Raw genomic sequence first — 144,179 nt, 5'->3', positions numbered from 1 at the left:
GCCCTCAGCGAACAGCTCCTAGTAACTCGCGTCTGCCTAACCTCCAGCCGCGCTCCGAGCTCACCGAGCTTGCGACCGGTTCAAGGCAACTCAGAGCTGCGAGCTTACTGTCGGCTCTGTCGGCTCTGTCTCTGCAGCCGGCTTTCCCGTTCCAATATCCGCAAGCTCTGCGACACTCAGACACCCCCGATCCTTCTGTGACCCCACAGGACCTGAGGTCACGCCGTCCCCGCGTGGGCTTCGCCCTGGTTTAGCCTCCGGAGCAATGTCCCTCAGCGGAACAGACTTTTAAAAGTCCTGATTTTGTGCTCCGTTGCTCCGCCGCTTGCCGGGAGCCGGCCCCTCCCCCCGGGGTCTATCTTCCCGTCGCTTTGGATTCACTTTTCCGCCAGTCCTACCTTTCAGAAAGTGGTTGTTTTTCTGTTTCTAGAATTGCTGTTCTTCTACTCTTCGATCTGCCGATGGATTTGTAGGTGTTTGCAATCTTTAGATAAGCTCTCTAGCTGATCTCCTGCTAGCTGAGGTAGTCTCAGCCTGCTACTTCTCCGCCATCTTGACTCCTCCCATAGCAGTGGGTTCTGAATCACAACGCTGCTTGTGGGACTCCTTTGCTGGAAAGCTGGAGAGGTTCCCAGTCTTCTACAGAGGTTTCAGCATAAAGAGCCAATCCCTTGGTTTAATACACAAGGCCTTTGTGTCCTAGGCTCTTCTCTTTGTGCAATGTTTCCAAAGTGTATTTCTAGGCATACTGGGGGAAAGAGAGACAGGGGTTCTGTTTTCCCACCTTTTAGTATGTTAACGTGCACTCTTAGTCTACCAGAGGTGGCTACAGTTTATAACCATACAGTGTTTCCTCAACTTGTTTGGTCAAGGAATCCTTTTTTCCCCAAGGTTAACTTCTGATAATCCATGTAAACCAATTTGGAACATCTTCTTTGACCTTATTTCCTGACACTTGCCCTTGCACACTGTAGTCCAGCAAAATGGAGATTCTTGAAGTTCCCAGAAAATATGCTTTTTCTTACCTATGCACCTTATACAGGCATTCCCTCTGCCTTGAGTATCTTCCCCTGAGTCGTTGATCTAATTAGCTCCTATCTTCCCCCACCCCACCCCGCCCACCTCAGGACGAGTATCACTGCCTCTGAGTATACCTCCCTGATTTTCTTTACCTCTTGAATCTGATTTTGAACTTCCTCCTTTGTGTGCCCATTAAACTCCAGTCCTAGTGTATATGATGTATTCACATCTGACTCTAATAGAAAATGTCCTATTTCACTTTGTGTCATGGGCATCTAGCATATTGTCCAGCACAGAGTAAATATTCAATAACTGTTTGCCAAAATCACAAATGAATGGATGGGTTAAGAAGGATGGAGAAGAAAAAAATCTGACTCAAGGCATGGCATTCTTATGGAAAGATTTGGGATCAGGGCAATGGCTAAAACTAGCTGGGCACTTCTCAGAAGGAGAGGAGTGGAATGCAAAAGAAGAGTAGAGAGAGTTTGAGGAGAGAGGGAGCAAATGTCAGTGAGAAAGGTGCTGGAGACAGATCTCCATGAGGCTCTGAGGCAGCTGAGCCTCTGATTGAAATAAGCAGGTAAGACCTTCCACTCCACAGGAGGGGAGGAATTGGTGCCTGGCTTCCCTGTTAATCTATAATAGATAATTTAACAAAATCAGATTTTTAAATTACTTTATCTGAGAATTAAATACCATAAATACCATGTATATTTATTATAGAAAATTTTGAAGTCACAGAAGAGCACAAGGAATAAAATATTATCTCATTACTAAAAAATGAAAAACAAAACTTTCTTAAGATCTAGGAAGAAGCTCCAGCTCAGATCAACAAAATTGAATTATAATGTAACATTATTTTGAGACATGCTTTTCTTTATTAAATGATGAGCTATAATCATTTTTCCAGGTTATTTTATATTCTTACATAATGTGATTTTTAATAACTGCAGTGCATTCTCTTATATGCTACCTCCAACTTTGTTTGATCATTAATTATTGCTGGATATTAGGCTGTTTAAAATTTTTTGCTGCTTTAAGTAACATCGTGATGAATGTACTTGTACTTAAGAAATTTCTGGGTCAAAGGATTTGTACATTCTGATGATTTTGATTTGCAACTTGTCTTTTAGAAAGATGGTATCAATTTGTACTTTAATCAACAGTATATGAGAGTGATAATTTTCATTCATTCTCATCAGTTGGATTCTAAAAAGAATTCTGGGCTATTTGGGAGATAAAAAATGGTATCTCCCTTAATTTTAATTTTTTGCTATTAATAATGTTAGAAATGTATTCATTAAGTTTTTGGTCATTTGTATTTTTCCTTTAAAAAATGTCCTTTGCCCATCTGTATTGGGCTATCTATATTGATTTTACTGATGAAGATGTAATGAGGGCTAATTCCTAAATTATCTTTTGAAACACACATTAATGTTGTTAAAATGGTTAATGATAAATAGTGATAAATACAGATGTTCTAAATCTAAAAATTTAGGTGTCAATGAATCCTTAAAACTAGATGGCAGCCATTCTAGTTTTGGTAGTTCTCAGAAGTGAGTTTATAGAACTTCTGACCAATCAATTGCTTCACTCTCATCTGTGTTCCCAGACTATATTTGAACTACGCCATACGCAATTATTCTTAACTTTATTTTAACCAGCACTCTGTGTGTATCTGAGTGAAAGAGCATAGGTTTTGGATTCAAAAAGAGCTAGGTTAGAATTCTTTTTATTTTTTTTTTAATATTTTATTTATTTATCTGACAGAGATCACAAGTAGGCAGAGAGGCAGGCAGAGAGAGAGGAGGAAGCAGGCTCCCCGCTGAGCAGAGAGCCTGATGTGGGGCTCGATCTCAGGACCCTGAGATCATGACCTGAGCTGAAGGCAGAAGCTTAACCCACCGAGCCACCCAGGTGCCCCAGAATTCTTGTTCTACTTTCAATAGTTTCATGAATTTGGAATTCAACTTCCCTGAATTTAAGTTTGTTTTATTTTTTGGTCACAGATTGGTGAACAAACAATTGGGTTAATGAGATCTTTGACATTGTGTTTAAGGGAGATTTGATAGGAAAGGAGTCTAGGTCAATACTTGGAACGTAGTAGATGTGCTGTAGTGAACCTAACAATTAACAATACTTAGAACATAGTATATGCACTGTAATGAACCTAACAATTCACAGTAAATGTGCTGTAATGAACCTAACAGTATTTCCAGATTATTTACTACATATGATCTGAACAAGAAAAAAAAATAATGCATAAACTTTGACAAAATTTTGCCTCATCCACACTAAGGGAGAGTCTATCTTGCCAGCTCCCTTCCTGGCTTGCTGTACAAGCCTGGGGAGTTCGCCAGAGCTGCTGAATGGCAGACCAGAGTAGTTGAGTTTCAGTGAGAAAGGTGCTGGAGACAGATCTCCATGAGGCTCTGAGGCAGCTGAGCCTCTGATTGAAATAAGCAGGTAAGACCTTCCACTCCACAGACCATGCCCTTGCCAGATTTAATGTATTTTAAAAATTTATTTATTTATTTTTAATTTTCTTTATTTATTTGATGGAGAGAGAGAGATCACAAGTAGGCAGAGAGGCAGGCAGAGAGAGAGAGAGAGAGAGAGGGAGAAGCAGGCTTCCTGCTGAACAATGTGGGGCTCGATCCCAGGACCCTGGGACCATGACCTGAGCTGAAGGCAGAGGCTTAACCCACTGAGCCACTCAGGTGCCCCGATTTAATGTATTTTAAAGCAAACTTACTATATATATACATATATATATATATATGTATATATATAGTAAGTTTGCTTTAAAATACATTAGTAAGGGAACTCAGTCTAGGATGTATATACATCCTAGACTGAGTTCCCTTCCCAATAATCCAATTTCCATGAGCAGCATCATTTTGGATTCATCTCTATTTCCACCCCCTTAGTTAATTTATTATCCCATTGGACTTTCTGAAACGTTTTGTTAGAATCTCCCTTTTCCTGTTCCCATTTCCGCTGCCTAGGCTAGGCCTTCAACGTTTTGATTTGGGCAATTGTAGCTGCTTGCAGGTGGCTGGCTCTGTCTTTAGTGTCTCCCGACTGCAGCCCCTCCATGACAAGCTTCCTCATCCTCGACCTCAAATCCAAGTCCTGTTATTCTTTTGAAGGCCTGTCATTTTGTTTCCAGACTCAGGTCCTTGGACCCAGCAATGGTAGAAAAGAGGCAGGACAGACACAGCAAGGTTTTACTGGGGCAACAGCTGCAGCTGAAGGGATACACGGGGACGACAAAGGTATAAGACCAACTCCCTGAACAGCATCAGAGAAAGTTTTAAAGGAACCCAGATGGGAAAGGAGCCACGTTTAAGCAGGTAGGGGTGGGGACATACCCGGAATTGGGTGCACAGGCGCAGTTAACACAACGTGCTGCTTCATATATGTGTTTCAAACATTTGCACGTTAGGTCTCCAATTTTGGGCACATATTGTATTGTATTGCATTGTATGTATGTATGTATGTATTATTTTATTTTATTTTATTTTATTTTTTTAAAGATTTTATTTATTTTACTTGACAGAGAGAAAGCACAAATACCAGAGTGGCAGGCAGAGGGAGAAGGAGAAGCCGGCTATCCGTTGAGCTGGGAGCCCCATAGGGCATGTATTTTAATAATGAGGATAAAGGTCAGTGAAAAGTCTAATTTGGCAGCCACCTTGTCGTAGACTGGTTTGAAGGGTCTAACCTTGCATATCTGTCGGTGCTTTGCTCTGTGAGAAAAAGCAACTGGCAGCCAACAGGTTGTTCTGCAAGAAAAGTGACAACCACCACCAGAGAGTGTCCTGGGTGCATCTGGGCTTGTTGATTGTCTCAGTTTGGCCCCGGTATTTATGTATTTGGTCATGCTTTCTCATACTATCCAGTGTATCTCTTCTGTTCTGCAGAACACAAATCATGATGCCCCTGGTGCTCTTTCTGCTCAGAGCAGCCTATCAAAATCCTGACAACCTCTCAAGGCTTCTCTTGAGGGTTTCCTCCAAGAGGCTTTCTCAGATTCATGGTTTTCTCTCCGCAGCCCTGCTGTGGAAACTCTGGAGGGTATGCTCATCTATGTACATCTATATCTTTCCCAGTGCCCGGCCTGGGTCTGGCCCACATACCTTCTAACAACAACTTGTGACTAGGATCTGACTACAGTGGGGCGGCTATGGGGTGGCCATAGGGCAGTCATGGATGTCAAGGCCCTTTCTGTCTCTGAGCCTTCATTTCCTCCTGGGAATGCTTCCTCCCTCAACACTTCCTTTATGGTCCTAAATGATCTGATGCTTCCTTTCCAACCACAGCTTTTTTCTCATTTTGCCTCCTGAAGCTTTTCCCCGTGTATATTGATCTCTGGCCTTCCTGCTTTGCAAAGCACAAATTGTCGACTCTATTCTTTTTGACACTTCACCATATGCCACCAATGATAGCTACATCAGTGCTTCATGTTTGGTGAGCCATGAGAATTTTCTACTTTGAGAAGCCTGGGGCCTGTTTTCAGGCTGAGGTGTCTCCTTCTGTTTCCCTTCTTCCACTCCCAGACCCTAGGGATGACTCAGCCTTTCTTTTCTCTTTGCAATAACCTCTACTGTCTTTATTTCTTGGGTTCTTCTACTACTAAGATTTACTTGAGGAGTTAGCCCCTCATGTAGTACAAACAAGCAGATAGTTCCTTTAAATTTTTAGGGTTCAGCTAATAACTAAAGGTAATATGAAGTTGTGAGAGAATACAAGGGATGCTACATAGGCAAAAATCTACACAAGTATAATAATAAATTATTATGCTTATAATATTTTATTTATAATTTCCAATATTTTTTACTAGCTGGGGCCCAGAAAGCTTCCTCGTCTCTAGAATTTCTCTTGTTATTGAATATTTGAGTTACTTGCACAACAGTTTGCAATGTATGAGGCACTGGGATAGGTAGCTTGGGATAGATAGACGGATAAAACACAATTCCTGCAATTAACCTATAAATATGCTCAAAATCTTGCTTTAGGAAAAATACCAAATGCTCCTTAAACTTCCTCATTTCTTCGGCACCTCCAAGCCAGGTCCTAAAGTCAGTCCCATTTTTCCTTGGAGCTCTTTAGTCCTTAAAGTATGATTACAGGGGGGAATAATAGACTAAAAACTAGTGTTTTAGGGCTGCAACCTCATAACTATAAAATGATGGAACTGGCATTTTTAATAAGAATGGTGGAGGCTACACAGGGACATGAGATTACTCATTCTGAGTAATTCTCTTGGGAGTCTACGTATCTATTTCACCGATGTTCTTCTTACTAAAAACACTTTTTAACATCTTTTTAGATATTGTTTTCAAACCAATTTGATTGCCATTTAGGCAAATTATCCCCAAGACATTTTAGCTGCACTTAATTTTGTGTCCTAAATAGTAGACTCTAGCTTAATCACAAAACTTATTTTTCAGACTCAGCTTAAAATAACTTTTGGCTCTTTCCAAAAAATATATGCATAAGATAGTAAAGATTTGGTACGTTGGGGTAGATCTCCTACAAAATACGCTTCTAGTTCTAAAAACAGATCTTCATTTGGAATTCTCAGTAGGTTCTGAGCAAGGACAGAATGATTAAAATTTGTGTAAAGCTTCCCACAGGGGCCATTTTGACTGACAATCATGAGCTAGGTTGGGCTACCTAGAAACAGACTTTGAGATGTGAAGTTGCTTGCAGAGTGTGTACTGGGCAATGCTCTTGGGAGATGCAGTGTAAAGAAGTGAGAAAAGTACAATCAGGTAGAGTGGAGAAACGGACCTCAATGCAATTGTTGCTTGAATATAAGGATTTAAGGATTCTAAAAGACCGTAAAACAATTACTCTATTCCAATAAGTCACACACCCTGAATATCACTCAAATTGTACAAAAGACCAGGACAATTTAGTAAGGAATGCTGCTCCATGAATATAAAATAAACTGAGCTGCCGGTCAGCTTCTCATTTGATATATGGAGGTATACTAATACAGATTGAATTATGCCATCTAATAAAATGGCCAACAAAGGACATCCAGTTAGGGAATCCCAATGTAATTTAAATTTCTTGAATAGATTGCAATGTTATTATAATTACAGGAATTATTTCATAGCTTCTCCACTTAATTTAAGTTGGTCCGATTTCATTGTTTGAGGTATATTTTGATTAACATTGAATCTACACTAGCAGGTTTATGTGAAGGAAGGAGAAAGGAATCTATGCTAATCAATTCAATTGGGCTCAATCAAAGCCTGGAATAAGGGGCAGCTGTACTCCTGCCTTAGCGTTAGCATTTCGGTAAAATCCTCAGCCTGGCTGAAGCTTGTTACTTCTCTGTACAAATAATAGCTGAGTGAATAAATGAATAAATGAATAAATGAATAAGTGTATGTTATTTTACTAGCTCCAATTTACTTGCAAACAAGAAAGAACACCACGGAAGTTCAGCCTGTCCCTTTAGGCTGAATAGATAGGATGCTCTATTAGGACTGGTCAGGCTAAATGGGCCTAGAGGAGCCTTAGTCCCTAAATCTGGTACATCAGTTTTCTGTCTTGATTGCAAACCCTTCCACCATGTCCTACAAATTTTTTTTTCAAGGCCTCCTCCAGCTAAGTCCTCTGTGCTTCCATGTACACGCATATACCTCTCTTGCAACGTTTAGGCATCTGTGTGTCTGTCTATCTCCCCACTGAATTCTATGCTACTCAATGGAAGCAACATCCAACTACCCTAATCAGATGATGGGGGTTTTAATATTTTTTCTTTAAAAATAATTAGAAGGAAACATTGGAACTTACTCAAATTCTCACACCTACTCTGAGATGGAGCCAAGATTCCAACTTAGGACATGGTAGCTCTCCTTATCTTGGTCTGTGGAGGGCTGTGTCCTGATCATGTCTGTATCTCCAATATGAACAGAATACGTGACACATAAAACAACCTATAACAGATAATTTTCAGCTGTTCAAGTAACTGCGAGTTCCCTGTAATAGACTCAGCCACCTCAAGGAATGTAATTGGCGATAAACTACGCAGAGTTTCTTCTCCATCTGAAACCATATGCTGCACAGACAATCCAGCATGTTCTTTGGCCCTGTTGTTCTGACTTCTGAAACACAGGCACTATTACTGACTGTCAGGAAGTACCCTTTCAACCTGTAACAGGATCTGTTCTTTTTCCCTAGAGTTAGAAATCCCAGTGGAGAGACCTCTTTTCAGAGAAGGGGGCAGGAAAAAAAATGTCACTATGCTCCTGATAGGTACCAGAATTCTGCTTGACCTTTCAGATCATTTATTTACCTTTTCTTTTGTCCCATTTCTCCATGGGGACTATCACCAATGACGATAATGCTAAGAAAAATCCCTGACGCATTGCTGGAAGAGCCCATGGATAGGGAATATTAACATTAATTGTCTGGTGCAGACTTTGTGATCAGGGCTCCTGATCTGCATATAGCACTTCCTGAATGACTCTTCAGGACTTTTTAATATTTCTTACCTTTTAAGTTGAAGGAAACCCTGAGGTATAAGAGCATATCATGACACTAATTTACAAATATTTTCTACATTATGGTACAAAATAGGGCACTAACAAAGAACATTCTATATAGGAAGAAAATGCATGTTTATCTTAAAGAGAGCAATGGAAACCACAATAAAAAAAATCAGCAAATACCCTATATCCATTTTCAATGGCCACTGTCACAAATTGGCACAAACTTAATGCCTTAAAACAACAGAAATTTATTCTCTGATTGTTCTGGAGGCCAGAATTCAAACATAGGACTTGCAGAACTAACGTAAAGGTACTGGAAGACGCTTGTTCCGTTCTTCACCTTTCTTAGATTTACAAGGCAGCCCACATTCCTTGGCTCATGGCTGCATCCATTCGACCTGTGCTTCCGTCATCACATCTCCTTCTCTATCCTACCCTTGCTGCTTAACTTGTGATTACATTTGTCTCACCCAGATAATCCAAGGTAATCCCCCTGCCTCAATGTCTTACATATAAGTACATCTGCAGAGTCCGTTTTGCTATGTCAGATGACACTTACAGATTCTGGGGATTAGGGCATGGAAATCTTTAGGGAGTCATTTGTTCTGCCGATTGCAAATATTATTGCTTCTGGTGTTGAAAAAAGGATTTCTTTGAGTCATGCATTCCAAAGAAATAATGACTCGTGCATTCCAAAAGACAGAATGCAGGTCATTAGTAAACCACTCAGTCACTTTAGTCTGCTTCCCCCTCTTCTCCTTGTCCCCTGTTGTCCATTTGGTTCAGCTACTGACCATACACTGATATTACATTCATACAATTGCTTGCATATTTTTCCTTCTTCCCTTACCTGTGAACAGTACTTAAGCACTTAAACCTGTACTGTGCACGTGTCTACACATGAAGATATAAACGCACCAGAGACATCATTACAGGGGCAAAAAGAAACTCCCTACTGAAACAATTTCCTGGTAGCATCTGTGGTAGCTGAGTGTTCATCCAGTTTGGGATTCCGCACCTTGGAAATTGCTTAGGTAGGAAATAGGCATCTTTCATCTTCAGGATTTCTCTGAGAACATCATTAGATTAGGTTCAAATTTCTGGAATTTTCTGACTATAGTGTACTACAGTGAGCCTTCCATGTCTGGAGTATCTACATCTTGTCTGCCTCCAGTTTTTATTTCATGGCTCCAGGCAGAATAGGAGCTGGCTAAAATAATTTGTTTTTGATATAACAAAGCTTAAAGCTCTGGTTGCATTGATGCTACAAAAAACAAAAATACACACACACATGAAAATGTTCTATTAATGTAAGTAGGAATGGTGCATTTCAATAAGACTGAATGATTTGTAGAAATTATCAGGAAGCACAAATGAGAATCTTTCATCTTTTAAAAATTCTTTATGTTTTTCCTTAAGGGGAAACTGAGTTTGCTTTTGCCAAGTAGTCTTTAATTTCCTTTTTATTTTAGGGTCTACAGGATGTATATAATTTACAGTTTTCAAGGTATTCATTGTTTATTCTGCATGAAAGTGGTATAGTGGTACCATGCATTTTAATTGATGATATAGAGTTAATCACTTTTTTGTTTCAGCAACCAAACTATTAATTTCTGAAGTGGTTCCTCATTCATAACCATAGTTTTAGGCTATTAAAATAAAATTATTCACAAAATTAGTTTCCAAAAGACTAAGTACTAATTTTGCATTTTCACAGTCATTAGGGTTCCTTGGAACATTTCTGGTACAGAATAGTATGAAACGGAACACCATGCAGTCTTGTGAATTCTCTATTATTCAGGAGTCTTTCCTGAAGGAGGCTTCGGACAATTTGTGACTTTGTGATCAATTGCTTGGGGCTAATCTTTGGTTTTCCCATGTACAAAGCTAAGAGCACTGTTTCTGTTTGTTTGTTTCTTAGAATAATAATTTGGACAGGCTCTTGAGGAGAAAATTGCAATAATAATCCATGATTGCAATATGCTTTAGGAAAACAGAAGACTGAAAAATAGATTTCCTGTGTTCACCAACAGATTCACTGAAACCTGAGAGACAGTCCTGGAGTGTGGTCTAGCGTCAAAGATGATTCACCCGCAGATCATTCAGAATGCGCTGTGATTTGTACTCTGATGGGGGTAAGAACTGAGTGATAAGAAAGCACAGGGGTGGAGCTGCCTCATTTTGTTTGGGAAAACTAAGGAAGGCTTCAAAGAAGGGGTCTTTGAAATGTCTTTTGGTCTTTGTGCTTTTCCAGATAGGGATCTAACTGTGGTAGGACACTATGGATCGGCCTGCCAGCCAGAAGGGAGAGATGGGACATGTTTTCTCATATAGATCATAAAACTGCTATGGGCATGATAAGGAAATGATACAAGACTTTAAATATATAGATGTATTTTGAGAGCCTCATTCTCCTCAAAGTGGAGCAGCTGATAAGCTTTTGCCTAGTTTGGCTGGCAGGTTCATCATTCCTAGAGAGTAATGAAAGAAAAATGCTAGTGAAATATCTTGTCCAATTTAAAAAGTTTTCTGACTTTGCAGAAGAAATGTATCAGATGGTTTGATGACTACTGCCTTGTTCAGTGATAAATCACAGACTCGAGTGTCATCTGTATCGATTCAAATCCAAGGTATGCCATTTACCAGCTGACTTACACTGAACAAGTTACTTAACTTTTTTGGGTCACAAGATTTTTATTTGTATAATAAGGAACATGTTCATTTATATCACATAGAATTGCTGTCAGGTTTACAGAAGAGAGTGCCTATAGAGTGCTTGGCACATAGGCACTCAAGTATCTGTTGTTCTTATTATGATTAAAAATAACTTTTGAAAGGTATCAATGAACAAAGCCCGAATAGACCCATCTTGCTATGCTGTACTTCTCATGAACCTTACCTTATTTTACAACCTAGATGTCTGGCATAAAAAGGTGGAACTGTCTTTGAGGAGTTGGAATCAATTACGTGTTAACAAGACCAACATGTATCTGGAATTTTAACCCTCCTGCCATTAATTAATCTGGCAACTCTGGTAATAAAATTTAAGATTTTTCTTCTTTTAAAACAAGCTGTGGGTTGCATCTAAATTTACATTAAGTAGGCTATCAAAATCTTCTGCTTTTATTACAAAAGACTTGTGTGGTGGAGAGAGACAGTTTAAATGCATAAGGAATGAGGTAGAATAATGATTTGGTGCATATATTCTGATAATTACTACTTCCTTTCCCCTGGCTTCCCTGGGATAAATGTGCTGTCTTTTTAAACTTCATTAACAAGAGATTACAAATTTTAATGGGGTACAATAATTTTACCTTAATTTTAGAGCAGTACATCTCAGGTATCTGATTTTCCTGAGTTATCTTCCCTGAAATAACCTTATGATTCAGAAAAGTTCTTTAAGAATTGAAATACTGTATAGTGTTAGTACCAAATACATTAATATTTTAATTCTCATGATAGAAATCATCAGAGATCATTAAACCTTAATAGTGAAAGTGAAACAACAGACAACTGTGGTCTTATTCTTTTGGCCAACTTTAGAAAGTGTCATAGGAATTAAGGTTTTCTTAGCAGTGTGTGTGGCTTAGTGGATAATACCCTAGGAAAACCTGGCAACCAGTGCTTAACTAGATCTAAGTGCCTAAATTGACTGGGCTATATTTCAAGAAGGTATTTGGACCATTTTAACATTTTATGAAAAATCACATCAACAATGAGTAGGTTTCAATACTGAAAATGGCAGCTGTCCAATTCAGAGACCACCATGGACAAAATCCTGGCCTTTCATTCATGGGTCTGGCACATAATCTTTGTAACATTTATTTTTTTTTTTCCTTTTCTGATGGTGTTTCATATCCAGTGATATTTTTAAACCTCTGAATTTGGGGAATGATAATCTACTGAAACAATTCGGTAAACAGATTATGCAAGTTTATGCAAAATCCATTTCCAAAGTTCAAGAAAGAGCCAAAAAACTTTCCTGGAACATTCTTGGGTTTAGAAAGAACTTCTAAGTAGGCAACAGAAATTTTCCCCCAAGAGAAATTGTCCTTTAAAACTGTCAAGAATAAACAAACAACAATAATTATTCTCTGGTTCTCGCCTCTCCAAACACTAATAGTTTTCCAGATTGGTCCTGTGGGATATGAGAAGCCTCTGCATTTTCTCTAAGTAAGAATTTTTGGATTTAACTTCATATTTGTAATTTTTTTCCTGTCTCATCATATTATCAATTACACTCTGAGGCATTTTTCAGCTTCTGTTTAATTGATTTTTACAGTGCTCTGTAGAGACTGTCACTGGTCATCAATTCCTTCAGAGTTTAATTTATTTTATTTTATTTATTTATTTATAAATTTTTTGGCAAGAGAAGATGAGTAGGACAGGACATCATTTCAACATATTTCATTATGACTTCTTCGTTCAATATTATTTTATATTCAGTTGATCTAAGAGTTGAAGATGTGATATTTCTGGCTTTTTTTGTGTGTATATCATACCAATGTGCTAGCGAAGAGAAAGGACACAATTAAGATAATAATAAAAAGAAAGAATTAATAGGTTCAGTTATCTCCTTCTCAGCTAATTTGTTGGTCCTCAAGGATTTTAGCTGAAAGGGCCTTGTTCTCCACCTATTTTTCTCCCAGCCAGCCTTATGAGCCCTTTGTCTCCTGTGACTCCAAGGGCATCCATTCTCTGAAACCGTTCCCTGCCTGTGCCAGGAGGTGTGATAGAGAGGGAGCTCCAGTATATCTTATTGGGAAGGACAAGAGATTTGCAGTTAGGTAAATTGGGATTTCCTTGATTTTCTCATGGTTAAAATGAGTATTGAGGAGGAAAAATATTTTTTCTACCCTCTTAGTTCTATACCTGGGGACTGCAAATTAAAAGAGAGAGGACCATACATCTTACAGTTTTTCATGCCCAGGAGTTACAGAAAAGAAATGTGACTCAAAAAAAAAGAAAAAAAAAAGGTTGTTAGATTCCGATGTTTATATACCTTTTAGCAGAAGGAAGATTTGGGCTTCAGGAGACAATGGATTGTGGGGAATAACTAGGAAGTATATCGGGGAACTAATGGAAGATAAAAATTATTTTAGTGAGGTCTGTTTATGCAAACTCATCTTGATGTCAACTCCCCATCTTCAATGATAAGAGTTGTTCCTCTCTACCTGTAATGGGGGTGGGGGGAAGGAAGTGAGGAGGGCTAGAGAGGGAGGCACCTCCCTCAAAGGGAAATTTATGCCCTGAATTTAGGCAGATAAGGAGAGAGCAGAGAACTCTTTCTCTATTAATTCTCAACTGCCTTCAGTTCAAAATAATCCTTATGCCAAAGTGGCATATTTTGGGTTGGCATATCCTCCACATCTTTTCACTCTTGGCCCAGAGAACTTTTCCCCAAAGTCCTTATCTGGGTCCCTCATTTCCATTATCCATTTTCCCAGATAGAATCTTACCCTTCCTAGCCTACTTGTATCCATAATTAAACTTGACTTTCTCTTTCTTATCTGGCTTTGTTGGTCTTGATGCATGGTCTCAGACCATTCCAGACCAATTGGATTACTAGGCCTAACTCTGGCACAAGCTCACTTCTCCAACTGTCATTCAATGTAGATTAAAGTCAAGGTCCCAGGGATGCATCTTATAAAGCATCTTTATTTGTGATGGCATTATCACCTGCTGAGAACTTCCCAGTGGATACAAATTAGCAAGAAAGGAATATCTTCTGTATTTTGTTTTCATGTTGAGACACTTTTGAAAATCATGTGACATATAATGTATCATCAATTTTTATCACTAGTCTTGGCTTTTTCTATTGAATAGCTTTCAACTCATGAAATGATGTTCAATTCCCTCTTACTTTTTCATAATAAGTTAGGACTAAGTCCTCTCAAATTTTCTTCCAAATATTTTTTACTGCAGGCATTTCTTTCCTGTCCCAGATCATACCTACCCATTTAGATTCTATATTCCAATCTGCTAAACTGATCTGAATATACTACTTTTGCATTTTGCTCTTCTCCTCAAATACTTCCAATGACTCTTTATGGTCTAAGGGATAAAACAAAGTTGCTATGTGGGCATTTGAAGTATTTTGCAACCCAAATCCTTCTGTCTACCTCTATCCTTATCATACACTATGCTTTCAAAAGAATTCTTTATCAAGGATGGATCAGGCTGCTGTTGCTGCTGCTTCTTCTTCCACTTTTTCTCCTCCTCCTCCTTCTTGAAAGATAGGGTGTGAGTGTGGGAATGGCAGAGGATGAGGGAGAGAGAATCTTAAGCAGACTCCACACACACTGCAGAGCCTGATGTGGGGCTCAGTCTCACATGAGCATCTGACATGAGCAGAAACCAAGAATCCGATGCTTAAATAACTGAGGCACCCTGATCAGGCTTCTTTATTACAATTCATAAAAACCCCGCAGTGGGGGCGCCTGGGTGTCTCAGTGGGTTAAAGCCTCTGCCTTTGGCTCAGGTCATGATCTCAGAGTCCTGGGATCGAACCCTGCATTGGGCTCTCTGCTTGGCAGGGAGCGTGCTTCCCTCTCTCTCTCTCTCTCTCTCTCTCTCTGCCTGCCTCTCTGCCTGCTTGTGATCTCTCTCTCTGTGTCAAATAAATAAAATCTAAAAACAAACAAACAAACAAACAAACAAACAAAAAAAACCCCTGCGTGGCACCCAGCCTTTGCATCTCATGACACTTCTGGCATTTCATTTCCACTCTTTCTTCAAACCTTAAATCAAGTGTTTGCTGACCATACAAACACAGGTTGGTCTGAAATATGCACAGTTTATGCCTGTTGTCTCAGCATATTTAGTAAGAGTTTCCTTTTTGTCATTCAAAAGTGTTCCGTTTGGGCAGAGAAATAATATGGTCACTCTACTTATGAATCTTTCCTTTTCCATCCCAAACTACAGTGACTACTTCCCTATAAAATCTGTTAAGACTTTCCTGTGTAAAGCACTGCTTTAGCACATAGTATACACCATAATAAAATGTGCCTATGTCCAAGATGCCTGAAAAGGCTATCCTTACTTTAATTTATAATCTATTAAATCAATTTTTTAGCTAAGGAAAAAAAAAATACAAAGAGTGGTTTTAAATAACTTGTCCAGGGGCAGTTGTAGAAGAAGTTTCATTTCAACTTTGAGCCATCTGTGTGCAGTGCCTCTGCTTGATCCCTGAAGCCCAGGCCTACGGATTTATGAAAGACAGGACCTGTCCTTGCTGATGGGGAATTTATAGAGAGTTTCTTCCTTGATAGAGGACTTAATCCAAAAGATTCTATAATCCAAAAGAAATATGGCACTTGTTATTTCTACTAAATTTGAAGGCTGCTTCAGAGTGAAACCTTCCTTTCTAAAATGATGTGTACTGGCTAGCTCTGTTACTTCTTCCCAAGTGCATGCCAGAGAGGAGCGCCATCTTTCTTGAAGCCTCAGGCCTGGGCTTCAGTAACTTTGTTGGAACTACAAATACATTCCTCCAGTTTTAAGGCTCCATCTTAAAAAAAATAATAAATAAATTAAAGATTTTATTTATTTGTTTGACAGAGGGAGAACACACAAGCAGAGAGAGCAGCAGGCAGAGTGAGAAGAAGCCAGCTCCCTGCTGAGCCAGAAGCCCAGTGCGGGACTAGATTCCAGGACCCTGGGCTCAAGACCTGGGCCGAAGGCAGATTCTTAACCAGCTAAGCCACCCAGGCACCCTAAGGCTCCATCTTTGGCTTCACCTCCTGTAGCTCCTGTTCAATCAGATAGTTATAGGGTGGTGGCAGTGGTGGTGACCGCAGTGGTGGCCATGGAGTCAACACCTGAAGTGTCATTCATTTGTTGGGAATTTTTTTCTTCTTTCTAAATTTCATGGCTCTGCCCACAAGGGTTTTCGATTTATAAAACAAACCCACCTATACCTCATCAGAAATTACTTATTTTAGAGCTTGCTAAGGAACACAACCATGTCAGTTAAAGAACTTATGTATTGTGTAAGCTCATCTAAAAAAAACATGGCTGAAAGATGTTTGCAAGCAGCAGTTGTCTTATTACACAAACTCTGCATAGAAGTTGAAATAACCGTCTTCTCTTCAAATGGAGGTGGACAAAGCTATTAACTTTCTGTTGTCCTTATGTCCCTTCACCTATCCTTTTAAAATTTTTATTAGGCGCTTTAATGTGTGGGTTGAAATCAATAGAGGACAAGCTATTAAAAATTATTGGTCGGCTGTGGCTCCTCACTAAATATTAAAGCAGCTTGGCAAATTAGCACATACCTCCAGGCATTAGGCCTGGGAGAAATAACGGTCTAGGCAAATGGACACTATAATCCAAATAGAAAATATGGCCAGCATGCTGCTTTGGGTTTCCTTTGGCTGTTATTATTCACTGTTAACATTATTCTGTTTTTTGCTTTTATTAGTGTGAGGCGGTGAGATGGGGAGCATTAATTGTTGGAAGGATCCCTTCTAAGGATGTATTATATCAGGAACCAGCTAGATACCAAAGCAGCTTGGGAGACATAGGAAACAGATGCAGAAACAGGTGAGTGGAATATTGCTTATTACTGCTCTGGATTCAGTGCCTGGGAGAGAGGGGCAATTTCACTGGGTGCTGTGTGCCTTGTATTCTAGAAGGACAGGTAGACAACCTGTTAATGCAAACAATATGAGGAAGATTGTCAACCTCGAAGCTTAGGGCAGAGGTAGGGCTGTGTAGGCAGAAAAAGTTATTTTCCTGGGTGACTGAAGACAAAAATACAGAGTGAGGTTGATTTTGTGGATATATACTGGAAGCTGGAAGATTTAGGAGGAAGGAGTTGTTCTGAGATAGGGATGGGGTGAGGGTGGAGATGAGGAGATCTCCTAATGGAGATTAGGGTGAGATGAGAAATTCCCAGAAGTTAGAAGAATTTGATTTCAGATCAATATCCCTTTACATATCACTTCTGTTCTTTCTAAGTTTCCATATGCAATTTAAGTCAGTGTTTTTAATCTTACTACTAATAAGCACAGTCCAACAATACATCCTTCTATTTTTATGATTATGAAAAGTCAAGAAGAAATGGTATCTTTTCGGTCCTTAGGCACAAAACGAAAAACACATGGTCTCCACCCCAGCCACTGCTCCATCTCTGCTAACCTAATCCGGGCATTGAACCTAAGGTTACGTTTTGTACCACGTATTTTACTCAGGGAGGAATTCTTATGTTTACATTTTGCTTTATAACTACTATCCATATTTACAGAAATTATTGAGACTAGATATTAGCCAATTTATAGCTTGTAGGATATTTCCCATTTGGGATTCTCAAGTTTTTGTACATTTTTTTTTGTCAGATGAATTATATTATACAGCTTTCCTTAGAAAGTTTTATAACAAAGACTTTTTGCACATGAATAATTTGGCTCAATGTAAGAGTCTTGGCTCATGACATTTTCCTCTCAGTGGTCACACATGTATTGCTCTGTTCCCAGCTAGCATATCATATGGCCAATGAGGGCTCTGAGGCCCATTTAATTTTTTATCATTTGCATAATTTTGTTGACATGTATCATGCTTCTGTTTATCTCTTAAACATAAGCTTTCCTATACAGTGCAGATATTTTTCCTATCATATAAATAATGAAGGATGGCTGTAAGGCACTGGGAATAAACCAGAGTTCCAGAAAAGTATAGAACCATACCATGTGAAGGAAGAACCGAACGGAGAATGATGGTCATGCATGATAATCAGATACAAGGAGACCCAGCATTACATTGCTCAATGATAAACTAGCGAAGTGTCCCAAGAAGAAAGCCAACCACCCAGAACAATTCTATTCCTGGGAGATAAGTGTCCTGGATGATTCTATTGCTTACAATGAAAAAATAATTATACACAATGAGAAATAATGATACACAATAAAGTAACTACAAAACTGAGGCCAGATACCCTATACCAAAAAGAGAAGGATGTTTAAGTGGAACAGGGGAAGTGCTAGGAATAGAGTGGGAGGTGGAGAAGGCTGAGGGGAGGGAAAGTAGATAAAGAAGGAGCTGTATAGGTCAGATGCTCTACCTTTTAGAGCATCTAACCTCTACTTTGTCATTGAGTCTCTGCCAGATCAGTCCAGAGGCAAGAACTCTTAGGACGCTATCGAGTCCCGCATAGGGTCTCCTTGCCCAGCGGGGAGCCTGCTTTTCCCTCTGCCTGCCATTTCCCCTGCTCATGCTCTTTCTCTCTCTCTGACAAATAAATAAATAAAATACTAAAAAAAGAAAAGAAAACAAAGGCAAGAACTCTTGAGTGGAAGCTGTGCAGTTGCATTGATTAGTTATTAGGGAAGAGGGAGAACCACATATGGTTACCTAAAACTACCCTTTCTGGTAGGGGTGTAAGCCTTTTAGCAATAAACTTTATGGTTCTTCATTTCTTTCCAGAGCACAGTTTGGAGACAGGTCCACATCTTATGGTGTTTTTTAATCCTTTTATTTAGAATATTTTGAGATATATCTAAATGCATCATCACTTGTCAAATGCTTTCAATTTGCAAACTTTAAAAAATTTCAACTGAGGCACATTTTCTTCAGTTATGTTTCTGGTTATTAGCTCTGTTCCTTTATTCTTTCTTCCTTGGTTTTAATTTTTACCACGTTGGCTCTCTTTTTGTTTATTTGTCTCTTTGTTCATTATTCCCCTGCTTTATGGGAGAGTGTGTTGAATTTTAATTCCAGTATGTAATTTAAATTTTATTGTAATCTTTTCTTATGTCAGCATGTTTCCTATTTTTCTCATCCTGTTATCTTGATATATTATTTTCCTTTATGGTCTTCTGTCACTTTTTCATAGAATCTGATATTTCTGCACTGAAGCATAAAATAGTCTCTCCCAAATTGGCATCATTATCAGAAATGTATCATCCCGCTGAGTCTTCTAGGTCTTTATTAATCAGAATAGGCTAAGCTAACTTGTGATAGCAAACAATTTGAAATTTTTTAGCTCATAACAAAATTTACCTCTGATTTCAGGGCTTAACTTGTAAAGCTCATGCAAAGGTTGGGGCTGGTAGGATATTTCTCCACAGTGCTTGTCCTCTGTGGGGGTACTCAGGAATCCAGGCCTCCCCTTTTTAAAAAAATATTTATTTATTTATCTTACATATATAGAGAGCAGGGGGGCGGAGGGAGAAGGAGAGAAGCAGACTCCCCACTGAGCACAGAGCCTGACGCAGGACTTGATCCCATGACCCATGACATCGTGACCTGAGCCAAAGTCAAGAGTCTGAGTCTCAACCAGCTGAGGTGCCCCAATCCAGGTGCCCCAATCCAGACCTTTTTTATCTTGTTCTGCTATCTCAGTGTTCAGCCTTCACAGCCTCTGATCTCTCTGTGGAGGGGTGAAGTGAGGCCAATGGAGAATTCAGACCCATTCTCATGCCCTTTCTGCTCACAACCCCATTATCCAGAACCAGTCACCTAACCTTGCCCGACTGCAAGGTGTGCCTAGGAAGAAGCAAGGGGGCAGCTGGATGTTGGTGATCATGGATAATGCCTACCACAGAGATAACAAAAAGAAGACTGGTCACGTAAGTTTGGAGAACACCCTGTTGACCAAAATTCTCCAAGTCTTCTCATGCTATGAATTCTCAGTCCACTGACATTGTTAAGAATGACCAAAATAGAAATATTGCAGGCCGCCTGTCTTTCCTATACTTACATAAATTTTCCTCACGCAGGGCCCACAGCTCTGCAGAGCACACTTGGGAGATGCTCTTCCTTCTCTCTAAGAATCAGTTCCCTGCGATGAATCCAGGATTCAGGGACCTCAGAGTGGGTGAAACTTTTCCCTAAAGATATTTATCTCTGTTGGCTATATCTCAGGGTAAACAAGCACCACACAATGCCCATGACCACAGTGTCTGTTTGTTTATACATGACAGGTGTGAAACAGGTGGGCACTGCTCTTCAGCGGGAAGTACAGAAAATTGTCTTAAAAACCCTGGGGCGCTAGGGTGGCTTAGTGGGTTAAGCCTCTGCCTTCAGCTCAGGTCATGGTCTCAGGGTCCTGGGATTGAGCCCTGTGTTGGGCTTTCTGCTCGGCGGGAGCCTGCTTCCCGCCCCCCTACCCTCTCTGCCTACCTCTCTGCCTACTTTGATCTCTCTCTCTGTGTCAAATAAATAAATAAAATCTTAAAAACAACAACAACAGCAACAACAACAAAAAACCCCAAGCCCCTAGCCTATTCTATTTACGTTTTTCATGACTTAGTGGTGTCTATTTCAGTTCGGGTATACCTATTTCTGATTTATTCTTTTCTTCCCTAATAAAACCTGGAGGAATTGGGACTTCAACTCATTCCTACTGATTTATCACTTTGACCAGTGCAGTTTGTAAACAGAGTCTCAGGCACACAGAGCATAGATGGTGTGGACGGTCATGCAGGAAAGGAAAGCAAAAGGGGGCATGAATTTCTCTTGAAATATAGGCCACCCAAGGACTGGATTGTGCCCTGCATTCCCCAAATATGTATGTTGAAGCCCCAATCCTCAATGTGACTATTTGGAGATAGGACTTTAGCAGGTAATTAAGGTTAAATAAGACCGTAAGGGAGAGTGGGTCTGATACTATAGAGTTGATAGCCTTATAAGTTGATGCCCTCTCTCTTTCTCTCGCTCACTCTCTTTTCCTCTTTCTCTTAGCTGTGCTCAGAGGATAGGCCAGCAGGTACTGCAATGAAAGGCAGGAGTCTACAAGCCAGGGAGAGGACTCTCAGTAGCACCCAACCCCTGCTAGACCTGCATGTTGGTCTCCCAGCCTCCAGAACTACGAGAAATAAATTTCTCCATTTGGAGGCATTTGGTGACAGCAGCCCAGGCAGACTAACACAGAGGTCAAGCCCGTGTTAGCCTCTCCCCAGGGCTGGGAAATCTGGTTCTGTGGCATCTGTCAGCATCTTCAGCTGCTGAGGACTGCATTGTTCCTGCTTGGGTAGACCTGGCTTCATTCAAGTTCAGCAGTAGGACACTGGGCATTACTGAAGCTCAAGTCTACTCTGACCCACATTCCATGCACAGGGAAGTGGCCACTGTCCCCACTGTCCCCCTGCATTTCAATAGCAGGAAAGGAGCCTGAGAGGATGGTGCTGGATCTGCTGCTGGGGTTGGGGGTGGAGGGAGTTCCCGAGCAAACTGCACCCTAAGGTCACAGTGAAGAAGAGGACTCCGAAGGGATGAGTTCCTCCAATGTTGGCAATGCAGTTTGTGATAGAACTCATGAGGTTTTAGGGTGTCTGTGTGGCCAAGCTTACACTTTATCAGGGAAGCTGTCAACACTGATTACAGATGTTGTAGAGTTTCAAAAGTTAGAAGAGAAAACTGATTGAAAAAAAGTTTTATTTGCTTGTATAAAATAAATATAAATAAAATAAATATGTATAAAATAAATAAATACATAAAATAATTTAAAAAGTATATAAAATAAATATTTGCTTTGCATAAAAATATGGAGAACAGTCATTTCTGAGGTTACTTAACACTTATGCCTTTTTACCATGTAGCAAAATATTATGCATCTCATCAAATTGGTGTCAAATTAACTATGTAAGCTGCCGTTAATTAAACGTCACTCTTCATCTCATGGTTCACAATTTAAAAACTTGGAGTGAACCTTGATGTGTATCATTCATTTGTCACTGACCCATAGTGTTTCTTCTTCCAAGTCCTGCATATATAGCATTTGCTTTGTCTTCCCCGATACACCAGAAACAAGCTAAAGAACAGTTACATCCTCCTTTTGTATTACTGAATGAATACTAACAGATTCTCAATAAACATACATTGAATGAACAAAATGACATGTACAATAAAAAAATCAACTTTATTATGTGTACTGGATTTATTTTATAAATAAAAATTTAAAATCCATCTTTAAATGTCAAAATAGAAAAAAATTTTGCTAGAAATATTTTTGGAATCAGAGCATCAAAAGGAAATTTGGATGCTATGTTGTCCATGCACTAAATTCTGGATTGAATGCTACCTTTAAGCCAATCAGTTGGTTAAGATGAAACGTAAATAATTTAGAAATAATTGTGGTCAGCTTTCCTAATGTTTTACCAGAAAAACAGATTTACAGTTTGCAGTGAGGTCATTCTCCATGGGTTTATACCCTATTAAATACCTTTTATATATCTTTGTCAAATTCTTTTGGAATGAATTACTACATCCCAATGCTTTCAGGAAACTTCATTTATGCCTCACACGTAGCTATTGTATCCTATTATTATTATTATTATTATTAATGTAGGCTCCATGTGTAGGTGGAGCCCAATGAGTGACTTGAGCTCACAACCTGAGCTGAGGTCAGGAATTGGACCCTTAACTGATTGGGCCACTCAGACCCCTCCTTAATGATATCTTTTTATGAGAATACAAACAACTTGACAAAATTTGAACTCCTTTAGGGCAAAGGTTGTATTTGCCTTTGTAAAGATCTGCTGACTTCTGGGAGTTGACTGTTGTAGCCAGTGTCCGGCATAGACAAAATCATGTCAGGTTTTTAAATTTGGTGACTAGTATCTCTTCATTGTTATGATTTTTTTTTTTTTTTGACAGACAGAGATCACAAGTAGGCAGAGAGGCAGGTAGAGAGAAAGAGGGAAGCAGGCTCCCTGCCAAGCAGAGAGCCTGATGCTGGGTTGATCCCAGGACCCTGGGATCATGACCTGAGCCGAAGGCAGAGGCTTTAACCCACTGAGCCACCCAGGCATCCCTGTTATGATATTTTTAACCTGAAAACAGAAGTGAGTTATGAAATAGAATTAATTCTATTTCTTAAAAAAATACATATAATTTTTGGTAAAATGGATTTTACTTTGAGATATATATGCATATGAGATGTACATGTAATATATCCATAGTATACATGAAAGTCATGGACTTGGTACCTGTAAAATTTTAAATTTGTATTATTTTGCTTCTAGAATAGTTTACTTTTTTTGAGTGGCCATTTTTATGAAATGTCAGGGTTTTCTGTCCATTTCAACAAATCTATTTTTTCTTTATATTTAAATTTCAAGTTTTGGTTCCATTTTAGATATTCTACTTCTTGTAACCTCCATTATAGACTCCTGCCCAGGGTATCTGCTGCTGGCTGTTCCTACTGTTGACATCCAAGTTCAAAGACATCTCAGCAGAACCAGCCCCTATCTCCCATCTCTTAAAAAAAAAAAGAAAAATGCAAACAACAAAAGAAGCCACATATATCTATCATATAGCCCTATGTTATTTTCTTTATCCATGAAAAATATGAGATTATCTTATTAATATCTTTCGTTGTTTCTTCTTGATGCCCCCCCCCCAACTAGAATGCAAAGCTGAGTGTGAGACAGGTGTCTGTCAGTCTCTCTGGAAGGAAGAAGCTTGGAGCCCAGAGTAGATACTGCCTGTGGTGCTGTGAGTCTTTAGAGAAGTGTTAAATGAATGGAGTGTAAAATCATATCCCCCAAATGTCAATGAATCTAAGGGAAATGTTTGAATTTATGGTGAAGAATGGGTTATCCTAAGTGATAAACCAACCTAAGATGAGGGTCAGCCTCCCCCGAAATCCTATTAAAATAAATGAAAGTCTGAAGGCTTCGGGGGGTGGCAGCTCTTTTCATTTCTAGGCCTCTTTCCTCCTTCTGCCAGAAGCCCTAAACCATAATCTATCCCCCATAGCTCATTTCTCCTATAATCCATTTTGATGGAATTCCTTGCCTCATCCCAGGCCAGCTACATTCCTTTCATGGCTGGGCTGACTGCCAATGGCCCAGATAAAGGCAGAAACTCGAGTGGAATATTTTGTTCTGGGATGGCTTTGACCTTCTAGCTGCTCGATCTTCCGGGAGAATGACAGTCTGTGCTTGATGTGGAGGTGGAGAGGCATTTCCACATCCCAACAGTATGTCTGAATGAAGCAAGGGAGATCCCTACACAGCCTGGGGAAGGAGCAGGTCTTCCTGGAATCCAGGGAATGCTTGAGCTTCTCCAATTGTGCAGTCACTCTACAGTGGCTCAGAGATACACAATTTTATTAACTCACTTTTATATTTCTTTTCCCGGTCAGGACTGACTTTCCGGATTCTCTGAGTGATAATGACAGAAAGAGCATTCTGTTCAGCATTTCACTTGGGCATCTGCCTGGCATAAAACAGTGATCAGAAGCAACTAATTCCTCTGACTTCAGCAACACAGAGACAAAGGCCATTTAAAGTCATTCAGTTGGAAAAATAACGCTGGGGTTCAAGAGAGAGTACAGAAGTATGAATGGTGAAATTCTAGGACTGTAATTACTGCAAATGATCAGGTCAGCTTAAGAAAGGGTCTTTCTGGAGACCTGCTCCTAGGCACCCCTGCATGGGGTTGGAGGAGGCAAGTAAGTGGAGGTGGGGGGTGGGGAAGGAAAGGATGAGATAGCAGAAGGCATCTGAACTTGGTTGTTGATGCACGAAGATCTTCAATGTTGAGTCCTTTATTTGGCGATTTAGTCTTTGTTCATCTGTATGGTGTCTTAGCACCAAAGGTTTTAAAGGACATGCATGGGAGAAGCAGATTCTATTTAGCAGGGCTGCAGAAAATCCAACCACCTCTTTCCCGGCACGGGTTTTGAGGAGTGACCATTTTATGATTTCAGGCTTTCTTCTGGTCTGTTTTGTACATTTACAGTTTGGCCAAGCCTTCTGACATTCTCGGGGCACTATTCTGTAGGGGATAAAAAGCTAATCTGAGTTTTCTGCTATTCAAGGATTTTTTTCCCCCCTTATAAAATCATCTTGTATCTTCCCTTGTCACAAAATGCTTGCAATCCAGATATTGTTGAGATCCTTTTAGAGAACTGACCTTTCCAGGTTGTTAAACTCTTTCAGCTCCTGGAAAAATAGATTACTTTAGATGAGGTCTAAAGGGCTGATGGAAGTCTTAAACCTACTACAGTTCCCACAATTAATGATTGTTCTAGAAGCCTTTCACAGGCATCATTGTTCGAATGAATAATGACGGGTGAGGGGGGAGAACAGCCTCACTGGGTTGTTTGCCCTCATGCATATTAATTCATAAAACCAAACAGGGGTTTTCATAAAACTGAAGGGGGGTCATTATGAAATAAACCCTCACCCGCCTGCCCCCAGGGAACATTTCATTCAGATACCTCAAGACCGAAAGTTAACTGCACTTAACAGTCTCTGTAAGAAACCCTGCACTTCCTTTAATAATATACCCCAGTGTCTTATCAGTCCTTACAGACAGGTAATTTTTCATGGATTCCAACTTAAATACTTCCAAAACTAAGCTAAAAATATTATTGTTTGGTTTTCTCACTCACGTATCCCCAAATTCTTGAGAGAATGATTGGCATCTAGTAGGTACTAACTAAATATCTTTGAATGCAAGAATAAGTAACTGGGGAAAAGTAAAAATTAAGTTATATAACAGAAAAGATGGCATAATTGTATAATTACCGAGTTTTATTGACAACATATTCTGTGTATAGTGCTGCTCAGGCTTCATATGGAATTTGAAGATGGAAAAGGGAAAAGAGTCTGTTACCCACAAATGTTAACTATTTCTCACAGTCCAGTAGGGGTATATCTCCATAAACAAGTAACCAAATCCAAGGCAGATTGTAAAAGATGCTATCATTATCCTCCAAAATATAATGAGGTAGCATAAAGGAAGACATGTGTTTGTATTTATATTACAGGACTTCTTTTCCTTTAGTGCCCATGGTTCTTGATCATTACACTTTGAAGGATGGAGAGGTACACCAGATGAATAGTAGTGGGCAGCAAAGTGAAGTTTATTGAGCAATAGTACAAAGCTCCCGAAGAGGGAGGGGACCCGATAGAGTTGCCATGGAGCTTCTAAGTCTAGAGGGTTTTATGGGCCTATTGGTGGCATTTTAATTTGATTAACCCTTCATGCCCCTGTCATTCAATCAGATTTTTGTCATCTACCTATCACAAGGGAAAGGGTAGAGGGCTCCTTCCAGGGTGGTATAAAATCCTTTTAAAGGTAGTTTCCTATTGGGGTGGGGGGAGACCCTTGTCCCTGCCTGCCTTTCTTCCAACACTCCTTCATCATTAGGATGAGTAAAGACGGCCTAGAGATAAAAATCATGAACAGTTTTGCATTACTGGTAGGACTTATGTTGAAGTCCCTTCTGGTAGAGATGATGCCTACCCTAAAGGCATAGAGGCAGGAACACGGGTGATTGGATCCAGAACCATTGATAGCCTGTAGTCTGGTGTGTCTTAGGGTCATGTGTGTCTATGTCTGTATGTCTGCTGATGGTAGTGACAGAGATGGCAGAAGCAGGTGGGAATGGACTAGAAAGGTTTGCTGGGGTCCTTGAGAGTTTGGAGTAGAAAAAGATTCATGTCACATACCACCAGGCTGTAGGCACCACAAAATCTGGAATTTGTGTCCATTTGTCTACAATTCTATCTGTGGTCCCTGGAATATTGCCTGGAACATAGTGGGTGCTGGGTAAATATTTGCTGAGTGAACATAAAATACTGTTACTCTGAGGATGGCAGCTTTGCAAAGCTGTTCAATTCTTGTTTTGTTTACATTTTCTCTGTCAGAGAGACAAAATTCAAGCCAGGAAAGGTAGAACAATTATCAATAAAGGACATTTAAGGTCATGAGAATAAAATAACATCTAGCCCCTTGGAACAATTTCAATATTTTTGACTATTGAAACATGATATATTTGGGTACTGAAATTAATTTCAGAAGAAATTCCACATCGACTATCAACGATTTTTTGAGAACTCATGGAGAATAATAAAGCTGACAGGAAAATGTATTGGCTAATATCAGCCCAATTCTTAAAAGTAAATTCTACCAAGCAACATACTGAAATCTGGTTCCCAGCTAAATTCTAGAATTCTCAATTATTATTAAGTGGTTTTTTGGTAAGTGCTTGGGGTTGCTAATTGCAGTAGTTCACCTGTGCCATTCCTAGCTACAAGATGGTTGGATAAGAGATGGGTCACAGATCTAAGGCAGATCTAGCTGTGCACTTTAAGAGCAACATAACTGTTGTAAAAATCAGCCTCGTGTATAGTCATCGGAAATGAGGTAGGTCTTCTAGTCCAGTGGTAATTAATCAATCAGTAAGACAGTAATCAAGTTGTAAATGTGCTAAACTCTGCAAACATAGACCATAGTTGTAAAAACAAGGATAATCACTAGTTAGAAATTGCCACTTAAATCGTAGTCTGACAAACGCATACATACATAGAACCAAAGAGCAGAAGCTATAGTCAGACTAATTTAAATTAGACCACAATGTAGCTTCAAATGTGCCACTCAGGCGTGATCACAAAATTCCTACCTCATAGGGTTATTTTCAGGTCCAAATAAGTTAGTGCTTGGACGGTTTTGAGACTAATGCCTGATACAGAGTGAGGACTCAGTTGTTAGTAGTTCAATGCAAATTAAACATCTTTCAAATAAACCTTCGTAAAAATTTCATTTGTCATTAGAAAATGCTAAACATGTTTTTTTTTATAAATTAAAAAGTGGGAATAAGCAACGGTGAAAAGATTTGTTGATTTCTATAATTTATTCATATACTCAGGCAACATTTATTGAACACCTTCTATCTGCTAATACTTCCCTAGATACTAGGGATGGGAAGACAAGACAACATATTTATTCTTAAGAAGCTCAGTCTAGTGTGGGAATCTCATAATTATAGCATGTGTAAAGCCTAAAAAACTTTAGTGCACATACCTAATTCATTACTATCTCTTTTAGATTGTAAGCTCCTTGAGGGCCAAACTATTTCCATCTTTCCATCTCTGACACTTAACACCGACCAGCCAGGACACAGTATATAAGCAGTGACTTCTGATCACATTAAACTAGACTCCAGTTATAAATACCTCGAAATGCAGAAAATGACATAACATTCTTTTAAATGCATAGCTGAGCTTGCAAGACAGAAATGAAATTCTCCAGTTGCCAAGATCAGAGATGGATTGAGAGACCATAGCCATAAGCTCATGAGCTGACGCTGTAGCTCCTCTGGGTGATGGTGCTGGTCTTGGCAACAAAGGACTTTAATGCCAAAAGGATCAGGAGTGAACTACTGAAGAATGGACTCCATAAAGAAGAAAATTGTATCCAGAGGAATCGCTGCTAGACAAGAACCAACCATGAGGCAAGAAGTTGGTGTAAGTAAACATTGGCTGTATGGGGAGAAAAAGAAGCAAGGTGAGGTAAGAAGCCAATACAAATAGCATGTAAGATGGAGGAAAAGGTGTGTTCTGGAGGAAGAGACCAATCAAATTTAGACTTTGTTAGGCCGAGTATGCAAACTAAACATTTAAAGGTAATCTTCAATAAGTAGATCATATAATTTCTAAGCCAGGAGAGAGTAAAAAAGATGAAAGAAAACATAATTGGTAGAAGGCAGAAAAGAAGATATGAAAATAAACAATATGGTAAGTTGAAAGCACTAAATAAGATTGTAGAAGCTAATCCCAGTTACAGCTTTTAAATAAAATAAATGCAGATGGCTTAAATTTACAATTGGAAAATAGAGATTTTTAGTTCAGATTTCAAAAACCTAGGATATACTATTTAAAGAGACATACTCAACAAAAGGGCTCAGAAATGCTGGAAGAAAAGTAAAAAAAGGTAATACTGAGCAAATAGTAAATTAAAAGCAAGTTGATAGGCTTATATTAATATCAGGGAAAGAAAAACCATACACACCAAGGTGTAAAACGTATGTAAAATGTTATGAGGTCAGTTACAGTTATAAGCCTATGTAAGTTACATTTGGAATAAAAGTTTTTATTACACTGATGTGGAATTGCCATTTTTCAGAGCAAAAATCTTATTACTTTTTCATATTACAACTGGACATGAATTATGGTCAAATATACTAATATTAATAATAATAGCTAACAGACAATGATAATAACTAGTATTATCTTCCCCCCACTTTATAAATGCACTTTATAATTTTAAGTTTGAACAAACATCTCCCACTTTAAACGTAAAGAAATTGAGGTTTATGAAAATTAAGAAATTTTTCTCAGTGACATGAGCCAACCTGGAAGTCAGATCTGAGCCCGAGTCCTTATGCTTTTATACTGGATGCTCTGTGGCCTTGGTTTGCACAGAAACTTTTTTTTAAAAAAAGATTTTATCTATTTATTTGAGAGAGTGAGAGAGAGCACGAGCAGGGGAAGGGGCACAGGGAGAGGGAGAAGTAGACTCCCCACAGAACTTGATCCCAGGACCCCAGGATCATGACCTGAGTCAAAGGCAGCCTCTTAACCACCCACTGAGCCCCCCAAACACCCCAAAAACGTTTTCATAGATAGACGAAGACCCTTGGAGACAGATGAGGACAGCATGAAGTGGAAGAGAAGATCCTATCTACCAGGTGCTCTGATTAGACATCCATCTCCAAGTCATCCGGGCAATGTGGGAGGACCTAAGAGAGAAGGACCTTGCCATTTTGAGCCCTTCATTTTGGCTGGGGAACTCAGAAAGCTGGAGCCCCAGAGGACATCCATGGCTTCTGGAAGGAAATCCTGAGTGGCTGCAGTAAAATCGATTTGTCTGAGACATCCTGCTGTGTCTAGGGCCACCACAAAGAACTGACCCCTGTGTAATAGAGATTGAACAAGGGATCCATTGCCTGGGCACATGCTGCCTAGTCCCCAGGAGAAAAGAATACGTTTTTTTGAATCTCATAAGGAGACTGAATGGGCCAAGGGCTTTGCCAGCTGTCCTTTTTAACCTTGGGAGCCCAAGCACCAGAGATCTATCTGAATCCTAGTTCTTCTCATGCATACACTTTTCTAGGGGTCTATAAATCCGTTTCGAAAGTCTGTCTCAGCAGCATGCCTAGAAAAGTCTGCTTCCGTTATAATATATTAAAAGTGGATGTCTTCTGATTGGCATAAATCCATTCAGGCTGTTCTGGACTTCGCAGTGCAAATGTCTAGCATGTTTGAGATGATGGTTGTCTCAGACAGCAGCGAGTGCTACTGAAAGCGCCTTCCCACCACCCCTCATTCGTTGGGGGAGGGGTGTTTAAACGTGCATCCAGCCTTCTGTCCTGACCCTGTTTTGGAGCAGGAATCTAACACGAGCCACTGACACTTGGAAGACCTTTTGTCATTTCAGCTTCTAACACGAAGGTTGTCTGGTTTCATACTGAGCCCAAGCTCAGCTCTTGTCTCTGTCACTCCACTGCACACGGTCCAATGCTTGCGTTACTTGTACATAGTTGCCTTCATAATTTATCTGACTTGGGAGGTCAAGGAGGATAACATCATTCACTAATCCAGTAACCATTTCCCAAGCGCCTGGAAAACGCCCGACCCTCTTCTAGGTTTGAGGGTCCCATGGCAAACGTGGCAGTCAAACCCACGTGGAGCTTGCCTGTAAGTTACATGCAAATACATACTATGGGGTGCTCATAAATGCTCCACAGGAAGATAAGGTAGGGCAAAGCAGATGCGGAGTGCAGGGCTGGGAGATACTGTTTTACTTTGGGTATTCAGGGGAGGTCTTCTTAATATTTGGCAGAGGGAGAGAAATAGCTGAGTTGAGCCATGTGGAACGTGCTGGGGAAACAAAGTCAGAAATGACCAAGGTCCTGAGGCAGGAGCCTGGCTGGCATTTTCAGAGAAGGCTAGGGAAGCCCCTGTGACTGTAAGAGGAGGGCTGGGAACATGGAAGCGGAGGGCCAGGAGGGAGCTGAGTCAGGCAGCACGGAAGAACATCTGGGTATAAGGGAATCATTCTAGCAGAGCATTCCTAACTCTAATGCTGAGCCAAAGGTCAGTTTCTACAAGGCTCAGTTTTTTCATCTTTGCCTCTCCCCTTAAATGAGACATGTAGCTCTGAAAGATTCCTCTGGCAATAGCTGAGCAATGTTTATATCCCCCACTGGATGAAGCATAATATTTTCTATGTTTATTTCCAAGGTTTATTAAATAAATACACTAAGTAAAAGAGAAATTATGATTTTTTAAGATCTTTTCTATGTACTTTATTCTAGATGTACAGCTAGGAGTACACTGATATTTAGAATGGCTCCAAACGGGGCTACTGGGTGGCTCAGTCAGTTAAGCATCTGCCTTTGGCTCAGGTCATAATCTCGGGGTCATGGCATTGAGCCCCGCCTGGGGCTCTCTGCTCAGTGGAGAGGCTGCTTCTCTTTTTCCTTCTGTGCTCTCTCTCTCAAATGAATAAATAAAAGCTTAGAATAAAATAAAATGGCTCCAAACACTTACTATTGCCATGAAATAAACAGTAAACACCAAAATGAAAATAATGAAGTCTGATTTGTCCATTTTTTGGTCTTTCATTCCTTATTTACAAAGCAGTTAGATTTTTCTGGGAGATAAGATGTCTTTGAGCTGAATAAAAGTATGGCATCGAATTACAGGAGCTCTTGTTACTTTAAAAAAAGACACTGTTAAAGTCTGGGGTACACCATAATTAAATCAAAGAAAAGTAGAACTCCGGTGCATATCTGAAAAATAATATAATATTAACTATCAATAACTGTAAGTTTTGGAAATACTTATTGTGTAAAGTTACACTCAATTTGGAATTTGAATAGAAAATAATTTCTTTTCTGCTTTGTTTGAATCAGGATATATCGGCATACCAAAATATTTTCTCTCTTTTCTTTTGACTTTTTGATTTTTTTTTTATTCCTTTACACTTGGAAAATTTATTGGAACCGAAAGTAACATATGTGTGCCCCAGGAGGGTTATTAGAAAGTTGTGATAATGCTTTTTATGGACTGTAGTCTAAGAGGATTGCCTTTTAGTGGCACATTTTTCTTCACATGTTATTATACAGGAGACCCTCAACCAACAAGGGGTTGAGGGGGGCAGATTCCCCATGCAGTCAAAAATCCGTGTAACTTTCCCAAATCCCCAAATCCCCAAATCCCAAATCCCAAAAACTTAACTGCTGATTGCCTACTGTTGACTGAATCTCTCCCAATAACAAAAACATTAACATGTATTTTGTATGTTCTATGTATTACATAGTCTGATCTTATAATAAAGTAAGCCAGAGAAATGTTAGTAAGAAAATCATAAGAAAAAAATACATTTACCATTTATAGTACTGTATTGTTAAAAAAAAAATCTGCATAAGCGGATCTACATAGTTCAACCATGTGTTGTTCAAAGATCAACTATTCTCAAAATATTTTCTCTTAATTTAATTCAACCCATATTGATTTGCACATGTTGAATGTTTAACTACGTTACACTACAGTAGGAATGCAGATAGGAGGTTAATGAAAAGGGCAGTGCTAGAGATCTGGCCACCTAGGTTCCTCAGAGAAAGAAAATTTAAAACAAGAAGCATTCCATTCAATTTCAAGGCTTTGTCAAAAAAACATGCTGCCAATAAACTGGGGAAGTGCAAACAACAGAGGGTTGGAGCCAAGAGCAAGGAAGGAAGGTCTGCAAAATTGCTGACTGTGCTAAAAAGAGCTGAAGGGATTAAAAGGAATAAAAGCTTTTCCAAAATATTGAAAAAGAGAGATAGAGCCCCAGAAAGGAGGGCTGCAAATGAATAGGGAGGGAGAAATCCATGTTAGCTAAAGTGACTCAAGACTGACCTGCTTTTAAAAATCTGAGTCTGACAAAGTACACACTTGGGGCAATTGGGACATAATGAAGACCTGGTTTATTAGAAAATAATTTAGGCAGCTGATAGTATTTCTGCATGCTAATGGAAAGAGCCCAGAATCCTGAAACATGCCTGCTGTTTTAGGATACTAAAACATTTGTAAAGGAATTTGCCTTCAAAGCTACTACTTTTATCCAGAAGAGAACTCTGGTTCTGCCTTCAGCCCCTGAATACCTCCATGAAATTTAAAAAATCAAGTAGAATTTAAATATCAAAGGATGGATAAAAATACCAGGAGGCCAGACCCATAAGTTTTAACCCTACTTTGGCCACTGGCTCCCTCAATGCCACTGTAGCTCTATCTATGTCTGTTTTCTGATCTATAATTAGGATGATTATATTCACTTATCAACAATATGTGACTCAGGAAAAGTTTAGCATGTGCCATAAACATAATGTGTTGGTATGATATATAATTAGAAACGGGAATAGATTCAAGTCAGTAAGAATTCAGTCATGGAGTTCAGTTAACCCGCAAAGGCAGTGTGGGTAGGAGACCAAGTGCATAGTCTCTGGAGACAGCTAGCTTGGTTTGAATCCTCCTCTTACTGCCTACTGGCTGTGTGACCTAGAGCAAATGACTTAACTGCTCTGTACCTCTTTTTCTCATTTGTTAAAGATGAGACATGTAGTGCTCAATAATGTCAGCTATTATCAGAGCAAAACCTTCTTAGATTTACAGAGAGAATGCTGGAATTCCAAGACTGCCTTTGTTCAAGTGAATTTATAAGATTTGGACTTAGACCATTTTAAAGAATACAGTAATGTCAACAGAAGTTGAACCAATGTAATCTAAACATTGGTGTAGTACAGCCTGGCATCTGTTTACATACCTCAAAGGTAAAGATTAAGCATGGAAATTTGCCTTATCATTTGGAAGGGGAATTGGGAAATGAAATGAGACTGAAAAATTGCAGTTGTGTTTGGCAACCATAGATGGACCATGAACTCATAAAGCTCACAGAAATCCTGAGAAGTCCTTTAGTTGGGTACTGATGTAATCCATATTGAAGACATTAAATGCTGTGTCTTCGTCTTTCCCATACTTGTATATTCGGGAAGATAGTACTAGATGCTTTGCATAATGATCAACTCAGTTGCTCAAGGGCACCTAGGGTTTAGAGGCTGAGTAGGACTCTGTTCTCACAAGTTCTGTTGGTCACAACTCACATACACTCTGTGGTTGGGAACCCCCTTAAAAGGTACAAGAAAGAAGATTCCTTGCTCTTGAGAACAGAAGCCATTGGTGGTCCCAGAACATGAAGGGTCACTCTCAGAGCTCTGGGACCATCAAAACTTAAACAGAATGCAGTATCTACATGAATTAGAACAAATCATTACTGAGATTTTAACCACTTGCTGGATCCTGAGAAAGGGCCCGGTCACATGAAGGGGAGTAGGATAAAATTCCTGTCCTAAGGGGAGCTCAAAGTCTTAAGTAGCATTGTATCAGAAGTGGGATCAGAAGCATTAATTAATTAGTTCATTCACTCACTCAGTCATTCAACATGTATTTATTGAAGTTCTACTATGTAGCGGGCACTGCTCCGGGCACTAGAAGCAGGAACAAAACAGACATAGGTCCATGACTTTATTAAGTTTGCTTTCCATTAGTGAAAGAAGGAACCAGGTTAATAAATAATAATATAATTGCCTCAATTTTATCTGTGGGGTTTTATTTTACTTTATTTTTATTTATTTAATACTTTTAAAAAGATTTTTATCTATTTATTTGACAGAGACAGAAATCACAAGTGGCCAGAGAAGCAGGCAGTGGCGGGGGGAGGGGGTTTGCATGGTGGGGGAACAGGCTCCATGTTGAGCAGAGAACTTGATTCAGGGCTCCATCCCAGGACCCTGAGATCATGACCTGAGCCAAAGGCAGAGGCCTAACCCACTGAGCCACCCAGATGCCCCTTTGTGGGATTTTAATGTAGGGAGGTGACTGAGCGATGACGTGATGAGGCTAATGTCATTGAAAGAAAATTTTTGTTACTGTATTTCCTGAGAAAAGGGACCCCACCCTGCCACGCAGGCATTTGTGAAAGCAAAAAACGCTAGCCACGAGGTGAAAAAGGAGTGTGGGAAAAGCATAGGCAGGGCCCTTATTGTGTTTCGGTAGAAAACTCAAGGCAGGACAGGGTTTGGCTACTTTGAATAATTCCAGCAGGTTTGGGGACACAGCAGCTTTTTTGGTTGTCTGGGACCTTGCCCTCAGTTGATCTAGGGCTGAAGAATATTGTTCGGTGCCTGAGTTCAAGGAGATGGTTAGGATGTGGGCTCTGGACTAACTAGTTTGCATATGAGAGATATGCCCGGAGCAAAGACTTTGCTAGCTCTAGGATTGTCTAAACATGGGAGGAATGTTACATTCAGGTCAGTGAGGCCACAAATGCCCAGATCATCAAGAAAATAAGAGGCACCTGGGTGGATCAGTTAGTTAAGTGACTTGGTTTGGCTTAGCTCATGACCTCCAGGTCCTGAGATAGAGTCCTGCATCAGGCTCTGTCCTCAGCACTGAGTCTGCTTGAGATGCTCTCTCACCCTCTTCTTCTGACCTTCTCCCCTTCCCCCCGCTTCCTACCCCACTGCTGCTCAAGCTCTCTCAAATAAATAAACCTTAAAAAAAAGAATACAGAAAATAATAAAATATATGTACCCTGATTGCCCCCATGATGAATGGGTGACAAGTAGACAAATACAGAATCTAAGAAAATACAGAACAATGATAAATAAGCAGAATTATCCAGTGTGTTGTAAGATGATAAATGAAGCTACAGAAAAAAAGAAAAAAAACTTAGAGCTGGTCTTGGGGCTTAGGGAGTGCTGGTGGGTGGCATAAAAATAGATTGCAGTGTTAAATAATATTGTTGGGTAAGTCTCATTGAGAAGGTGAGATTCAAAAAAGGACCTGAGACAAAACTTGCTTCTAAAAGGAGATTTTAATATTTTAGGATTATAGTGAGTTACAGAAATTTAACACATCCACAACATAACTCATTCATTTATTTATTCAGTTGTCATTCAGTTAGATATTAAACAAATTAAGCATTAGTAAATAGATACTGGAGGTACATTGGTGAGCTAAAAAAATAAACAAACAAACAAAACATAGACTGCCATCATAAAACTTGTCATCTTATTGGGGAGGAAGATATTGATGTAATGAATACACAAATAAATGCTTAATTACAACTGAAAAATAGCTGCAGAATTTAAGTGAGCCTGTAATAAATGGATTTGATCTAGCTAGGGAAGGGAGGGAAGGCTTCACTGAGATCTGAAGAATAACTGGGTGTTGACTAGGCAAAGAAGAAAGAGAAGACATCCAGGTATAGAAAATAGCATGTGTAAAATCCCAGCAAGGGAAGACGTTAGAAAGAAAGTGAATGGAAAGAGCATGGTGGACCATGGGGCAGATGACACTGCAGGGGTGTGTGTGTGTGTGTGTGTGTGTGTTTGTGTGTGTGTAGGGCCGGGGATGGGGGGGGCACTGTATATCACATGGGTCCTTCAGGCCACATGAAGAGATATACATTTTCCAGAGAAAAATGGCAATTAAAGGAAGGACTTTAAGTTGGGGTCTCTCAAATGAACTGATTTGTCTTTGAGAATGGATATAGGAGAAGTCAGGGGGAGAGCTGAGAAGTTAATGATAGCTTGGAACAGAGGGTGGTTAAGACAGGGGAAGAGCACTGGTCTTGGAGCTGGATCAGATAGAGCAGTGAGGAAAAATAAGGCATCAGGGTGACTTCTGGTTTCATTGTCTGAAATGCTTGTTATGGTGCCATTCATTGAGACTGGGGGACACTGGAAAAGAATCAGGACTTTCCATGAAGATCACTTAACTAATGTTGCACATAATGTGATTGAGATTTCTCTGAGACATGTTTGAGGAGAATTCAACTAAGCGTATATGGGTCTGATCTTCTGAGGAGGGGTGCAGCCCAATGATACCCATTTGGGAGGTATTAGTTTCTATATGTAGGTGTTGATAGTTGGGTCAGATTTCCAGGAGGGAGAACATAGAGTCAGAAGAAAGAACACCTGAGGCCTGGAGGACCCAATATGTCTTCACCTGGAGTAGAGGAGAGTGAAACTGCAAAACAAAACAAAATAAATCAAAACAAGAAAATGAACAAAAAAACAAACAAAAACAAAACAAAACAAAACATGAGCCCAGGGTTCTTCAGACTATAAACTTCAAGGTCAGCACAGGAGAAATCATGGATACATGAAGAATATCTGTCCCTCTGATTAAACTGATTAGACCTGCTTAGAACTCCTTTTTCAGATTCAAACTCTAAGCCTATCACCTTCACCTAGGAAGCCCAGCTGAATCCTAGACTTTCTGTCCATTGCTTGAAATATTCTGTTGTTTATAAATGAGACCGTGTTTAAAGGCCCTGTCTATACTAATGTTATGGAACCCAGACTGGGTCTTGATGGAAGAACCAAGCAGCACAAGGAGACTTTGGAGGATGGGAGATTTATTTAACACTAATGGGCTCAGAGGAGAGTGTTCTCCAAAGGTCTGAGCCCTGAGCACAAGCAGAGAGGGTAATATATACCCTTCTACTTCTGCATACTTTGTGCTTTTGGTACACGTGGGAAACAGGGCAGGAAAGAAGCACCCAGAAGGGCTTTGAGACCGGGACTGGAATTCTCCTGCTGGTTTGGTCGGCCATCTTAGAGTACAGTTTTTCCCTTATTACTAAGGCAGGCAGAGACAAACTCTGTGGGCCCTGGGGCAAACCCTATTTTCTCACATCTATAGGCCATTTCCAGATAAAAGGAATGAGCAAATTCTAACCATGTGCCCTTTGAACAGGTCTAGCCTTTTGACATACCAAGACACTGGTTTGTCTCTGCTTCCTACTGCTGGGCAGTATAGGTTAGACATTAAAACAGAACACAGACACATGAAAAAGTGCTCCACACCACTCAGCATCAGGGAAATACAAATCAAAACCACAATAAGATACCACCTCACACCAGTTAGAATGGCTAAAATTAACAAGGCAGGAAATGACAGCTGCTGGCAAGGATGCAGAGAAAGGGGAACCCTCCTACACTGTTGGTGGGAATGCAAGCTGGTGCAACCACTCTGGAAAACAGCATGGAGGTTCCTCAAAAGCTTGATAATAGAGCTACCCTTCGACTCAGCAATTGCACTAGTGGGTATTTACCCTAAAGATACAAATGTAGTGATCCGAAGGGGCACATGCACCCAAATATTTATAGCAGCAATGTCCACAATAGCCAAACTATGGAAAGAACCTAGATGTCCATCAACAGATGAATGGATAAAGATGTGGTATATATATATACAATGGAATACTATACAGCCATCAAAAGAAATGAAATCTTGCCATTTGCAACAACGTAGATGGAACTAGAGGGTATTATGCTTAGTGAAATAAATCAATCAGAGAAAAACAACTATCATATGATCTCCCTGATATGAGGAAGTGAAAATGCAACGTGATGGGTTTGGGGGGTAGGAAAAGAAGAAATGAAACAAGATGGGATTGGGAGGGAGAAAAACCATAAGAGACTCTTAATCTCACAAAACAAACTGAGGGTTGCCTGGGGGAGGGGGAGGGTGGTGAGGTTATGGACATTGGGGAGGGTATGTGTTATGGTGAGTGCTGTGAAGTGTGTAAACCTGGCAGTTCACAGATCTGTACCCCTGGGGCTAATAATACATTATATGTTTATAAAAAAATAAAAAAATTATAAAAACAAACAAACAAACAAAACCAGAACACAGACTTTGTAGTTAGACAAGACCTGGTTTAAATTCCAATTTAATGATTTAATTTGACTACAATTAATTTGACTGTATGAAGCTTGGATTTCTTCATTAATGATATGAAAGTGATCCTACCCACCTGTTAAGTTTGATATGAGGATTATAGAAGACAATATGTACTGTAGGGAGGAAATAGCTTCCTTTCTACCCTCCTAGATTCTATGGCTGGTGTAAGAACTAAACTGACACTGAGAAACAGAAGAAAAAACATAAATTTAATTAAGTACATATACATGGGAGTTTCACAAAGATATGAGACTTCAAAAGGCATCCAGATGATGGAGATTTATATACCATCCTGAGCTAGGGAAAGGGTTGGGGCTTTAGGGCTTTTAGGTGAGGGAGGAAGTAATTTGAGGGAGGTTAAAAGGAGGAAATGTATGGTAAACAAAGGTTGTCTTGTTATGCAGATAAAGTCACTCAGGAGAAAAAAGATCTTAATCTCTAGTAGTAGCTCTTCCTGGAACAGGTGTTCTTTCCAAGCGAAATTTCCTTTATAAATATATATTTCCCCCACAAATGGGGACATTTATACTTTCTTTTAGGCAGTTAAAGGGGGGATAAGAGCTTTTCCTTGGTCTATTGGGTCTTGGTTTCTCTCAACTCAAAATAATCCATATGGCAAAGTGACAGATTTGGGGGTGGCACGTTCTGAACCCCTTCAGGATGAAGTGCTTTAGTACATTACTGGACCATGGTGTGGGTTCCATAAATTAAACTGTGACTTTATTTATACTTTTTTTTTTAAAGATTTTATTTATTTATTTGACAGAGATAGATCACAAGTTGGCAGAGAGGCAGGCAGAGAGAGAGAGAGAGAGAGAAGCAGGCTCCCTGCTGAGCAGAGAGCCCGATGCGGGACTCGATCCCAGGACCCTGAGATTATGACCTGAGCCGAAGGCAGCGGCTTAACCCACTGAGCCACCCAGGTGCCCCACTTTATTTATTCTTAATGTGCATTTTCATTTCTCACCATTTTCATTCAACCTGAGAAATGCTACCAATGTAGAATGGAGAGGATAATGTAAAACAAAAAGTCAATGTTCTCTCAAACTGTAAAAGTTAATGGAAGAGAAAAAAGAAGAAATCCCATAAAAGTATAAATAGTTATTTGCAGCAGATGATTTAAAGTTTTTTTTTTAAAGATTTTATTTATTTATTTGACAGAGAGAGAGAGAGAAAGAGATCACAAGTAGGCAGAGAGACAGGCAGAGAGAGGGGAAAGTAGGCTCCCTGCTGAGCAGAGGGCCCGATAGGATATGGGACTGGATCCCAAGACCCTGAGATCATGAGCAGAGCTGAAGGCAGAAGCTTAACCCTCTGAGCCATCCACACACCTCTAAAGACTTTCTCTTCTTCCTCCTCCTCCTCCTCCCCTTCTTCTTCTTCTCCTTCTTCTTCTTCTTCTTAATTCATTTCGGAGAGGAAGAGACACAGAGGACAAACAGGGGGAAAGGCAGAGGGAGAGGGAGAAGCAGCTTCCTGCTGCACAATGTGGGGCTCAATCCCAAGACCTGGAGATCATGACCTGAGCTGAAGGCAGATGCTTAACCATCTGAGCCTCCCAGGAGTCCCTGCAGCAGGTTTTTTTAATCTCATAGTAATACCCACAGGTTTACATACATCTAAACCCAAACTTGCAGGTGTCTGCATCCTGCATGAGAATGTCATGGCTACACTACCCATCTATACTGGCCAGCACTGACATAGACTGCAAAAGATACATTAGGAACTGATTGTAAGATCTCTAAGCCCCAGATCCTATTGCTATCTTTTTTAATGAGATCCAAGAAGCTATCTTTCTTTTTTTTTTTCTTAAGATTTTATTTATTTATTTGACAGCGAGAGATCACAAGTAGGCAGAGAGGCAGGCAGAGAGAGAGGAAGGGAAGCAGGCCCCCTGCTGAGAGCCCGATGTGGGACTCGATCCCAGGACCCTGAGATCATGACCTGAGCTGAAGGCAGTGGCTTAACCCACTGAGCCACCCAGGCGCCCCTCAAGAAGCTTTCTCAGCTCTTTTCATTTCACTTATTTATCATTCTATAGATGACAGTTTTCCCATCTGACTTTCAACAGTGTCAGAATCTATTCAGTCCTGCTTGAATCTATTAACCAATGCTTGGTGAGTGCTGGGATACAACTGAGCTCTGGGACTCTCCTGAGCCTTGTTCAAGCTAATCCCCAGCTTGTCATTCATTCTTTTCCAGTCAGATTTCAATGTCAAGGATCCATATGCTAAATCATGTTTCTAGGAGGTCTCTGAAAATCCATTCATTAATTCTTTCCCCCAAACTCCCATGATTGGTTATTAGCATAAGTACAATTGCTTAATTCCCATCCCCTAATCATTACTGATCATTGGCAATGTGTTTATAAGGGTAATTGTTATTCTTAACTTTGCTCTGAGTTATGATCAAGGATCATGGTTACCATTGCACTAGTAAAATTAATAGTAACATGGCCCCTGGAATAGTTTGGTCTAGATGTACCAGTCATTTCTTCTTTAATGTAGTCTTTTTGTAAAAGCTCTAACTAATCAGGGGTGATCTTTTGTAACAGGAGACATGTAGGGTAGTGATTCATTGATTGAAACTTCACTTTAAACCCTCAAACCTCCTTTCCAAACGCAGTAACTGATTTTGAAACAACTGTTTTACTTCCTTTCCTCACATCTGCTCAATCTTTAGGAAGCAGTCTTTGGGAAGTGACATAGGTTTGAATGGGACCCACAAAAGTAATGGAGAAGCAAAACAGTCTTTCTCTAAAATAGGTAGGCCCTGGATTTGGTGTCAGAACTCCTCAGCATGTGACCTTGTATAAATCACTTAACCACTCTGAGCCCCATCAATGAACAGGAACAAGAACACCTGTTCTTCCAGCCCTCTGAGATTTATGGAAACTCTTCTTTGCTAAATGTGAATTTTGTAAACTGCAAGGGCTTTATATAACTGTAAGTTGTTATTAGTCAACTTTCCTTTTAATTAAAGTAGGAGGAATTTTAATCACACACACACACACACACACACACACACACCATTGTAATCTCTACATGTTTTTTATTAGGTCCTTTCCTAATTACCTGCATTGTCCTCCCATTAATAATTTCCTTTCATTGTTTCTAGTACAGATACAAATGAACTAACAGAACATAAGGATTTCCTGGCACATACACACATGGAATTCTATCTGGAAGGGCTTCCCAAAGAAGCTTAACTACAAAGAAATTTGGAGAAGAAGGTGAACCTGCTCTGAAATACTCTCTGTGTCTAGTCTAGATTTCTTATTAGCCCACTGTCTTATGCTGGTTATTTTAACCCCAGTTTCTAGAAGCGTTAAGTCTAAAATCTTAGTATTTTTCCCAATGACATTGCCTCTGAATTAAGAATAAGATGATGCTCAATATTAACAATTATTTAATTTTTTATTTTTACATTCATCTTTCTTCACGTGCTTTATTTATTTTTACGCTTTTTCTTAATAATGCCACATACTGGGGCGCCTGGTTGGCTCAGTTGTTAAGCATCTGCCTTCGGCTCGGGTCATGATCCCAGGGTCTTGGGATCAAGCCCTGCATTGGGCTTCCTGCTTGGCGGAAAGCCTGCTTCTCCCTCTCCCACTCCCCCTGCTTGTATTCTTTCTCTCACTCCCTCTCTCTCTCTGTCAAATAAATGAATAAAATCTTTTTTAAAAGCACCTCATATTTAGATAATGCTTAACACATTCCCTCCGGAATAGAGTATTACTGAATTGGAACCTCAAAACAACAGTCTAATTAGGTATGTAATCCAGGAATGGCTATTAGCAATTTTGTTTTGTGAATAAAGAATCTTAGTTTTACCTCCTTTTGCTTTCCCCATACTGGTAGAATGGGGATTGGAATTCCCTTTGCTAACATCAAAAGTACATGTTTTTAACTAGTCATAACTTTGGACTTAAATACTTTACCTCTCCTTGTTTCACTTTCTTAATTTATGAAAATAGGGGGTAGATTTGATGATCTAGATGATCCTTTCAGTGCCTTTACCTTAAAGTTGGGTTCTAAGCCATAAAATATTTACTGTGTGCCTGTGTACAGTGCTTCTATCTCTAAAGATATAATGAGCTGTAAGAGACCTCTGTATCCTGCCAAAACGTCATAATCCAGCTGGAGGATTAGCAGGTACTAATGTGAAGGTACAGCAAGATTCAAGGCCAAACTTGTTAAATCCTACATGACTGACACAAAAATAAGTGTTATGGGTGAGGAGGGATAGTCACTGTGTCCCCAAACTATTGACAAATGGATTGACATCCAGACCTTGAGGTTTCAAGTAAGGAAGAAGTCCCTTGCTTTAATATCGGGTACAGGACAATATTAAGAGAACAAAGGTTGTGCCTATTGCTAAAAGGGGAAAGCTCATATTAAAAAAAAAAAAAGCAATTGAAAGGAAGAAAAGTGTGGGCGGTAGAGGTGGTGCTCATTCAGTTTAAAGCTAATGTAGAGTTTATTATGGAAAATCTGTAATAAAAGAATTCAAACTTTTTTTTTCACTTGTTTCAGGGTTCTGTATTCATTGACTGTGGAATGAAAATAAAAATCAAAGCAAAGCTTTAAAAGGACAGAGATATGTAGGCTAATGGACAATTTGTCTGGGGGAATGGCTTTTAAGGCTGAAATTTCTCTGTGTGTATTTTTTCCTCAGAATTTAATGTTTTTAAAGATGGTGCCCTGTGAGTTACCATGACAACCTGTAGATATCATCTTTAGAAGGCTAAAGCTACAGATCTCAGCTCAAAGTATTGTGTCCACACACTTTTAGAAAAAGCCTGTTGATGCACTGTAGATGGGCTGAACCAAACATGGAGTGGTCACCGCTGTTATGGTGTATTTCTTTGAAATACTTCAGCGTGGCTGAAGCTGCTTCTACAGTGTTAGACACCCTCCCTCTCTTTTCATTGTTACCTTTGCAATCTGAAGCATACTTTATTTTCTTCATTTTCATTTCTTCTTACTTCATACTTCATAAACTTCTCCCAAGACAGGCAGAAGTAAAGGCTAAAGCTCATTTCCTGTTTTACATGCTTCTTTGAAAAGAGAAACGAGATTCAAGTGTTGTTGGTTATACTGCTATTTTAGAGTTGTTCTTTGTCATTGGGCTGCATTTTCTCAGGATAGTATCCTCAGTCACAAAGCTGGGCAAAGAACTGAGAACTCATTTACAGTTGTGAAGAAAAGGACTGGAAGGTACAGATGAAGTGAGAGTTCTCCAGAGCTTGGTTTTCTGTCACCTTTGTAGTGAAGGTAGGTGCCTGGGGCAGAATGATTATAGAAGCTGCTAAGCAGTTGCCTTTGAAGACAATCAAGTTCAGCCAATTCCCTAGAGAGAATAATGATTGTGATGACATGTCATTAATGTGTTTTTACTGATTAAACATGGGGTGGGAAATTGAGATACTTAGTTGAGTAATTAAAAATCTCTTCAACTAGTTCAAGTAAATGAAACATTAAAAAAAAAAAAAGAAAAAAAGAAAAAAAAAAACACTATTTAGGGCCACCTGGGCAGCTCAATCCATTGAGGATCTGCTTCAGCTCAGGTCATGATCCGGGAGTCCTGGGTTTGAGCCCAGAGATGACAGGATCCCTGTTCAGTGGGGGGTCTGCTTCTCCCTGTCCCTCTGCCCCCTCCCCCCAGCTCATGCTCTCTCACTCTCTCTCTCAAATAAGTAAAAACCATTAAAAAAACCCCCAAAGCTCCCCCACTATTTTAAAAAGATATTGATAATACTCGCTGCTTGCTGTGATTATTATGTAAGTAGTCTGAAACTTAGACTGTAGGATGTTACTGAGTGGGCATGTGACATGGAATACAGTGCCATGAATTTGATTTTTTTTTTTCAAAGTTTCATTAGGTACCTCTGCTTTTTTTTTTTTTTTTTAAGATTTTATTTATTTATTTGAGAGAGAGAGTGAGAGCACAGAGGAAGAGGGAGAAGCAGGCTCCCTCCTGAGCAGGGAGCCATTGTGGGGTTCAATCCCAGGACTCTGGTTATCATGACCTGAGCTGAAGGCAGATGCTTAACCTACTGAGGCACCCAGGTGCCCTAGGTACCCCCGCTTTGGTGAACGGGTCATTTCATTGCATTTATAAGGATAGATTTGGATTTTAATATCACATGGGCAGCTGAACCTTGCCAGACCAGAAGCATCCTGTAGCCCCATTCATAGTCATTGATGGAATGTGATGCATTCAACTCTCTCAGAGGCTTAGTGTTTTGTGGTTTATGGCCTTGGTAATCTCATGTCTTAAGGATGTCAGATAATTTGGTGAGTGTGAAATAATTTGCCCTGTTTTCAGCGGTTTTTTTCTGTTATGATTATGATTATTATTTTGCAATAAAGACTGAGTTATATAAACATTGAGTGCCCAATGGGTTTTACTTGTAAGAATAATCGTAAGTATATGTTACATGATTGCTGTGCAAGAACTTAATGAGAATAGGTAAGCAGTCATAATTTGGTGTAATTAATGAAGCAAAAGGTCTTGTTAGGTTGTTTAACTAATGTTAAACTGTTGAAGTAATTGGGCTGAATTTTATAGGCTTTGGTGTTGTCTTAGTGTAAATCGCTGTTCATAAAAGTTCATGGTAATTATGTTTTTTACCTATGAGAATTCATTTAACAAGTGACTTTTCCAGAATAAATTATCTTCATGAAGCAGAGAAAGATGTACTCACCAAATTCGCTTAGGTAAATGAAGAAAGGCTTAAAAGAAAAGTCTGCATTGCATTTCAAAAAGTACTTCTCCTGAAAAATGAACAATGATTCAGTTAGAAGAATATATTTGAAATACATCTCAAAATTCAACCAGTGAAAGCTGTTTTACCAAATTGGCAAACATTACCAACATGATCAGTTGAGGCGAAGTAGTATTAGGTGAGATGAAGCTCAGTTCCTAGTGTCTTTCTCCTTCCCTCTTCTGTCTATTGTTCTTTCTTTCTCTCTCATGATGCTGCAAAACAACCCTGCAACATGACAGAGTCATTTTATACAGAATGGCCTGATGTAACAGTGGGAAAGACATAGAATGAAGAATTGACAATAATAGTATTTAATTCATCACTAAAAATTTTACTTGGAAGTCTCACAGGAAACATGATTTTTACCTTGTCACTCTTTCTAAATATTCATGAGAAATAGCACTTGCAATTATTAAGTGTACGAGCAGTACATTCCCATCGGCAAATTGAAAACATTTCTGTCCTGTGAAGATGTTAACAGACCAACAATCGTTACTGGTGAGAAAGGAGAACGGATTCAGAATTAATGGAAAAGAGGAGGGGCACTGGGTTGTTTTTTGTTTGTTTGTTTTTAGCAGTGTATAATGTTATTTTTTTTTAAAGATTTTATTTATTTGACAGAGATCACAAGTAGGCAGAGAGGCAAGTAGAGAGAGAGAGGGAAGCAGACTCCCTGTTGAGCAGAGATCCCGATGCGGGGCTTGATCCCAGGACCCCAAAGTCCCCAAAGGCAAAGGCTTTAACCCACTGAGCCATCCAGGTGTCCCAGGGCACTGGGGTTTGAAAAAAAGTTAGGAGTCACGTTTTTCCCCTTGTAAAAGGAATACATGTTTGTATTCAGCATTCACTATTTATCTCCCTTTTTTGACAGCAGCTTCGATTTTTATTTGGGAATCTGTGTCTTCCAGTTTTCATTCCACTTGGTATGGGTATGGCTCCAACAGAGACTTAGGACAGAGCACAGAGACCTGGGTTGATTAGCGCTTGGCATTCTCCCGACATGCAATTGGTTTATTTTGAGCACATGACTTAAGACAGACCAATCAGAATGGATCTTAGAAGTTTTGCTGTGCAGGTGGACTTGAACTTAAAATATTTAACTCCTAGAACTGGGACCCCAAGAACTCCTTTCTGAGAAGCAGTCAACACAGAAAATATAATTTAGGAGAAGAGAAATAGAATCCTGATAAACTACTTTGAGCTCCTGTATTTAGCCACCCTTGAGGCAAAGCTTATTTCAGAACCACTGTATTATGAAAGCCAATAAATTTTCTTTATTTCTTAAGTTAGTTGGGTTGAGCTGTGGCAAATAAACCTAAGACATACATTGTTCACCACAGGAAAATTGGAAAACATAGGAAGGTGCAAAAAAATTATAATCACTTCTGATTCAATTTTGATGTATTTATTTTCTATTATTTTGTTGATACATAAGCAGAGGTAACTTTGGTTACAATTTTGATGTATTTTTCCATTCTTTTTTTATCACTGCATAGACATAAAAATTTTAGTCAATTCAGGGTTATTTTTACATGTATGGATATATGTTTTTAACATATGGATACACACACACACACACAAATATAATGTTAAATTATAATACTTTTATATTCTTGCTCTCACCTAACATTGTGTCATGACCATTTCCCTATTTCATTAATATGGTTTTTAATAGTGGAATGATATTCCTAGTACATATAAATGATCATTGATTTAACTTTTCCATTATTTTTGGACATTTAGGCTGTTTCCATTTTTTAAAAGAATTTATTTATTTATTTGACAGAGAGAGAGAGACAGTGGGAGCGGGAACACAAACAGGGAAGTGAGAGAGGGAGAAGGCTTCCCAGTGAGCAGGGATCCGAGGACCCTAGGATCTTGACCCCAGCCAAAGGCAGATGCTTAATGACTGAGCCACAAGGGCACCCAGACTATTTCCATTTTTCTTTTTTTAAAAGCCTGGTTGTTTATGTTGTTGGTAAGTAAATACTTGACCAATTTTCTATTTCTTTGTGTTGGTTTCCTAGCAGGGATATTATGGACCTTAAATGGATGCATTTTTTAAGGACTCCTGATATATATAGCAAGCTGGTTTTCAGAAAGATTTACTAATTTGTATTGCCAAGAACCCTGCCAAACTAGGGTATCATTATTTCTTATCATAGTTACTAATTTAATAAGCTCTTATATTGTTATATTAGAATTTTTAAAATTTCACTTTTGGGAGGTTGAATATTATTTTTTCATATGCTCTTGATCATTTGCATTTCTCTAGTGAATTGATATTCCTGTCCCTTCCCTGTTTTTTTAATCAGCATTTTAGTTTTTTTTTTCCTTATTGATTTTAGCCTTCTATTTTTCAAAATCAGTGATTATAATAAGTCGTGTTGCACCGTTAGCTATTTTAGGACCTACTGGTGTATCACAAATAGAACCTTGATACTGTCAACTCCTCTGATTCCAAACTAACCACACAATAGTTTTTTCCTATCTAAAAGCAACTGATTTAGCTTCTGAAATCAAAACCTCAGATCAACTTTTCTGTAAAGCTGGGGGGTCAGGCAGTGAGTTCAACACCAAAAGCTCAAACATGCATCTTCAGCTTTGCCCACTGTTAACTGATTTAACTGCACGAAGAAAAGTTGTGTCCTGTTCATTATGTGACATTGTAGTTTACAGATGTGATTTTTATTTAAGGCGTTTATTCCATGTAAAATCCTGCTGGAGGGTTTGAAACACTCCTTCTTCCCATAAACTGTCATCTGCCCACTTGCAACTTTATTTACTAGAAAAAACACATTCTGTTTTCTGAGGGTAATGTTGATTTTCTTTTTTTCCAGAACAGCAGCATAACACCTTGTCAGCTCTTACTCAAAAGTTTGTTTCCTCATATTTTGATGTTAGATCATTTCCCAGGGATGAGAGAGAGGGAGACAACTTCTAAACACCAGTCTACAAAATCTCTCCTTTCAAAACCTACTTTTATTGACTGAGTAAACTTGGCAGTGGATTTTATTTCTGTATGGTACAGAAATCTCAATCTAAAGAAGGAGGAGAAGCCAGGGAAGGGGTGGAGGAGTGGGGAGGTTGGAGAGAGGAATGAAAAAGCTTACTCAGTTAAAATGTTTATGAAAAGCCAAAAAAATCTCACCTCTGCTTTTCTTCTTCTGATGAAATCCTAATTGCTGACAAAGACTTGCTAATTTCACTATGTTAACCCATATCACAGGAGACGTGTAATTTTCTAATAAAATATATATCTGTTATTACTTTCTTGACTCCCACCTAGTAATTTATAATCTAAAGGGGTTTAAAAAGTGACAGTCTTGGGGCACCTGGGTGGCTCAGTGGGTTAAAGCCTCTGCCTTCGGCTCAGGTCATGATCCCAGGGTCCTGGGATCAAGCCCCGCATCGGGCTCTCTGCTTAGCGGGAAGCCTTCTTCCTCCTCTCTCTCTTCCTGCCTCTCTGCCTACTTGTGATCTCTGTCCGTCAAATAAATAAATAAAATCTTAAAAAAAAAAAAGTGACAGTCATTTCAGCACAGTATTTAGTGCTGTTCCCTGTATTTAGATACATTAATGGGGTTAGAACATTGTTCCTCAGTGTGAATTACCACAAAACCTGAGCACTTCCCGTTATATTTTCCTCAGTGTTTGTCTCTGATATCTTGGTTTTATTTTATTATAATATTTGTTAAAATTTCCTTTTTGGAAAATTAAAAAGCATATGTCAGGAAGAAGTATAAAATCTTTTCTTTCTCATGACTTCAGCATATATTTTGGTCCTGATCAGCTTAGATTGGATTTGATATCATTCTTTGTAAATTATTAATAAAATATAAATATTATTTATAAATATGTTTCAGTTTCAAATTTCCTGAGAAGACAGGTAAGCAAGCCAATAATTACAATAGAGTGTGAGAGATGTTATTGGTTCATTGAAGAAGAGAGAATTAGGATTTATGAAGTCAAAAGAACGACAGAAATGCTTATTTCTTTGTTTTCTCCTGTTGTGGCCTCGGAGCTGTTGGTTTCCTTCTGCCTCCTCCGTTTCTCCAGCCTGAAGTACATCAGGGGGTTGATTTCCCCTGCAAAGTCAGAAAAGAGGCAATAGTAGATTTAAAGGGATATAGAGTGGTGATACAGATAGATGAGCCTAGAAGCAGCAGAACTGTGGGGACTGGATTCATGACCAGGTAAGGAGAAAGAGGGAGGGAAATGGATTGGGGGGTCTGTTAGGAAGAAGGAGAAAAACCTTAGAGAATTCAGAAGGGGAAGACTGGAGAGACTCCGGCTAGGTGCTTCATAGAATGCGGTAAAACCCTGTGCAGAAAGAGGTCTCAGGACTGCTCCCTTAAGCCTAGCTCCCCGCAGGACGAGTCCTGACTCTTCCCTCTTCCCATTCATCCCATTGCCAACTCCCGTTAATTTTATGCTCCTAGTACATCCCAGGTGCATCCTCTCCTCACTGTCCTCACCACCAGTGCAGTTCTGGCCTCATCATGTCATTCCTGGATGAACTCCAGCCTCTCACTCTCTGAGCCATGCATGGTTCTTTCTACACTGGAGACCTCTTTCTGAAATGCAAATCAGATCATATCACCCCTGCTTTGAAATCATTTTAAATGAGCAAAAGACTTGAATATAAATTTCTCCAAAGAAAATGTACAGTAATCACATGAAAAGATGTTTACCACTGCAATCATTAGGGAACTAGAAATCAAAACCACAATGAGATGGCACATCACACCCATTAGGATGACTATTATTAAAACAACAACAAGCAGAAAACATTGAGTATTGATGAGGATGTGGAGAACCTGGAACCCTTGTGCACTGGTGGTGGGAACATAAAATACCTCAGCTGTTCCTCAGAAAAAAAATTAAACAGGGGTGCCTGGGTGGCTCAGTGGGTTAAGCCTCTACCTTCAGCTCAGGGCATGATCTCAGGGTCCTGGGATTGAGCCCTGCGTTGGGCTCTCTGCTCCGCCGAAGGCCTGCTTCCCTTCCTCTCTCTCTGCCTGCCTCTCTGCCTCCTTGTGATCTCTGTCTGTCAAATAAATAAATACAATCTTTAAAAAAAATTAAACATATAATTGCCACTTGATCCAGCAGTTTCCCTCTGGGTATATGCCCCAGAGAACAGCAAGCAGGGACTCAGTGAGGTTTCGAGTCCCATGTTCATTGCAACATTTATTCACAAAAGTCAAAAGGTGGAAACAGCCTAAGTACAGTGCCTGGATGAATGGATAAACAAAATATGGTACACGAAAACAATGGAACAGTATTCAAACTTAAAAAGGAAGGAAATTCTAACATGTGCTATAATATGCGTTGAACCTTGAGGACATTATGCTAAGTGAAATGAAACAGTCCTGAAAGGACTAACATTGGGTGAAATCCCACCTCTATGAGGGACCTAGATAGTTAAACTTATAGAGACAGGAAGTCAAGTGGTGGTTGCCAGGGGATGGGAGTGGGTGGTGGGGACCACTGTTTAATGACTAGAGAATTTTAGTTCTGGAAGATGAAAAAGATTCTGGAGACGGATGGTGCTGGTGATGGTTGTCCAACCATGTAGATGTACTTACCATCCCTGAACTGAACACTGCCACCGAACCTAAAAATGATTACAATGGCAAATGTTATGCTGTGTGTATTTTATAATTTAAAAAAATCACTCTGTGGCCTTCCATTGATTTTAGGATTAAAAACACGCCTGGGTGGCTCAGTTGGTTAAGCAGCTGCCTTCGGCTCAGGTCATGATCCCAGCGTCCTGGGATCGAGTCCCGCATCGGGCTCCTTGCTCCGCGGGGAGCCTGCTTCTCCCTCTGGCTCTGTCTGCCACTCTGCCTGTGCTCGCTCTGGCTCGCTCTCTCTCTGACAAATAAATAAATAAAATCTTTAAAAACAAAACAAAAAAAAAAAAACAAAAAAAAAACCCCAGTTTGTTAGCATGATATATCTATTTTTCAGGATATGGGTCCCAGCTCATTTCTCTGGCTTGTCATTTTGCTTGGTCCAGACCTCTACTGCTTGGCCCTTCCCTGTCCTGGACGACTCAGCTCGGCCTTTATCCCCTTCTCTGGCAGATCCTCCCTGATCCATCTCACATGTCCCCCAATACTGGGTCTTACTCTCATCTCGGGTTGGTGAACCTCCTCTTTTCTATCATAGCCCCTACACTGCCATCTATCATATTGAATTCAAAATTTAAAAATTTGTCCTTATCAGTAAACGCCCATTAGGCTATTAACAACTTGTGGTGGGGAGGGGATTGTCTTACATCTATTTTGCACCCCTGCCTGGAACATGGCCTTATACCCTGTAGATGCTGAATATATAACTTGTTCTCTGAATGAAGGAATATAGCTCATTGGGGAAGAAAGGGAACTTTTGCAATTTGAGCTAAACATTTTATCTATAAACAGGAGTAATAATAGCACTTACCTCTTAGGATTTTTGAAGAATGATGTGACATTGGTAACATTGGTAAAACATTTAGAAAAACACCTGACCCATAATAAGTACTCAGTGAATGTTCGATATTACTATTCACTTTTATTATCGAATGACCTATGAAACCTTTAAAATAGGATTTTCATATTCCCTTTAGAATAAGGATTGTTAAAGGGAAAGATGGGGTAGAAATTAGCAAGCAAATGACAGAGACAGACACCAATCCCTCTGGATTCCAGGCTCCTCTATGGTTTATCTTCAGAATTGGCGACAGATATGTGTGCTTGGTCTGAGCAGAGGAGTGGTGGTACGGAGGGCTCCTACTCGGAAGCAGCCTTTCCTCATAGGATTGTGGCTTAAACCACTCCCACCTCCAGCCTTTCAGCTTCAGTGACACCCAGCCTCTCTCAGAGGTGGCGCTTCCCTTAGGTGGGATGGGGACTTTCCTTAGGAGGATGACTCTGGGGATAAATTGCCCTTCCCGCATGAAGATTGCTAGTGCACCTGACAGCCCGATCTCCCACCAAACCTTACTCTCATGGCTCAATAACTCAGGTCCTGCCAAGCGGCTGGAGTTCCCATTTGGGTCTCCTCGACTCCATTAAGGTGGTTTCTTGAGTTTGATTCTGAACAGAGAATATGCTCAGGACTGGACTTGTTGCCAGGTCCCTCCCAGTTTTGCCAAGTTTATTTTTTCTCATTTCCAAAATACGCAAAATGTGTATCAAAGAGACATATGTCAAAGAATACTTAAAAAAAATCACAGTGCGATTTATGCTGGTGACCTCTTCTCCTTGCCCAGTTAGAGCTCAGGGAAAGTCTGAGGTGATATCCAAAAGTATGTTTCGTATGTGGGTCAGAGGTATTTATTTTAACCTAAAGGAAATCAAGGAAGATCCTGGAAGAAGAGCTTCGGGGAAGAAATAACTTCACCTGAAAGCACACAGAGGGGGTTCTGAGAAAGCTCAAATGTAGGAGCAGAAAGATGGCCTGACCTGGCCTCCTTGCTGTTGTGATAGAATGGAAGCAGAATCAACAGGCTGGAGACCAGAAAGGTAAGCATTCTGGAAGGTTCTGTGGCATTACTAATTTCTCAATGATTCTTTTTCTCAAGTGATTAGACTAAAAGTCTGAAAACAGAAAGAGCCTGGGTGTTTGACTTTGGAGCCATAAGGAGGGAGGAAACTGTGGGAACAACAGCCCTTTGCATTGCTTGTCGTGTGTGTGTTGGGGCGGTGGAGGGGGGGCGGGATTGGGAGTTGTCCAGTGGGTTACAAAGTGAAGAGAAAAGAAGAGCAAGTCACAGCCATGACAAGGTAAAAGAAAAAGCAAATCCGGGTGGCCCTAGGGCTTACCTATGGAAGGAATACTTGGGTGATTCCCAAGTGAGCACTATGTCAGTCGGCTCAAGAATAGCTTTCAGCACTACAAGGGGGCAAGAACTCACTTATGGGTGTTTATGAAACTTCTGGTGGTAAGTGCCTTTCTTAGTTGTCCCGTAAGCTGTGATTGGAAGGAAATGTGATCTTCCTTCCCCATCATTTTCCTTTCACACTCTTTATGGTGACGAAAGCCACAGTTTCCCCTCCCATTGCCCTGATAGGACACTGTTGGGTGGTGGTGTGGCTCTGATGTCCCTTGAGCAGGCAATCAAAGGTTATGGGGAGGAGCAGAGGAAGCTCTGTCCTCTGCAGGATGCATGGAAGATGGCGTTGAAAAGAAAATAAGACAGAAGAGAGCAATGGTATAGGCATTTAAGTCTGGATGTGTCCAGGACTATTCAGGGGAGGATATTCAGCCCAGGGCAGAGACCATAGGACTGGCACACATCCTACCCACTCACCTATTTCACTCTGACAGCTGTCATCTCCATTCAACCCGAGACAATCGAGAGAGCAGGGCATTACATGCTTTATTGCATTATCCAGGCCATTGCTCCCCTCTATTAGTAAGGACATCGACCATAGTTATGTCTGATGCTATATCTATTATGATTTAGACTCTGCCTACATGAATATAGGAGAATTGGGTCAGACTGAAATTTACTAAGTCCTACAACCAAAATTTTTGCAAACTGTGTATGTTAAAGGTCAGAAAATAGGTCAGTGAAATCCAAGATAATAGGGAGCTGTCTAATCTTCTGGTATTCATACATTATTTGAATAAATAAGTCAGAATGATAAATCCCATAATCATATTTGTTATGGCTATGGTTTTATATATTCAGTATTAATTTGTATGACAATTTCAGGTTCATATTGAAGCATTAATTTTAATACTTCAATACAAAGTCAAACTTATATACATAATTGAAAGCATAAATAACTACAGACTCCAGTGTTAGTAAAAAACTTTTTACTGTTGTTGTTCAGGTGATAAATAAGCTTTTTCCTTCTCCTTTCTCTAAATATTAGTGTTGTCTTTAACTCACTTATTTCTAGTACACATAGTTTAATCTTTTAAAGAACATGAGTTCTGATATATTTACCTTTATATGTTCATGCATAGTCCTGAAATGAAAAAATTATTGTTATTATAGATAGCAAGATTTCATTGTGATGAACTCTTGTCATTTGATGTTCGTGAGAAGCAGGGTAAAGGGTGCTGAGTCAGAGATTTTTTTTTACTTTCCATCTTCTTTTTCTGAACAATAAAATAGTTTTGTATCTCGGAAGTTCCCAATAATTAAACAAATTGAAGCGTTAAATGTGTATTTAAGTGTGATTCTAAACCGTCTGACATAGAGAAAAGGGATAGTATTTTGTGTTGTTAGATTCTGAATCTCTAGCACTTGTATTTATAACTTAAATGACGGGAAATATTAAAAATGTTAAAGAAAACTAAGAATTGTCTACAACTTTTATTTTGAAGAGTTTTTTATAAGAAATTTAAGAAGAGATTCCATTTCTTATAAATTTAATATACATTTAATGTATATTAAAACATGTACTATAAAAATTTCATTTTTTAATACTCAATAGAACCCAACATGGATTCAAAGGACAAATACTAGACTAAGGGAAATATTTGCATTGGTTATAGATGTGATAGACAACAGTATAACCAGTATATTTGCTATCTAGCCGCAGAAAGATCTTTATAAATTCAATCATGTCAGTCTTTTGATGAAAACTCTCCCTGGCTCACCATTTTGCTGAGTAACAGCCAGCATCATTACCACAGCTGAGGAGGTCCAGCATAATCTGATGGGCAGAGACTTCCTGCCTTCATCACCTGCCTCTAGGCCCCTGCTTTTGCCCACTTGGGCCCCGCCATATTGGTTCCTTCCTGTTTAGTGGACATACAGTGTCAGTTGCTATTTCAGAGCCTTGCCCTCCTGCTGATCCCTCCCCTTGGGATGCTCTTCCCAAAGGTGTTCCCTTGGTTCCACCTGAAGATCTTTGCTCAAGATCTTTGCTGTGCTGCTATCCATTCCGTGAACAACCTACAAAACAGAGTTGCCTCCTTCATCTGGGCTCTCCCTTCCCATTGTTTTCTTTTCTCTTTGGTACTTTGACATATTTCTCCTACTCTTGTTTATTTGATGTTAGGTTGTCTCTCTTCACTAAGCAGTACATTTCAGTGAACTCAGGGATTTTGTTCATGGCTCTATCCCTTATCTACAGAAGTGTTCTGAATATAGTAGCTTTTATAAGCTGATGAGAAAAATATTAAAATACAATGGAAAAATGCCTAAAAAACTCACAGAAAAAAATCTAAGTGGTCAATAAATATATGGCAAGTGCTTATACTTGCAGAAGTAAAGAAAATATACAGTAAAGGAATAAAATATCCCACGCTTACCCATCAAACTGGCAAGAAGGTTGAAATGCAATGCTATCCAGTGCTATTGGATATGTGAACCAGGGGGCTCTCTCCTAGATTGCTGGTGTATGCAGGAATTGCTGCTACACTTTGGGAAAAGAATCTGCCAGTATTTGTTGAAATGAAATATATAAACATATTTAGGGAGGGTCTGGGATTTGTGGGCCCAAAGCTTACATCACATTACCTTCATGCATTTAACTTTTCCTTCATTATTCTTTAAGAAAAGTAATGGGACATTACAAGCTCTAGACTAAGTCTGGGAGCATTTAAGGGACATGTGCAACCAGGACTTTGAAGTTCAAGTTTGTTAGCTTCCTAGCAAATCCTCCCCCATTGCACATACCTTCTGACTACAGCCCCACTTCTAGGAAGGAATAAAGAGTAAGAGGAACAAGGATTAAGGGTTCTAGTGCTTAAAAGATACATGTGTAAGGCTATTTACCGCAGCATTATTTGTCGTGGAATAGAAACTAGTAATGATCTTAATGTCTATCAATAATGTGAAGTTCAAATAAATATAATGCATCCATTCCATGTATTTCTGTTAGACTGTTAAAAACAATATCTATACTATATTTATACAAGGAAAACAGGTTGCAAAATAATGTACTATATAGTATAATCCAATTTTGATAAAATCAAGAGAAAGAAGAAAAAACAAGAGTAACACCACGTCTGTCCTTCTGTGTGTATATTTATATAGATGTCTGTGTGCGTGTGTGTGTGTTTGTGTGTATAACACAGAAGTATCATAAGATATGGATTATGAATATTGGGTATTTCAGGTTGGGAGTTGGGGTGGTAATGGATGGAGGAATGGTTAGTAAATTTTTCTTTATACATTCTTGAATAATTTAACTAGTTTCAAAGATTACATTCATACTTTCTTCCATAGTTTTATTGAGATATAATTGAGATATAATATTGTGTAAGTTTAAGGTATAAAACATTTAAGTGAAGCCACTTATATATTGCAAGATTATTACTACCATAGCATTAGCTAACAACCTCCATCCCTTCACATCATCACCCTCGTGTGTGGGTGTGTGCGTGTGTGGTGAGAACATTTAAGATCGACTCTCATAGCAACTTCCAAGTATATAATACAATACTATTACTTATGCTTACCATGCTGTACATTAGATACCCAGAACCTGTTAACCTTATAACTGGAAGTTTATACCCTCTTATCAGTGTCTCCTCATTTCCCCAATCCCTCAGCCTCTGGTAACCACCATTCCATTCTCTGTTTCTATGAGTTCAGTACTTTTCAGATTCCACATATAAGGGAGACCATACAGTATTTGTCTTTCTCTGACTTATTTCACTTAGGATAATGCCTTCACATTTCTTCCATGTTGTTGCAAACAGCAGGATTTCCTTCTTCCTCATAGCTGAATAATATCTGATTGTGTGCATGTGTGCATACACATACACATACTACATCTCTGTTCCATTGACAGACACCTGGATTGTTTCCATGTTTTGGCTATTGTGAATAGTGCTGCAGTGAACATGGGGATACAGATAGCTCTTTGAGATCCTGTTTTCATTTCCTTTGTATATATGCCCCAAACTGTACCTGCTGGATCCTATGGTAGTTCTATTTTTAATCTTTTCGAGAAACCTCTGAACTGTTCTCCTCAGTAGCTGCACCAATTTACATTCCCAACAATAGCCCGCAAGGATTCTTTTCTCTCCATATCCTTGTTAGCACCAATCTCCTGTCTAACCCATTTATATTTTCTTTCTTTCTTTCTTTTTAAAGATGTTATTTATTTATTTGACAGGGAGAAAGAGATCACGAGTAGAAGTAGGCAGAGAGAGGTGGGGAAGCAGCCTCCCTCCTGAGCAGAGAGCCCGATGCGGGGCTAGATCCTGGGACCCTGGGATCATAACCTGGGCTGAAGGCAGAAGCTTAACCCTCCGAGCCACCGGGGCCCTCATACTTTAATAATTTAATAAAAGGAATAAAAATTTTAAAAGAAAAAAGAGAAGAAGGTCCTCTCATTAGATCATTAGATGTAGTGATGTCTTTTTTTTTTTTTTTTTTAAGATTTTATTTATTTATTTGACAGGCAGAGATCACAAGTAGGCAGAGAGGCAGGCAGAGAGAGAGAGAGAGGAGGAAAGCAGGCTCCCCGCTCAGCAGAGAGCCCGATGCGGGACTTGATCCCAGGACCCTGGGATCATGACCTGAGCCGAAGGCAGCGGCTTAACCCACTGAGCCACCCAGGCACCCCTAGATGTAGTGATGTCTTTATGGTGGGAATGGTGATACTGATAAAACATGTTGGACTTGTTGCTCGTGGGCAGAGAACCAGGGAAATGGCGGCCCTTCTCTCAGAAAACAAACAGAGACAGGAGAAACATTAAGAAATGAAATGTTTGGGGTGTTCATTGAGGAAACAATAAAATGCAAGCCATGCTTTAAAGGAATGGATGATGAAGTACAAGATAATATTACAGCAGAGAATTGGCATAATCGTCAATAACAAACAAGCAGTTTGAAAGGCAACTCCTGGGTCAGTGTCCTCAAGAGGGGTGAACACACAAAGGTCAAGAAAGACACTGACCAGAAACACTAATTATGATAAAGAATCAATGTTATTTATTTATTCATTTATTATTTATTTTTTAGAGAGAGAGTGAGAGAGAACCCATGGGGGCGGGGTATAGAGGGAGAGAGAGAAGCCCAAGCAGGCTCCATGCATTGCATAGGGCCTGGCACAAGGCTAGATCTCACAACCCCAAGATCGTGATCTGAGCTGAAATCACAAGCTGGGTGCCCCACCAACTGGGTCACCCAGGCACCCCAATACAGTATCAATATTAATGAAGTTTCATCACATGCCAGTGCTGTGGCCTAGCTGATTTAATTTTCAGACTGCCTGTGAAATGAGCACTCTTATTATACCCATTTTACAGGAGGGGTGATTATTTTACATGACTAGAAAGTGGTGGAGCAAAGACTCAAATCCAGGCCTATCTGATCCAAGTCCTTGAGCTTAAGTACTATGTTAATTGGCCTTCTAGGAGTATAAGAGCTATATGCATTTTTTTTGATATATGCATTTTTAAAGGATCTTATAACTACCAGGCAGGAAGTATTAAACAGTTAATAAAAGGAGGCTGAGCATGCCTAAAAAAATACTATTAAAAACATGCAGTGTCAGAGATATCAAATGTGTAACTTTGTGTAAAAAGTGAGTCACATTTGATTCACTATTTGTCCTGCATCAAGGGTCTGATGAATTCTAACAGCAGCACAGAGCATAGATTAAGAAATTGGTTTTATTGGACAAGAGGAAACTTACAGAAGCCAAGGGTCAGCAAGAGAAGAGAAGGATCCTTATATCTGTCTAACAAGAGCCATGCCCAGAACACCTGCAGTGTGGGCCCATATACACATGGGATTATATATAGGATGAACATACTTATCGGGAGCCGCATATGTTGGGCATATGACATGGGTACAAAGAAGGCTCTGGAACTTCCAACTTCAAAGCACATAAAGTTTGGTTGGAGAGTCAGACAAGGAAGCAGATATTGTGGTTATGATGTAATCTCTATGACAAAGGCAAGTTCTGGGGCCTCAGGGTATAGAAGAAAGGCATCTGATCCAATTTTGTACAGTTCAGGAGAAGCTTCTGGAGAGAGGTCTTTTTTTTTTATTTTTAAAGATTTTATTTATTTATTTGACAGACAGAGATCACAAGTAGGCAGAGAGGCAGGCAGAGAGAGAGGAGAAAGCAGGCTCCCCTTGGAGCATTCTGATGCGTCGCTCGATCACAGGACCCTGGGATCATGACCTGAGCCGAAGACAGAGGCTTAACCCACTGAGCCACCCAGGCGCCCTGAGAGGTCTTTTTCAATATGAATCTTTATCTCATTTGTTTGAAGTTAGGTGAATGGACCAAATGACTTTTTGGCCCTTCCTTACATAAAGTTCTATGACATGGGGCACAGGGAATGGAGTACATGAAAAGGAAGACTTCACCTTAACTATTAGGGTTCCCCAGCAAAGAGAAGAGAACAAAAGGACTTTGAAGGGACACAAGAGAGATTTGGCTAGGGTGACAACTCTTTAGGGGTTTGTCGGAAGCTTCCCAGATTAAAAAATTATAGACTAAGGTGTGACAATAAAAATGCTACCCACTCCAGTAACTAACTGCTAGTGTGTGTGTGTGTGTGTGTTTAATATTTTATTTTATTTTATTTTTTTAAAGATTTTATTTATTTATTTGACAGAGAGAGATCACAGCAGACAGAGAGGCAGGCAGAGAGAGAGAGAGAGAGAGGGAAGCAGGCTCCCTGCTGAGCAGAGAGCCCGATGTGGGACTCGATCCCAGGACCCTGAGATCATGACCTGAGCCGAAGGCAGCGGCTTAATCCTCTGAGCCACCCAGGCGCCCCTGTTTAATATTTTATTTATTTGACAGACAGATCACAAGTAGGCAGAGAGGCAGGCAGGCAGAGAGGGGGAAGCAGGCTCCCCACTGAGCAGAGAGTCCCACACGGGGCTTGATCCCAGGACCCTGAGATCACAACCCGAGCTGAAGGCAGAGGCTCAACCCACTGAGCCACCCAGGTGCCCCCTAACTGCTAGTTTTGATGGGATCTCCATCTTTGTCAGAGCTTCTAGAATGGAAGAGTTAACTACCTGCTGGTGTGAAGTGACTCAGTCTGGAGAAGGGTATGGAAAATGAGGTCTTCCTCCAGTCCTCCCTGGACTCTGGATTTCTATTCCACCTGCTACTTGTTTCTTTCTAGCGAATTGGAAAACACACAGCCTTCTGGACCATCAGACTGAGTTGGTGGTCATTTCAAAGCCATCGCCCAAGAAAATGAAATTGTTTATACATCCTTTCTGTGGTGTTGCCTTCAAATTTGTTGATTAAAAAGGAAGGAAAAAAAATAATGACCTAAGTGAACGCAGGAGGAGGATGGAGGGATAGAACAGATGATATTTATGACTGACTGAGAATTTCAATCCCAGCAGCTAAAATGATGAACTTGGGATCACTGGAAATGGGAATAGTTGACTTAACAGATGGTAGGCAGCTCTCGTCAGGGAAGTCTGTTCTGAACATGAGCCTAATTGAGTAGTTCATATCTGTATAAATTAACATTTTTTAAAGCTATGTTATTCTCAGGAGAATTTTCAGGATAAACATTTAGAGTTTCCCAGGTCTTTTCACTGGAAAATGTATCACTGGACAAAGGTTAATTTTGCCGGTTGAGAAACTGTACATTGGAAATTCAAATGGACCATGATCTGTCTTTAAAATGATGCAAAAACCGGAGAACTGAAATGCACTTTTTTTCTGGCTTTCATGATGTTCTTCTGTAAGTTCTGTTGTCTGAACAGCTCCTTGGGGCAAACATCTGCCTACTTGAAATCTTATTAGGAAAATAACTTCATTTAAATCTTTCCTCATAGCCTCTCTCATGCAAATTTCAGTGTACAGTCAGGGAGGCTAGGGAAAATTGAAACAATTAAGTATGTCTAAATTAAACTATTTTTTATTTTTAGGTATATTCTATAGTATTTTTTACATACAACTACACGTTTAACACTGAATATCTGTCTTTTTTTTTTTTTCTTTAGATTCCTTATAATCGGTCCAACAACACCCAGAGCTCATGCAATGCTGTTTGGGAGCTCATGGTTCCTGGGGACCGTAAAACTAGACATTGCTAATAAACTGACATGTTTAAGTCCAAGTGTAGGGATCACTCAGCAGAAAGAGAACACTGTTTTATTTCTAAGAGAAAAAAACCATGTAAGACAGGGGAATAACAACAACAGAATCTCCTAATGCCAGTTCATAAACATGAAAAGGACGAGAATTTCATAGTGGACTTTTGATACTTGTAGTTTTCCCATGAATTCTTAGGGTCAAAAAAGAACTTCCTGGTAATGTTTGTCATCTGCGCATCAAATAAAAGTCAAATGATCTCTTTTCCCATTTTAAGTTGCAACAGAAAATATTCATGCATGGTTAAAAACATTCAAAAAGAATAGAAGGATGTAAAATAAAATAAATACTTCTCCCCCAGCCCTTTCAGTCTTCTACCTGATCCAAGATTCAGTTCTCTGAAGACACAGGGTTTGTTGTTGTTGTTGTTTGTTTGTTTTGTTTTTGCTTTTTGTAAAGATTTTATTTATTCATTTGACAAAGAGATAGAGAGAGATCACAAGTAGGCAGAGCGGCAGGTGGAGGGAGAGGGAGAAACAGACTCCATGCTGAGCCTCATGTGGGGCTTGATCCCAGGATCCTGGGATCATGATCTGTTTTGAAGGCAGACGCTTAATTAAACCACCTGGGTGCCCCCGAAGACACAGTTTTTAATCTTGTTTTTTGGTTCTTCCGGTGGCTACCTCTGCACATCTAAATCATGTGATTGTAGCAATACTTCTTTGGGTGCTGAAAAAATAGTAAATGTACCCGGTAACATCCCCTTGTGAAAGATGAGAAATCCAGCCTACTTGAGCATCTCTCTGCTTCTCCCACTTCTCCCTTTTTGTTATGTTATAAAATTTGGATCTTGTTTTGCTTACGTCTGTAGCTCTAAATACTGTGCTCACACCTTTCGTCATCCATCGACTTCAGACGGTACCCCCAGACACTCATTAGGAGAGAAAATACGGCTTCGTTTACTTACACTCCATTCCACTCAAGTGAGGAGGGCCTTTACAACCCAAAGGCTAGGAGCCTCAGCCCTCCTTCGGTGGGTTATCACCTATTTAGAGAGGAGTTTCCCAGATTTCTCTTGGAGGTAAATACCCCATGGTAAGTGCTTGAGAAGTGGTAGGGGTACATATTGACAAAGTTGACTCATAGACCTTCAGTAACCACCAGAATTTTGATTTAGTTTCCACCCCCTTCTTCCTCCCTCAGTCTGGAGTTTCGAGCTTCTCCTGAGTTTACCACAAAGAGTGTTTACAACTTTTGATGCTGAGTGAGGACTTTCTACATTCTCTTTGTCTACAAATATGATCTTGCTAAATTTCCATCTTGTGAAAATTTATCAAAATCTCTGGCTGGTTGATAGATTTGTGCTTCTTTGGGTGTGAAGGGAGTGAAATACAAGTACTTGGTTCACCATCTGGAAAGTCTTGATCTTTCCATTTCAATCCTTACTCACCAGTCAAAACTTTCACCTTTCTTTTGCTTGTGTAGAAATTAGAATGAATACAGTTCTGATCATTCAATCCCGTTTCAAAGGCATAGAATGTCTTCCCAAGAAGGTCTTCACCCTTTCCTTGTTCTTCAGTACCAAACAGATGAACTAGAGCCTTGCTTCACACTATTTCTTCATGTACCCTTTGCTCCCATCAAATTGAATTGCTCACAATTTCCTGAAACTAACTTTAATTTCCTACTTTTATGCTTTTGTTCTGCTGTTGTCCTGTCACCCCCAGAATGCTTCCTGTCACCCCCAGAATGCTTCCTCACCTCCATATCTGCCCCCCTAGACACTAGCTCACTTGTAGAAGTGTAAGTCAAAGACCAACTACTTTGATGAGTTTTCTCTGACCCCAGCCAGTTGCCCTCTCTTACTCTTCTGTGATCTCATAGCATATTGTAGAAGTTAGCACCTCTCTGTGGGATTTATCACGTTCTCTTTCAGTTGTGGTTACTCATGCGGTATCTCATTGTCCTTCACCCATAGCTTCATGGAGGACAAGGTGTATGTCTTAATCACATTTGGATTTTCTACAACTGCTACCATGGTGGTAGCCTGACAAGGGTTTGCAGGTTGCTCACTGGAGACAAATACCATACACTCTTCTCCTATGCATTTACCACAGATCTTTCTTGGGATGCTTTCTGCTTTATCAACCATTTTCTTAATAATTCTTAATATGAATTCATCATGGCATGCAAGATTGTCCTGGTTAGATGTTGTATACAAAGGATGGATGGTGCATTCAGCGCGGGGTGAGCAGTGGGTAATGGGAAGTGACCGAGAAAAAGTTTGGGAAGAAATTCTATTTATTTATTTTTTTTCAGTGTTCCAGAATTCATTGTTTATGCACCAGAGAAATTCTATTGTTGTACCATGATGGCATCCTCAACATTTGGAGCCACTATTTGTATCACCGGAAGGCTGGAATAGGATCTTTAGAGGTAGATGGAATCGTGACTGAAAACTTGGCGACTTTCCCATGACCCCCGTGCTGGAAACCCCATGTGTTACTCACTTCTGCTTGGTTGTGCCGTAGTAATAAATAACTCTTAGTGACTTATAACACATGTTTAGTTTTAACTCACCTTACATGGCAGGTGTAGGTCAACCATATCTCTGCTCTTTGTGTCTTCCTTGTGGGACCTTTGAAAGATTCAGCCTGTCTGGGAAACTCTGACCTTGGACAGTAGAAAAAGAGTCATGAAACTGTTATGTAATGACTATATAAGCGTCCATCCTAAAGGGGCATAAATCACTTTCTCTTACATTTCATGGGATAAAAGAATTCACATGGCCAAGCCTAGTTTCAAACGGAGCAAAGAAATACAATCTTCCCAAAGGGAGGGAAGAGAATAATTAAGAAAACTCATATAAACTACCTCATCTCAGAAAATAAGTATTAGTGACAATAATAATAACACCAGTAATAATAAATTATAAGTGAATAATAAAGCCTACATGTGGGCATCTCCATGAACGAGAAGATAAATCACATCATACTTTATCCTTGAACAGTTCTAACATGTAAGTGGTAGAAGACATATTTAGAAAGGTTAATTTTTTAGTCTAAGGCCACCTAGTTAGTTAAAGAACCAATATTCTAAACCAAGTTTCCTGGCACCCAGTGGGAAGTAAATAAATTCCATTGTTGTGCCAAGGTAAAGTTATGGGGCTTTGCCCAATTATGTCAGCAATGTGTAAAAATGTGCCCCAATGTGCTTTGGTTCGAACCCTTCACCTGAAGCTGCCTTTGCAGCCTCCAGCCTTAGAGCTTCTGATCTCCTTTCTTCCCTTGCATGAAACCTGCGGTTTGTCATCATTTTTATTCGACATTGTCTTTTGAAGAGGTGTGGTGGTTTTCTGGCTCTACTTTCTTCTATTGCCCTGAGTAATCCTCCAGAAGCTAACCAGAAATCTTGAAATCCACCCCGCCCCCAATACATGCTTATGGCCCCAGCAAAATCTGAACCCAATCAACCCTAAGGTGGCTCATTTTAAAAGAGGTTTGGCAGAGTCAAACTACTGTCAGTGACCCTCTATAAATATTTATAAGCAGGGATCTTTCTGATAATTTATTATGAAAAGAAATTGTTCCCCCATAGTTTCAAGTTGTCATCTGTTAGGCAGGCCCGGTATTTCATTTTAATGTAAAAAAGATCACTTAGTGATATACTCTGATAATTCCTGAAATCTGTCACCTATCATAGGAGAATAATATTGGCGGTCCTCCAAAACTTACCCGCGGCAAAGCAAGATCAGGGAAGAAGGTAAATATTCTAAGAAAAGGAGGATGGTTTCTACGGCGAACAACACTGAATCATACATTGCAAAATGCTAATATCGTTAGCAGCCTGTTTATCAACTTATCTGTATCATGGTTATGTGGAAGGGTATTGACAATGCAAGGCCTTGCTTTTCTTCGTGATTTAAATTGCCTGTATAATTCATGAGCAAAAAGCAAAGCAGGAACCCGAGCGGAGGCCTGTGTTGGTTGTGCGGGTCATTGGTAATGAGTTTAAATGCATTCTTTTCTTCCAGCCGCTGGCCTGCCTGTGTGTCGGGCACACAGAGTCGATTTGCTTAGAGTTCACTTTAACTCTGATTTGACATCAAAAGTGGAACATCACTTTGTAATCATTAAGTGTTTTGCTTAGCTATTAAATATTAAAGTTCCTCTGATTGCTAAACCCATAATTAAGAGAGGAAGGAAACCCGTAATGTTACAGATGTTTTCCCATTTGGTGATCATGTGGTGAAAGTAATCACGAATATAGATACAGTAGTTGTTTGGTATGAACGGGAACGGCCGAGGAGACCCAGAGATGATAAAGGAAAGCAGTTGACATGAGTGATTGTTAGCAGAAGGAGAGGAGAAGGCCCACGTGCACGCATGAGTGCGATACTCGAGGAGAAGTAAGGCAGGGCTCTCCCCTTAGATGTTGGTAACCTGCCACAGTAGGCTGGATGCAGAAGCAGGTCAAGATTCAGCTCTTTTCACTGTTTAGAGCTTTACTCTTCTCACCTGCAAAATGAGGATAATAATGCCTGCCTTATAAAACTAGCAAGAGAATTCAAGGAGGTGATGGGTGTTAGCATTTGATGATTGTAGCTATTATTATCCCCTAGTCTATAAACTCCACAAGAATGGGGACTTTGTTCCATGCATTGCCATGCTTTTGTCCAAAAAATATAATTTATTTAAAATATTTGCTTATAATATATGTAAGTAAATACATATTTATATATAAACATATATAATGAATATAAAGATATATCCGGCTCATAAAGGACTCTCAATAAGCATGCACTGAAATAATTATTTTAAAAAAAGAGTAAGAAATGAGTAGAAATGAGGAACTTGACAGAAAACAGTATATTGATAAGATTGGTTTATGAGAAAAAATATTAAGAAAATTCTGGTTAGATAACAGGAAACATGTATGTGAAAATGTAAATTCCAGGTCAGGGCGGACATGTGTCAAATGATTGTATAGAATAAGCAGAAATAACAGTCTTGAAGCATTATCTCAGGAAATCATTTTGAGATTACACCCTATTAGTCCGTGGAATAGTGTTCCACAATGAAGATTAACATTGTAACATTGTTACATTGTATGTAACCCCAATACTACAATGGGCTCAACAAAGTGAATCCACTGATTGTTTTCTGCCTCTGACTCCAGTTCTCTGATAATTTGTAGGCAGAAAAAGGATAGACTTTTCTCCCAAGAGCCCCAGAGATACAGAATCTCAAACAAGGGCTTTTGCTTCTATACCCACATATGCTTGTTTGAAAGCATGATGTAGTCATCAAATCCCCGGATGGCCTGTCTATGTGCTCATAGTTGGCTCCTTTTAGAATAATCCCCAGCATTTTCCTACAGGCTCTGCATTTTGATCATTTAAGGCACCCTGAACCATCACTCATTACGGTTTGACTGTTCTAGTCTTTCAAGACAGCATGTTAAGTTTTAGAGGAACAGACAGCGTTTACCTCAAAGGCAACCTAAATTATGGCATTTTAAGACATTGTAAACCAAATATGAGATATTAAAGGCATTACTGTATTCAGGTCAGTGCTGTAGCTTTGAGTAGGGTTCTAGGATGCAAGTTTTCACAAGACCAAGATTTCCATGAACGGGTTAATAGGTAATTAGGATGAGTCCAAGTGATAGGATATTCTGGGATATCTGCAGACTGCTTTTTGCTGGGGTACACGTAGTATTACTTGTGCACATTAAATATTGGGTTATATAGTGCTTAAGGCAAAGCAAAGTGAAATTACTTGCATTTTCTTGAAAAATGAGTCACTAAAGACTCTGGAAATTGGAGTCTAGACAGAGTGAGTGAAGAAACTGGGCAATGGAAGGGACAATCATTGCAAATGATCCTGACAGCTTTGCCTACATCAGTCTGCACTGCTCTTCAAGGCCAGTCATTTGACTGGGTCAATTGACCAAAATGACCAGATCAGAGGGGCAGGTCCCCTTGTGTCTCCAGGTGGGTCCTTGGGCCCGTGCTCCTGCAGTAAAACCACTGAACGAGGAAATGGAGCATAAACAGTACAGCAGCATGTTGACAGACCACCACCTGAACGGTGGTGTTCCGAGGAGCGGGACTAAAGGCAGATGTCAGTTGGCCCCAGAAATTTCTGTTCGGTGACTTTTTATGGGAATTGATCTGCCCACAGATCAACAGGCAATTATTCATCTCATGGTTAACCCAAACTCACTGGGCACCCATGTTTCTCTCCTAGTGTAAAAGCGAGTTCTTTTCCCAAGCAAGTCAGGCCTCATCTCAAAGGAAGGACAAAGTCTTTACTTAGAAATACAATATTCCCCTACAGGAGCTGAGAGAAATGTGGTTCCCAAGTTTCTACCAATTAGAAGGCATCTTCCTTCGAATCAGAAGGCAAAGGCTGTGTCTGGTTTTGTTCACTGGGCCCCTCTGCCTAGTCCAAAGCCCTGCACCTAACAGTAATGTTGACTTAATCACGGTGAAATTTTTATCTTCAACAGGTATTCTTGGAAGAAGGTGATTTCTTAAACAAAGTTAAGTTTTGCTTAAAGTTATTTCCTCAGGCCACTTTTAGGAGTGAATGCCACATTCAGGGCTTCTCCTGGCTTGACTTTTTAAAGTTTATTATGTCTCAGGATGTTTCCTCATCAATAAAAAGAAGATATGAATGTTACTCTCTCCAAGCTTTTGATTGTGTTTCAAAGACACAAGACGGCTAAAATCCACAGCAGGGAAAGAGGGCAGGCAGGGGGCCATGAGGCTGGGTTCTCCCTTTGCCAGTCAAGCCCAGCTGCTCCCAGGGTGGGGCTGGTAGGAGAACCCATGGGAGGGGAGGCACCCTTTCCTCCTGAGCATCTTGCCGATGTGTTGGCTGCTGTTAGGGACCAGGCCCTGTTGAGGTCTCCCAAGCCATACCTCACCCCTCTCATCTCACTGAGACACCTTTCCTCAAGTCTTGAAGAAATACTAAGAGCAGGACAGAGACGAAGAAAAGGCAAGAGTGCTCAGTACACATTTAATAACTGTGCTTTTAATACTAAATATATCCTCCACACAACAAGAATGAGAGCCTGGAGGTTTGGGGGGTAGCGTGGGGATGGATGGGAGGTAACTTCCATCCTACAGAAAAGGCAGACTTGGATCATTCCAAGGAAATCTAGTTGCTAACTCAAAACCGAAGGCTCTTAGTACCTGAGGACCTAACTTTTCCTGCGGTCTTCTGGGCCTGTATTGTCCTCAGCAACTCAGGCCTTCCCTCCAGGCTCTTCATAGCTGGTTCCTCTGGTACTCAGAGTACTTCCCCACTCATCCCAAGCTACTCATCCTGGGGCCAGCTCTTGGCCACCGTCTGGCTCCTTTGATTCTGGTTTGTTCCTCACCTTTCAGCGGGGCCTGGAATCCTCTCGCATGCTGATATACAGCATTCTCACCAGGCTCCCAGGAGAGCACAATCCTTCGTCATCCTCCTTCCCTGCCAGCTACTCTGCTCTACCGCGTCCTGAGGTGGGGGTCAGAAACTTCCTGGGTTTTGATTTATGTGTTTTTAGTCCAAAGACTGCCAGGTCAGACAGCTGATGAGCCGGAGGCATGGTTCTTGGTTCTGTTTCTTTTCTTTTCCATTACCGGGAGAAAGGAGAAAAGGCTGTGTCAATGAATCTGCTTCCTCCCACCCTCGGATATGTTTACTGGCTTTTAGAGGAATAAGTAGAAGTTTTAGCAGATTAAATTTTCATAAAACTCACTTACTGAACATCTTTTATCTTTATAGCTGTGCTCTAGGTCCCAAAGGTGGGAAAGTATGGGTGGAGGCTGGCAGGGACTGGGAGGTTCCTATCCTCGCCCTCACTGGCTCCTGAGCTCACAGCTCACTGTGCTGATTAGAGAAGGACTGAGTTGGGGTGCCTGGGTGGCTCAGTGAGTTAGGCATCTGACTCTTCCTTTCAGCTCAGGTCATGATCTCAGGGTTGTGAGATTAAGCCTTGTGTCAGGCTCTGTGCTGAGCATGGAGCCTGCTTGAGATTCTCTCTCTCTCTCTTTCTCCCTCTCCCTCTGCTCCTCCTTTCTCTCCTCCCTGGTACTCACTCTCTCTCTCTCGTGCTTAAAAAAAGAGAGAGAGAGAGAGAGATGGACTATTAGTCCTTGAATTTAATGCAAAAGGTCAAGCATATTTTTATAACTTAATTATTTGGTAAATAAAAATGTTCATATTTTTGTCTAAAACAGAAATTACTCTCAGATGTCCAGATTTTTCTTTTGTGTACTTAATAATTAATCCGCAATTTACAAATCACTCATCTGTCCAAACGACAACCATCCTCTAGGCCTGCTGTTTGTCTTCTCTTCCTTTCATTGGAGCCCCTTGGCACTACCATGGGAAGCAAGTAAAGCATATAAAAACTTGTTTTGTTTTGTTTTTTTAAAGTGTATGTGTGTGTGTGTGAATGTGTGTTTTAAAGATTTTATTTATTTATTATATTTATTTGACACAGAGAGAGTGAGAGAAGGAACACAAGCAGGGGGAGTGGGAGAGGGAGAAGCAGGCTTCTCACTGAGCAGGGAGCCCGATGTAGGGCTCCATCCCAGGACCCCAGGATCATGACCTGAGCCAAAGGCAGAAGCCTAATGACTGAGCCGCCCAGGTGCCCCAAAACTCATTTGTTTTTTAAAAACATCCATAATTTCAGAAATAAAGAAGCAATAAATGACAAATAAACATCTGGAAAGATTCTGTACATCGCATGTCATTAGGTGAATACAAATTAAAACAGTAATAAGATAGCACTACGTACATATTAGAATGACCAAAATCTAGGATACTGACAAGACCAAATGCTGGGGAGGATGTGAAGAAATAAGCACCCTCATCCACTGCTGGTGGGAATGCAGAATAGGAAAACTAGTACCACCACTTTGGGAGACAGATTGACGGTTTCTTACAAAACTATACATACTCTTACCATACCATCCAGCAAGAGCCACCATGCTTTTTGGTATTTACCCAAAAGGTTGAAAACTTTTATCCACACAAAACCCTGCACACAAATGCATACAGCAGCTTTATTCATAATTGCCCAAACTTGGAAGGAAGCAAGATGTCCTTCAGTACGTGAATGGATAAGGAAACTGCAGTACCTCCTGAAAATGAAATACTATTCAGTGGAAAAGGCTATCAAACCACGAAAAGACATGGAGGAAACTAAGTGCCTATTACTAAGTAAAAGAAGCCAATCTGAAAGGACACCATACTGTGATTCCAACCACATGGCATTCTGGAAAAGGCAAAACTACAGAGACAATAAAAAAATCAGTGGCTTCCGAGGGTGAGGGAGAGGGGAGATAAATAGGTAGGGCACGGAGGATGTTTGGGGCAGTGAAAATACTCCGTGTGATACTGTAATTGGTAGGGAGACATCATCATACCTTTGTCTACACCCATAGAATGTCACACCAGGAGTGAACTCTAATGTGAGCTGTGGCCTCTGAGTGGTTCTGATGTGTCAGTGTAGGTTCATCCTTCACAGAATTGTACAATCCTGGGGAGTGAGGCTGATGATGGGAGAAGCAACGCTTGTGTAGGGGCAGGAGGTATATGGGCAATCTCTGTACTTCCTCTCAAGTTTATTGTAAAACTAAAATGGTTTTTTAAAAAAAAGGCACCGCAGGTGTGTCAGGCCCTGGGCCATCGCCGTACGTTATTTGATACATGCACAAATTCTCTGATTTCGACAACCGTGTTCATGAGTCGAGCTATTCAAGTAGGTGTACACTTACAGGGGGGTTTCTGATGACTGGCCAGTCATTGGCCAGTCCCACATTCCTGTCAACTAGCCAGGCACATGGTGTTCATCCCAAGCATCTAGGAAGAGGGGAGCAGGTGCCCAGCCTGTGGATCATAAGCAGACCCCGGGGAGCCAGCCTTGATGGAAAGGTGGGTAGCACGCCTTGGAGAGATATGTGGCCTCCCTGCTGATGAGGTACTGTAGGAGGAATGCTGAAAGGTAAGAAAGGGGTTGAAGAAAATGAAGTGAGATGAGGCCAAAGTCAAATAAGTTCTTTCCAAAGTCATTGCAGGATGGCCCCAAGCCAGGGAAACCAGAAGTTCATTTTCTTATTTTGTTCTTTTTCCTTTCACCCAAATAGCCCCAGAAGTAGTATTCAACTGTATTATGGGTTAAATAGACATTGAGGAATAGGTTTGGCAATTTAATTACCGCATAAGTTATCATTCTCATGGGAAATGTGTTCCAATTTCCAAATAACTAACTTAAGACATGACACTCTTCAAAGTAGTAGGTCCCTTGCCCCTGAATTAACTTTTAGCAGGACACATAACTAAATATAAACTTCCCGGGGCGCCTGGGTGGCTCAATGGGTTGAGCCGCTGCCTTCGGCTCGGGTCATGGTCTCAGGGTCCTGGGATCGAGCCCCACATCGGGCTCGGGGAGCCTGCTTCCCCCCGTCTCTCTGCCTGCCTCTGCCTACTTGTGATCTCTCTCTCTCTCTGTCAAATAAATAAATAAAATCTTTAAAAAAAAAAAAATAAATAAACTTCCAGATTGTGAAAGTCCATGTTTGTGATCATTTCTGGGCTCTTGACTTCATTAAGTAAATTGTTGATCTTTGCTCATTTTGTTGCTAAGCTCACTATAATCTGTTTATATTGACATTTCTATGTTGATTTTTAAGAAAAACTATTTATTTTTCCAAAATCATGAAGTATCCATATTTTGAAAAACAAATCTGAATGATATAATTAGAGAGAACCAACATACAATGTGGATTAACTTTTCACTAGAGGCAGAAATACACTTAAGCTAAAATCTTAGTTGCCAACGAGGTCTGAGCTGAGGTGCCCTCCATGATTCCGTGACCCACGGATCTTGTCGATCTTCTCTACCCACACTACAAAAATCATTGCTGCTCTTTCATTCTTAGGTTAGGGGTGTTTTATTGCCAAAGAATTCTCAGGTGGTATGGGAAGAGCAGAATTTACTCTTCAATGTAATGTGGCCAGCAGTGCCTGTCTTCCTAAATTGGGTGGAAATCTGATGATGTATATGAATAAACATTGTATATTTTAAAGTGTTTTTAAAGCCCACACATCTTTGGAGAACAAAAAATTAAACAGCAAGATCGAGCCATTCTATGTAGGGAAAATTTCTTTTTTATGGCATTGGTAATAGCAGTGATAATAACTTCCAAGACAATAGAAGAGTTTTGGCTATGGTTTTGTGTTTGCTTTTGTTTGTTGTACTTTTTTTGAGGCTCTCCACTTAAAAGTTACTTTCTGTCCTTTAAAAGCTAGGGGTATGTGTGTGTATGTATGTTTGTGTATCTATCTATCTATCTATCTGCATAGTTATACGTGTGTGTGCATACCCATAGTCTGAATTGTCTAGAAAACAAACCCTGAAACAAGACTTACCTAAAGACACTTGACTGAAGAGTGAATCCTAGGAAAACAGGAGTGAGAAAGAAGTGGAGTAAGACAGAAGGAAGGAGGGAAGCGTGTTCCTGAGATGCCTGCCTTCCATGAGGCACTGATGGCTTAGTGCCGTGGGAAGCTCCAGAAAGAACATATGATGCCGCTTCCTCTTTCACCAATCTCTCCAGGGAGAGATAAAGGAGAATTATTTCACTGACTTCCAAGTTGTGTTGATTGGAACTTAGTTCTGTGATATATTAATACCCTAATACCCTTTAGGTTTTGAATCCACATCTGCATACACTTTGCAGCCACAGGGAAGTGTCCAGGTGCTTGGTCGCCTGGATGTAGGATTAGGGACCTACACAACACTAGGGATGCAGCTCTGGCCTGGGTCTGTAGAAGTAAGAGCAGCAACAACCAAGCTTTGTGACTTTAAGCAACACCAAGGCAAGTGTGTGGGTCCAAGGTGAAGCCCAAACCATACACAGTAACACGGAGCCTAGAAGTCACTTTAGATCACTTCTGCTGCCACTTTTGCTGAGTGCAGTTTTGAGAAGGGAGGACATTTCTGGTTCTCACACTGCAGAGAGTTGTATAGAAGCCAGGAGTAATGGAAATAATTAGAGGTATAGAGTTGATCCAAACTTGACCTATAATGACCACTTTGAGTAGCTGCCATAGAGAGAGTAAGATTTTTCTGCAAAGCCCTATTTCAGACATGATACAAGGGAGCAACTTGATAAAGATCAGTGTGACAGGGACAAGAATGCGGGAAAGACGAACCAGTGATGCAGAAAGAAAGATCCCAAAGAGCAAGATAAGATTATTCTGGTGCTGAGCAAGCTTCATCAGGCCTTACAGCCACAATTCATGTAGATATTGGATGGGTTTTTTGGTATCTGTATATAATGCATGTATTTATTCATGCAACAGATACTTATTGAGAACCGACTGAAGGCTAGGTTCTATTCCAGGCCTGGCCACATCACAGTTTCTGCCCTGTTGGCACTTAGATTCCAGCGGAGGAAGACAGACAGTAGCATGTCCAAGGGTGGTAAGTGCCACAAAGAACAATAAAGCAGGACAGGGGAGAGAGGGTGTGTGTGGCTGAAGGGCAGGAGGGCTATTTGAGATAGGACAGTCAAGGAAAACCTTCATGGTAGGCGACAGCTGAGCAGAGACCTAATGAAGAGAAAGGAGTGAGTTGGGTCTCTGGGGGAAAAGCTGGAAGCAAAAGCCCAAGAAGAGGCCGGCAGGTGTTACTGAGGAGATATGCCTCCATATAAAGAACACCTGCACAGGCACAAGTTTTCCCTGAGTAAACAACTGGTAAATCTTTTCTCCAGATATCCTCAATGTTACTAATATCATAAATGTCAGAACTGGAAAAAGACCTTTAGGCTGTTATTCAAAAGAGATACCTGCAAATGGGGAAACCCATTGACAATGGCAGTCATGATCCTGGCATCCGGGGCCCAGTCACACTAACTAGGTAAATAGGACCATCTGGGAAGGTTGGAAGAACTTTCTCATGGAAGGAGGTGACCCACCGCTCAGCATACATGACAGATGTGTCCTGGAGGGACTGGCCACCAGACCAGGAGAGTTTAAGGTGGAATCAGGATGAAAGAAAAGTTCTACCTGTGGTTGACAGCTCTAGGCCTAAGAGCTGGTTTTGAGGTTGCTTTGTTTGGCCCAAAGATAATAGCAGTTAATAGACTGTTGAATGTCTTTTAAAAATTGAATTAGAATGCCTCTAGGTCAAGTGTGTATTGTTTTTGCAGTTAACTGTTGTGGGGTTGCCTACTCAGGGTAGACCAGGGTAGAAATGAATGCTAAACGTGTGGAAATAAGTCATAAGGCAGAAATACAGAGAATCCACTCAAATGGGGATACACACATGCATAGGACCAGAATGGGGTATTGGCAGTGTTGGAAGAACCACATCTGTATTTGCTTGGAGGTCTAGGCTATTTTTCAAGGTTTATAACTGGGCTATAAAAATGTATTTGTGACATTTTAAGTCCCAGCCTGAGAACAAATTTTGATTTTTAAGTTCAAACTTATCATTCCCAAACTCATTCTGGCACCTTTTTAGGGCTTGATGAATTGTTTCAAAGATGTTTATTGCTTTTAAGTCTCTATTTTATGGCCAAGCTTGTAATACGTAAACTGCTCTGAATTTTGTTAAGATAGTGAGTGATTAGATAGGGCCATGACTTTAAAACAGAAAGCAACAAAGAGATTTAACTGGATTAGGAGAGAAGGATAGTACATTTTATGTAGTTACTCTGTTTCTAAGAATTAAAATATGCCTCCTCTGGATATGTATTTGCATCATGTAACATAATAAGAGAGCTCCCAAAATATCACTGTGTTCTTTGTAAGAAAGGGCAAAAATTTGTTCTGTATCAATAACAACATTGTCTATTACAAACAGCTTTCAGCTGGGATCTCTAAGTTCTGCACAAATATTATTCAAACCACCTAATACCGGAGGGATGTTGCCATGGTTGATTGTTGATTAGAGCAGTAGGTTGAAAGCTAGTTACTCTTGAATTTGGCTCAATTTCTTTTGACCCAAAGTCAAGTGGCTTAGAATATCTGGGTGCTCCTAGGGCCAAGGGCCTCTTTAAACAGCCAAACTCATTGTCAAGTACCTGAAGACCTTAAAAAAATCAGCCTTGCCTGAGACTTGATACATCCTATACAACTATATAATTTGATACATCCTAGGATTTTAGGATTCTGATTCCAAGTTGCAAAAATCAACTGAGAGAAAGAAATATGGGCAACTTCTGTAGAACCAGAGACCTCACAGAACACAAATGCAGAATAGGACTGCAGCCAGGATTTAGGAAGGAATGGGGGAAAGGGCAGACCACTGGAAACTAGACCACTGGGAAACTCAGATTCTGGTCTCTGTTTCTCTTCATGCCTGTCCCCAAATCGTTGTCTTTCTCCTAAGACCCAGGTCTCTGCTCCTTTATCTACATGGCATAATGGGGCCGTCCTCAACTGCCATGTTTATGTTTTAATTTTTGCTTCCCAAAAGGTGATGACATCTTTTGCTCTGTATTAGTTATCTATTGCTGAGTAACAAATTACCTTAAAGCTTAGTGACTTTTGAGATCTTATTTACTTAATTTATTTGTTACATTTATTACCCTATAGTTTTCATGGGGCCAGGACACAAAGTATGGCTTAACTGGGTGCCCCCTCTTCAAAATCTCACAGGAGGCTATAATTGAAATGCTAATTAGGGCTGCAAAAAGTTTCAAAAGTTTCAAAAGTTTCACCTAGGGAGGATCTGCTCCTAAATTTGTTCACATGTCTATTGGCAAGATTCTGTTCCTTGGAGGATGTTGGGCAGCCTAGCTACTGACTTCTTATAATTCCTTGCAACATGGATCTCTCTTTAGAGGGATTCACAATATGGCCGCTGGTTTCTATCAGAATGCAGAATGAGCAAGAAAGGGAGAGCAAGGGAGAGCAAGATAGTAGCTGCTGTCTTTTTATTACCTAATCCTAGAAGTGACATGCCATCATTTTTTTCCTATTCTATTTGTTAGAAGTGAGACTGTAGGATCAGTCCACACTCAAGGAGAGAGGACATAAATCTTAGTACACAGAGAACACTGGGGCCCTTTATAGAGGGGGCCTATCACATCTTTCTGTCTTTGTCTACTGATTCCAAATTCATTGGCAAAGACCTCTCACTGACCCACCTTAGGTCAGATGACTATTGTTGTTCCAGTTAGCTGTACAGGTAGTGTAGACTCATGGTCTACATGGCATGTGTGATGGTAGTAGTAGTGGTGCAAGACAGATTGGGAACCATCATGAGCAAGGAAGGCAGTTAAAGGGCTTGAACCTGAGTAAAATACTCCAAAATATCACCACAACAAACTTACTTAACCTTTCTTTCTTAACAGAAATAAAAACTTTCCTAGCAGATGATTCATCTCTCAAAGGCTAGTTCCATGCATACAGATTTTCTGAATTGAATTATTCAGAAAATTCCTAAAGATTCCAGAAGATTCCTGAAGCCTTTAATCCTAAATTATATATGTAACTGAGGCTAATGTGCTTTTTAAATAATTCACAATATGTGCCATGATCCTTTTTGCGTATGTTTTTATTAATAAAATTGCAATAAAATATATATAACATACAATTTGCCACTTTAACCATTCTTAGCTGTGTAGTTCAGTGGCATCAGGTACATTCACAATGTTGTACCACCATTACCACCATCCATCTCAAGAACTTTTTTCATCTTCTCAAACTGGAATTTTATACCCATTAAACATATTAACTTCACATTTCCCTTGCCCCTTAGCCTGTGGCAATCACCATTCTACTTTATGTCTCTATGAATTTGACCTTGGAAATTCAAATGAGTAGAATCATAACAGTATTTGTCCTTTTGTGACTGGCTTATTTTTACTTAGCATAATGCCATCAAGGTCAACCATTTGGTGGCATGTGTCAGGATTTTCTTCTTCTTTATGGCTTAATAATCTTCCATTGTATCTTTATGCCACATTGTCTTTATCCATTTGTCCATTGATGGATGGACACTTGGGTTGTTCTACCTCTTGGCTATTGTGAATTATACTACAAAGAGCACTGGTAGGCAAATTTCTGTTCAAGTCCCTGGTTTCAGTTCCTGGGGGTATATGTTCAGATGTGCAATCCCGAATCACAGTGATTATATTTTTGATTTTTGAGGAATTGTCATTTTGTTTTCCATAGAAGCTGTGGCATTTTACACTCCCACCAGCAGAGAACAAAGATTCTAATTTCTCTATATCCTTACCAATACTTATTTTCTGGTTTTTGTTTTTGTTTTGATGATAGCCATTCTAAGGGATGGAAAGTGGTATCTCATTGAGGTTTTGATATGCATTTTGCTAATGATTAATGATGTTGAGCATTTTTTCATGTATTCATCAACCATTTGTGTATCTTTGGAGAAATGTCTAGTTAAGTCCTTTGTTCATTTTAATTTGTTTTGTTGTTGTTGTCATTGAGTTGTAAGAGTTCTTTATATAGTCTGGATATTAACCCTTTATTAGATGTATGACTTACAGACATTTTCTCCCATTCTGTGGGTTGCCTTTTCACTCTGTTGATAGTCTCCATTTTAAATTGTGATATAGTCCAATTTATCTATTTTTCTTTTGTTACCTATGTTTTTGATGTCACATAGAAGAAATCATTACCAAATTCAATGTCATGAAGATTTTCTATTTTTTTCCTGAGAGTTTTATAATCTTGGCTCTTAAATTTAGATCCTCGAGCTGCTGTGCTTTATAGGCATAAGCCAAGGAGCCTAGAAAGTTGGTATTAAATTATGACTGACATCTCTGTGGTTAAATAGTCATCCACCATTTATGCTAGGAGAATTAGAAGAAAGAAAACATTATCCACACTTCTGTCCTCATTATAATATTTGAGAATCACAGAGATTCACAAGAACTTAACAAACCTTACTAAATTCTCCAATTATCTCCCCAGGTGTCTCAGACAGTATTTAGGAAGCTATTATGCTGTATCAGAAAGTCTGAACTCTGACATGATCTAACAGATTCACTTAAGAGTTTTTGAAAAGACTGATTAAAATGTTGTTTTCAGGACATGATTCCTAAATGTTTGTGATATGTTACGTGTGCTTAATGGTCTCAATGTACCTTGATAGTTTCAATGCTCTATCTGACATGCAGTAGGTATCCAAAATCTTCTCTGGATCATTATCCATTTCTTTTGCCTTCCCCCTGCTAACTGTAGGTTTGTGTTTAGGATGCAAATATCCTCATGGGCACCTTAGGTGTTTGTCACCATACCTGAGTATCACACTACTGTTCTTCTTTGTACAGTCACCAGTGAGGAAAGAAAAACATTTTCCTATATAACAAAATGCTTGCTGCACAGGCTAACCCTGGCAGCCTCTGTCGAAGCCCCTTTATTTAAATATCCCTCTCTAAGGTGGCTCTGTAGCTACAGGAGTCCCTAGAAACTCCATAGGTAAGCAAGTTAGTTATGAAAGAACTGACTTTGATGATACATTTGAGGCACTGGAAAATCCCAATTTGGTCCAAACTAACTCAGGTTACTATTTGGCTAGAGTCAGAAATTTGGAAACAGCCCCCAAATGGCTTTAGGATCCAAACCTTCTCCGGTAGCTCACCCACAGCTGGAGTAACTTATTGCTCCTTTGGCCTCTCTAATTTGATTCCCCAAGCTTGGGGGGCGCTGAGAGGCAACAAAGTGTGAAGCTTCCTGGAGGAGCAGTGTCATGGCAAGAGACAGTGTTCAATGGTAGAAGGGTTGCCCAGGCTGCTGCATCGCATCCTGTTTACCATCCCTAGCCTTTCCATCCCAACCCATCTATTATCATAAGCGGACTATGCAAAATAGATTCAAAGTGTAACAGCTCAGCACAAGAGAATATTCCCTCCCCCCCACTTACAAGCTCAGATTCATCCCAAATGAAAATATGTTCTGTTTTCCAGACTATTTTCATGAGAACTGAGAGATCATTTATCATGGATATGAAATTAGTAGAAGCAAATGCTCTTGACAATGGGCTGAAATATTTTCTTTATCAAGGGATATTGGGCAAAGGCTTGGGTTTAGGTAAGACAACTCAAATCAGGGCTATGTGTGGAAAAGGAAGCTTCACTTAATATTCCTTTTACAGTTTTCCAAGTTTAAAAAAAATATATTTATATCCATAAACTCATTTGTATAAGCTCCCACTATAGGAATGAAAATATTTAAGTTTTTCGGTCTAAATAGCTCATTAGGATTTCAGCCTGCAACATTTTCACAGACAACTCATTATTTCTGATGATTTCACACTGTTCCGTACAGCTGTGTCATGACAATGTGGGGGCAGTGAAATATTAGGGTTAAGCTGGGCCATCCATTATGAATTCCTGTTTTAGCTGCTTATTGATGCCTTCCCCAAATAAGTGGATAAAACCCTGACATTCCATTGTTTGATATCACACTCAAAATTATCCTTTAAAGAAAGTAAAAAAGCTGCTCAGTTCTGCTCAGTTACAATTATTTTTTCCCTAAGAGTGGTGAATTGGTGGAAAAGAGTTCAGTGTGGTACATTGAGAGTCCTAGAGAACATTCACTCAGCTTTGCTATGAATTCAAATTAATCAAATAGGCTGAGATACAGGTCACTGAGGCCTCCCTAAGGCCTTCTTTACATTTTGACAGAGAATGCCTTAATTCCAAGAACAGTAAGAACAGAGAGTCAAGAAGAGGGTGAAGAAAGTGTTAGTGGCTGATCAGTTTGCGTCTTCCCAAGGTACGGAAAGCTCCCTCAAGGGCAGGGTAACAGACAAGATGAAGATGGAGGCTATGAACATATTTGGAGAGGGAGGTAGGATTAGTTTACCAGCTACAGAGATGAGGTAATAGAGATCCAACAAGAGCTCAGCAAATCTGCCCAAGGAAGGTAGTCTGGTTAGGCTGAGAAGGGCAGATTCCAGGGTTCAGCAGGAGCACAGAGGAGGAAACTCAGCTGAGGCTGCCTGGGCTCCTCTCCCTCAGGGACTTGACCTGAGTCCATCTGACCTCAGCCATAGGCTGTAGGAAACCTACAAGGCCCTGAGCTGGTTCAGAGGACCGAAACAACAAGGTTAGAATAAATGTGATTTGAAAGTTGTAACCACAGAATCAGCTAGTTCCATTTTAGAGAAAGCCAAAAGCCAAGTCTAGTTTCGCCATTAACCAGCTGTGGCTTTTTGAGAAATCAACTTATTCTTTCTGATACTTAGTTTCCTCATTTATAAAATGGGGCTCAGAATTTAGTTTTAAACGTCATGTCTGACGCAATTGGGGCCGATACTTGGTTAATTTAAAAAAAAAAAAAACAACCAGCTCAAGTGTGGAGCTTTAAGCAGTGATAGGCATTATACCTGGGATATTTTTTAAAACACAGAAAAGTGCATTTATTACCCAGTATTTTAGTGCAGGGTTAAGGCATTTTTCTGAATAAAGTTGGAGTCCCTCCTTTCTTGAAAAAGCAACACCTATGATGAATTATCAACCATCTCGTATTTTTGTTTTTGTGTTTAAATATGCTGAAATCTTAGAGTTTGGTTGAAGTACACAATCATTCTAGATCTTTATTCCCACTGGCGTTATCTCTGTTCTTTGTTTTTTTTTTTTTCTTCAGTTTTTTACAGTTTTCTGGCCAGTGACAAATTTGGTTGCAGTTTTGTTTTAGTTGACTTGCCTTTAAAATGAGTCCTTTTAGATCACTCAACGTAGTTTTCATAGAAACAACAGCTTTCTTTCCTTTTCACTCTTTTTCCTTGCTATGTTGACTATTTCATTAGATCACCTAATTATACTTGCAACTGGTTTGTAAGGCGATGCAACTGGTGTTTGGCAAGCAAACAACTCAAATGGTGAGAGCAGCAGCCAGTGAGCATACAGAACAGCCTCTCAGCTGGCTACAGACATCCATGCACATATGGAGAGAATGAAGAACATCAGTCATTTCAGTGTCTGGAAGTGAAGATGTGTTAAGAGTGCTTCTAATGAACCTCATGAAATTGTCATGGGGATTACAGGAAAAGTGGATGCTGAAGGGTTGTCAAATGGCTTATGCTCAGTAGAAGCTCGTTTCCTTCCTTTCCTTCAGAAGCCTCCAGAGCGCAGTGTCTTGCCGAATGATGGTCCCTCTGCAAGAAAGTCAATTCAATAATTACTCAAAATAATGACATTTTAAAATAACAATAATAATAATAATTAATAATAATTAGATACTCAAGACTGTAATTTAAAATTTCCATTCCTTTCTGCCTCCTACTCCATTGCTTTAAACCCATCAATCCTTCTCATAGCTATGGAGAGTCTTTTTTCCCCATGCTCCAGGGCCATCTTGTTCAAGGTGGATATCCATGACTTCGATGATGTACAGCTTTCTGTTCAGGCTAAACTGGTGGAACACTCCTGTCAGGCTTCCAGAGCAAATTGCCAGGCAGGTTGCTCTTTAAAGGTTAATGGCATTTGGAGTTCCACGTGATTTCGTTATAAGCCTCTGGGATATTTATGGCTGCTTTGGATGGTCTGTTGTGTTTGACGGTATAGTTTTCAAAAAATCAAATAGGATAAAGTGTCCGCTCATGAGCTGGGTATCAAAGGTTATATTGGGGAGAAGTTGTATATTTTGCTTGTAAATTATTTTGCCTTATAAGGCAAAGATACAGATGTAGTGAAAAGAAGGACACTTTCCATGTTGGTACAGGAAAAGAAAGCCAATGTGAGGTAGGCAAGTGTGCTTCCTATTTCTAGTAAGTCTGATCTTTCTTTCTTTGGCTCAGCAGGGTATGGGCTGTACATACTCCTAAATGTCCCTTCCATTCTTCTAAGGAAACTCCTCTGATGTATGTTTATGTCTGGACAGAGGGAAAGAAATATTAAGAGCCACAGACAGCTGCCCAACACTTGTGGAGAGACTTAGAAAAAGGATAAAATTTTATTCTAGCAGTCAAGTGAGTCCTGTGAGAGAACTTGGCATGCCTTAGTCAGAAAACTTCCTCTATTTTTCAGCATCTTTTTGGTCACACATTGAGGGCTGTTGCTTCTCTGGTTCTTCGCACAGATCCAGCTGCTCTCTGCAAAAGGCCGGATACTTTTTGTGAGGTCCTAGAAGGACCTCCTTCTAGAATGGACCACCTCAGCCAGAGAAGGATTCATTACACACAAGAGAGGAGCAGCCACAGAGACCTGTTCTTCCACTTCTAAACAACTAAAGGGGGTTAGTAATAAGCCCAAAGTCACCATCTTTGCCTTTGAGTGAGAAAGAAACTCTTCCACCCATAGTTTCTTGAAGTGTGATTGAGCATGAACAAAGACTCAAAGAGTTTCTTATAGATATAGGTGTCAGCAGAGTGTGATGTATGTCCTCTTGAGGCATAAGCAAGTCCTCACTGTAGAAGACTTCACAAACTTTTCTGGAAAAAAAAAGCATTCAAATGACTGAGCAGGGAAAGGAAAGAAAAGGAAAATAGGTCAAGTGCAAACTTCATTTCTGACATCATTTTGCATATGTCTGGCTTGGGGTCAAGTTTGCAACTTGGAAGGATGAGGTCATACGTTCAACCCCACTGCTTCTCCCCAAAGTTTTGAGCACGAGCCCACCAAGTGAAGCAGCGGATCATAGAATGGAATCCCTACAGTGCCACATAGCACTTTGCAAAATTTGTGATATTTAAAACCGATAGCGAAAACATGTGATGGTTTTGTGAAGAATGGTTTCTGGGTAAGAAAACAGGATCTTCTGAGTAATCTTTAACTTCAAAGGGAAAAATCCATTATTTCATGACTCAAGTTTATCTTTTTTCAATGATGATACACAGCTCTTGGGAGCCAGATCCCCTTAAATATAAGGAGGACCCTTTTAATAATGAAAACAAGCAAGTCATCAAGGATTGCTCAAAAAGAAATACAAATTTTAAAGATCTGGGAGAAACTACTATGGTCTCAGCTTTACATGGCCTAAACTGTTTACATGGCCTAAACTCTTCTCTCCAGACTTATCCCAGCAAAAGGCCACCTTTTAGTCTCAAAGCCTCTCAGGCATTTATGGATATGTACTGTTCCCAGAAATTTGGGGAACAAGACACGTACAGGAACAAATCTGATGACGTCAAAATGGTCTGGGCTTAAAAACTCGTCAACAATTAATCTTAGTAAATTCATTTTGTCCTCTTGCACCTTCGGTTAGTAAACAGATTTATTGTGGTCATAATGGCACATGTTCTATCCTGCATGCTCATGATATTGAATTAGGAAATTTTAAGTGAAGAATTGTGATGTTTTGGATCATAAAAGCTGCCAGGTAACTGCAACTGTAACGTCTTGGAGAAGAATTGGCAAAAACGATCTTTGTGCTGCAGATCTCCCCATCTGAAGTCTGAGTTACACAGACAATCTCCTGTCCCATTTTTAACAAAACCTATAGCCAATCTGAAACATGTCTAATTTTGGATAACTTAAAACTACTAGATGGTTAATACTTCTGTTCTCAACCTGCTATCCTAAAATAAGGGTTCTTTTATTTCAAAAGATTATTTTAAAATTAGTTCTTGGCACTCTGAGATTTACCATTTTTGAGTTTGTAGTTTTAAGTAACTGCTCCTTCTTTTTACAAACTTTTCCTGCAGTGAAATAAAATGTACACAGGGGGCAGCTGGGACTCCTCTCATCTTCCGTCAGGAAGAGTTGATATGAATAGCTTTATTATTCAATTACATGTTAAATCTTGAAGGCTTTTTGGCATCTTTAGTATTAGATTATGATATAAACCTTAAACATAGAGTGACTAGATATGCTCTGATCACGGGATGGAATCTGGTGCTCTGTATTCTATCTAGCATTCATCATGAATTTATTATTTTTATAGGTGGTATTATTATTTATAGTTGTATTAGGATAAAGCTGGATGGGTTTAATAAACCCTCACTTTGTCTTCCCAGCTGGTGTCTTCTTGTTGCATGTGGGATGTATATGCAATGAAGAGAATTCTCACTTTAATACATGACTAAATTGGGACCACGATCCGTGTTCTTTCTCAGTCCTTTCCAGAAGCACTCAGTTAACCCCTCAATTTTGCAAACAGCAAGTGGGGCTCTTACTGATGAGATGAAGTGTTGTTGGACATTGGTAATTATGTGGATGGTGGTGGGAGAAGAAAGTTATGCTCTGGCCTGTAAGATGCATAAAGACACAAGTCAGCCAGTTGGTAGAGTTAGGTGGAGTCAGTAGGAGACATGGAAAATCACAATTTAGGTGATCATGAAATATGTCTGGGGAATAAAGGCTGATAAGTTCTGCAGTAGGGTATATCAATAACAATCTGAATGCCCTCGCTTCGGTGGTTTTGTCAATAATTTCAAGGTATAATTCTATAACTGCTTCTTTTTATTTCATAATACATTTTTCCCCTAGTAAACCTTTTTGACAGCAACAAGCTAAAAGAAAAATGAAAGTGCATGTTTAGCTAAAATTAAGTACTGATTTTCTATTTCCCAAGAAAGTGATAATAACTGTGTGACTTACAGAAAATATTTATGAAGATTTACCATCCATTATGGGTGTCATAATGATACCACTAACTACAAGAGAACCACAAGATACAGATTCGCTACAGAAGCAATGATGTATATGTCAAAAATTGGTAGTTATTAAAGAAATGTCCAAAGATGATAGTTTAACATGAACAGGAGCAAGAGGTGTATTTAATTTGTATTACATGATTATTCATTTAGATCAAAATTTGTTCATCTAAATTTATTTTACTCATTTTAAACTCTGTGGTTTCCTGTGCTTGCATAAGAAGTGAAAGACAGCTGTTTAGTAAGTTGCACCTGTTATTAGAGGAATTTGGCAAACACTTGAAGGATGCATCAGTGTCATAATCAGTGTCATTAAGTGATTCAAACAGAAAAATTTCAATTTATGCAATCAAAATAAGGACTCAGATGTTCACTAAAAAGAAGATAAAATACCTGCCAATTATTGTAAATTTTATTATAAATATAGTTAAAACTTTCAACATTGAAGATACAATTATCTGAATATAAACTTTGTGTAGTGTGGTATCATGATATAAAGAAAAAAAGCTGACTAAATTAAGAGACTGAGCAGAATGAGATCTGGAATTGGTTGTCAGGCACACATAGCTCGCAGATGCCGGTACAGTCTTTGGTAGTCTACCAACTGAAGTTGAAGTCGAGACTTGTCAAAACTTACAAATATTTTTATGTATACGTGGGTAGAATACATGAACTACAACATATTTGTGAAGACACTAATGCTGAATTTAGGAAATGCTTTAATGTGATAGTACGTGTTTTCTCTCTTTATGAGCCATCATCAATTCACTTGTAAAGATACTGAATTTGAAGAACTACTTTGTCAACTTCTTACCACCTCAGTGTGCCACCAAAAAAAAAAAAAAAAAAAAAAAAAAAGAACTTGTATTTTGTAAATGAGTTTACCAAAATTTTGTATCGCAACTTGTTCAAAATTACTCGGAAACTTTTTTTTTTTTTTTTTAAGATTTTATTTATTTATTTGACAGAGAGAAATCACAAGTAGACAGAGAGGCAGGCAGAGAGAGAGAGAGGGAAGCAGGCTCCCTGCCGAGCAGAGAGCCCGATGCGGGACTCGATCCCAGGACTCTGAGATCATGACCTGAGCCGAAGGCAGCGGCTTAACCCACTGAGCCACCCAGGTGCCCATATTCAACATACTGAACTTGGCAAGATTTAATCTTTCAAGAATTTTGGTTAATTTCAATTGATGAAAACATAGATCATAAACAAAGAGGAGAGTTAAAATTATTACTACAGAAGCAGAGGAAGAACTGCATAAATCAAATCATGGAAGATCAAAAAGCTAAAGTTTCAATTTTCAAAGCAAACAATTTGAAATTAAACAATGGCCATTTTGAATTTCTTGACTTATGGGAAGACTTTTTTTGTTGGCATTCCTATTTTTAATTGAATAAATTTATATTCTAGGCCACAACAGAATGAAATTGGGGATGACTATGGCTTTGTAGCATTTATGTCTGGCAAAACATTCAAAAGAATAAAATTTTATGAAAATATTTATTAAAGAAAAACCTTTGGGATGGGGCAAAAAGAATGTGTGAAAATTCTTGGGCTAAACTATTTACATGTTTCAAGATAAAGAAAAAAATTGAGAGTATCTTCTATCAGCATAACTTGCTCTGATCTTTCCAGACATGTCAACGTTTGTGGTTCTCTTATTTTCTCAGTTAAATTCCTATATTTAAAACAGAAGGAATCTAATTCAGGAGTGCAAGTTTGATGTCCATATGATTCTCATATGGAGAATTGTTGGTCCTCTCTTCCTTTCTGAAATATTTTTGAGTTTTCTTTGTCTTTGTCTTTGATATTCTTTTTTTTTTTTAAAAGATTTTATTTATTTATTTATTTGACAGACAGAGATGACAAGTAGGCAGAGAGGCAGGCAGAGAGAGAGGAGGAAACAGGTTTCCCTGCTGAGCAGAAAAGCCTGATGTGGGGCTCGATCCCAAGACCCTGAGATCATGACCTGAGCTGAAGGCAGAGGCTTTAACACACTGAGCCACCCAGGTGCCCCCCCCCCCGTCTTTGATATTCTTAAACGTCACCATAATGTGTCCTTGTGTTGTTTTCCCTGGTTGATCTCTGTAAAAACTTTCAACTTGACCATTCATTTTCCTTTGAACCTAGGAAATTTATTTTCTTTATTTGTCAGATATTTCCTGCACTCTTTTTATTTTTCTTTCCTTCAGGGAATTCTATTTTCTGGATAGATTGACACTTTTATTTCAATGTTCCGTATCTCCTAGCTTTCCCTTTGTCTTTTATCTCTTTATAATTTCCTGGTTATTTCTGGGATAGTACCATACTTTCTGATTCAAATATTCTTTTTTTTTTTCATGAAATTTATGTGACTCTTGAACTCCTTTATTGTATTCTTTATTTCAACTGTTATTTTGTTCATGTTTAGACTTTTTAGTATTTTCTGTGGGTATAAAACTGAATAATATATACTACTTTTTAAGGATTTTTTCTATTTATTTGAGACACTCAGAGAGAGAGAGAGAGAGAGAGAGAGAGCAAGCAGGTGTCCCAATATAGAATACTTTTCTAAAAGATTGTATACTTAGATTAAAACTGGTTTTCAAGAAATACACATAGGTCTGATTTAGTACTTGAATCACTAATCCTTAATTCCCTTTGTTTTATCTTGAATGAAATCCTTTTACTAGGTATAGTGGTTTGAATTATGTCCCCTCAAAAGATACACTGAAGTGTTAGTCCTCAGTACCTATGAATATGGCCTTATTTGTGAATGGGGTCTTTGCAGATGTGTTGGGGGAGGTCATCCAGAGGACATGACCTCCAATTGACCTCTGAGCTAGAACCTGGTAATCAGAGGCTCGTTACCCCTTTCCCTGTCGTTGCATTCTGCTGGACTTACCTGCTGCCAGAAGTCTATCAAGGACACAACCTTGTGAGAGCAATGTGGCACTGAGTTCATCTGGACAGTTCATGTTAGAACCTCTATGTAAACTTTTACAATTTGGCAGGTGGATTCAGAGATCTCATCTTGCAGCTTCCCAAGGCAAGTTTCATATGTAAGTTCCCTGGTTTATTGAACACAATTTCCCTTGTTTATTAAACCACCTGCCAGTTGGGAGAGGTCTACCTCTTTCTTTGCTCTCTCTCTGACCTCGGGGTGTGGGGCCTGGTTTCAGATTATGTCTGTAAGGCTTCTGAGAAGGTTTTGAACCAAAAAGATGTAATCAAGTTAAGGGCATCCTGGATTAGAATAAGGCGTAAAACTGAGGCTGATACATTTATAAGAGAAAGGGGAGGAGGATTTGGAAGCAGAAATACAGAGAAGACACAAGGTCACGTGGAGGTGGAGGCAGAGATTGAAATGATGCACTGCACGTACAAGCCAGAGATTGTCAGGAGCCCCAGCAACGAGGTGGAAGGACAGATTCTTCCCCAAATCCTTCAGTGGGAATATCATCTTAGTAATGCCTTGGTTTTTACTTCTAGCCTCCACAACTCTGAAAGAATACCTTTTTGTTGTTTTAAGCCTCCCATTTTATGTTTAGTTTTTATGGCCCTAGAAAACTGATACACTAGGGAAGCCATTTTTAAGATTTTATTTTATTTCTAAATAATCTAGAGATTATTGACCAAAAGATTAATATTTCTTTTCCATTCTATTATTTAATGACTAGTCTTAACTGTTGACCCAACATGGGCCTTGAACTTAACAACCCTGAAATCAAGAATTGCATGCTTGGGGCTCCTGGGTGGCTCAGTGGGTTAAGCCTCTGCCTTCGGCTCAGGTCATGATCCCAGGGAACTGGGTTCAAGCCCTGAATCTGGCTCTTTGCTTAGCAGGGAGCCTGCTTCCGCCTCTCTCTCTGTGCCTACCTCTCAACCTACTTGTGATTTCTGTCTGTCAAATAAATAAATAAAATCTTTAAAAAAAAAAGAAAAGAGAGAGAGAGAGAGAGAGAATTGCCTGCTCTGTAACTGAGCCAGCCAGGCACCCCTGGAAGACATTCATACTTATAATTTTTAAAATTTTCTGTTCCAAATCAATTTTATTATGCTAAAATCCACACCTACAACCTTGCTATTATTTCTTTCTTAGTGACGATTAGACCAGTAATGAGGAAAATAATAAAATGGTTATATATGAACTGCTAGAATGAAAATGTGCATACTGGATAAAGCGAAGAGAAGAGATCTAGCTATATTTTACTTGCCATGGATCTAACCAACCTTGCATTCTGTAGCTCAGAATTTGTCTGCTCACTGGATTATTTTGTATTTCTGTCCATTCTGCACAAGTTTTCACATCAGTGCTTTTTTATTATGTGTCTTATAGAATAATTTTCAATGAGACTGAATTTGCTAAGGCCTACTGTCACTTTTCCTGAAGAACATATATATTTGGAAACATGGAAGTTTAACAACCCTTACTTTTATGGCACATCGCCAGTCATAAACCTGTATAATGTTGAGATCTTGGCCAGGATTGCTATTTCAGAATTATATTGTAGTGAAAAAGAAGAATAAGATCAAATGTGTGGGATTTTTTCCTATATCACACAAATGACTTTATTCAAGGAAACATCCCAATTCTGGTCCTGTTTTGGGTTCAGAAAAGATCACTCTGTTATGCTAAAATATCAAATACATTAATTTGTTGCTTATGTGAATTTTGATGAGGAAGAAAGTGTAGCAGAAAAGACTTAAAGAAAAGATATCATTAGATATAGTATATGCATTTGAGAAATTCATGAAATGTATAAAACAAAACACTTATTTTTAACATCATTTGCCAAATGGCATTATTTTGATGCAAAGATTTAATATTTCTTTTCCATTCTCTTATTTAGTGACTAGTCTTAACTGTTGACAAGTTTAAAATTATTTTTTATTTTCTAAAAAGATTTTATTGATTTATTTGAGAAAGAGAGCACAGAGGGAGGGGTAGAAGGAGAGGGAGAAACAGGCTCTCCACAGGGCTCCATCCCAGGACCCTGAGATCATGACCTGAGCTGAAATCAGACGCTTAACCAACTGAGACCCAGGAGCCCCTTGTTTAATTTTATTTATATATAGTGCACTGAACATACAAAGATGGACTCATTTTTCATAGCCATCCCTACCTGAATTCCCTGCAAATCACTGAGGAAAAAAAAATGTTATTTAAAACATTCTCTCATCTTTAATGATTAAATATACTAGTATCTTAAACTGGTAATAAAAAAAAAAAACTACTTGAGTTGATTTAGTAATATTTAGACATATTTATCAAATAAATGTGTTGCTGACACCGGTAAACAAAGAATATGCTGTCTCTTAAAAAATACTAGAAATATCTGTTCATTGAATAATAACTATAGGTAGATACTATTTTAGGTGTTCAAAGGGAAATTTTAATGAAGCTTTTTCTATAAATATCACTTTATTTTTATAATTTATCTTTATAGATCAATTTGCATAACTAATGTATGTTTTATAAAGTGTTAAAGACTATAAGTCTGTCAACTTATACTTGAGAAGAAACGTACTGCATAAATTTTTATTCTCCACAATCATATTCTCCTAACCATCCCCAGATTTTCTTCCATCCTGGACTTGCATGAGCCTTGGAGGGAGGGTCTGGATTCTGGGTGTCGCAGCATTGTACATACCTCATTTGCAGCATGACAGACGAAAAGCGAGCCATGATCTCTTTGTTTTTATTTTTTTTAATCTTTAAAAATTTATTTATTTATTTTATCCTGTTTGAAACTAGCACCCAGGCTATGTACCAGACTATCAGTACCACGAGGCCAGCTTCAGTGCTCCTTTTCCTCTTTTTAAGACCACCAAGACCAACATTCAGATCCAACAGGAAAGGGAACCAGAGTGTGTGAGCCATGATTTCTTTTTTTTTTTTTTTTAAAGATTTTATTTATTTATTTGAGAGAGAGAGACAGTGAGAGAGAGCATGAGCGAGGAGAAGGTCAGAGAGCGAAGCAGACTCCCCATGGAGCTGGGAGCCCGATGTGGGACTCGATCCCGGGACTCCAGGATCACGCCCTGAGCCGAAGGCAGTCGTCCAACCAACTGCGCCACCCAGGCGTCCCTGTGAGCCATGATTTCTTGCAAGTACTCACCAATGCAGCATGAGAGGTCTAGAGAGAACTCGCCCAAGGACTGTTTGTGTTCTCATTAGAATTGTATAGAAGAGAAAATGAGTCGGAGGCAAACATCAGAGTCTGTAAAATCCATTCTCTTCTTGATAACAGATACTGCATTTCCTTTCCAGTATGTGTAATACAGTGTAGTGGTTAAGGGCATGAACTTTGGGATCAGCTCAAAGTCCACATCCGGCAGTGACAGCTGTTTGACTTCGGGTAATTTGATTAACCTTCCTTTAGCCTTCATTTCCTCACCTGTACCAGACCCTGGAAAGTAGCTACCTCCTAGAGCAGTTCTGAGAGTACATATTACATGAAATTGCTAAAATTCTGGCACCCCCCCTAGCAAGAACTGAGTGAGTATTGGGGTTGCTGTTGCTTTGTTATCATTATTGTCTGGGGAAAAACATAGGAGAAACCATAGGAAAATATAGGAGAAAACAGAATCCTTACCCTTTTAGGCCTAGAAACCTGTGATTACTGGCAGAGAAGAGCAGCTGATTATTTATTATGAATGATGGTACTCAAAAGAAGGTACTATCAAGTTATTTTACTTTTGGTAAAGCCCCTTGTTACCCAAATATATGCCATTTATGTAATTCATATTGTATGCTATAAAAGATAGTATTAGAGCAATAAAAGTAAGTCTAGAGGTTAGCCAACCGGACTGAAATACATAGTTTGCAAATTTTCCACATCAGTTCAAAGTAGCCTATCTTCTCAGAGTTAGCAATATTCAGATGGGTGGAGGTGTTTATTGGCTTCTGAACAACAAATGCCTTAAATTTGTTTCTGTGGGTTTCTATCTAGTGAATTATTTCTAAGGCGACACCTTTACCACTTAGGTTGTCTTCTTGTAGTCTCAATTTTTTGGATTAGCAGATGCACTGCTTTACATTATCTTAGATCTCTTATTGCATTTTAAAGAATCAATCTAGTTGGGAAAAAATTGGAAAGAGTCTGTCAAAATATTTTAGGTATTTATAAATCCTAATCATTCAATATCCATATCCTATTATGATTTGAATATCTCTACATGAGTTCATTTTGGCTAATGATTTTATGTTCCAAGTTTCATCATCTCTCCTCTGGTAGGGTGATGAAAATGTCATGGGAAAAGAATGAAACTTTTGAGAAATAGGGGGATTTAGGGTAAAATATCTCTATTAAATTGTGACTTTAAAAAATATGGCTGAGTCAAAAATAGATTTGTTCTTGCTATTCAGTAATTCCAATTTCATTTTTAAGAAAATAAGAAAGCCTATTGAAAAGTACTGTATAGGGTATTATATTTTTTGTAGTATGTACACTGTTTTAATGCATTACTATTAGGTGATTTATATTTCTTAGGAAAACTATCTGACTTTGTTTAATACTCATTGATTTAATACAAAGATCCACAGTCTTTTCTTATGTGTTTTCCAGAATTATTTTTATAGAAATAATCTTCAGAGCTGCTATAGTTCTATCCATCACAACACCATATAATGAGGAATGAAAGTTAGAAGCATTTGTTTTTGAGATTAAGCCCTTTTGTTTAAGGTTTTGCATATTTAAGAATATGGCTGGAAAAAAAAAAAAAGAACATGGCTGAAACCCCAATGCAGGATTTGAAGTGTGTTTAATAGGTTTTATCTGGTCTTTCTGGCTTACATTATTACATACATTATTCAAATCCCTTTTGAAGGAGAACATCGATTAATTTTTTCTTAACTTATATCATTGTCATGCATTGGTTGCCAAAATCATAGATGAGGTGAATGAAAATAAATGAAAATATAAGTACGCAGCTATATTATCATATCTGGTGAGTTGAGCCATTGGCACAGAATTGTCTAACAATGACAATACTTACAGAAATACACATGTGGATGTATTTATGAATTCATTTTGCTTGTTTTTTAAACTGAAGTACTGTACACAATAACTTTTGGCATCGTGCTCCATCTTTTAGATCAGTAGTATTCACATTTTTTTGAAAATACACTCCATCAGTAAATTTAAAAACTTTTTTTCTTCAATTTATTTATCTGTCTCGAGAGAAAGAGAGAGCACAAGCAGAGGGAGAAGCAGGCAGAGGGAGAAGCAGGTTCCCTGCTGAGCAAGGAGACCAGTGCGGGACTCAATCCCAGGACTCCAGGATCCCAGGATCCCAGGATCATGACCTGAGCTGAAGTCAGCTGCTTAACTGACTGAGCCACCCAGGTGTCCCCATCAGTAAATTTTTTTAAAGCAAATACCCTTTCTCTTCATGTTTATTTTGTAAATTATTTGCACTACCATACTAATATGTATGTTATCAAGTATACAGAAAAAGAAAAACTTAACAAAGTTTATTTCATTTTATTAACACTCCAGAAAACTCTCACTTTTTGCTCTGTGTTAGTAAAATTTAGAAAATTCTCAGTTTTATATTTCATGATAAAATGTTTCAAAGGTCTGGTTCTCAGCTCAATTTATTTTGATACTTGCCTTTAAGCTTTTAATGGCTTTTATACTGTGTATAGTTAGTGATCTACTTTTATTCTCTCTTCCTTCAAATCCTCCCTAGGTGCTCCTAGTCAGCACAAGTGTATTTGATTAGTATTCCAAACCTCAACCTCAAAGTAATATGGAAAAAGTAATTCTTGGTTTGCTGGGTTTTGCAGTACAATACAATACACTTGAGAAATAATCATGGGGTTATTAGACACTGGCAGCCCACTGTGAGACAGTATTTGACCAAAGCTCTACCTTTTTCTCTTTCCAGCTAGTTTCAATGATGCCTATACAAAATGAGGTTGAGATACCAGAAATTCCTTAGATAATGGGGTGGAGGAATCCAAGGCTTAGGCAGATAAGCATTTTTAATTGAGTTTTGCTGAATTTTTAATTGAGTTTAAATGACTTTGATTTTTCACCTTCCCCTTTATCATGTATCCAGAAAGGGCCCCCAAGGACACTTCCTTAACTAAGGACTAAAATATATATCAACTGTGTAAAAACAAATATTTTTGAAGAATGTTCGGGAACAAATGTCTCTGCTAGACCCAGGTGAAAACTTCTAAAAATCCTGGCTTTGAAATAGAGTCTCTGACTTGGAGATGATGGGATCTCCAGCTGGCAGAGTACCAGTGGCAGTAATTAATCACTAAAAACCAGTGATCTGTTACTGAAATAAATAATAGCTTAGTTCAGTAATCACAATTGTTAGACCCATAAGAATATTTGTTGGTGATTAATTGATCATGGGATCCCTAGGACTCCAAAGCATGGGCAGGTTTGTAAAGTCTTGCTTAATTTTTAAAACTTCAAGCAAACAAACAAACAAACAAACAAATGTAAATCAGGAAATGAAGGTGTGATTTGAGGCACATGAATGACAGTGATGGCCACTTGACTCCCAGATATGAACCAATTCACAAATCCTTGCGGAAAGACCCTAAGACATGGAAATAATCATATACTATATAAGTTTTCTTCTACAGATACTCAAAGAGATTTTTAGCTACTTGCCAGAAAAACTCTGAATTGGCCAAATAAATACTAAGAACTGTGGGGATTATTGACTACTGGCTTTTAATTATGTGAATCCTTTAAGGCACAGAAAGTCATTGTGAAAGCTTTTGGAGGTGAAAGATTTTGGAGGTTAAGAATTAAGTGGAGTTTGGGCCAAAATCTGTCTCACAAGAGATCCCAATGTCTATGTATATTTCTATTCCATAGTTATTTTTTTGGTTCCTGAAGGAATAGCTGCAAAGACAAACTTGGTTGCTGGAAAATTCCCCCACAGTAACTCTCTGATAAAAGGAGTAGTGCTATCATGGGAGGGGAGGCAAACAGAAGACTCAAGACTGTACCTCTCAAAAGTTTAATATAGGGGCACCTGGGTGACTCAGTTGGTTAAGGGACCAACTCTTGATTTTGGCTCAGATAATGAAATCAGGGTTGTGAGATCAAGCCCTGTGTTGGGTTCTATGCTGGGCATGGAGCTGCTTAAGATTCTCTCTCTTCCTCTCCCTTACCCCCAGCTCCCCCAAATTGGTAAATAAATTAAAATTAAAGAAACTAAAAAAGTCTAATATAAGCAGTACTGCACCCCAAGGTGAGCTTCAACAGATATTAGCACCATATCCAAAGCCATAAAATATTCAGAAATGTCTATTTTATTTCCAAACAAGTCACTTATTTCTCCATGGAAAATATGAAAGGGTCTAGGAGAATGACCAGAGACTATTACAAACCAATCAGGTGGTGACTGAAATTATGTCTATTGTTCTAGATGAAGTCTTTTTTCTAGAACAAATCTTCAGGGCACCTGGGTGGCTCAGTCAGTTGACTGTCTGCCTTCCACTCAGGTCAGGATCCCAGGGTCCTGGGATTGACCCCACTTCAGGTTTCTCAGCGGGGAGCCTGCTTCTCCCTTTCCCTCTCCCTGACACTCCCCCTTCTAGTTCTCTCTCTCTCTCTCTCTGTCAAAAAATAAATAAAATATTTTTTAAAAAATCATCACTTTCCAACATTTGCTTTGCAGTTATTTTTCTGGAAAATGTTTTATCTGAAACTATTTAACAAACAGAGAATACCAGAAGCAATCTACTTTCACCTGAAAGGCACAGCAGTACACTTTTGCCAATTTACCTCAGAACAGTGCAAATCTCCCACTGACTGCCATAATTTAAACTGTGATCATCTTATTGGTACACATCACTCTGGTCTCCTATATTAATAATATCATGTTGCAACACCTTTTCAATAAGAATTAGTACATACCCTTGATACCTGGTTTGACAGATGGTATTTTCCCAAAATGGCTGCTACAATATCTGCAGCCCCACCTGCTTTTCTTATGATGGGATTCAGACACTCTTAGAGGTGGAGTCTGTGCTCCCTTCCCTGAAGCTAGGTGGGATTTTCTAAGTGGGTTCAGCCAGATGTGGTGTTCTAAAGCTCACAAAATATGCGGTGATTTCCATTTATTTAGTAGAATATTTGTGCTTGAAGGCTTCACCTGCAAAAGGACTCTGTATTACAAGGAAATGGAAAGATAATCCAAACAGACCTGAGACTGCATGAAGAGAGGGATGCTGAGCTTCCCCCAGCTGTTCTGGCCGTAATCTGACTGCAACTCCAATGAGACATCCTGAGCTAGAACTGGCCAGCCAGATCTTCCCCACATTTGTGACTCACCAAAGCTTGAAAGAATGAAATGGTTATTGTTATTTTAAGTCACTAAGTTTTAGAGTGATTTGTTATATCACAATAGGCTCTAACACCTGGTAAGATGTATTCCTGTCTATGGTGGAATATAAACCCAATGAAAATTTATGTGCCTGTCATCTCAGAGAAATTTCTGGTTACTCCTGTAGTATAGGACATGTTAGGATATTACATCCAAAGTGAAAACCAAGTTTGCAAAACTCCCACCACTTAAGAAAGGAGCTTTTTGAAGACAACAATTTATCACATTTGGAAGCAACAAAACCAGACTGCACTGTAAGCAGTTCTACTACTTGGACTTTATATCATAGTGAATCTAACATTGTTCAAAATTTACTATGATAGATTGGGATACTCTAGGGATCTTGTGGAAAGACCGGTTAGGAGAATCACAGTGCAAGTCCCTTGAGTTTTGGAGCAGAATTGTAGTTTTCAGAAAATATTTATTCTTTTTTAAAGGAAAAAACCTTGGTTTGCTATTGGGCCCGCGAGATACCAAGGACCATGCAAATAGAATTTTTATCATAAGCAGGATGTTATATGGCCTACTGAGCCATAAATTTGGGTAGTTGATCATTATCAATTATAAAATTAAGTTTGAATAGGTGTTGAAGGCACCAGTATGTTGCAAATCCAGTGGCTTATACTGTCGGTGCATCTGTTTTTGCTGCATTACCTACTTCTCCCTCATCCTGTAACTATGACCTCATAAGAGCTGAGGAGAATATTCAAGTCTATTTTCGAGATATTTCTATGCAATGTATTGAAATCAGTCCAAAGTGGGATACTGCAGTACTAAGATACTAAGATACTAAGAGGTGAACCAGAAGGGAAATTCTCCCAGTGGTCAGAATTTCAAGTGATACATCTGTCTGGTTGTCCACTTGGGTTAGAAAGAGAGATGGCCAGAGGTGTGGAGATAATATAGATTCATGGCAAGTTATGACTGATTCTGTGGAATGGCCTGAAATCTGTAAGAAAGAAGATTGAAAGGCTGGTGATAAGGACACCTAGAAAAAAATAAGTCAAAGGAAGTCTCGGAAGTGATCCAGACTGTGAGAATATTCATGTTCCATGTGAGCTCTCTGTGAAGGTGATTCCCTGGAGTCCTTGAGACCATTTCAGATGGACTACAAATTTGAAACTACATTCATAATAATACTGAGATGTTATTTGTAGTTTTCATTCACAGTCTTTCATGAGTGGAGACTTTTTCCAGAAGCTACATGATCTGCAATATTTCAATATATTGACTATAAAATCAGACACAGGACTCCAGCTGTTTTCTAATAGGTCAGATATTAAAAGACTTCCATAAATGTAAAATAATGTCATGAATGCCAGCCATTACTTCGTTTTGCACAGAAATTATTTTGTGTGTGTGTTAAAAAAGTTATTTATGTTAATATACAATGAAATTTCTGTTATTTTGAAATGATTACATCTATTTAAGATTTTCCCCATTTTTATTTCTAACATATGTAATTCATACACATAAGACTCTTTGAAGTTCACAATAGTTTTTTTAGGGAATGAAGGGGTTCTGAGACTAAAATTTTAAGAACAACTCTCCTAGTCTATCTCTTGCTTTATTATTTGTTTTTATACTTTCTGGTCCACTTTCCTAAGCATTTGTCCATGGAATCACATTCTATTAAATCCTAAGCACTCCCTCAATTTATCAAGGCCATCTGAATCTGGATCTTTATGATTAGAGATTCACTATTTCTCTTTCTCCAAAATGGCCACTCTGTAAAAGAAAAGAGCTGTTCCCTATTTTACCAGAGAGCATCTTAATGAAAATACCTGTTGCCTTTGACACAGATCGATCATGGCTCAGAATCTCTTGACAATTATTCTTCATCATAGTTCACCAAATGGTGATATATCCGTCCCACATTTATGTGGTCTAGACCACATTTACCCATTTCATTACTGATCTGGTCTTCTGGGACAAAACCGAAAGCCACAGACAAGTCATATTGGCTACACTAGATTGCCATCTTTTAATATTTCAGGTTTTTCCTTCTAGTCTACAAAGTTATTGGCAGGACTCAAACTCTAAATTCTTTCTTTTCTGTGTTAGGTAACAGCTGGAACATTCCCCCAGTTCTTTTAGTCTTCCAGCTGTTGTTTTCTGCTGGAGATCTTCAGTCTCCTTTGAGCATGGGATTCAGGAGTCAGCCAACTATTTGCATATTTTATTTTATTATTTTTTAAGTTTTTTTTTTTTTTTTAATTTACTTTAGAGAGAGAACATGAGCGGGAGGAGCAGAAGGAGAAGGAGAGAGAATCTCAAGCAGACTCCATGCTGAGCATGGAGCCCCATGTAGAGCTCTGTCTCATGACCCTGAGATCATGACCTGAGCCAAAACCAAGGGTAGGATGTCTAACTGACAGGTGCCTCTGCCAGGACTTGATGAGTAGATTCTGGGTTGTCTGCCTTGCATCCCTCTGTCACCGTTCCAGGATTTCCCCCTTAATTTCTGATGGAAATTCATTAAGAATTGATGAACTTCAGGGGCACCTGGGTGGCTCAGTGGGTTAAGCCGCTGCCTTCGGCTCAGGTCATGATCTCAGGGTCCTGGGATCGAGTCCCGCATCGGACTCTCTGTTCAGCAGGGATCCTGCTTCCTTCTCTCTCTCGGCCTGCCTCTCTGTCTACTTGTGATTTCTCTCTGTCAAATAAATAAATAAAAAATCTTTAAAAAAAAAAAAAAAGAATTGATGAACTTCATAAGAATGCTACTTTCTGCTCAAGTTCTAACCATCTGTGCTTCACAGGGAAAAGTGTCATTGGTAGAGAAGTTATAGAAATGTGGCTTACTCAGTGCTGACCCTTTCCTCATGAGCCACCCTCTCCCCACCTGTGTGCAGTCTGTGTGCTGTAGGGGCTCTCTGTGCCTTGAAATAGCATCTTTCTTTAAAACAGAATGTGTAAAATTATCTGTATGGAGGTTAGTTCATTATAAGATAAGTCACCATCATCAGGCAGTCATTTAATAAAAAGTTTTTTTTTTTTAAGTTTTTAACAGTGATTTTTTTTTAGTTTTAATAGTAATATAAATCTATTTACACATCAAATCCCATAGACTAAGAACAAGTGAAAAAAGATACTTCCTTAAAATTTATAATCAAATGGAAATACTAACTTAAAGTCATTATTATTTTGCTAACTCCCTTTTACACACATATACACACACACACAAACATATTCTTATTCTTGAAGACAGAGTTTCTTTCTATGAAGTCTGTATTAGATAGTTCATAATGGATAATGCTTCTTGTGGGAAAGGAGTTGTTAAGGGAATGCCAACTCTTACCTTTACTCCTAGCATACAAATTGTTTTTAGGATGGTGATAGTTAATTTTGCGTGTCAACTCAGCTAGGATATGGTGTCCAGTTCTTTGGCCAAACACCAACATAGATGTTGCTATAAAGGTGTTTTCTAAGTGTGATTAACATTTACAATCAGGTTGAGTAAAGCAGATCATCCTCCATAATTTGGGTGGGCCTCTCCCAATCAGTTGAAGGCCCCACAAACAACTCTGAGGTTTTGGGAAGAAAAAGTAAATTTTTTTTTTTTTTTTTTAAAGTAGGCTCCACACTGAAGGCTCCTCCAACACAGGACACAAATTCACAAACTTGAGATCCAAATGTGAGCTGCGCTCAAGGGTCAGGATTTTATCAAACTGAGCCACCCACGTGCCCCAAGGAAAAGGAATTTTGTAATTTTGTAAGATTACAACCTAGAAACCCTGCCTGAGTTCTCAGCCTGACGGCTTGCTCTCGGATTTCAAACCCAAGACTGTGACATCAACTCTAAAATGACTCTGCAGCTTGCTGGCCTGACTTAACCAGTTTAAATTTATTAGCCTCCACAATCCTGTGAGCCAGTTCCTTAAAATCTCTCTCTTTATGTACAGTTGACCCTTGAACACCTTGGAAGTTTGGAGGGGCAACACCCCTGGACAGTCAAAAATATATGTATACCTTTTTCCTCCCCAAAACTTAACTACTAATAGCGTGCTATTGACCAGAATCCTGATGAGAACATCAGCAGTGGACTTACACATATTTTGTAAGTTATATGTATTATATAGTGTATTTTTACAATGAAGGAAGCTAGAGAAAAGAAAATGTTATTAAAATCAGAAAGAGGGATGCCTGGGTGGCTTAGTCAGTTAAGCGTCTGCCTTTGGCTCAGTTCATAATCCCAGGGTCCTGGGATCAAGTCCCATATCGGGCTCCTTGTTCAGCAGGGAGCCTGCCTCTCCCTCTGCCTGCTGCTTTTCCCTCTGCTTATGTTCTTTCTCTCTGACAAATAAATAAATAATATCTTTAAAAGAAAAAAAAAAAAGAAAATCAGAAAGAATATCAAATACACTTGCAACTGCAACTGCACAAAATCTGCATAGAAGTAAATCTGTGCAGTCCAAACCTATGTCATTCAAGGGTCAACTGTAGATCATGTTAGTTCTGTTTCTCTGGATAATTCTAACACAAAAAGAATATTTAGCAACTTGTATTGTTTTTTAGAAACTAAGATGTTATGCTCAATTTTTGCCAAATTTTAAGTGGTTTTATCCACATTTCAGGAATGTCTTTCAGCTTGTATTGACTTTGTGATTACTTCTCGTGAATGTTCAGTTCTTGTATCATAAACAAAGAAATTATGTAAATAAAAATATCAAAAAAGTAACATTTATTGACACGATTTGTTTTACCTTTGAGAGAATTAAGGTAAATGGAAGGGTTTAAAGAATAATTGTTTCACTTTGCAATGAAATAATTTTATATTAAAAGAAAATTTTCAAGATATTAAAGGAATTAATGAAGTAAACATTAATTTCCACGAGATTTTTTAAAATTTACTGAATTCTGGTGTTTTCTTTTTAAGATTTTGTTTATTTATTTGAGAGAGAGAGAGAAAGAGAGAGCACACACACAAGCAGGAGTGCGGGGAGGGGCTGAGGGAGAGGGAGAAGCAGACTCTCCGCTGAGCAGGAAGCCTGATGAGGGAGACCTGAGCCAAAGGCAGACACTTAAGAAACTGAGCCACCCAGGTGCCCTCTCCCATTTTAAAGAAATAAGTCTTTTCTTATTTAAAGTAGTAAATAAAGCATACACACCAATCTTCAATGTTACACTTTCACAAAAAGTTCTAAGTTAACCATGACTCTGTTTTTTGTTTGTTTGTTCTGAAGGTTAAAAACGTTTTATTTAGAGAGGCTGAAATGATTGTATGCTAATACGAACAGATAGGTTGTATAAGAAATGAATAGAAAATTCCTTTTTTGATGTCCTACAAAAGCTGGATCCGATTCTATGTGCCTTATTCTTTCCTCAAACCCCTAACTTTAGACTGCAGTTGAGCAGAAATATGGCTTATGGTTTTCTTCAAATCATTTTTCACCTCTAGACAAGGTGCTGGACCTTAGAATAAACAAGTAGGTTATAGCAGTAGTACCTAGGGAAAGAAAAAGCTGTGAATGATAAAGCTTCCTTACACGTGCTATCTCCCCACTCCTGTCTTCTCCATTTTGTTGTCATTTTTAATCCCAGATCCAACATCTCCTACAAGCCCAGTCAGTTTGCTTTTGAATGCTAGACTAAATGGGGCATCTGCGTGGCTCAGGTCATAATCTCTGTGTCCTGGGATTGAGCCCCAAGTCAGGCTCCTTGCTCAGTGGAGAGTCTGCTGCTTTCTCACCCTCTGCTCCACTCTGTCCTTGCTCTCACTTGCTCTCTCTCAGATGAATAAATAAAAGTTAAAAAAAAAAATCAGACAAAATAGAAATCAAAGAAGGTGACTTGAATTCAGTTTTTTGTCATTTCCTTTTCTTGCTTTATCACCTTTTTTTTTAAATTTATAAGATGCAAATTTGTTAAATTATTCACAAGAAAAAATGAGAGTTTGAATTTGAGCCTGGAGTTAAATAATGCTGATGGCATTATATCATCTTCTCCTTTAAAGTATGGTAGAAAGAGAAGACTCTCATTAACTCAGAATAACTGTCTTGACCTTACTGACTCATAGGACTGCAGTGTGGAGCTGAATCTCATACTGACTTCCAGTCCGGGCTGATAACACCTGGTCTTTTCCCCACTGAATATTCAGTTCATAGGTATTGTACAAATCCTTGCTTTTAGGTGAATTTATGGTGTGCGTATGCATGTGCGTGTGCGTGTGCGTGTGTGTGTGTGTGTGTGTGTGAAAACCAAGAAAAATGAAATAAAATGTTGTACATTTTCAAGAGAGGTTCTACGGTGTTTGAATTTGAGGATTCTTCCACTGTGTCGGTTGAGAAGAAGTATTAGTGGGTGGACCCCCCCACGAGCCTATCCACAAAGCCCCCGGACGCTCTGTGCTTGGGCATGGAGTGGAGACACTGGGGCCTGTGTGGTGGGAAACAGGTGGGAGCAGCTTTCCTCTGAGGAACAATAGTCACAAGCACTGTTACCTGAGATGTTCCCTCCATTATATTTCTCTAGAAGACAGGGCGCCCTGATCTTTTCTTTCCCATCAAAGGTGAAAAGATTGAAAGTCATTCTTTACTGCTTGAATGGAGAATTGCCCACATGTTTCTTTGCCAGGGAAAGGTAAGCAGAAATGGGCACAACTGGGCCACACTTGCCCGGAGTGCGAAGTGGGCTATGGGGAAGCCAAGAACGCTTTGGAAAACAGCCACGTGTGCAGCACCACTGATCACAATCCAAACAGAACTGTGGCTGGTTATGTTGAAGCTGAGGAATGTATTTTACCTGATTCTTGCTTTTCAACGGTCTGTCTGCTTCTTAGGGAGGTTAATTCACCAGAGTCACCACGAAAAATACAACGAAGCTTTCAAGAAATCTGAGATCAAGTCTATTTATGACTTGTAAAAAACAGTAAGGATTTCTGTGTGCTCATAGGAAGGCATGCTTCCTGATAATGGCCATTGTATAAGGCATGCCTTAAACTGAATGACATGAAACAAGAGAAAAGCCTATTGGCTTTTCAGTTGTCATTTCCTAGCACATCCCCCAAGTCTGAAACCTGATTCCAGTTCAGGGAGGACCAGGGGATCTTTGGGGGTTGTGAAAACCCTGGAGCACTGAGATCCGGCTATCTAGGCCCTAACACACTGCTCCCACAACATCTTCTTTAGGGGCTGAAGGTGGTGGACAGCAACAAGTAGCATTCAGCAGAACACCCTGTGGGAAATAACCATGAGCAAATGTGAAGTACCCCATACATTCTCAGACTAATTGGGGCAGTCTTTGCAGATGGCCTGTAGTTGTGTTGGGAGTCTATAATCATGTAGGCCGGCAGACTTTATGAATTCATGTCAATGTGATTGCAATTAAACTTGTAGTTTGGGTGGCCTGGGGACATTGAGCTATATATATATTAATAAAGCTGATGAACATTTACTTTTCCCCCATTATTTTACTCAGATGATATTGAGTGAACGGCCCCTGAATTGCCTTGTAACTTAGTGCCACTCATTAGTGTTTATACATTAACCAAACATACTCGATTGAATAATCTTACACTTGATTTATTTCTATTTATTTTTTTCACTGTTAGAAGCTTTCCCATTTCTATTTCTCTAGCACATACAAAGAGTTATTTATGAACACAGTAAAACAAAGAAAGTGCCTATTCAAATATGCCTGAAAAAAAAAATACTAGTTATAGTAATGGCTTCTTTGAATATATTTGTTATATTCTTTGGGGGAAATTGGAAAATGATTAAAAATAACTTGCATTTGTATTACAGTTCATGTTTCACAGCTTTTCATGATTTAGATATTGGTTTTTCTTCTCTAAGCTCTGAAATCTGGGTAAGGCTGATATTATTCTCATTTTACTGATAAAAGTCATTGAGTAGCTTGATTGACCATTCTGGACAAGACAGTTAATGAACAAGCCCAGGTCTTGAAACCAGGGTGTAGGAGAACCAGTGTGAGTTATTCAAGAAATATTGTGTTTCTATTACTGTGTTCCAAGTATTGTTGTAGGTGTGAGGTACCCTGTAATGAATAGAAATCCTGTGTTCATGAAGCTTATATTCTAGTGGGTACAACACAGACTATGAACAAAGAGATCAGTAAAATATATAGTATGGGAAGTGGTAATATGTCTATGGAGAAAAATGACGTGGAATTAGGGGGCCCAGTGTGCATGTATGTATGAGTGTGTGTGTGTGTGTGTGTGTTTTGAGAAGGGTGTTTGGTGTTTTAATCAGGTTGCCAGAGCAGATTTCAATAAGGAAAGACTGGAAAGACTCAAGAGAGTAAGCCATGTGGATGTAGGGGGAAGAACATTTCAGACAGAAGGAGTAGCCAATACAAAGCCCCAAGGCTTGCCTGATATGTCAGATGAGTAGCATGGCAGCTAGCCTGGGAAGAATGAGAGGGGAAAGGAAAGACATGAGCTCAGAGAGGTACGCAGAGGTCATTAAAGTTTGATTTCCAACTCCTCAATGACATATCTTTTTCAAGATGACATTTTGTTTGCTTTTGCAAGGGAGTTTTTATACCTTAGGTGGAACATGGGTTATTTCCCATTGGAAAGAGGCAGCAAAGTTGATTTTGATCCCAGCAGCTATATGAGGGAACGCTGAACGTAGGCATTCCGATTCACGTGCAGCTGCAACAACAAAAACCTGCAGAAACCATTAGCAACCACTTTGGGGTATGGGTGGGACAGCAGGGGGAGCCAGCGACCCTCAGCCAGCAAGTGACATTAGGGCATGGGGGGTGGGGCGTCACCGCTCAGGAAAGGCAAACGCCAGAAATGACTCTCGCTTTCTCAACACGCTGCTGGGCAAAGCAGGGTGCTGAGGTGACACCCCAGTATGGGGCTTAGCCCAATATCTGTGGTGGCCCAGCCCCAGGCAGAGATAGAGAAGGCGGTAGACGGGAAGGAGGAGCTAACTGGCTCCCCAGTAGCTTTTCTTAGGAGAAACCAAGGTGTGTCTACTTGAAATGCAAATTTTCCAGATGTTCTCCATTAACCCGCAGCCTGCTGCAGTCATTTTCAAAGCATGGTTCTAGAAGCGGCCAACTCAGTGTTACCTGAGAATGTTAGAAGTGTCTATGTGCGCGCCCCACCTCAGATGTACTGAATCAAAACAGGGTGGATAGAAATCTGCATTTTTTCTTTATCGAGCCCTCAGGTGACCCTGATGGAGGATAAAGTTTGAGAATCAGTAGCATGCAGGAAAAAAACCCAAAGCACGAGGACAGTAGGCATTTAAAACCTCCCCATCTGGGCTCTACTTCCATCTCCAGCCACATTCCATCATTCTTCCTCAGGCTCAGCAAACTCCAGCCGCACTGGCCCATCCCCCTTATGACTACTTAGGTTTATACCAGTTCCATCACTGGTGGCTCTTTCTTCTTTGCCAGGATGCTTTCTGCCACATGTCCTCTTGGCGAAATCAGACTCAGTGTTCCAGATGTAGCTAAAGCAGCCCCACCATGGCATTCCCACAAGTCATGGTTCATCAACACCAGCCCACCTTCCCTGGAGGGTAAGTGTTAATGATCTATGTGTCTGCCTTCCTTTCCAGATCAGAGACTCTGTGAGGTCTGGGGCCATAGCTGGAATTGTGTCAGCAGTGCCAACACAGAGCCTGGACCACAGTGCTTGAAAGTCTGTCTCTGATGCTGTTGTTGAATAAATGGAGGCCAAGGAATGAAGCTACCACCGACTGTTGATATTTGAGCAGAGAGGCATGGCCTATGTTGCGTTGGACAGTCAGGGCTGGAGCTGAAGGAAGAGATTTGGTCTGAACTGTATGGTGCTCTCTGGGGAAGATAGGTTTTAAAGGGGAGCTCTGGGCAGAAGGGGAACATAGGGGGATACGGTATTCCTGGAAGGAAACTGAAAGGCAGAAGTCTGAACTGAAAATGGAAGCCCCAAAAGCAATGTTGCTCCAAATTGTGAGGCAGGCAGTTGTGCCGAGGTCAGGTGGGTGGGGGAGGGTTTCTGTTGGCTAAACCTTGGACTGGAATCTGTTCCCCACAATTAGTTGTGTGACTGGAATGTATTATTTAGCTCTTCTGAATCTCAGGTTTCTTTTAAAAGTGGGATGTAATATATAAAGTGGGAACAATGACAGTACTTAATAATAGGAATTAACATTTATTGAGTGTTCCTTTAGGTTATCTCTTTTAATCTTTACAGCCACTCTGTGGTGTCAGAATTTGGACCTCCCATTTCATAGCACTCAGTGACTTGCCAACAGTCATATGGAGGGTGAAAGGTGGGAGTATGAACTTGAATCCAGCCATTTGACTCTGGGGCCCTAGATCTGCCATTATGCTATACCGTCTCCTTAAGGGACTGTGAGATAATGTATGTAAAGCACCCAGCAAGTGATGAAATGATAGTCACAATTTTCCTAGGACCAAGCTGGCTTCAAAATGTGGGAGAAACAATCCCAGAATGTGGGAAGGAACTTTGGGATGAACACCAGATCTCTTTATGCATCTTTGTCTTTCCCTTGGCTGTGAGAAGGATGTTCTAACTCTGCTACATCTGGCCATTAACCATGGGTCACCTGAAATTAACCATAACCTTATCTGCAGAGAGAAAATTGCTATCTCCATCTGTGGCCTTAATCCAATTGTTAAGAGTGCTGTTTCAGACAGCAGAGTATTAGTTTCTGCTAAAGTCTTGGGAACCTCCCTCTCTGTACTCTTTGAAGAAAGCACATGAGCAGAATGGCATAATCTCCAGGTCTTTGATGCTTCTGGGAGAGAGTTATACCCTCTGTTGCTTTAGTTCAGGGAAAACGCCCTTTCCAAAGAGTTCGGGCAGGCTTCTGACATTAAGACAATGCAAAAGCACTTTGCTGATCTTAAAAGATTGGCCTCTATCAAGAGAGAAAATGCAAAACACAACTCACCAGAATTGCTTTCTCTGGGCTGCTGACGATGAATGATTCAGAGGGTTGAGGAAACTGCCCAGTCTAGAGGTCTTGGAGACTATTACTGAACAGAAGGTCAAGATAACATTCTGTATGCTTTTCTGGTGATTACACCAAGGGAAGCCCTTCCCATAGATTTCATTGAGAGCCCCTTATCCCAAACACTTTCCTTTCTAGCCCCAGGAAGGGTACAGGAGCAACTATGTATGGAAGCTGTTGGCAAGTTCAGAATCATGAGGTGACCTTGATGTGACAGCTTGACTTGGGCTTGACTTTCCACCTTGTGTTCAGTGAGTCTGTTAAGCAGCCAGGTGTGGGCCTGGCCCAACACAGGCCTGGGAATGCGATGTGGGCACCTCTCTTTGTGCAAAATAAAGAGTGGGCCATTACGGATCAAATCATGTACTTCAGAGAGACAGGTTGAAGTCCTCACCACCCCCTTACCTGTGAATGTAACATTACTGAGAAAGAGCATCTTGGAATATGGAATCAATTTGAGATCAACTCAATATGATTTGTGTCCTTCTAACACAGGGAAATGGAGACAGACACAGAGAGGAGAACACCGAGTAAAGACACAGATACACAGAGGGAAGGCGGCCCTGTCACCGTGGAGGTTGCTACAGGGCAAAGAACAGCTGGGGCTGTGAGAAGCTGTGAGAGGCAAGGAAGGATCCTGCCCTGGAGGCTTCAGAGGATGCATGGCATTGCCAAGAAACCTAATCTCAAACTTCAAGCCTCTGGATCTAGAAAGGAATAAATTTCTGTTGTTTAAGGACACTCAGGTTGTGGCACTTTGCCGGGTCCGATTCTGGAGGCAACAGGAAGCCGGGGCCTGAGTTCTCTGGGAGTGCCCTTCACAGTGTCCTTGACAAGCTTTGTAGCCTCTTGCCGCTGTCAGGCTGATGATGGTCAGGAAGCCTTCTTCGGGAGCTCTGGGCAGTAGGCGATACCAAGGGTAGTCCTCCCGAGCGCACAGTGGGTAGGAAGCATTGCAAGACTGCTGCGTCCCGTCTCACCATCCAGCCCAGAAGCAGTAGCCCAGGCGAGAGAGCAGTAGCCCAGGCTTGTATACCAAGTCACCTTTCTGAGCCTGGGCTGCTAGTTGTCCTGCTTCAGGCTGCAGGCCACCCCTCTACTCCTCACCTGGTCTGGAGAACCTGTCTTCATGGACCACAGGAGGCCAGAGAGGCAGTCTGGTGAGTTACCTTGACAACTTATGACGTAATGCTTTAAACTACTTCCTGGCTGCCGGTGTAATGAGATTCTAGACACTGGCGGCTCCTCCCAGCCCTGGCGGCAAGCAGATGAAGTGAGAGCCGCACAGCTCACTTTTAATGATCCCTTTCGGTGATATCTCTAGGATGCATTTGCATTAGCAACGAGAAGGGAGTCTGACTGTCACTGAGCTGCATGGGCTTTTTGCCCGGGGGACCCAAGATGATTGCTGGCAGATCGGCTTTTGCTGTGGGCACTCCCGGTGTGGCTCAGCTGCTGCGAGGCTTTCCTCGTTCTCCCTGTTGTGCTTTAGTTCAGATGCCCTGCAGCAGTTCAACGGTAAAGAAGGAACAGGCCCCTCAGTAAAACGGATTTCTGGGAACTTCCACATATACCCGGAACCCTGAGTAGATCAGACAACGATCCCGAGGGATTTCTTCACAAAGCATGTTCTCTTTGTCTCCAGCCATTTATGCCCTCAAAGTCTTTAGGGTTTTGAAAGGAGGTTTTTAAAAAGCAGAGGCACTGGAGCAAAGTCACCATACACAGGACTTAGGCTGCTTCTCACAACTCTCTCTCTCTAGTCCTTGTGGAAAGTACCCCTGGGCCACATCCTGATGAGCCCAGGAGCAGAGCCCGGGTGGGGGTGGGGGGGCTTTCCCGTCTCTTTGTCGACTGCAGCACTTTGACAGGTGCCAAGAGTGGGTGCCCATTCAGCAGTGTGTGTGAGAGATTTTTTTGTTTGTCCCTTTCAATGACTAAGTAGCCATTTATCTCCTAACAGCGGACAGGAGAGGAGGTGGGCAGGAAGACCCTGTGCACTATGTCTGTCCAGTGTGACATTAGTGTCAGTTGCAACAAACCTCCCGACAGAGCCGGGGAAGCCAAGGCCAGGGCTCCTTCTCCCAGGTTTGTGTGAGGTGAGAGCCGAGGGGTCTCTGGCACCCAGAGGAAGCCATTTTGTGAGGATTCTTTTATCTGCTCAGACGGGCGAGGAGTTCCGAGAGGCTGTTAGAACAGCACAGACTGTGGCCAACAGTCCAGATGTTTGGGTCAGAGGCTGTGATCATCTTTAAAAGCCACTCAGAGTGTCACAGCCAAGGAATCCTTTGTCAAGATGCCCTTGGGCCCGGAGGGTATTTTCCGGTTGGTGGCAGGAAATGAAGCGCCAAGGGGTTCACAAATCTACTCGAACATATGGATACGATTTTCCAAAGCCAAGCCAACTTTACGGTGGCAACAGATTCCTAATACCTACTGTTGTTCGGCCCCTTCGGTTATGCCTTTGAAATGCTGACTTGCCATCTGGCTGGAACTGGGGCCTAGACGTGAGAATGAGAGAGTCCAAACAGAAGACCTCTGAGTCCTGGCAGATCCTCCTACCTGCAGGACTAACTAAGACAGACGTGTTCTGGAGGTGGAGACACAGCGGGGCTCCAGGGAGACCTCTCTGGACCTCTCTCTTGGGGGTAACATGACTGACATGTCTATACATAAACACTGATACTTTTTCATTTGCTCAGGAGTCTCGGTCTAAATGGAGACCTTAGGATGCAGCTACACATGGAGAAAATAGTCCTATTGGTATGTCACAAGTTGTGGTCACTTCTTTATTTCTCTGATCCTCAGTAATTAACATAAGCACGCTATGTACCATCTTGTACCATCATTCTCCTAAAACCTGCACACAGCCCCATGCTCTTTGTGACTGCTTTGCACGTTCATTTATGATCTCTCGCGTGCTGAGTGAAGACAAATGATGTCATAGCATCCTGAAAAGGAAGATTATACAGCAGTTCAAAGCGGGAAGCAGATAGGAGAAATGAATCATGTTGGGGGCCTACCGAACACGGGCGTGCCAGAATCCAAAGAATTCGTGCTGCAGCAGGCAGTACCATATTTAGGTTAGGAGCAGATACATTATGCAGACCGCATTTTTGCACAGGCAGACTTGCAGCCGTTCATCAGCAAAAAGCATAGCAGTGAAAAAGCAGGGCAGAATTTTCTGTTGATTCTAGCAGTAAGTGGATTAGACATCTACTTAATGCGGGTTTCAATAACACCGCAATGTGAAAACCTATCTTCAAGTGAACAAACAAGACAGTTGTAGAGACATCAAGGGACAGCTTATTAAAATTTGCAACCCAGGATTGACAAAGTTTGGGGCTTTATGAGGCCTGATTTTTCTGAACCAACAAACCAAACTTTAAAAAGTTATAGCCCATGTTTGTACAACCTATTTATGTCAAAGGGGTCTCTGCATAGTTTCCTGTTTTTGCAAGTTCAAGCAACACAAATAATTTACACAACACTGGAGGTCTGTTGAATTTATTTATCCTTTTAAAGAAATCTTGGGGAGGGCAGCCTCCCCTTCAAGATGGTCCCAATGATCCCAGCTCCTGGTACTCACACCCTGTGAGATCGCCTCCCTAAGGGTGTTCCTGTTGGTCTGTGTCAGTAATAGAATATTGCAGAATTGGTGGTAGGTCATTTCTGAGGTCCGGGAGCCATAAGATACACCGTGGCTTCCTCTTCTTTCTCTCTCTCTCTCTCTCTCCTTCTCTCTGATCACTCACTTTGGGGAAGTGAGGAAGAGCCTCTGGCTGTCCTCTGCGAGGCTTACATGAAAAGGAGCGAAGGCCTTCTCCCAACAGCCATGGAGTGAGCCATCTTGGAGGTAGATCCTCCAGTTCCAGCCTTTAGATGATTGCAGACTGTGCCCAGCGGCTTAAATTACCATGTCATGGAGGCTCTGAGCTAGACCTCCTAAGCACCCAACTAAGCTACTCTGGGATTCCTAGCCCACAGAAACTATAAGATAATAAACGCTTGTTATTTTAACCTGCCAATTTTAGAGTAGTTACGCAGCTACAGACAGCTGATGCAGGAGCCTAAATACTGAGAAGCACTAACGAAGGTCACTTCCTGGTTTGAGTCCATGATTCAGGAAGTAGATATATTTACTGCTTAGTCACTGACTAGGACTTCAGCATGAGCAATTTTTTAGTGCTCTTGGCTCTGCCTCCTCGAGTGAGCTAATTAGTGACATTCATTCCATTTTCACGTATTCTTTCAAAAAATGCATATTGGAACACATTCAACATTGTCATTCCTCGTTATTGTCATGAATCACTCCACTCAGGGGTTTGTGTTGGTGAGGCAAAAAATGTCCAGTCCTTCTACATTTTTGTCCATCTTTTCCCACTTCTCATACGATCAAGCTACAGAGTAGGACTGCAAATCTCACTCACATTTCATCTGAATGTGCAGAGAACATATAGCTTTTTTATTTTTTCTACAACCATCTGGTTTTCTTGCCATTTATCACCTGGGAACAAACCAACTGAAACAATTGACAACTGACTTTAATACTTTGGTTAAAATGTAATCTGACTTGCAAACTTAGGATACACTTTGAAATCAGTCCTTTAGGGAGGAAAAAACCCCAAAACACCAAGTTATTTCTCCCTCACTTTTGTCAGTCATCTGCTTAGCACCTAGGTTCATTAAGAAGTCACCTGGGTATGCTGTGGACTTGGTGAGACCTACAAGATCTCATGGTGGAGGCAAAATCAGGGTCCTTGGATGTGATGTCCTTTGGCTCCTGACATCTGCATTCTATCTGCTATTTCTTCTCTCTTCCTGGCCCATATCTGTTGTGCTCTGTAGGTGACCTCATCCCCAATACCTCTCCTATAGGTGCTATGAGCCCTTGTGTGTTTCTGTCTGGGTCACATTCTCCATGGTCCTTGCTGCAAATCTGCCTGGCCCTGGGGAAGTTGCTGCTCTCTGCCTTGTCCAGATTCTCAGGCATACCTAGGTCCTGTCTACGCTGCTTGGAACCAAGTGTGGTCCAGAGAAGCTAAAACTCAGGCCTGCATCTGGCTCACCCTGCCAAACAACCAAAATGATTTTGATGCGGCTGCAAACGAGACTGGTAGAAGACAGCTATAAAACAACATTCTTACGTATGAGAGTCCCAGGAGTTCCCATCTGCCCTCAGCCTGAATGTCAAGTCAATTATCTGATACCTGATATATACACCCAGTCCAGGCTGAAGCCCTGAGAGGACAGGCAATGTCTATCACACAATGTAATAGTTATACACTGTAACGGCCTTCCCTTTCTCACTTTCTTTTTCTCTGGTCACTTTTATCCTCAGGGCTCCTATCTCCCATTTCCCACGTCTTTAGTCTACTATGGAACTGTAAGCCTTGCCAACTCCTTACTTCGTTGGAAATTAGCTAAAAGGATTATTTCCTTTATACCACCAAGGAAGAAAATGAGTGCAGTCCTCCAGGATAGGGAATAAAGGGATTTAGAGTATCAATAAGGCACTCCACATCTTGAGTGTCATGAGATAAGTATAACCTCAGTCTTTCCCTGTTCATTCCTTCTGGATCAAATCTTGATTTCCCACACAGATGGTTGTCTTGGGCCAACATGGGTGAAGACCACGAACTTGGAAAGGCAAAAGAAAAATTCTCTTTCATTATTTTCAAAATATGGCCCCATTGTCTCTGTCTCTATTATTATTTTTCGTTATTGGTCACCCATTCACAGCTTATAATCTGCAAAATGGAGACAGTGACACTTGACATAAAAATTCATTAGTGTATAGCGGACACACACTGTTACATTAGTTTCAGATGTACAACAGAGGGATTGAACAAATTTATACATTATACTTAAAAAACAAAAAAAGAGAAATGCCATATGATCCAGTAATGGTATTGGATATTTACCCAAAGAAAGTGAACACTCTAAAACTGACACTTGATTTCAATTCAACTTTATTCCACTTGCCCTCTGTCTTGGAAAAGGCTTTGGGTACCAACTCCTTATGTCCCTTACCATCCGCTTTCTACCCACACAAGCAATCAAGATTCCCAGAGATACTGAAGTTTTGTAAAGTTCGGTTGAGCTGATGAGCAACCAAGCTGACTTTGGTGTCTTTGGGTGGCTGGACTGCCCACACAATGCACAGATTGTCCCTAGGAATGCAAGACAGTGTTTTATCAGGGAGCACCCTTGGGACGCTCAGTGAAACTGGGGAGCCTTGTCTGTGTTTCTTTCAAATTCTTGTTCTTTCCTTCCTAATCATCGTGGTAGATAAAGTCGGCCAAGTCAAGGCAAGAAGTCATATATGAAAGAGTCCTTGTACCATCAGTGAATTGTTTCCCCCCTTCAGACAAAATAACACAGAGCCACCCACCACTACTAACTCCCCTTGTGCTTCGTGTCATTCTATTGTTTTTCTTGATTTAAAAATCAAACCTGCTTATGCCTTTTAGGTATAACTAGATGCCATCTTACTGCTTTCACATTGAGCCAAACTTTATAAAAGACTCGAAGAGAGCTTTCACCACATTCTAGCATCTTCCATATCAGCTGCTCTAGCTACAGTGGAAATCCAGCTCCTACAGACTGCTCCTATCAGAATCCCCAGCCTTCAGGTATGCCTGTGGCATCTCTCTTTCCCTCTTTGTATTTGTAGGTGACAGTATTTAGTGTCTGTTCCTACTTTCATTTGGAGGCAACATTTAGGGAACAAATTCTCTAAAGGAGACATTAACAGTTGTGTTCATCAGCTCTAGGCTTGTCCATGTTTACGTCCTGGTATGGTAACAGTAGCCAATGGTTATTGCCCACTTGCTGTACTTGAGGAAAACTCCTTATAAGCATTTTCACTTAGCCTTTACTGACAGTCCTATTATTTTCTTTCCATTTTATAGACAAGGAAACTGAGGCTTGGATAGGCCAGTTAAGCACATTATCCAAGATCACAGTTACTGAATGGTGGTGCCAGGGTTCACACCCAGGGCCATCGGACTCCAGAACTCTTGCTCCCTGGTCTGCTCAGTTAATATCATAATCTCAAGGTTTTATCAGAGATGTGTCTTTACTGATAATAACAACTTAAAAGAAGCCAGCTTCCCAAGACTGCCAGTTGGGGGTGTCTTTCAGGCATCTCTGAGTCAGGGGATTACAGGGGAACCCATCAGGTTTCATGTCAAGCCTGCTCATCTCTCTGAAAAGAAGCAGCAATGCCAGGCTCTCACTCTTTGAAGGCCTGTGGAGGAAGCCCGTAGATGTGTCTGTGAGGTACAAACTGGTGTGTGTCCCATTATGGGTGGGTACTTTGCCTTTCTGAGACTAACTCCCAGAAGGAATCTTCCTTTTCAGGGCAATTTCTTACAGCACATCACAGCATAAACAACCATGTAGGGCTTGGATGTGTCAGGCCCATGACCTTTCATCCCTCCTCATGAGTTGCCCTTGCCATGCCTGATGTTTTTTCCTGTTTTTGTTTTTGTTTTTGGGGGTCCCCCCCCATCTTGACTGAAAGAGGCATTTGCGGGTATGAGGGGGATAGGGCAAAGGTGAGGGAGCAGAAAGAGACACTGAGTGAGAAGATGAGAACAAGGCTGTTTCTATTCCTCAACTGGCCCACGAGAGGAGAGCTGATTCCTGAAAGACTACGGGGACTATTTGACAGAGGCTCAGAATAACTCCTGGCACACACAACGCTGCATCTGGGCTCAGGTAACACAGCATCACACAGAGTTTAGGAGAAAAATGTTCTTTCCATTTTTGTGCCGAATGCATAACTGCCACCGCAGTCTGAACGTTCTTCAATGGTAGAGGTGTCGGCGGTGTCTGCTGCAGTTCATTTTTATAGAATACAGTAGCAGCAGTGGAGCGGAGGTAACTAACTCACAAAACCTGCCTTCAGCAGCTTGAATGATGAGACCAGAAAGTAAGACAGAAATCGTAGTTGGGAATTCCTAAAACTGACTGGGGACATGAACGACAGGGGCTGATACCATAATTATGTTGGTGGGGACTTTGGCTGGGTAAAGTTGAGTACAGTTGTGACTGAGACTGATGTGAGCAACAAACCAGGACGGCATATGGACACCGAAGTTTATACGTCTTCACAGCAATTGTAAATACCCCGTGAGAATAAATGCAATAGCCTCTTCTCCGTTGCGTGTTGATCAAACACATGTTCACAGTGACTTGATTAGCATCTCCCATCTGATCCCTTGTTCCTAGGTAGCCCCAGATTCTGCCTGATCCTTCTTTGCTCCCCCATTAATCCACATGCTGTGATGATCCATGATGTGTCAACCAACTTCAAGGCTTGGGGCTCATCCACTAACGCAAAGCATTCTTTCTGTGATTGCTTCAACTTAATTCCTCCATATAAGAACTTTCTGTCTTGCCACATACCATGCAAATCTCCTAACTCCCCCTCGTTGGCATTACTCTGGTTTTTAATCGACAATCTCCAAGATGGAATACATGGAAGAAGAGGTGGGGAGTGTGGGTCTTCTTCACTGTGTAACAGCTAGGCTGGTGCTTTCAGCTAAAATATGTGGGAAAATTTCTCCTGTCTGCCATAGGAAGATTCTCCTAGACTTCCCTACGTTTGACTGGGGAAAGATGAGCAGGCAGGTTATGTGTTAGCTGCAAATACCTACTCCTACTTTTCAGAAATCCTTTCATCTACAGTTGATTCTCTATCCCACAAAACCCTTCTCCTCCACACTCCCAGGTTATATGAAATTGATATTCTCCATTAAAAGGAGGAAGTACAACTTAATTGTTTCATTCTTCTTCTGTATAGATTATGTTACAAGTGTTCATGAAAATGAAGCTCCAGTTCCAGGAAGTAGTTACCTTTACAGCTGTCCATCGAAGATGACAGTTTCTCTAGAACCGTGACTTAAAACAGAAGTGGGTGTCATTTGTTTATTAACTGGGCTTGCATGTATGCTAGGTAAATTTGATAGGAAAGGAGTTTAAATAAGAACAACAATTATTTCCCCACTTACCTTAATCACAGAAATTCTGGTTAGAGAAATGGTTTATCAGCAAATGCAGTTTGGTTATCATTTCCTTTTCTATCTTGAAAGCTGGATCACATAAACCATGAAGGTCTCTGATTGATTTTGCAGCTATTGGATTATTTCAAACAAAAAAGAAAACAGCCACAGAATAATTGAATCAGTCTTGTTATATAGACATAGCTTCAGGCCAAAGCCCCAGGCATTTCTTTCGTTCTGCATTCTTGTTGTAGAAAGACTCTATGGCTTTTTCAGGCACTATTTTAGATTTTTTCCCCGTTTCCAAATGCATTGTATATTCAAGATAGTCTTCTTCATCTTTACATTTTACATTCTGAGAATTCATGTTTAAACAACATACTGCCTTTAGAAAAAAACCAGAATGCATTAAGCTTCACTATTTCCCTCTTACACAGATTCCTTTAAGCTTCGAGATTGTTATTCGGTGAAGTCAAGTGGTAAATCTGCCCTCATCTGTGGTGTGTTCAGACCGCTGCCTGGAACACTTTGGATTGGCATGATTAAAAAAAGAGCTCAAGCCCAATCTATTTTACCTTTACTCTCCTTTGTTTCCAATGATGTATGAAATTTCTCTTAGGATATTACAGATTTTCTTCCAAATTTTTCTTCTCCTGTCAACAGCAAAAAGTTCCCTTACATCACTTTCCACTGGGGCCAGACCATGACACGCAGCTTTATTTAACAAATGCCTCAAAACATGCATCTGACATCTGTCTTAGAAAGCCACTGCAGCCAGCTTTAAAACTTCTCGCTGACAGAGGCAGGACAGAAATAGAGCACGTTTTTATCATATTAATCTTAAATAATGTGGCTTTGTTATAAAGAAATAAAAAATCCTTCTAAAAATCTTGCGTTGAATTTATGTCATAACTATTAAGTTAGCTATAACTTTCTAATTGCCTTTTGAAAAATAGTTCCATCAAAACACACTTTAGAGGGGTGATTCTTTACTTATAATTTCATTTTATGGGATTCCAGGGTCATTTTTCAAGATAGAACAAGTTTAATTCTGTTTTACTTTTGACTTTATATTAAGATGCTCATTGAGATACTCATTAATTAAGAGGCATTTGTGAAATTTGAAAAAGAGAATGATGGACTATCCAATAGTACTAAAAAAGATGATTATTCTGGTTCCATCTTGGTCTTCTGCATTTTATTTTTCTAAAACATTCACTTGGAGTTATAGTTGGAAGATTCTAGAAGTACTTCTTAAATGTCCTCTTTTTTTTTGAGAAGGGAACAAAGTTCTCACTTTTGAGAGAGTGTCTTGATTTTGCTTTTGGACAGGGGGCCATGACCAGAACAATGGGGTATCTTCTGAGACCTGAAGCAGAGGTCCTATTTCCAAAGTGGTAAAACTAAAGGATCCTACTTCCAAATATAGTCACTGTGTTCTCACTGGTACTGGATTCACACAATGCTATTCGTGTTTCCCTTTATTACTAGGAATTTTTTTTTTTTTTTTTAAATAAAGACTGTTGTGGCTGTCAGAGCAGGCAGATAATGAGACTGTGTCAGAGGACTGGGAACATTACCTTGGCCAATAAGTAATTTGGATCAGGCTACTGATCCAAATTCTGTCTCTGGCATTGGAACAGCTATAGATTTTGCACAATAGGACTTCACTTCTCAGCTACTCTCTTTCCATCCCAGCAGCAATAAGATCGTAGGCCTGGGAAGAAACTCCAGAAGAATGCATTAAGCCTGGTGCTTCAATATAGACTAAAATCTTGCATGAAGAAAATTGATATTTCGAAAGTTTAGATGTTCTAAGAATATGGTGGTTCAAAAAGGAAGCCCTTGTCTTCTGTTACTATAAAATATGCAGAGATAACTCATTATTTTGAGATTGTGCAGTGTAGTGGGAGAAATGAGGCAGTTCTCTAAATAACACACATAAAAACAAACTACTTGTAATTCACTAGATGGTTGTTTCTAGGGGTAAGGTTGTTTCTAGAATAAAGGAGAATATTCAGAATAGTAGCTTCAATTCTTTACTTGATCTCTTTAAAGTAAATGTATTTACATAGCATACATATTTGTATAAAATTCACATTAAAAAATACTCAAGTCCTATGTACATGACTAAATGTCACAAAGTACACGCACCTATCTCACTACCTCCTGGGTCAGAATATAGACTACTCTGAGCACTCAAAAGCTCTAGTCACTCAGACCCTGTTCAGGAGCATACATTAGAATGAGTGGAGTTATCAACAGTCTCCAGCTGCCATGCTTTCACAATCTACTACGGTGTCCATGCCGAGGCAACTCTCTCCCTGGGCTGCTTCCAGCCAGTGACCACATAAGGCCCAAACCCTAGCCTGGGCCATTCCTACACAATCCAGAATTTCTCTTGGCCAGTCTCTGCTCTGGAGCCCCCCCACAAGTTTGGCCAAGATCTTCTCAGAACTACACTGTAGTGTGAGACTCTTCCAACCAAATTCTCATCTGTGCCTCTCTCTCTTCATGACAGTCAGACCTTCATTGTGATAATGGCTTTCCCACCTACTTTTGCTCTCTCCTCCCTTTACCTTCACGGGCATTTCTCTAATAAATCTCTGTCACTTCTAATTCTATCATGGTGTCCCCTTCCCAGAAGACCCTAATGGAGACAGTTGGTCCTAGGAAAAGAGATAGAAAGACAGAGTTCGAGTGTCAGATTACTCACTCCGTGGTTTGCAAGGAGGAAGCTCAATGGAGACCCCATAGTGACTAGTACGTGGAGCACAGATAGTTCCTGACACAAGGTAGTGAGCTAGGTCTTGGTGAAAGCTCTTAAGGCTTTCACCAGTGGAAATCTGGAGAAACATCCTTGGGAAAGGGAATACCCTTACTACGGCAGTGACTCCAAAATTTGAAAGACATTAGGGGAACAGTGCAAAAGAGCAATGGAGTTGGCTGGTTATTATGAAGTTGTGTTGATGGCTTACAGAGGGATAATGAGCTGAGATGGTTCATGAAAACTTAGAGGATATGTGAGAACTTACAGCTTACAAAGAGGCCCTCATATAGACAAAGATAAGAGTAGACATAGCTAAGCAGCAAGCATAGGACTTAGTTAGAGTTATGTCTCGTGAAGCCCAAGTCATTGGCTAAAAACTTGAGACTCTGAAATATGGATTAGGGACATCTGGATAGATGTACCTGATGACTGTGTCTCTGTAGACTCCCCTGGACCTGCAGTGTTTACAGAGATGGTCTTCATCTCTTCTAAGAACTGGCACTTTCCCAATTTGGGAAGATACTGCAGAGGTGTCTCAACAAGACAACAGGTGTGCCTCACCTCCCCCTCCCCCCTGCCCAAGAATTGTCTCACCACCTGTCCTTGATATCAGGCCAAAAAGCAGGGTTAAATCCCAGGGTAACCTCCTGGGATGTGCTGGACAGAGAAGGGAAGAAAGATGTTACACTCCAAAGGAGCAGCAAAAATTAGCTAGCATATACTAGCAGGAACTAGGAGTGTACCCTTGGACCTGGATTTTGAGGGTGCTTGACCAAGGGGCCTGGAGAGTAAGATTTCATAAGCAAGAATTCATTGACTTGGGGGCACTCTTTTGAAACACAGGATTTAACACTCTGGCAAGGACCCCAGAGGGCAGGAAAGATTTAATTCTAAGGTGGGTCTAAGAGGCACAGAGAGAGTGCTGGCCTTTGTTGATGAAGATGAAATGCCTGGGTGCCATGGCAGATGACAGAGAGAGATAAAAAGCTCAGGGGTGTTGGCACACTAGAATACACATTGAGAGATATGTAAGTCTTTTCAGGATTCTTTTTATGAAAAGACCCAGAGGACATACCATTCACCAAGGCCATCAGGGATGCATGGATGAGAGGAACACCAGCATCTCCAAAATGTTCAGTGCAAGCTTTCTGCTGTAGGCAGTAGGACAAGCAGTCACAGAGCTGGGCTTGCTACCATCCATGGAGATGATTAGACCCTGAAGCAATAGAGAAGCCAGAGAGCTGTAATGACTGCACTGATGGGCAAGATTTGGAGGCACTGCCTATGCAGCATTAACTGTAGGGAGTTATGGAGATGGTTAAAAACATTGTGTTTCTAGAGGTAAAGGAGAAGGGAAGCTACTGAGAAATATGCTTCACATGTATAATCAGAAGAAATACTGGAGGGGAAGAAGGTCTGAAGCACATTGACTGAATAGATGCTCAGGTCCTCAGGAGGAAGGATCCTGCCATTCTATAGTAAATATTTGCTGTGATGATTCCTGCAGATCTTTCCAGAGATAACTATATGCCCATTTACTTGGGTGATTTTACACTGAAGAAAGGAGATACCCAGATATTTCAAGGACTACTGCACAAAGGGTATGGATTGACAATGTTATTCAGAGATGTGATGTGTCACAATGGCCCCTTGTTTAGAGTGGAAGCATATAGTGGCTAGGTAAAAAGTGGAATCCTAGCTGATATTTGACTTACAGTGGGACTAGTAGGTCCACAAATCCACTGATTACTGTGATTGATATACTTGCCAGTATATCAGTGTATATATACTGGGGCAGTATATACCCTGATATTCAGTAGCTCTTTGTTTCATGTGTTAGGTATTGTCATATTGATGAAAGCAAAATGGAAGCCTTTGAAACTGTCCCAAACCTGAGTCAAGATGGCAAATACAAATCAATATAGCATTCCAAGGTGAATCATGGTCATGAACATCCCCATTAAACTCTAAAGGATGTAATGGTTGTGGTCACCTATCATCTTCATTTAATTCATCCAGTCTACCCCTGCAGAAACAAGATGGATCTTAGAGAACTTCAAGTTCAATGTACTAGTAGCACTGATCATGGCAGCCATGCTGGATGGTATTGCTGCTAAATTAGATTAGCAATAATAGTACATGATGTGGTGCCATTGATTTAATGAATGAATGTGTGCATTAGTGAATGTGTGCATTAGTGAATGTGTGCATTAGTGAATGTGCACAGACTGGATATACCTTGTCTTTCAGAAACAGTGCTTATTCTCATGGATTAGACATTCATTTAAAGTTTAGCTCTAAAGCTGTATTAGCTCTCCCACCCTAGATCACAATGCAGCCTGAAGAGATCTAAACCATGTGAGCATCCTGAATACAATGATGCTGTCATTAAGTTGATGACATCATGTTGATCTGGCAGAACAAGCAAGAGATGGCTTGAAGTTATAGTAAGACATATGAGTCCAGAAGGTGGAAAACAAATTCCAGAAAGATTCAGGGATATACCATCTTAGTAAAGTTTGTAGGTTTTCCAAGTACATGTACCTCCCTCAGCTTTGCATTTATAGCTGAATGACAAACCTTATATAACTAACAGAAAAGGAGGAAAAACCTTGAGCTTGGCTTTCAAATAGATGCAAGCCCAAAATAGAGGGTGGCCACATTCCAGTCACCCTGGAATTGCCCTGAAAGGCAGAAGGGTGGGAGATTCTTCCCAATGGACAGAAAGGTTGGCAGTTCACTTGGTCATATGCTTTGTATGTAAGGAGAAGTGACCTGAAGTGAGAATATTTACCTTTCGAAGGATGTTGTTACATATGTCGTTTTTGTAACCATAAACTCTAATTTTCTTGTGTGAGTACCAAAGAGTTGAATTGCTAGATCAAAAAAAAATTTTTTTTAATGTTTTAATGTTTTTTAATGTTTTAAGTGTTTTCCAAAGTACCTGTGAACATTCCCAAAAGCAATGTATTAAGTGCCTGGTGCTCTACATCTTCCTCAAATATATTATAAGTCTTATTAAGGTTAGCCATCCTGGTGATATATTCTAGTATATCACTGTGATTTTAATTTGCACTTTCCTGATGACTAGTGATCTTGAATATCTTTTTATGTATTTATTGACCATTTGGATATCCTCTTTTATGAAGTGACTGATACCTCTCTTGAACATTAAAAAGATTGGTGCATTCTTTTTTGGGGATCTTTATATATTCGGGTTATATGTCATTTGTCAGGTACATTTATTATAAATACCTTTTCTCATTCTGTGGTTTGCCTATTATTTTAATGTTTCTTTCTTGATGAACAAAAGTTCTTAATTTAAATGAAATCATCTTATAAATCTTTACTTTATTGTTTCTGTTTTTGTGTTTTATGTCGGAAATTTTTCCCTATTACAAAGTCTTGAATATGCTATATCATTTTATTCTAGAATTTGTTTTAGGTCTATGATCCATCTCAAATTGATTTTTATGTATAATATGAGGTAGAAGTTATGATTTATTTTTTTATGTAGATGTCCAATTGACACAGCACCACTTACTGATAAGGTCATTTTTTACTGAAATGCAGCAGAACATTGTTATATATAAAGAGACTCTATATCTGAGTCTTTTTTTCTATTTTATTGGTATATTTGTTGTTTTTTGCTCCCAATAACATAATGACTTTTGTGAAATATGGTTGATTTTGATTTTGATGTTGTATTCTGAGACTTTGTTAATTTGATTATTATTTTATAGTTTACAGAGTCTTTTGAAGTTTTTTTAACATACATAATCATGTCTTCAGAGAATAATGACTTTTCCCACCTTTGTTGATTTCTTTTTCCTACTTTCCTGCACTGGCTAGTACCCAAGTTCGATGCTGACATAATTATTTTGTTGCAAACTTCAGGGAAGAAGCAGTCAATACTTTACCTTTACACTGAAGTTAGATGTAGGGATTTTTAGATATCGTTGATCAAATTAAGAAATTTATCCTCTGTTCCTACTTTGATGAGAGATTTGATATTGAAAAGGGACAGAATTTTATCAAATGATTTATCTCCATTTATTAAGATGATTATGTTTTTCTCCTATAGTTTAATTGTATGATGAATTATATTGACTGATTTTCTTTTTTTTCCAATTTATTTTATTTTATTTCTTTCTTTCTTTTTTTTTTTTTAAAGATTTTATTTATTTATTTGAGAGAGACAGTGAGAGAGAGCATGAGCGAGGAGAAGGACAGAGAGCGAAGCAGACTCCCCATGGAGCTGGGAGCCTGATGTGGGACTCGATCCCGGGACTCCAGGATCACGCCCTGAGCCGAAGGCAGTCGTCCAACCAACTGCGCCACCCAGGCGTCCCTATTTTATTTCTTTTTAGTGTTCCAGCATTCATCGTTTATGCACCACAACCAGTGCTCCATGCAATACATGCCCTCAATACTACCCACCACCAGGCTCAACCACCCCCCACCCCCCACCCCTCCAAAACCCTTGGTTAGTTTCTCAGAGTCCACAGTCTGTCATGCTTTGTCTCTCCCTCCAATTTCCCCCAACTCACTTCTCCACTCCATCTCCCAATGTCCTCTGTGTTATTATGTTCCCCAAGTAAGTGAAACCATATGGTAATTGACTCTCTCTGCTTGACTTGTGTCACTCAACATAATCTCTTCCAGTCCTGTTCATGTGGATACAAAAGTTGGGTATTCGTCCTTTCTGATGGAGGCATAATACTCTAATATATATGGACCATATCTTCTTTATCCATTCGTCCATTGAAGGGCATCTTGGTTCTTTCCACAGTTTGGTGACTGTGGCCATTGTTGCTATGAACATTGGGGTACAGATGGCCCTTCTTTTCACTACATCAGTATCTTTGGGGTAAATACCCAGTAGTGCAATTGCGGGGTCATAGGGTAGCTCTATTTTTAATATCTTAGGAAATCTCCACACTGCAGCCACAAGTGGCTGCACCAACTTGCATTCCCACCAACAGTGTAAGAGGATTCCCCTTTCTCCACATCCTCTTCAACACATGTTGTTTACTGTCTTGTTAATTTTGGCCATTCTAACTGGTGTAAGGTGGTATCTCAATGTGGTTTTGATTTAAATTTCCCTGACGGCTGATGATGATGAAGTATTTTCATGTGTCCATTAGCCATTTGTATCATATTGACTGATTTTTAATATTAAGTCAACCTTGCATTTTGGAATAAATATTATTTGATTATGATGTATTATCCTTTTTTTATAAGTTTTTTTTTTTTTTTTTTAATTTTAGAGAGAGAGAGAAAGCACAAGTAGGGGAAGGGGCAGAGGGAGAGAATAACCAAGCAGACTCACAATGAGAGCAGAGCCCAATGTGGGGCTTGATTTTAGGACTTGTGAGATCAGGACCTGAGCTGAAACCAGGACCTGAGCTGAAACCAAGAGTCTGAAGCTTAACTGACTGAGCCAGGTGCCCCTACTTTTTGCAATTTTGTTCATGAGTGATATCAGTTTGAACTTTCTTTTGGCAGGTCTGGTATCAAGTTTATGCTGACATTACAAAATGGATTAAAAGATATTCCCTTTCCCCCATTCTTTGGAGAAATTTGTGTTATATGGTATTACTTTTCCTTAAATATTTGGCAAAATTTATCAATAAAACTATCTAAGACTAGAGCATAAAAATTTTGCTTTGGGGGGGTGGACTTAAAGGTTTTAAATTAGGTATTCAAATTAATTTGACAAATATAGGATTATTCAATTTTTAATTTTTTTCTTGATTCAGCTTTTTAATTTTATTTTTCAATAAATGTGTCTATTTCATCTAAACTTTCAAATTTACTGACATAAAATTGTGTATAGTACCCTTTTATTATTCTGTCAATAAATGTAGGATCTCTAGTGATATACTTCTTTTCATTGATATTATTGATAAATTATGCCCTCCTTTTTTTTTCCTATTTAATCTTGCTAGACATTTACCTATTTTATTGGCTTTTTAAAAGAGTTGACTTTTGGCTTCATTGTTTATTATTATTATCATTATAACTACTATTGTATTTTCTTTCTAATTTGTTAATAATTGCAATTATCTCTATTTCACCGCTCAACTTTCTTTGCGTTAATTTGTCATCCTTTTTCTCATTTTTTATGATAGATACTGGGTTCACAAATTTTCAACTTGTCTTCTTTTCTAATAGACACACTTAAGGCTATAAATTTTTTTTCTAGTATAGCTTTAGATGCATCCCACTAATTTTGATGTGCTGCATTTTCAGTATTATTTAGATTAAAATATTTTTTCTTTGAATCTGAGTCATTCAGAAATGAATTGCTGAATTTTGAAACATTTGCTAGCTTTCCACAAAGAATATCTTTATAAATTGGTTTCTAACTTAATTCCAGTGGGTTCAGAAAACATCTTTTTTGTGTGATTCCAGTCCTTGAGATTTGAAGTTTGCATTTGGGCCCAACTTACAATTTATTTTGTTAAATACTACATGTGCACTCCTAATGAATATGAAATCTATAGATAGGGAATGCAAAATAAATTGAGGTTAGATTTGATAATTATGCTCCAAATTTTCTCCTTAGTAATATTTTCTTTGTTCTTTTTAATTATGGTAAGAAATATGTTAAAATTGCCTACTATAATTTTCAATTTGTCTTTTTCTTCTATATTCTGCCAATAGTTTTATAGTATATTCTGGAATTATGTGAATAGTGCCACATAAATTTTAATATGTTATAATTTCCTCTTTTTCTTTTATTATAATTTCCTCTTTTATTATTAAAAAATTACACACTTTGTTCTGTTTTCTACTTATTGACCAAAAATCTGTTTTTTTATATTAGTATAGCTATAGCAGCATTCTTTTGATTCATTTTTGCATGATATAACCTTATTTATTCTTCTACTCTCATCCTTTATGTGCTCTTATATTTAAGATGTGTCTCTTGTAAGCTCTGTAAAGGTTTTGTTTTGTTTTGTTTTTAATTTCATCTGACAATCATTGTTATCTAATTGTGGACAATTTAGCCAGTTTATATTTAATGTAATTACTGCTATATTGGCATAAAATATACCACTTATAATTTGTTTTACTTTTGTTTCCTATACTGTTTTTCCTTAATAAGGTAATTACACTACTCTATTAGCTTTCTAATTACAGAATTTATTTTTATTATTCTTTTAATTGCAATGAGATTAAAACATGTATGCTTTTTTTTTTTAAAGGTTTATTTATTTATTTGAGAGAAAGAAAGAGTGAAGAGAGGGGCAGAGGGCCAGAGGAGAGGGAGGGAGTCCCAACCAGACTCTGTGCTGAGCAAGGAGCCCAGCACTCCTTGCTCAGTCCCACAACCTGAGATTATGACCTGAGCCAAAACCAAGAGTTGGATGCTCAGCCAACTGCATCACCACAGGCACCCCATGCTTGGTTTTTGAAACCTCATATAAATATGAACTTTTAAATTTTTTCTGGACAACACAAGGCTCTGTTAAACTGTTAAACACAGTTTAACTCCATCTATCTCCTTTCCACATTTAATGTTGATATTGTTCATTTTAATTCTGTCTATATAAAACTTCACTATATGCTATCATTTTATAGTCAATTTTCACTTAGTTTACCTACGTAAGTACCGTTTTTAATGTTCTTTATTCTTTCCTGCAGGCCCTTGCTTCTATCTTAGGTTACTCAACCTGTAAATTCCATTTAATAATTCTCTTTATATCGTTTAAAGGCTGAGTGACCTTGGATGGGCTGTTAAGCTTTTCAAGATTCTGCCAAGTGATAGTAAATTGGTAACTAATTTATATAGTTGAGTGGTCAGAATGAGGTAATGCACATATAGTTCTTAGGTCCCTACCTGACATATAGTAACCATTCAGCAAATAGTAACTAAAATTCAAATTGATTTTGTTCATACTGTTACTATTATGTTATATTAGCTTTATGCTTTTTGCTTATTGTGTCTTTTGCTATCCCATTCATGTTTCCATTTCAAACAATAAATCAATTTAAGATATATTTTGAGACCATTTAGGACTGTAATAAATTGGCTTACATCAAATAGCTTCTTCAAAAATAACTTTTAAAGAGAGAGATATTTGGAAAAATCTAATAGGTAAGTTGAAACATGAGCATTCCTTTGCATGGTCAACAAGATGGTTTCAAATTTGTTGTAAAATATTTAAACTATGTGGCCCATAGTTTCACATATCCCAAACAAGATAATATTATGTAACAAATGAATAAAATAGAGAAAAATCTTTTTGATATTTCAGGTCACTAGTAGCAGTTCAGGTTATTGAATGGTAGATTTGAAAATGTGATTATCATTTAAGATGTCAAAAACACCTGTTAATTTGATGTCAAATGTGGATGTAATAACAATAATTATTATTATTTGAAATCTTAAGTGCAACACTTAGTTATTCCAGTTTAATCCAATTAACCTTTGAAGAGCTAAGTGCTGTATGTGTGAGGACCAATTATCATTTTGTTTTAGCAGTTTTAATTTGGCTACATATCCAAGTACTAGAGTAAAGTAATTGTTTATATTGAGTTTCTAAATTGATAGACTGATATATATTTTCAGAAAATACAGTAATTATACATTCAATATGTGCCAGACATTCACCCAGATTCTGGAGATGTAAGAATAAAATATAGCCCTTACTTTCAAAGATCTCATAGACTAGTGGGTGTGCTGGGCATTTAATTTCAGACATGCAAGTGTAAATCTTAGTGATTAGTTACCATCCCCCCTCAAGAAATATTGATATCTTAACTTATAAAAAATGATCCTTGATTCTTGTGATTGTTGAATTTATGTGCCTATTTAGCTGGATTTCTGGTGTGCCTGTGAGGGAGTTCCTGGAAGAGATTAGCATTTGAACCGGGAGGCTGAGTAAAGAGGATTGTCCTTCCCAATGTGGGTGGCCATCATCTAATTAACTGGGCTTGGATAAAACAAAAAGGAAGAGGAAGGGAGGATTCTCTCTCTCTCTCTCTCTCTATGCCGGACTACTTGAGTTGGGCATCAATCTTCTGTTCTCTGCACCCTGGTTTCCAGGCCTTCAGACTTGGACTGGAATATACATTTACTCTCTGGATCTCAGCCTTTTGAACTACACCATTGGCTTTTTTTGCTATCCTGCTTATAGATATATAGTCTAGATAGATGGAGAGAGAGAGAGAGATATGCAGTCCAGCTTATATAGATCATGGGTTTTCTCAGCCTTTGTTTCTCTGGAGAACTCTGACTAATACAATTCTTAAACCCAATCTGAAACCATCAGCATTTCATTAAAGGATGAGCCCCATACTGGTGAGGCCTAGAAATTTAGAGAGTAAAACCTTAAAACAAACACATTTAACTACAAATTTTCCTTTTGAATATTAATGGCAATGTGATGAAGCAGGATTTGCTCATGGGTAGCAAATATATCTACCAGTGTTAAGCTAAAAAGGACACAGAAAAAAAAACCATATAATTACCATGTTATGACATAATGATTATATTTTGTTAAATTATGTTTTATTTAATTTAATGATTAATGTTAATATATTAACAGAATATTATTATTTATATATTGTATGTTCATATAATACATATATATGTGTGTGCATATATATATATATTCTTTGTCCCTGGCACAGAGTTTCAAAAACCTTTGGAAATTCCTGAGTGACAGGAGTGTCTTTTGTCATTCATAAGAAGAAGCTCTTTTCAACTGTACCTGAGTATGCTAATGAGAGGGGCCAGAGGTAGCTTGAGGTTGAAGACTGGTCACCAAAAAACCAACCACATGATCGAAGTCTGGGATTCTCACCTCTCTTCCACCAATCTTTAAAAAGGGGAAAGGGGCTAAAGATTGAGTTCATCTCCGAGCCAATGATTTCTTCAATCGTAACTAAGTAATGAGGCTTGAATGAGGCTTGGAGGTTTCCCGGTTGGTGAACATGTAGATGTCCTGGGCAGACAGCTCATCCCAGTTCCACCAGGACAAAGCTCTTGCACCTCACACCCTCAAGACCTTGCTCTATATCTCTCCTTCCTCGTGGCTGTTGCTGGGTTGCATCCTTTATAATGAAACTGTCATCGTAAGTATTGACTTTTCTGAGTTCTCTGAGTTGTTCTAGTGAATTATCAAACCAGAGGGGTTCATGAGAAGCCTTGAATTTGCAGCTGGTTGGTCAGAAATGCAGGTGATTAAGGACACCCAGGGCTGGTGTCTGGCATTGGTTTTGTGGAATTTAGCTCCTTTATTTATAGGGTCTGCACTAAATTTGGGTAATTAGTGTCAGAATTGAACTGAATCATAGGCCACTCAGCTGGTAGACTTGGTGTGAGAGCATACACATTAGAAGATTATTAAGACTAGGTTATACAAAAAGAGTAAGTTACTTTAAATAAAAAAATTAAGTCAGTTTTGATACAAGAAGGATTCTATTGAGAAACTCAAGGCAAAAAACACTGAAAGCGGGATGCCTGGGTGGCTAAGTTGGTTAAGTGGCTGCCTACAGCTCAGTCATGATCCTGGAGTCCCTAGATCGAGTGCCACTTTGAGCTTCCTGCTTGGGAGTCTGCTTCTCCCTCTGACGCTCCCACTTCTCGTGCTCTCTCTCTCTCCCTCATTCTCTCTCTCTCAAATAAAAAAATAAAACCTTAAAAAAACAAAAACAAAAACACTGAAAGCACCTCTAAGCCAGAAATAACTAAAACATTCTGTTCTGGTTGGAAGGTGAAGCTGTGCAATTTAATCCCACATTTATTAGAAGTCTTGGTTTAAGGGTTGGGTAGATGTTTCTTTCACTACCACTTTATATGTAATGTTTAATATAAAAGTAAAATTTCTCCCAAATCTTGAAGTAATATGGATCCTGTGGGTTGATATGGTTATTCTATGGCTTTTGCTCCCTTGCTTCATACCACCACCTAAACCCATGGGTGACTTCTCTGTACCCTCACCCCAATTCCTAAGCTACATGGAAAATACAACCAAAGGAGAAGAACCCCTGACTGAAGAAATTAATTCTGAAACATCAGACTCGTTCTCAGAAAGTTTTTTTTTTATTAAAGATTGTATTTATTTATTTGACAGACAGAGATCACAAGGAGGCAGAGAGGCAGGCAGAGAGAGAGGAAGGGAAGCAGGCTTCCTGCTGAGCAGAGAGCCCGATGAAGGGCTCCATCCCAGGACCCTGAGATCATGACCTGAGCTGAAGGCAGAGGCTTTAACCAACTGAACCACCCTGGCGCTTCTCTCAGAAAGTTTTTAAACACCGCAGATTTCTGGATGCTATCCTAGAAGCTCTGAGGTCTGGCAGTGGGTCCTAGGAATCTGCATTTTACCCAATAGACAAAGCATGCCTAACATAAATAAGCTTTGGACTAGACTCTGAACAGAACTGTCCCAGGTCTTGGTCCCAGCAAAGTGCATGACCTGAGTTGAGACACTGACCTCCCAAGTACTGCTTTCCCCATCATAAAATGAGAGGGTTGGCTAGGTATATCTGACCATTTCTTCCAGTTCCACAAAATTCTGGCCTTCCTTATCTATCATACTCAAAGGCAAATAAATCATGAGGAAAGTTACAGGACAGAAAAATCAACACTTATCATGGGATACAGATATTAAAAGATAACCCTCCTTAAGTCCTTTCCACTTTTAAAAACTATGCTTTATCATACTAGTGTATTAATTCTTCTACTTTTGTGTCTATGAGTCATTGAAATTAAATCTCAGATACTGTGAAGAATGTTAGAGTGTAATTGGTCTCATGCATTTCATTATTGTGATTGTCAGGACTGTATCCTGAAATTTTCATCGGCATACTAATACATGCTTTAAAGAAACACGATTTAGTATTCATTGGCAGAGAAAACTGAAAATTTTTTATAATATTTATGTTTTAAAAATTCTCATCATAACATTTATATTATTCCCAAAGAATTATTTTATTCCTACCTCCTCCCTGCAAAACACCTTATCTACTCCTATATCTGGGATAATCCAAAGATTTAGACTTTCACAGTACAGTCTAAAACTCTAGCTGGAGAAGGGGGAACATATAAGAAACAGAAGGGACTGGTTTATAGTAGCCAGAGGATGAAGCCTTGAAGTTCCAGAAATGTACTTTTTATTTTTTCCTTTTAAATGTAGACATTAACAATAATATACAAAGCATGGGCGGGGGGAGGAAATGGGAACCTAGATCTAATTAATAGCTGGCAGGAGTAGTCTGGGTAGAAAAAATAATAGTATGCAAATGGATCAGTATTCGTGGTCTCGTCTATTTCTAGCACATTCATATATGGACTACAAGTATCAACCCTCCATTCCTCAGTCCCCCACCCCCCACCATGAGACTGTTAAAGACTGTGAAGTGAAGAAGACTGTAAGTGAAGAAGAAAGAAACCAAATTTTGGAGATAAAGGCACTCGTAGAAACAGGACAGGGAGGAGTCAAAAGGAATGTCATTAAGGCTTTAGGAATATTGAGAAGTGTGTGTGCTTCCAAAGGAATACTCACTCTAGGCACACACATTCAAGACGTTTATTTGCTCTTTAGAAAGGAATAGCGGGCCAGCCACGGTTTCTGGCTTGTGGCTTCCCACCTCCCATTAAATCCTTTGTTTTCCTTCTTCTCCGATGAGATAAGCTGCTTGTTTTCCTTCTTCTCCGATGAGATAAGGTGGTGGGTGGAAGAATAAGAAAAATTGAAGAAAAATTACAGGGAGGATGCATTTCGCGCCCATTCAGTGGCTGCAAAGAATCTGGTGGGAGGAAAGGGAATGGCAAAGGTTTTCTCTCACTGGCAAACAGCAGGGAAATCAGCCATTCCCTTTCCCACACCCGTGTTCAGCCAGAGTTTTTGTCTCATTCTGTAGGGGATGTGGTGTTATCATTAACAATATGAATAATGTGATGTTACAGTATTGATTACTCAATCGGGCAGGAAACAAATGGCACACGCACAGGGATGACTGAAAAGGGTTTAATGAAGGGCTATTTACAAAGGTGTAGGCGCTGGTAAGTGAAAGCAACAGGCTGCACTAAGGGCACCAGAGCCAGAAAGGGCAGATGGGTCATGACTGAAACCCAGAGAGAGATCAGCTCTAAGAAGGGCAGCCTGACAGAAAGCAGAGCAGAGAACAGCAATGGTTTAGCCCTGGTCTGACATGGAGGGAGCCAGGACAGGCTATCTTGCTGCCCCAAGAAATCTTGCTGGTTCCCCTCTCCCTGTCCCTGCTCATCCATGTACAGAGAGATTGGCTGGCCATTCCTTCTCCTTTACTGCTTCTCCGTAGCCCCCTTGTAGCTGCAAGGAAGGACGGGGGCGATAAGTTCCAGCTGGAAAAGCAGAAAGCTACTGTGAAAGTTCTGGGAAAGCTTTTGCTTTCCTGATAAAAGTTACAGATGGGTAGTGATGTCATTCCCTTTTATTCTTGCTTTTAACAAATGGATTTCATACACTATATATTACACATCTTGTGATTCCCTCTTATCCGTGCTTTTAACGCTCACCGCATAGATAACCATCTTGCAGCAAAGAGGTAGCAGGAATGAGGGATTTTGTCATGCCATTGGTCCAATGCAAACAGTGCCCGTCTCCAGAAGTTTTAAGTGAGACAAATAACCTCGATTGTTTTTGAAGTCTTTGTAAACTGGGAACTTGGCACTTGGTCACAGATGGGCTGCGTGGAGTGGTATCACACCTTGACTGCTATCAGGAGCAGCTGGGTGGAAGATGTTGGTAAAGGACACAAGGAACTATGGAACTGAAGTGGATCTGGAGACCAAACTCAAGCGGTTAGACTCAGATAGGTTAAAGTAGAATATTTGTGAGACAGCTATGAGGAAACATAGAAACATGGAAGTTGCATTTACATGTCTAAAAGAAAAGCTCCCTCTAGAAATAAAAATTGAGAAATATATGTTACATGATGACAGTTCGAATCTTCAGAGTAAGAGGATTCTCTCTTTTATTTGAAGCAGAGTGTCAAACTGCAGTTTCTGAGAACTGCAACATTTAGAGCTTAGATGAAGAAGACAAGCTCCCAAAGGTAGATTTGACCAGGAACAGAATAGAAGTCAAAAGAAGCAAGTGTTTTGAGGAAGGAATGGACAACCATTTTTTGGTGCCATGGAGAAGTAAAGTAAGATATTGGTCACAGATATTTAGACAGGAAAACTATATTTCATGGTGGCTGATCTGATATTTTAAGAAAATAGTATGCCCATGGTAAGTAGATGTTATACCCAGCATGGCTATGCTCTGTGAGAACAGTGCTCAGACCTTATTTGTTACTGGCATGGATTAGATATTAAATGAGAATAAAGGCAAAGAATTTATTTTTTTGGTCCTCATTTCATCTCTAAATGTTGTTGTTGTTGTTATTGTTTTAAGGTCAGCCAGAACATCCGTTAATGAAAAAGTTTGAGAAAGGGGGAGAGAAAGAAGGGAATGAAGGAAGGAAAAAAGAAAATATGTAAAGAAAAGAAGGAGTACAGTCAATCTCTTCTTACCAGGATGTCATAGTTGGATTAAAATAATATTCATAATTGTTGAGTTAGAATAGAAAAATCTTATTTAAAAACTCAGATGCTTGCTTTATTCTTTGTCATTAGAATGACTGGCCAAGAACTGGAGAAACATGCGAAAAGTCGAGGAAGACGTAAGGCTCCAACAACATGTCATTGAGGTGACTGAACCATATCGACAAAGATTTGAAGGTGTTCCTGTGTTTTATTAAAGAATAGCTTGGGGTGAGTTATCCAGTCACCCAGGAAGCACCTCATGACTTACCCCTCACTGTTCTTAATTTGGCTGTATTTCTTTTCATTTTAATAGCAAGTTAAGACCTTGATTACCTTGAATAGCTCTGGTGACCTGAAATTTGAAGATACTTCCTCCACAGGAACACACTTCCGGGATAGAGCCATCTCCCCTGTGATGTAGTAGGGCTTACAAGTTCAGTGTCTTCTGCTGCCATCCGTTCTAACATTCAATGTCAGCCACTGCCTTTGTCAGCATTATGTAAGAGTCAGGGTGATATTATCCTACTGTTGATTTAGTGCTGTTTCTGCATGTGTATCTCCAAACCACATTTAAGTTTAGCTATGGTTATTTTTTTTTTTTTAAAGATTTTATTTATTTATCTGACAGAGAGAGATCACAAGCAGACGGAGAGGCAGGCAGAGACGGAGATAGAGGGAAGCAGGCTCCCTGCTGAGCAGAGAGCCCGACGCGGGACTCGATTCCAGGACCCCGAGATCATGACCTGAGCCGAAGGCAGCGGCTTAACCCACTGAGCCACCCAGGCGCCCTTAGCTATGGTTATTTTTAACCTTATTTATTCTCAGTAAACCTTTTAAGGCCAAATAATAATAATGATAATAATAACTATTATTATAGTTATAATAATAATAATAATAATAATAGTTATTATTATCATTATTATTATTATTATTACTACTATTCTTTCTCTCAGTGAGATGGATTTTTCTAACTGCTAGAAATTTCAGATTCCTTTCAGGATTCAATTAAAGACAGTGTGCTTGATAACTCTAAACGTGGGTCAGCATTTTTGAAACATGGCTCCTATTCTTCTTTGGCCTTTGCCTGCAGTGCCATCTTGAACTAATAAGTTGAAACTGTTCTTTTTTTCCTTGGAATAAACATCTAAGATTATAGGTATTATAGGGGAATTATCAAGACACTATCTCTATAATCCAGAACCAAGAAACACTGTTATTTGACATACTTAATTCTTGACTGTCTATTATATTAACAACACTGTCCTAAACACAATAAAGATACAGAAAATAATCAATAGATCCTTCCCTTAATGTGTTTATATTCTTTAGAATAGATAAGATCAGCAAATGACTTCATACCTCTCATATAGCCAGTACCAGATGATCTGTAAGGGGATTCAGAGAAAGAACTTATTTACAAAGGAAAAGATTGCAACTACAAGCAAAATCTGGACTCTTCGGAGTCCTAACTACATTACAGTCTTTTTTTCATCACTCTCCTCCTCCTTATATCCCTGTTGTATTTCCCTAGTCCCCAAGTATTCCCCTGATACACTCTTTGTCCCAAATAACCATATGCTTTTGCATGTATAACTTAATGCCCATACTGTTCCCTTCTTCTGAAATGCTCTTCTCCACCCAGTAAAGACTATTAATTTCTAAAGGCCAGTTATTTTGTTGCCTCCCCTGTGATGATTTCAGTAACAGTTTCCTTAATCATTCTGACCTATGGATCCCCAGGGCACTTTATCAATAGCTGTTAACTAATATTTCAAGATGAATCATTTTTTATTTTAAATCGTGTATCTCCCACCTCGAAAGTGGGAGCTCTTATACGGAAAGGACCTTGGCCTATTCATCACCATATTCCCAGGAGCTAGCAAAATTTCAGCAACAATATAAATGCATGTAGTAAATGTTTGTAGAATAAGATAGCATTTATGTTAAGATAGCATATTGGCCAGACCACACAGGGTGATTTCCCTACTGAATCCTGGGGAAATGACTGGTACACCAAAGACTCTCTTCTGAAAGGATCTCATACTTACAAACCACCATGTGGTCTTTCTACCCTGGCCATGGCTGATTGGACCAAATCCAACAACCTTCTTACACTTCATTCTGTTTCTGTACCTTTCAGTCCAAGATGGCAGTGTTTCTGTTGGTACAACGTTCTTTAAAACCTTGGGGCTCTCCTGTGTCTGCCCCCTAAATTCACATTATTAACAACAGGGTCATCTACAGATTTTTCTTGGATGATTCCATCTCCATTTCTGGCTTTGACTAAGATGGTTGTGTGACTTCATGAAGTCATATGCCTAATGTCTTTAGCACTAGCAAAATGCTGTCCAGCAAAAGTTCCTCACATTGCCTTCTCCTCTCTGTGTATGAAATCTTCCCTTGCTTCTCTCTTATCAGCACACTGTGACTGGAGTTAGGCCTCACTCAGGTAATCCAAGATAATCTCCCCAACTCAAGATTCTTAATCACATCTCCAAAGACTATTTTTTCCAAATAAGGGTAATAATTCAAGGCTCTGGAGACAAGGACACAGGCATATTAGGAGGAGGTTTTTATCAGCCTAGCACACCATTTCTATTCAGTTGGATGGAAATTAGTCACATTTAATAGCTAGAAGTATGGAAGGGTGAGATATACAGTCTCTACCCAGCTAATTATTACTTGAGGGTTCTATTAATGAAGAGGAAGGTTAGAATGGATATTGTGGGAACGATTACTTGTCTGACACTGCCAGAGCCATTTCATATATATTTGAGAGACAGAGAGAGAGATGAGAGAGAAGTTTTCTTGGTTCTCTGCAACACTGAAAAAATAAATCAGTTCCTTTCTGGGAAAGTACTATCTTGGTTCAAAGACAAGTATCTTCCAAGTTAAGACTATTAGACAGTATTGAGCTGGGTTCCAAATGGTAACTCAAGTAATACATTTTTCAGAAAATGACATGATCTCTGTGGATTAAAGTGTTTTTGCTGGGGCACCTGGGTGGCTCAGAGGGTTAAGCCTCTGCCTTCAGCTCAGGTCATGATCTCAGGGTCTTGGGATAGAGCCCCACATCAGGCTCTCTGCTCAGCAGGGATCCTGCTTCCTCCTCTCTCTCTGCCTGCCTCTCTGCCTACTTGTGATCTCTGTCTGTCAAATAAATCAATAAAATCTTTAAAAAAAATAAAGTGTTTTTAGTGAGGTCTTGTGGGAATAAATGAGGCTTGAAATAAGACTTGGAAGATAAGCAGAGTTTTAATTAGGTAGAGGTGTACATACTGGTAGGGTTGGTCAGGAGGTCCTATTGGAAAATATAATCTTCCGTAAAAACCTCTCTAAGATTGGAGACATCTAGATTTCACTTGTTCTTCATCAATAAGGAACCAAAGTTTCTTCTGGCCATATTTAATAATCATGAAAATGAAAAATGTCTGATGTGACAACATGGATAGTGAATGTTCAGTGATCAGGGAACGATACTATTGCATTTGAGTTTAGAGAAAAGGAGCAATATCTAAAGACCATCAGAAGTTTCATAAGAAACATTATGATCAGTGTTTGGAAATCGAAATGATGAGTTTTGTATTTGATATTGACAAAGTGTTAGTTGAAGAAAGTAGTGATTGGCACTTCCATGTATAGACACACTTCTTCCTCCCTATGTCACACAACTGAGGGAGGATGTAGTACAGAGAGACCTAAGTTGGCCAACATAACATCTAGGACTAAAATTTGGGAAACCTCTTCACCTCTCCTGGCCCAAGTTTTTATTGCTTGCAGAGAATGGACTGAGGGTTGGGGTCTTCAGGGCCCTTTTTGCAATCTCAGGGAAGGTAACTCTTCCGACTTGCTTCTGTCTGTGCTCCGGCCTGCATCCCTGTGTGTGATAGTGTTTGTGCAGATGGCAGATTAAATGGAGCTAGATAAAGGAATGAGTGTGGTCAAGGGTGGGGATACAAATTACGTGGGGGTTGTATGCTAGACTTCCTCTCCTCACACTCCAGGAGCTCATCCAATAATTAGCTGCCAACCTGTATGTGATCTGAGTAATAAAGTGGTAATAACCTGCTGCCAATTTACATTGTAATAAAGTAATGTACAGAGATCGGAAAATGAAGGCTGTGTCTCTGCTGGTGATATCCATTCATAGTTTCAAACTCTACGTTTTAAAAGCCTGTGTCGATTTAAGTTGTTGGAAGCCTGGTAAGTCCTTTATTTTTGCAGATATTCTAGGTGAAATAAGTCCTGTTTCTTTTTCCCCCAAGATGTGGAAGAAGACATGCTTAGATATTCTTTACAGGATGCTTAGAAGCCCCAAAACAGGCTGGCTAAGGCTGTGGTGGGTGGATAGCTCTACAATTAGTCAGGTGATACAGGACAAGCCTTTGCCTTTTGGAGTAAGAATAGGATTACTATGAAATAAACAGGCGCCTAGAAATCTACAGCCTCAGCTTATAAAGCCAGCTTCCGATGTACGCTTAGGAGATATATGTTTCTGTGACGGATTCCACTGGGAAGAAAGGGCTTGTTTGTTAGCATATGCAAGAAGCACAGACCAGCATTGTGTGTGAGATCCGGAGCTTGCCACGAGAGATGGATTCCCCTCTGAAGGACCATTAATAAAGGCCTGTGGCAGGGCCCAGGAGTTGTAAAAGAAGAGAGAAAATAGAGGTGCTGAAGGACTTCTGTGCATCCTAATAAGAAGTAGACAATGTCCAACTGATAGAAAGGGAGTCCAAAGAAATTGAGTTCAAAATCTAAGCAATAGAAAAAAGCAGACCATATAAAAACACCAGTGCATGTATAGTTTATGTTTATGTATGTACATTTTACATATATGTACAACATATATTTTTACATGTACATATTTTTTATATAGAGAGATTCAAGATAAAAAATTCAAATAACAATATTGCACAATATGGTAAAATTTAATCATATGTGTTCTCATTTTTAAAAAGATCCATTTCCTCATATCAGGGAGAGGATCAGGAGGGAAACAAACCATAAAAGACTCAATCTCAAAAAACAGACTGAGGGTTGCTGGGGAGAGGGGGGACGGGAGAGGGTGGTGGGGATATGGACATTGGGGAGGGTATGTGCTATGATGAGTGCTGTGAAATGTGTAAACCTGGCGATTCACAGACCTGTACCCCTGGGGATAAAAATACATTATATGTTTATTAAAAAATTTAAAAATTTAAAAAAAAGGTCTAGATTTAAAAGATCTATTTGTTTATTTTAGAGAGAGAGTTTGTGCAAGGTAGGGGAGTGGTGGTAGTAGAAGGGAAGCAGACTCCCTGCTGAGTGGGGAGCCCCACACAGGGCCCAATCGCATGACCCTGAGATCATGACCTGAGCCAAAACCAAGAATCAAATGCTCAACTGACAGAGCCACCCAGGTGCCCCTATTCTCATTTTTAAGAAAGTGAAAATACTTCATTTGATCTCTAATGAAAATGCAGGAGAAGAACTTAAGCATTAAACTACTTAAATAATACCTGTTTTCACAGTTGCTCACAAGGATAGGAGGAAATGGTGGAAAGTGATACAAACATGCTATTCTTGAGGTAATGTTAACACTCTCCAAACAGAAAACTCTAAGACTGAGTAAACACAAAAACACAATGCATGCATAAATTATCCAAAAAAAAAAAAAAAAAAAAAACCAAAAAACCAGCCCTTTGATATCCCATGTTATTGTGCTTGGCTCAGCCTGGGTTCAAATGGCTTGTCTGGATTTGGTAAATAGGGCCCTCAGAGGTCCCTCTGCCTGCAATCTCTCCCACTACCAAGTAACCCTCATACCCTACTCCATGCCGAGTTTCTGTTTCCTAGGAAGAAGGCAGCGATTATTATCCCGTGCTGAGGTTTAGAGAGATGGGAGCAGAGTTCGACCGAGAACGTTCCAACCAAGCCAGAACTCAAATGTTCTGACTCATGTTTTAGTCTTCTTTGCCACACCCTGCGCTTGAGCTACCCTCCCACCAACATTCTGATTATGCCCTTGTTCTTATTAAGAATCTTCAATGACTTCCTCCTTCATTCTGAGTCATGTCAGTCGTCCTTAGCCTGCTGCATCCAGCCAGCCATCAGCATGGCAGCTGTGTCTATCTTTACTCTATATTTAATGTTCCCCCCATGCCCTTCTCTCGTAGAGACGTCCCGCTCTGCCCCAGGCATCCCTGTTTCTGTGCCCTTACTTGCCTCCTTTCTTCTTTCCCGAACACTCCTCTCTATTTGACACATCCTTCTCTTGTCCTCAAGAGTCTTACTGCTCCTATCGCATTTAGCACTTGCTTCTATTTTAGTGCTCCCCAGAGTATCTCTTGAATTAGAAATATTCATATGTATGTTTGTACCCTTCACCAGTCTGAGTTCTTGGGGCACAGACTCTGCTATTTATTTTCTATGCGTAATGTGTCCCCATAGTTTCTATAAGTTATGTCTTGCAGATAGACCCTCGCTAAATATTTCTTGAAATCTAACATTTGTTGAACTGGTGTCTCATATTATTATTTACCTTGTCGCTCATGCATGCCTTTTCTGCCCAAATAATTATAAACTCTTTGAATCTGGCTCTTCTATGCTCTAGGAGCTCAAAAGTATTATGATGGAAATTTGGGGGCTAGAGTGGGAAGTGATAAGTGCAAGGATGACTTTTTTAAAGCCAAGGTGTGTCCCCAAACATGGTATATGCGGCTTATAGAATCTGAGCTGTTGTGTTGTTACCACCACTTCAGGGTAAGTAATACGAGGACCATTTACTCATCTTCATTAGGGTAATTCCAACAGACACCAAATATTTGAAGCAGAGAGTTAACAAGTATTTTATGGAAAATGATACTAGGATTTTGTCAAGATTTCTTGTATTTTTTGGAAAATAGCATCTGGGATTTACCTAAGAGGATGTGAGATTCTTCATGTTACCAGACAAATCGTGAGTTTGAGAAGGAACGTTCTCTAAAGTTTGCACATATTAATCAGGTACCTATTTTGAGGCCTTATTATGCATAAGGCACTCTTCTAAAGATTTACATTTGTTATCTTATTTAATTCTCATAACAACTTAAGAAGCAAGTCCTGTTATTTCCCCTGATTGTTTCAGAGATAAGGAAACTGTGAGATAGTATTCATGTAACATCCTCTAAGTCACAGACACTCCAGGTCAAAGCTGGGACTTGAGTCCAGGCAGCCTGACTTGAGATGCTGCACATCAGCCACAAGGCAATATTACAAGAGGGAAGACTGTCTTCCTTCTGCAGGTGTGGGCAGGGCCAGCTGTCCACAGAGGTCGCTGCTATCCCCTGTCAGCAAGCTTGAGTGGTGCCAGGCAGCAAGGAGGCCACGTAGGGGACCTGGCAGAGCTCTCACCAACATGCACATCATCTTCAGGGAAAGGTGTGTGCAAATCATTGCTGGGAAGCTAAGCAGTTCCTAGAGAGCATAGGAATTTAATAATAATAATAAATAATAATTTAATAAGAAAGTGAGTCAATGTTCAGGTGAAGTCCCAAGTTGACCAGAGCTGATTCAGCTTAACAAGGTGTCAAGGTGTAAACCAGGATGTTAATCACTCTGTGTCCCTCCAGCCATGACTCCTCTCCCTTCATGGGAGCTGGAAGGTGAGTGTGAAGGGGGAGGGCTCCGTGTTGCCCACAGCTACTCTGTGGAGCTGCTTCCATTGCTCTTCCCATTCCTACTAGTGCCTCATGTGTGTCCCCACTCTGCCATCTCTGCTCTGTTCTGTCCCCAGCCATGTGCAAGCTGACATCGAAACAGTGCCCAGAAGATACAGCCTTAAGGTGAAATTACACGGCTTCCATTTTAAATCCAGTTAGCTGATGTTGAATAAAAGAACCTCAAGTGTTTTGTGCTGTTGTTGTTAATGTTCAAGGTTCATTTTGTGGCCATACATGTGGCTATATAATAAAAATATATACTGTGTGAAAAGACTATATATTATACTATATGTAATATAGATGGTTTTTATAATGGTGTATATATGATTGATACAGAAGCTAGATAATAGATACCAGACAGTTCACTAGATTTTCTTAGCTGATTATTCAAGTCTAATACACCAGGTTAGAATCTCAGATCTGCCATTTCTAGTTCATTGTCAACATTTAAAGAACTTCAAGCTCTAAAATAAGGATAATTTACCTCATAAGATTATTCCATCTGTAATTAAGAATTTTTTATTTACTACATATTGAGTTTTCCAACTTCTTGAAAATTTGATCTGAGGAAATATATGATCTCTGACCTTGAAATAAAAATCCTGCCCTGCTAAAAAGAGGCTCAGATGCCCACAGAAGAGATAACCATTCAGCAGCAATCCCCCTCTGCCTCTCTATGACGAATTTCCTAGGTTGATTTGGAATCTACATGACAGATTGTTGGTGCCAAAGGCCAATAAACTCCGTCTATGTGAAGTATGAGCCTTTTGAAAAATAAAGAAATCCAATTAAAGAAGAAAAACCAGAAAAAAGAAGACAGAACGTTTGGGTTTATTGTGTTCATTATGCCAAATCCACTGGCATACAAGAATCAGAAAGTCTGTATCTAGATAGGTTAGTAAAAACAGATACTGATAAGTCTCAAAGCTTTGCTCTTCATTTACTAGCCTCTAAGCCCAATTATATCTCCTCTTTCAAGTCAATGGATTAATTTTTAATGTGTTTTTTTTTTCCTAGCCCATGGAAAGACAATACAAAATGGCAGGAGTATAATTCTAATTTATTTCCATTTCAGATTTTTATACCTGCAATTATGTTAGTGTTAAATTAGATGAAAATGTCAATCCACCAATTTGCTACTTCCTTTGTGACCTTTTGCATACAAAGTTTATCATTCTGACAAATAAAAGGCCTCTGCAACCTTGACGCTTAAGAAGAAATGCAAATTGTATTTCTCCAAATTAGAAAACAACTATCAATCATGTCATTTAAAAATTAGGTGAGATATCCAATGAAGCTTGAATTCTTTATCTGTTTGGAATTTATAGAATTAAAATATAATCTCATTTGATATTAAAAGGGCAAAATTAATATGAGTAGATGTTGTAATTTTTAATTTAGTCAATCCAAACATTAATTGAGGATCTGAATAAATTGTACATTCCATTTTAAGAAAAACATTTTGACTCTTTTGCTTGGATTCTAAAGCATGCAAATATCTCTTAAAATACAGAATGCCTGTATAATTTCAATGACATAGAAGCTAGCATTTTTCAAGATATCTTACCCTAGCTTCCTCGTTTCCCAGGAACTACTCCATTTCTTATTTATATGTAACATTTCATTTCACAAATTGCTACATCAACACTAGCCTTTAAAACATGAGAGCTCTTAGCTGTCCATGAAGCTTATCTTCTGAATTGTCAAGCCCAGCTAGAGTGAGTCCCACAGGAGAGAATCCTCATGTCCTCTCTTCAGTTAATGTGATTTGGGGGGCCAGTGATTTTCTGTGACTCTCTTCCCAAGAGGCTGTGCTCTTCAGCTCTTGTGCGCTCAGCCAAGGAGTTGAGGAAAGACAACAGGTGGTTCTTGTATTAGCCTCCCTGATTGAAATTAACACTAACATCTCCATGACTACCTCCTTCCCTGAATTTCCTGGAGGCAGATACTATGATTCCCATTTTACAGCTATTAAAACCAAAATATAGAGAAATTAAGTGACCAAGCCAAGATCATAATGGAGAGACAGAGGCAAGACTAGAAGGTACATATTCAGGCTGACACCAGGGTATTGAGTTTTCCATTTCTTTTTTTTTTTTTTTTTTTTTTTTTTTTAGTATATGTGCTGCCTAAGCGAGCACGAGTTTTCCATTTCTTAAGGGTGGGACCTGTGTTTGTTTCTGCTCCTTTGTTTGGTTCTTCGAAAGCACCGCCCCTCGCCCCCTCTCCCTACACCCCCGCCTCCTTCCCCTCTTGCACAGGTGTCTCTTAAATGATGATTCTACGCCTTGGTGGGAGCGAAGTAGATCATTGCCTCCCTGGTGGATTTTAAGAGACCCTGCTCATCTGTTGGCCTCGCTCTCTTCCTGTCCCAACACAGTATAGTGCCTTTGGATTAACTTTTGTCTTTAGCATGTCTGTGTTCAAATGCAAATAAGTTTCCCTGGAGGGGTAACAAAGTACTCTCCCTTTAAATT

At 39.6% G+C, this 144,179-nt stretch overlaps 1 long non-coding RNA gene and 1 other non-coding gene across 2 annotated transcripts; one reads left to right on the top strand and one right to left on the bottom strand.

Moving 5' to 3' along the window:
* The first annotated feature begins 44,268 nt into the window (after positions 1-44,268).
* On the top strand, positions 44,269-108,307 carry LOC122907829. The gene is made up of 3 exons (XR_006384755.1): positions 44,269-44,343; positions 106,145-106,269; positions 108,205-108,307. It is a non-coding gene; the product is annotated as an uncharacterized LOC122907829 (long non-coding RNA).
* Positions 91,142-91,274, bottom strand: LOC122908132. The gene has a single exon (XR_006384911.1). It is a non-coding gene; the product is annotated as a small nucleolar RNA SNORA61 (small nucleolar RNA).
* Positions 108,308-144,179: the final 35,872 nt, after the last annotated feature.

This window comes from Neovison vison, chromosome 5 (genome assembly GCF_020171115.1).
Source record: "Neovison vison isolate M4711 chromosome 5, ASM_NN_V1, whole genome shotgun sequence".
Classification (NCBI taxonomy): Eukaryota; Metazoa; Chordata; class Mammalia; order Carnivora; family Mustelidae; genus Neogale; species Neogale vison.
Note: the sequence above shows the minus strand (reverse complement) of the source record. Positions and strands in the feature narration are given on the sequence as shown.